General features: G+C 52.3%; 3 protein-coding genes across 6 annotated transcripts in view; 2 read left to right on the top strand and 1 right to left on the bottom strand.

Annotated features, from left to right (window-relative positions):
- Positions 1–39,563, top strand: part of Svop (SV2 related protein) — a 69,684-nt gene extending 30,121 nt beyond the window's left edge. The window contains exons 4-16 of the mRNA XM_006993956.4: positions 1,011–1,109; positions 3,933–4,004; positions 11,175–11,299; positions 21,350–21,413; positions 24,121–24,246; positions 25,974–26,102; positions 26,682–26,755; positions 29,525–29,601; positions 33,259–33,366; positions 34,115–34,226; positions 35,573–35,654; positions 37,133–37,222; positions 37,754–39,563. Of these exons, the coding sequence (XP_006994018.1) occupies positions 1,011–1,109; positions 3,933–4,004; positions 11,175–11,299; positions 21,350–21,413; positions 24,121–24,246; positions 25,974–26,102; positions 26,682–26,755; positions 29,525–29,601; positions 33,259–33,366; positions 34,115–34,226; positions 35,573–35,654; positions 37,133–37,222; positions 37,754–37,960 (1,365 nt within the window). The 3' untranslated portion in view covers positions 37,961–39,563. The remainder of the gene's footprint in view (positions 1–1,010; positions 1,110–3,932; positions 4,005–11,174; positions 11,300–21,349; positions 21,414–24,120; positions 24,247–25,973; positions 26,103–26,681; positions 26,756–29,524; positions 29,602–33,258; positions 33,367–34,114; positions 34,227–35,572; positions 35,655–37,132; positions 37,223–37,753) is intronic.
- A 1,828-nt stretch (positions 39,564–41,391) lies between these two features.
- On the bottom strand, positions 41,392–59,109 carry Dao (D-amino acid oxidase). Its single transcript, XM_006993957.4, has 11 exons — positions 58,880–59,109; positions 55,003–55,202; positions 51,872–51,986; positions 50,818–50,894; positions 49,771–49,836; positions 47,750–47,804; positions 46,344–46,448; positions 45,483–45,565; positions 44,149–44,266; positions 42,923–43,021; positions 41,392–41,989 (listed from the first exon to the last, which is right to left on the bottom strand). Exons 2-11 carry the CDS (start codon positions 55,191–55,193, stop codon positions 41,858–41,860), a joined length of 1,041 nt encoding a protein of 346 aa, XP_006994019.1. The 5' UTR covers positions 55,194–55,202; positions 58,880–59,109; the 3' UTR covers positions 41,392–41,857.
- Positions 59,110–70,475: 11,366 nt separating this feature from the next.
- Positions 70,476–131,063, top strand: Ssh1 (slingshot protein phosphatase 1). Of its 4 annotated transcripts, none has more exons than XM_076559938.1 (15): positions 70,476–70,607; positions 75,198–75,238; positions 95,331–95,434; positions 99,238–99,302; positions 99,685–99,806; positions 105,319–105,387; positions 106,733–106,798; positions 108,778–108,972; positions 110,498–110,591; positions 112,482–112,610; positions 114,792–114,838; positions 115,925–116,071; positions 117,486–117,686; positions 120,938–121,490; positions 124,249–131,063. In XM_076559938.1, the coding sequence occupies exons 1-15, from the start codon at positions 70,539–70,541 to the stop codon at positions 125,473–125,475; spliced, it is 3,129 nt and encodes a 1,042-aa protein (XP_076416053.1). In that variant the 5' UTR covers positions 70,476–70,538; the 3' UTR covers positions 125,476–131,063. The 4 variants fall into 4 exon arrangements, with proteins under 4 accessions (XP_076416053.1, XP_076416052.1, XP_042123613.1 ...); XM_076559937.1 differs by having other exon boundaries at positions 70,524–70,634; XM_042267679.2 differs by lacking the exons at positions 70,476–70,607; positions 75,198–75,238 and adding an exon at positions 78,762–79,415.
- Positions 131,064–140,244: the final 9,181 nt, after the last annotated feature.

The raw sequence follows: 140,244 nt of genomic DNA, 5'->3' as shown, positions 1-140,244 counted from the left end.
ATTTCTTATCACATTTTTTTTTCAGAGCTGAGGACCGAACCCAGGGCCTTGTGCTTGCTAGGCAAGCGCTCTACCACTAAGCTAAATCCCCAACCCTCTTATCACATTTTTATAGTGTGTGTGTGTGTGTGTGTGTGTTTGTGTATACCATGGTGAACATGTATGTAGTGGCCAGAGGACAGCTGGCAGGGACTTGGCTCTTTTCTTCTACCATGTGGCTCCTGGGGATCAAATTCATGGCCTCGGGCTTGGCAGCGGCTCCTTTACCCACTGAGCCATCTCATTGAGCTCAAGAACCTGTGTTTTTAAAAACATGAGGAAATGATGCTGTACATGGGGGTACATTACACTGGTGTAATCCCAGTGCTTGGGAGGTGGAGGCAGGAAGATGGCTGGTTTGGGCCAGTCTGGGCTACATAATGAGACCCTGTCTCGAACACAAGCAAATAACACATAAAGGGGCCGGTGAGATGGCAGGCACACACACACACACACACATACACACACACACACACACACACACACACACACACACACACAAATGTAATTTTAAAAACCGACTGGAGAGATGGCTCAGTGGTTAAGAGTGCTGGTTGCTCATCTGCAGGACCCAGGCTCAATTTCCACAATTCCCAGCACCCACACAGCAGCTCACAACTGCCTGTAACTCCAGTTCCAGGGGCATCTAACGCCCTCTTCTGGTCTCCAAGGGCACTGCACGCACATGGTTCAGAGACACACATGCAGGCAATACACCGGCCCGTATAAAAGAAATCAATACAACATTTAAAAATAAAATTCGAAAGCAAGCAGACAGACACAGTGTGGGGAAACACACCAAGCATGCCAGCTGTCACCTGGGTCCCTGTGTTGCCGCTCACCGGTTCAATCCCAGACGCCTTCCCATGGGACATCTGGCCGGGTGCCAGCAGGAAGCAGAGGGGTCGGCCTCACTCTCTGAGGCCAGGGCAGGACGCACTTGATCCTCACAGTGTCCCTTCCTCCCACAGATGGCCGATGCCATGGAGATGATGATTCTGAGCATCCTGGCTCCTCAGCTGCATTGTGAGTGGCGACTCCCTAGCTGGCAGGTGGCGCTGCTGACTTCGGTAGGCAGCCCCCCCCCCCCCCGCTGCCCCCTCCGTCCCCCCCACCCCCACCCCCACCCCCCGTGCGCGCGCGCGCGCGCTCACAAATTCCCCTGGTGACTGTGGGATGATGTCCATCTCCTGCTGCCAGGGCTGTGCAGAAAAGAGCCTGGCTGCCTTCCCATGCTTTCCATCGCTGGGATGGGCACTGTGACCTAAAGCCTTGTGGGGAGGAAGGCGCTTGTTCCAGCTCACAGCCCCACATCACAGTGCACCCCTGAGGGAGTCAGGGCAGGGACTCAAGGAGGGAACCTGGAGGCAGGAGCCTACTGTCTTTCTCTTCGTGGCTTGCCCGGTTTACCTCTCCATGGTACCCAGGATCACCTGGTAGTGATCATCCACAGTGAGCCAGGGCCTCCCCCATGAATCATCATCCATAAAGAAAATATACCACAGGCTAGCCCACAGGCCAGTCTGGTGTGGGAATTTTCTCAGCTGAGGGTCCCTCTTCTGAAATGACTGTAGCTCGTGTCAAGCTGACCCGAAATTAGGCAGCCCACCAGCCCTTTATGGAAACGCTGACGTCAGCTCTCCTAGTCAACCCACCCCATGCCCTCCTCCTCTGTGACCTGTCCCAGCCAGCACGTTAGCAGCCAACTCTACCCATCCAGGGCTTTAGCTCCTTGGGGACCTCAGAACATCTGGAACCCACCAGCATGTGACATGTACACTCCAGGAGCCTCCCCTCTCCTCGCTGCAGATAGGAAGTGCCATCCTTCCTGCCAGGAGGGCGATGTGAGGGCCAGAAACATGGCCCCCGATGGGTAGCAGTATGTGGTGTGCTCTCTGGAGAGAAGCTCTGAAGATGGGTGAGGTAGACCCCTCCCCTTTTGCTCTGGGAATTCTGAGGAGGGGATAAGGGCCAGGAGAGAGGGCAGCAACAACAGCTAATGCTCCCTGAGAGCCTAACGTCCAAGGGGCGGGAGCCATGTTGGATACAGTGTACGCCTGTCTTCCTTCCTAGTCTCATTGCTATGACTGTAGCCCCAACAAGAAGCGACTTAAGGGAGCCAGGGATGACTTGACAGGTGGTCTGAAGAGATACAGTCCGTCTTGGTGGGCAAGGCATGAAGGAGGAGTGTGGGGCAGCCGGTCACATGACATTCCAGGTCAGGAAACAGAGATGATTGCTGGTACCCATGTCTCTCTCCCTCTGACTCAGTCTGGCTCAGGGATGGTGCCATCTGCATTTAGGAAGGGTCTTCCCACCTCAATCAGCCCGGTCTGGAACCCCCTTCACAGTCACGTCCACAGGCTCACCTCCTCGGTGACTCTAGACCCTGGTAGGTTGGCAGTCAATGCCAATGACCACAGCACGGTTCCCATCACGCCTCTTAACCCTCCTGACTCTTCCCGCTGGAATGGTTGCTCCTGGTGGGAGACAAGGCACAGACAGATTCAGCTGCTCACTCCAGGTCACGCTGTGGCCCAGCTGTGGCCCAGTGTGGTGGCTCATTAGTGACGGATCCCAGGACACTGAGTTTGATCATGACTGCGGGTTTTATCTGATTGTTTGGGGGGGTGCTATCCCAGGCAAAACACGGCTGATTTGAGCATGGAGGTCACAGCGGCAGTCAGGTACAACACACACGCCTATATTTTTGTGGTTGAGGCGCAGCCTTGAGTGAAAAATGGTGTGGGGGGGTGCTGACTAAATGAGAGCGGTTCCTCCCCCCCCCTCCACCCCAGCACTCTCTCTGGAGAGTAACAGGCCTGTTTTCTTGCTAGTCTCTTTCATGAGGTTTGGGCTCATAACTGAGACTCAGAAGACCCTGACAGACCCTGACGGGCCAGGCCCGGGGCAGAGGGTTTGGCATACGATGTTTCTTTAACCTTCTCTGGCCCGTAGAAATGGTTCTAAGGCTCTGAGATTCCCTAGAGATTCATTTTTGTGGAGAAGGAAACCAGGGATGAGAGAAGTCAGTAAGAAGCCTTGTATAGAAAAAAGGAGGAAGAGAAGGGGGCGGGGGAAGGAGAAGAAGAGGATGAGGGAGAGGGAGGGAGGGAGGGAAAGAAGAGAAGGGGAGGGAGAGGAGGAGGAAGAGGAGGAGGGGAGGAGGGAGAAGAAGGAAGAGGAAGGGGAGGAGGAAGAGGGGGAGGGAAAGGAGGAGGAGGAACGGGAGGAGGGGGAGGAGGGGGGAGAAGAGGAGGAAGAGGGGGAGAGAGAGGAGGAGGAATGGGGAGGAGGGGGAGGAGGACTATGACAGAGAAGCCATGCACACACATGCTGCACACCTGAAAACTGTGACCAGAGGATTGCAAGTTCAAGACCAGCCAGGGCTGTATAGGCAGAACCTGTAACAACAACAAAAATCCAGACATTTTGGCACACTTTATTCCCAGCCCTCGGGAGGCAGAGGCAGCAGGATCTCTGGGAGTTCAGGGCCAGCCTGGGCTACAGAGTGAGACATGTACTCACATAATACTTAACAGCTGTGGCTTTCGTTACTCAGCGTCCTCATCTAAGAAATGGGGGTAACAATGGCACTCCCCTCCCCCAAGGTGATTGTTGGGGAACCTGCCTAAAGGTAGGTGCGGTGATACCCACCTGTGACCCAGACTCTCAGGAGGCTGAGGCAGAAGGATTGAGAATTTGAAGCCAGCCTGAACTACACAGACAGACCCTTGTCTCAAAAGGAAAAAAGAACCATGTCTCCATGTCTCAGTGACAGGTTTACCCACTGTGTGTGTGTGTGTGTGTGTGTGTGGTGTGTGTGTGCGCGTGTGTCTGGTTGCTGTTCCCTGTCACTCCTGCTGCTAACAGAAGCCGTCGTCTGCCCACAGGTGGTGTTCATCGGCATGATGTCCAGTTCCACGCTCTGGGGAAACATCTCGGATCAGTACGGCAGGAAAACAGTTAAGTCTCCTCTTCTAAAAGCTCGCGCTCCGAGGTCCAGACAGCGTGGGGTGGCACAGCACAGGCTGATGCTTTCACAGGGGCAGGATGTGTTTATGCTCTCTCCTGAGCTGAAGAAGGAGCATCTGAGAGGCCAGGGGATGTTCTTAATGCCAACCTGTGTCCCTTACGTGAGGCCAGGGCAGACGGCGGATGGCAGATGACATCAGCTTTATTGTCCTAGAGGAACAGGCCCCGTCTCAGTCCGCCAAGGCAGGAGCCTTCCCTGGCCTGCCTTCCATATCCACTGCCCTGATGGGATCACTGCCTGGTTTAAATGTTTGTGGTGGGCATGGTGGTGAACATCTGTAATCCCAGCATTCCAAAGGCCCCAGCAAGAGGATTTCGATGACTCTGAGGTCAGTCTGGGCTACATAGAGAGACCCTGTCTCGAGTGAAACAAAACACCATTTGTGCTGGACGTAGGTCAGGGTCTGCGTTAATGATGTGAAAGGGCTTTATAAACAGGAGGGAGGGGACAGGCGGCTGGAGTCCCACTGGGTACCTCCAAGGCTTTGATGAGCGCTTCCCTCTAATTATTTATTTGTTTGTTTGTTTATTTGTTTATTTATTTGTTATGTATACAGTGTTCTGCCTGCATGTGTCCCTGCACGCCAGAAGAGGGCACCAGATCCCATTATGGATGGTTGTGAGCCACCATGTGGTTGCTGGAAATTGAACTCAGGGCCTCTGAAAAAGCAGCCAGTGCCCTGAACCGCTGGACCACCTCTCCAGCCCCTGAGCACTTCCCTGTTTATTTGATATTACTCTCACGTTACTAGACTGCACTTGGGGCACTGATGTTCTCTGTGGGTGAAATTGGTCTTCTTCCGTCTGTCCACTTGGGCCCAAAGGTCTCTACCCAGTTGGCCTGGGGTACACTCCTCCATCACTTTCTCTCTGTATTTTCAACCCTCCCTGGACTCTTCCCACCAGCCCACAATCTCTCTAGAGGCAGGCAGGGTGGCATGGTGAAGGTGTGAGTCAGGCGATCTCAGGGTCATTCCTGACGGTGTGACCTCATTTGTGTAAGTGAACTGGAGTCTCTCATCCATGACCATCATGGCAGGGAGCATGGCAGCAGACAGGCAGGCCTGGTGCTGGAGCAGTCACTGAGAGTCTACATCTGCTTCACAAGCACGAGGCAGAGAGCGCTCACTGGAAATGGCATGGGAGTCTGAAATCTCAACGCCCACACCCAGGACACACCCCCTCCAACAAGGCCACACCTCCTAATCCTTCCCAAACAGTTCCACCTACTGGGGACCAAACATTGAAATCTATGAGCCTTTGGGGGCCATTCTCATTCAGACCACCCACAAGGCAAGCACTGAACCTGCTGAGGCATCTCACTGGCCCATGGCTGCTTTTCACTTACCTAAAAGTTCACAGCAGTCTCCAGTTGGGGTTCTCTTGGAAAAGTGTGCATATTCTGCCCCTGAGACCAGTAATCCATACCCGTGTGCCACGAGGCAGCCCTGTAGAACAGAGAGAAGAAAGTTATGAGTTTGGATCTCAATTTTTTACATTTATCTGTGTGTGTGTGTGTGTGTGTGTGTGTGTGTGTGTGTGTGTGTGTGTCCTCCTGTGCCACAGGGCAATTGTAGAAGTCAGAAGATAACTTTGGGAAGTATGTTCTCTCCTTCCACCATGTGAACGGCAAGGATGGAATCCTTGTAGTAAAGATTGGTGGAGTGTGGTATTGTTTTCCCCCAAATATTGTGCATGCTAATAAACTTATCTGGGGTCAGAGACAGAACAGCCACAATATTAAACATAGAGGATAGGCAGTGGTAGCACACGCCTTTAATCCTAGCATTCCAGAGGAAGAAATCCATCTGGGATCTCTGTGAGTTCAAGGCCACATTGGAAAGAGCCAGGCATTTAACGCCTTTAATCCCAGGGAGTGGTGGTAGAAAGCAGAAAGGTATATAAGGAGTGAGGACCAGGAACTAGAAGCATTTGGCTGGTTAAGCTTTTAGCTGGTTAAGCATCAGGCTTTTGAGCAGCAATTCAGCTGAGACCCATTCTGGATGAGGACTCAGAAGCCTCCAGTCTGAGGAAACAGGATCAGCTGAGGATCCGACGAGGTGAGCTAGCTGTGGCTTGTTCTGGCTCTCTGATTTTCCAGTGTTCACCCCAATACCTGGCATCAGGTTTGATCTTATTAATAAGAACTCTTAAGATTCATGCTACAGTGGAGGGAACTTTTTACACCCTGAGCTATCACACTGAGCCAAGAGTTTGGATTTTAAAAATTTATAAATGAGTTTTCTTTTCTTTCACCCTTTTTTCTTTTTTAAGATTTATTCATTATGTATACAGTGCTCTGCCTGCATGTACACCTGCAGGCCAGAAGAGAGCACCAGATCTTATTACAGATGGTTGTGAGCCACCATGTGGTCACTGGGAATTGAACTCAGGACCTCTGGAAGAACAGTCAGTGCCCTTAACCTCTGAGCCATCTCTCCAGCCCCATGAATGGGTTTTCAATAATGATGTTTACTAAATCTTGTAAATTATAACCCCATTTTTGCACATGTTACAATACTGCTTCTCAATACGGGAGAGGGGAACATTTGACGATGTGTGGGACAGACTGGGTTGTCACAACAATGGGAAGAAGTGATAATGACATCTCATAGGTAAAAGCCGGGAATCCCATCCAGTCCCCCACAGTGCCCAGGGCACCCTGTACTACAACATGTGATTGGCATTGAGGGAGCCGATCCGGAGAGAGAGTGCCAGGCTTCCCAATGTTGCTGTCACCTACAGAGTTAATTCCATGCCCTCCTTTCCCATCACCTGAGATCACCAAGGCTTTATCCAAGACCCCACGCGGTGGGTTCATTTTGGCAAACCAAGAGGGAACATCTCTCTGCGCAAAGCATGGGCCGGAACCAGGCTGCTTGGGGTCAGGTCCCAGCTGCTCCCCATACAGAGTCCTTGAGCCTCGTGTTCTCACGCAGATGTAGGGTGGCTCAGACACGCCATGGAGGGATTTCAAAGAGTGAAGGACCTTGCACGTGAGGTCTTGGCACAGATAAATCATCTCATAAATGTCCACTACTATTCTTGCGGCATGCCAACCTTGTCCCCATTCATTGCAGCCACGGTTCACACACTGGTGTCTGCCCCCAGAATCCACGTCCTTCACCCTGACCTTGGCTGCTGGCAGACCTGAGTTCTCCCCAAAGAGATCAGTCCCAAATAAATGAGGCTGCGTGGAGGGCCGCCCATTACGTCCTCTGCTGGCTCTGCTCCCAGGAGAGCTAAGTTTCACACCCAACAGGCAGCTGGCTTGGCCAGAGAGAAAGGAGACATGTCTCCCAGTGGCTTTTCCTCCCACGATGGAGTTTCTGTGCGAACTCAGGAAGCAAGGAGCAGGCTGTAATTAGGAAGCCTCCCCCGGGCTCCTCCAGGGGCCCCAGGCACACCAGGCAACCTACCAGCAGCATCAAAGAGGGGCTGTGTCTTAGTCTTGGTACAGGAAGCAGGTTTCCATGTCCACGTGGGTGTCTGCTGTTAACGCTCAGATTGCGGGGACCCCCAAAAGGCCACCAAAGAGACCAAATCTCACATGTAAAAGCAAAGAGCCTTTATTTCAAGCTCAGAGCTTGGGCTCTGTCCGATGCAGCGGTGAGAGCAGAGAACCCCAAGCCCCAGGCGGGGTAGGGTTTTTATCATAGCAGAGGTTGGGGTGAGGGGATTTCCAGGGTTCAGGCCCTGATGGGCTGACATTTGTCTAGGGGTGTAGGGAATGTTTGGATGTCAGGTATTTCCCCTTAGATGCAGGCCCTCCCTGGGTGGGGTCAGCTCACGGCTTCTCCTGGATCCGGGTGTTGCCTGCCAGTAAGCCTGCCACAGAAGCTGTGTCTAAGCCTGTCACGGCAGTTGTGTGGTCAAACTGTTTGGGGCTACCTTCCCCACATCTGCATTAGGGTTCAGTGAGACACTCGGGTTCCTATGGAAGTTCCTAATGCCTGGGAGCTTACGTCAGCCATGGAAAGGTGAGGGCAAGGGATGCTTATGACCCCATCCTATCCCCCCACCCCATCCCCCGTCCCAGCACACATCCCAATCCCCCACCCCCATGGAGCAAGGCAAAGTGCATCACCTCTCTGGGCCTTAGTTTCCCGGCATGCAAAAGAAACACGAAGCGGGTGGAGGTGTCCAGAAAATGTAATACAGGGCTGGGGTGCAGCTCAGTGGATCGGGTGCTTGCCCAATACACACAAGGCCATGTTCCAGGTCAGCACCGAATGAAACTGGGTCTGGGTGGCACGGGCCTGTAACCCCAGCCCTTGGGAGGGAAGCAGGAGACTCACCAAGCAGTTCAAGGTCACCCCTGCTATACAGTGAGTCCAAGGCTAGCTTGGGCTCTATCAGACTATCTCAAAATAAAAAATGAAGTATGTGGAGTATGCATGGGTGTTTGGCAAGGCGTGTTGGACCATTCCAGTTGTAATTACCACAGTTCAGAGTGTGGGTGGTGTAATCAGGTCACCCAGTCAGAGCGATCCAAGAATGCATCCCAGGCTTTCTGGGCTATAGGTTGCAAACTGGTAACCCGGAGAAGGTCACGTGCTCGTGCAGTCCAGGTTTTAGTGCTGGGGGTTGATCCCAGGGCCTGCAGCATGCTAATTGTGCATGCTAACCCTGAGCTAAACCCTACCCTATATTTTATTTATCCTCACAGGGTTCTATGGGGTTTTCAATTAGTTGCCTCCATTTTAAAAAAGATACATTTTGCATTAAAAAATGTGACTTATGGCTTCTTCGGAAACCTGGGTTACCTAGTGACTGGGACCCATGATTTGTCATGGTGACTTTTGGGCAAAGCTGAGTAGGAACCCATGAAGTGAGGCGGGTCCTCTCACTGACACAGTCCTCACCTGTCCCTCCTGTATCTCACCTACCTGAGGAGTTAAAGAGAGCTACCAAAGCGCCCCCCCCCCCCCCCGGAGGAAGGGAGTGGCTCCTTCACAGCTCAAGTCTCAGGTGTTAGAAGCTCTGGCTGAGGGTTTGGCCCCGCCAAGTGCTGATTCTGGGCAAATCACTCTTCCATGCTGCCGAGATCATTCATAAAACAGAGACGAGAAAACCTTCTTTCCGCAGGTGTGCTATAGTGAACCCACATAATAGGACAAGAGCAGGTTTTCAAATGCAGGCAGACAAGAGTCCTGTGACGCCAGAGACTCCTCAGCTGTCAGGTCCCTTCCTGCAATTCAGGGCAGCAGAAAACTCAGTACATTCATGCCATGTGATAGGTGGATGGGTGGGTGGGAGGTATATTCCAGTAGTCCTGTGGCTAAGTACACAGTGGGTGCTCAATATGTGCATATTGAAGAAAAAGATGCATAATATGCATACGTATACATTAAATAATTAGCCAATGAATGATATCTGTCAGTATCCAGCATCCCTTAAATAACATTTATCCTGAATTTGTTTCTCCATCTCTAAGAGTAATTAAAATGAACACTTTTGCCGGGCGGTGGTGGCGCACGCCTTTAATCCCAGCACTCGGGAGGCAGAGGCAGGCGGATCTCTGTGAGTTCGAGGCCAGCCTGGGCTACCAAGTGAGTTCCAGGAAAGGCGCAAAGCTACACAAGAGAAACCCTGTCTCGAAAAACCAAAAAAAAAAAAAAAAATGAACACTTTTTGCCAGGCGGTGGTGGCGCACGCCTTTAATCCCAGCACTCAGGAGGCAGAGGCAGGCGAATCTCTGTGAGTTCGAGGCCAGCCTGGGCTACCAAGTGAGCTCCAGGAAAGGCACAAAGCTATGCCAAGAAACCCTGTCTCGAAAAACCAAAAAAAAAAAAAAAAAAAAAAACACTTTCTAAACTTGGTACCATGTCTGTCCTGATGTCTCTGTCTGATTCTCAACCCCAATGAATAACATGTCCCCTTTACTCAAAGCTCATAAACAATATGAGTTACACTGTTAGTCGGCTATCCTCTGCTATTAACAAGTACCTGAGACATATCAGTTTATAAAGATAAAAGGTTTGTTTGGCTCACAGTCTGTGGAAGATCTGTTTCCAGTTTGTGGAAGGTTCACGATTAGCTTTGGTCCAAGTACATTTGGTCTATGTCCCCTTATTCTGTGAGGTAAAGAAGATGAACAAGCTGGGCCGCGGCGGCGGCGCACGCCTTTAATCCCAGCACTCGGGAGGCAGAGGCAGGCAGATCTCAGTGAGTTTGAGGCCAGCCTGGTCTACAGAGCGAGATCCAGGACAGGCACCAAAACTACACAAAGAAACCTTGTCTGTAAAAACCATAAAAAAAAAAAAAAAAAAAAAAAAGAGCCAACGTCTCGGGAAAATCATAAGCATTGTTCTGCTGTGGGATGATCAGGATATTGGGGATGGTGTAAGACACAGAGCCATCTGTGCGCCTCACACCTGACCCTCTGGACCCTGACTGGCACTAAATGGTGATCAGTGGACAACCAGCATGGTACGGTCTGCTTGACAGCACACAGAGCACACCCAGTATCCCCCTGCCTCTGCCAGTCGCTTGTAAAGTGAGACCATTGATAACTTAAAATCCTTTGAGATTTTATTGATTTTTATTTTATATGCATGGGTGTTTTACCTTTGTGTGTGGCTGTGTGCCACGTGCCTGCCGTGTGCCCAGGGAGGCCAGAAGAGGGTATCGGATCACCTGGAACTGTAGTTACAGACAGTTAAGCCACCCTGTGGGGGCTGAGAATCGAACTCAGGTCTCCCGGAAGAGCAGCCAGCACTCTTAACTGTGAAGCCATCCCAGCCCCCCATTGGTAACTTTTTAATTAAAAAAAAAAAAAGTAATACCAGGGATGAAGCCCAGAGCAGGTGCTGTAGCCAGGCCACATCCATCCTTGATTGGCAGCTTTTTGTTCTGTTTTGCTTATTTTTTTTTCCAGACAGGGTTTCTCTGTATTGTTTTAGTGCCTGTCCTGGATCTCACTCTGTAGCCCAGGCTGGCCTCGAACTCACTGAGATCTCCCTGCCTCTGCCTCCCGAGTGCTGGGATTAAAGGCGTGCCAAACCAGCGCCTGGCCGATTGGTAGCTTTATATGTTCGTAGGCACGTGCCACCCGGATGCGCCCAAGGCTCTTGTGACTCCTGTCTCCTCCTCCACAGGGGCTGAAGATCAGCGTGCTCTGGACCCTGTACTACGGCGTCCTCAGTGCTTTTGCGCCTGTGTATAGTTGGATCCTGGTGCTCCGAGGCCTGGTGGGCTTCGGGATCGGAGGGGTGCCCCAGTCGTAAGTAAATACCCAGCTCTGCCCTACCAACCACCTTCTGTACGCACAGGTTCAGCCACCTGGGATTTAAAAATGCTCAGGGAAGGAGCGAACAGGTCGATCCTCCTCCCTTGTTACTAGTCACTGAAGAATGTACAACGGATGGCCGTTGGGTAGCATTTGTACCATGGTCTATGCTGGCAGCAGCCACAGCTTACAAGGGTGTGAGTGTGTCTATCGAATACCACGTCACTTCATAGGAGGGAGTTGAGCAGCCCCAGGTTTAGGTTCCAGTACCCTGGAGATGAGGGGGATGGCTGGGCTGTGTGCCTTCATTGCCTTGGACTGTATGGGGATGGCTGTGCAGGGCTTCTAGAACCCCGGAGTCACCGTAGGACAGGTGGCATTAACATCAGTATCCTCCAGCTAAGAACAGTGTCTGCACAGCATCCAAAGGCCCTACAAGCAAAGTCCTAACAAAACAGACCCAACTTTGATGGTACGGTCAACATCCATGCGTCATGGCTGCCAGCAGGGGTGTGTGTGCTGACGGGTCACATAAGCTCCATTTTTCAGTGGAGGATCACTGAGACTCAGAACAACCCACTACGTCCTTTGGGTCAAGGCAAGGTCTGTACGGGGGTCCAGCTGTGAACTCTTGCAGGCAATGGTCCTGGCTGGTGCCGGGGGAGCGAGCCCCTGGTTCAGCCGGCGGGCCTGAACCAATCTAGTGGCCCAGTGCACCACCCACTGCGGTCTGCCCTATGCACTTCTCTGAGGGCCCTGCATCCTGGTGTGACTGTGCCCATCGGAGAAGGAGTCCCTCTAGGGCTTGGCCAGCCTCTCCCTGCAGACTTTCCCAAGGACAGCTGGAGGGATGGACCACAGGCCCTGCTATTTATTGCTGCCGGTCTCACGACTGCCTCGCGTGCCGATCCCCTGCCTCTCTGCCGCCCAGTCTAAAATCCCCTCTCCTGCAGCATGAGCGATCACTGATGTAGCTGCTCCATGGGGGTAGGGGGGTGACCAGACCTCACAGCAGAGGGGTTCCATCCCTGGCCACCCTCCCCTTTACAGCCCAACACTAGCGTGTGTGGCAGACCAGACCCCACTTTTACGACCCAGGGTACTCTTAAGTAGGGAGAAGTGAGAAATATTAGTTAGAAAAGGATACCTAGAGGACGAGAGGAAAGACAGAAACACAGGATACCCTGGGAAGAGCCTGGATCCTTATCCACCGGCCCAGAACTTTAGTCAAAAGGGCCAAGGGGCGAGGCCAAAGACCTCCCCCTTGCTCAATACGACCAAGTGCAGACCCTTCCAAACACCTGGTACCCAGGCCCGTGGTCCAATCATCCTCTTATGCAGCCCTGCTGGGTAAAGCAAGCTTGGGTTTCACTAGGAAACCTCCGTGGACCCCAACAATAGTGCTAGTGCATATGCTTCACCGGGGAACACGGAGAGACATCCATGGCACCGCCTGGGTGACCTAGTCACATTATGATGTCCCCACAGGCTCCCGACTGTTGGGGTCAGTTTCTCTCTTAAAATGTGGAGCCCAACGTTACCAGGCGGCAGCTGTTGCTTACGGTCCTGTGGGACTTCAGATGTGGTGACACACGCCTTGATGCCAGCACTTAGGAGGCAGAGGCAGACAGATCTCTATGAGTTTGAGCCCAGCCTGGTTTGTATACTAAGTTCTAGGCTTGCCAGGGCTCAAGAATGAGATCTTGTCTCAAAAAACAAACAATAAGAACAACAAAACCTGTCTTATGGGCTTCTTGAACTGTATTGGTATGAAAGCTTTCTCTCTGTAAGAGCCAAGACTCTGGAAGATGCTGAGGTCAAGGCCACACAAATCCACCCCATAGACTCTATGACAGCAACAAAGACCACTCCTACATTAACCCTTTGACTTCTAGAACCAACTGTTCTTTCTAATGGGAACACAGCCATCTAATGGCTGCTGATTTTAAAAGCAGCTGCATGCTTCATTTTTGTGTGTTGTTTTCCAAGACAGGGTTTCTCTGTGTAGCCCTGGCTGTCCTGGATCTCACTCTGTAGACCAGGCTGGCCTTGAGCTTACAGAAATCCACCTGCTTCGCCTCCTGAGTGCTGGGATTAAAGGTGTGTGCCACTACCACCTGGTGCATGTTTCATTCTTAAAAAGTGCCATGCCCAAGCTCGTGCCTAGCCATCGCTCAGGCCACCAGTGCCAGGGTGGCACAGCATGGGATACATACATATGGCCCAAGGACTCTACAGTCATAAACCACCTGCTAGGCCACCTTTGGGACAATCTGAAGACATGATTTCTAGAAAGGGCAGGTTCATCCTGAATCAGTGTGGTTGGATCATGGGCTCTGCAACCCAGAAGACCTGTCAGGCCACTGATGTTTTTCTATATGTCAGTTTTATCAGCACCCACCCACTTGATGGGTCCCTGAGAGCATTATAATACCACATATGAAGTGCCCAGGATGATGCCTCAGGGAGTTCTCCCTTCCTACCAAATATTCTCCTGGGCTACCACATAGACTCTTTCAAATGCTGGGTCACTTCATATGAGGAACTCGATCACCCTGAGGTTTGCCTGCCTGGTATGCCCTTGGTTTGATCCCTAGCACCATAAACAGAGTGTGGCCCCTCATTCCTGTGATTGGAGAACTGAGGAGTTGGAGGCAGGAGGATGGTAAGCTCAAAGTCATCCTCGGTTAAGTAAATCATTCCAAGGCCAGCTTGGGAGACTTACACCATACTTCAGAACAAAGCAACACTTTCCTAAGAAGTTGGAGCCTGGCAAGCACCCAGCTTCCCAAGGCATGGATAAGAAAGTCACAGGGGGTGGGGGTGGATCACAGACGAAGTGTAGTGTGAAGGGCAGACTGACCACGTGGCTCTAACACCCGTGTTTAGCCTCCTGCCTTGTGGCATGTCAATGCTGTCTGTCCACTCCTTCCCCGGGTCTGCCATATGGCTTCATCCAGGGCTCTGTAGAGCTGGCATCCGGCATGCTTTCCTGGAGTGGAAAAGCCTGATTTCACACTATTTAGGAATTAAAAACGACTGGAGCTCTAAGCAGAGGTCATTAACAGAGACACAGCCATAAATCTGGGCTGGCCGCAGCTAGTAACCAGATTGTGGCCCAGTTCCAGAGATGAGCCACTGGCCGCACAGCAACGCCCCCTGGTGGCTGGAGGAACTGTCCTGCCTCAGGTCAAATGCCTTCCCAGGGATGCTGGGGAGGCTAGAGCAGGGTTCCAGATGTGGGGAAGAGATGTGCCGCACCCTGAACTTCTTTCTGCTCACAGATCCCCTGGAAATGACATAAAGTGACAGGAATCTCTAGTGGAGCTCATAAGCAAGGAAAGGATGCTGTCCAACAACCAGAAATTTTGAGAAACTTCTGGAAGCCTGTGAATAAATGGAATTACAAGGCAGGGTAATTAGAACAAAGAGAGATCACACCCCAAACCAGCCACAGAGGATCACACGATGAAAAGGATTTCCAGACTCTGGGAGAAGTGGCATTCCCAGGGTCCCCAGTACAGGGAAGGATGAGAGGACACCAGGTGCTGGGAGACAAAACTTTTCCTGGGGACACAACACACATGTTGACACACCCCACATAGGAATCCCACTATGGACCAAAATACAGACGCCACCCAAGTCCTACTTGGTGAACCAGTGAGTTTTATTGGGGTTACTTACAGGAGCAGAAATGACTCAAAGTCAGCTGTATCACCAAGGCCCACCCCAGCATGGGTGAGAGCTCACAAAATTTAGGACCGTGGACCATACTGCACAGCTTGCAGGCAGCTCAGCAAGTTGGAGCATGTCCCTTCCTGGTGCCTCAATTGGTCTAAACCTCTTCCAAGCAGCTTGTTTCCTCTCAAGAGTCTTTTTTGCAGCTCAGCTTGGCTCTACTTCTCTGGGAGGGACTCTGACCTTTGATTGCTTACTGTGTCAGGGAGGGCCTTAGTGAGTCTGGTCAGTTTCAGGGACTTCCTGAAGCTACTTTGTTTACTTTCCTGCTTAAGGAGCTTCCCTGAAGGATGGAATGTTTCAATCGCTGAGGAATTGGTTACACAACACTCCGCCCCTTCTTCCAGCTCTTAGATTTTTTCTGCCCCCTCTTCCTAAATCCCTGAGCCTTGGAGGGGGTGAGTACAGATGTCCATCTATGGCTAAGACATAGGCCACCCTGCCACAGTAACAGTCACTTGTTCTCAGGAGCTTCACCGGTGGTTATGAGGTGAGGCCGATAGCAACTGTGATCTATGGATGTCCACACACACGTTTAGAAGGCAGTTTGGCAGGGACATCCCATCCATCTAGAAAAATCATAGAAGTTGCTTCCCCATTGGGTCCTATGACCTCCCCTCCCCAGGCCATGGGTTTTTGTCCTGGATGACAGCACCAGATGTGAGCTCTCTCTCGTGGAGCGGGCCTTACATGCAGTTGGAAGGCTGTTGGTTTCCCCCACCATAGTTGAGCCGCCATTGCACAGGCAGGCACATCCTGCCTGGAATGGTGGTGTTTTAGCACGCAGGATCCACAGCCAAGCGGGAATGTTGGTGGCAGTTCTCCACCAGCAGCCTGCATGGCCCTTTCTGTCACTTTTGAAAGCCAGCCGACGGTGGGGAGTTTCCAGTCCAGTCCCAGCTTAATTTCTCCATGTCCTACAGTCAAAGCAATAGGGTCTCACTGTCTGGTTCTGGGATACAACCACCAGCAGCAGCAGCAGTGGCCTTCATGGCTAGCGGCTCACAGGGAGGTAGCACACCCCAGCCATTGAGGCTGTCAGTCAATAACCTTATGGCATTTTGGAGTGTCCTTTTCCATCCAGGTAGGGTACCTTTTGGACTTAAACTTGGTAGTTATTGTTTTAACAACCTATATTTTCTCTCAATTAACCCAGCCCCGGTAGGGCTGTAAGGGGGGTAGAAGTACCCGTTTGTCTCTCCAATGGCTTCCCAAATCTGCAAAAACACTCAGAAGTCAGCATTCTGTCACCTCTATAACAATCTTTTCCAGAGGGCAGGCAGGGTAAGGCGGCATCCCAAACCGCCATCCCATAGCAAAGATAACCCTGGTGGGGCACCCTGAAAGTCTGTGGTCGGTCATCCGTTCTCAGGAAGAGTCAGGCGATCCCAGAAGTTCACAGCTAAGAAGATAGCAAGGTCAAACATCAGCGAGGTCTAGGAGAGCGTGGGAAGGGTCCATCCATTTGTATCAGGTGCCTCTTCCACAGAGGGAGGCTGGGAACACAGAGGTGCGAAGTCCATTAGCTCACCGTAACCCTCAGTCATTCGCTCTGAACCGTTTTATTTCCACATCCTGGAGTTCTTCCACGGAGCCTCCCTGCCCGTCTCTATGCCCGACGAACTCAGTGGGCCTGACTCAATTTGCTCAGACCTACCCAGGACCAAGAGGGAGCGAGGCCGTGCTTTCCCGGGGGCACCTGCTGGCTCCCTAGGGCGGAGCTGCCCTGGAGTGGAACTGTGGATGTGGCATTAGCTGTTGTCTCTCTGGTCACCATACCCGGCTGTTAGGGGAGTTCCTGGCTGGGTAGGCCATCTCCACCCCTGTGTAAACTTTCTCTCAAGGGAAATGGACCCTCCTTAGTCTCGGGGGATAATCACCCACCCTGGGTCAGGCCTGGTGGGCTTCACCTGGACTGTTCTGTCTCGAATGTCTCCCGAGAACTGCTCCGCGGGCCTCAACGCCCTCCCGTGACTCTTTAGCACACGGTTTGACTTTCTATCGATTTTCTCCTTAGAAACTCCAGCTCAACACCAACCTTGCCACATTTGTCTTCGAGTAACCCAGACAGACCCCCTTCTCTGTGTTACCGTTTTTTAAAGAAAATCCCTCTTAGGTTATTTTCTCACTTATGGGCACTCTTTACATGACGGTCTAAGTCACTGATTTCTGCCAAAGCCTTTCCTACTTTATAAAGATCTTGTCCCACCAAAGGGCTCAGCAAAGCCTCCAAAGCTCCATACACATATGCCAAAAAAGGGGGGGTCGGGGGGATTTATGTGCCCCAAGTCCCACAGCTAGTTAATGGCTGACCTGAGACTTACTACAACTTACTTACTCATTTATACAACTAAAGAGCTGTTTTGTCTGTGAAGAATACAGGTAAAACCCCAAGCAAAATTACAGAAGAATTATGAAGCCACCTGAGAGGACTTGGGCTCCTTAGCACTTCAGATGGAGTCATTTACATAAACCTAATTATGTCTTAATTAGACAGAACTCTTATCTAGTTATAAAGATAGCTCCCTTAAGTGCTTTGTTGGGAAACATTTAGGTGACAATATTTTCAGGTAGTTAGGTAATATTAAAAGTTTCCATTCATGCTAGGTGGTGGTGGTGCGCGCCTTTAGTCCCAGCACTCAGGAGGCAGAGCCAGGTGGATCTCTGTGAGTTCAAGGCCAGCCTGGTCTACAGAGCAAGTTCTAGGACAGGCTCCCAAAACTGCACAGAGAAACCCTGTCTCAAAAAAAAAAAAAGTTTCCATTCGTTTACAGTAACTTTGCCCAGCCAGAGCTCCTCAGAAAATCAGAAGAACGACATCTTGGGATATAGTTTTAAAATCAGTCAACAGCCAGAATGTAATGGTAACAGCTGGTTTGCTGTTGCCAGACCACAATGCCTCAGGTGGCGTAGGTTATAAAGAAAGGAGGTTTATCTCAGGTCATAGGTTTATCCAGGCTCAAGGCTAGGGGCTGCATCTGGTGGGGGCTGGCCACCTTGCTGGCAGCCACTGAGCTGACTCAGACATAATCTGTCAAGAGACAGGAGGCACACACATGTCCTCAGATCCCCTAACCAAACCTCCAAGATTCAAGGTGAACATGGTAACCTCTCTCCTGTAATCTCACAGTTCGGGGGAGGGAGAGCCAAGGAGGATCACCATGGTTCTGAGGCCGGTCTGGGCTACATAGTGAGTTCCAGGTTAGCAAGAACTAACATAACCCGAATAAAAGTCCGGGATTCAATTTTGGGACTGGCCCTAACAATGTTGTCTAACCCTGATCACCTCCCCTAGCCCCAAGTCCCCACCCCCAGACACCACAACTGGATCAGGTTGAGCAGGATGAGGATGAGGTGTCAACACATGAAACCCCAGGCGTGTGCGCCAGACACCCAAGCCACAACAATGTGAAGACGAATTACCTGTAAGGAGTCCTCTTCTCTGCCCCGCCCCCTTCGTTCCTCCCCTTCCCCAGACACACATTGACTTTGGTGACGAGAGCCACCGTACAGAGCAGTCATTGCCGACACTGATGACACCTGAGAACCACAGGACAGCTGTGCGATGTGTCGTCACACAGAGTTTAGCTCAACCCCAACTAATTAGAAAACCCAGCTCAGGGAGGCTTGATCAAAGTCGGGTGCTCAGAAGGCGAGAATGAGCTGCCGCTGGGCACGGGCCGCCCAGCAGTCAGGGTTTACGACCAGGATTTAGTTAACTAGGTTCTGAGGTCGGGTGGTTCAGCTGTATCGGTGTATCGGTGGCACTTGCTTACGTTTTCAATCAGCGGGTGGATTAGATGACCTGATGATTATATGACCTGATGAACCTAGGAGGCTCCATCTGGCTCCACCCAGGCACAGCCACCTGGGATCCAAGACGGGAAACCAAAGCCACGGAGTCTCCTGTAGCCTAAGTTCGCAGCCAGCAGTGATGGGAATCAAACCCAGGGTGCTGGGAATCAAACCCAGGGCTTACAGCTGCTGGCTGAGCCATGCAGCCCTGAAATCAACTCGTGATGGGAAGGGCAGCAGAGCCAGGCTCCAGAGTAGCAGGGACGGCAGAGGGACTCCAGGGGGGCTGCTCTCCCAGGCCAGTTGCAACTGAGTTCAAATCCAGACCCGGCTTATGCCGGATAGTGTCTGTATAGGATAGATACTGCACGGAGCTGTGCACTTACAGAGTGAGATGAGCATCGCTCACGGAGCCTGCCCTACTCGGAGGACGATGCCAGAGGTGTGGAGCTTTTCCCCGTGGAAGGTTTCTGTCCTTTTTAAGGCAGGATAGAGAAGTCATAGTGAGATGCTGAGTAATCTCCCTTTATGTCCATGGAGAGCTTAAAAGAGTTTGGTTGGGTGCGGAGAGATGGCTCTGTGGTTAAGAGCGCTCACTGCTCTTGGAGGGGAGTCAAGTCTAATTCTCAGCACCCATGTTAGATAGCTCATAATGACTGTAACTCTAGATCCAGAGGATCCAGTGCCCTCTTCTGGCCTGTGAGGGCACTGCACATGTGCAAGACACACACACACACACACACACACACACACACGCATGCACACAATAAAAGTAATTCTTTTTTTAAAAAAAATTGTAAAAATGTTAGATTTGGTGGCTTAGGATCTAGCTTAGTGGTAGAACATTTGCCCAGCTTGCAAATGGCCCTGAGTGCAATCTCCAGCATCAAAGGGAAAAACTGGATTCAAATATGATTTATTTTATGTGTATAACATTTTACCTGCATGTGTGTATTGCACCATGTGCATGCAATGCCTGCAGAGGTCAGAAGAGGGCGTCTGATCCCTCCAGAACTGGAGTTGCGGGTGGTTGTGAACCACCGTGTGGGTGCTGGGAATCAAACTCCGGTCCTCTGAGCTCTTAACCACTAAGCAATCTCCAGCCCCAAGATTTGCATTCTAATTTTTAAAGTGGAGTTAAACAGTGCTCTGTATCTATTATTACAAGTGACATTTTGGGTTATAAAGTGCAAAAAAATGGACAAAAATCTCACTAAAGCTGCAAGTGTCCTTTCATGAGAATAAGCAAAATCCAGAGGGTGACCGTGAAACTGTAGCTTTTTATGTCCAGTAGGGGGAGCTGTGAGCATCCACAGAGCATCATTCAGGTCAAGTGACAACTGGGGAGATATGCAGGTCCAGGGCACCTTCCAGGTGATTTAGTACACAGTGGAGGTCAGAGGACCCCTTGTAGGATTCAGCTCTCTCTCTTTTTTTTTTTTTTTTTTTTGGTTTTTTGAGACAGGGTTTCTCTGTATAGCTTTGCGCCTTTCCTGGAACTCACTTGGTAGCCCAGGCTGGCCTCGAACTCACAGAGATCCACCTGGCTCTGCCTCCCGAGTGCTGGGATTAAAGGCGTGCGCCACCACCGCCCGGCTCAGCTCTCTCTTTCTACCATGTGGAGTTATAGAGATCAAACTCAGGTCACCGGAATTGGCAGCAGATACTTTTATCTGCTGATCCATCTCGCCCATCCCAAAAGTGCTCTTTCTTATATTAGGAAGTGATTAATAAATGCAAAAAGAAAGACAAATTAAAACCACAGTTTATCACCAATGCAGTCATGGTCAGTTCAAGTAGAAAGAGCCAGTGGCTACAGCTGGTGAGTTGAGATTTTGTGGAGAATAAGATACTGGGAAATCTGAATATGTCCTGAATAGTCATCAGTGTCAAAAGGATGCCTTAGGGTGGAGACATCTGTCCCACACCAACTTCACCCATCTATGGAGACTGACATACCAGTGAGGGAGCAGGCTGGCATTGGACACCATGGATGCAACTCCTGGGAGCAACTCGGCCTCACCTCTGGGGTTGTCCTCAGGGATGCACAGACAGACATCAGGGACCCAGGATGAGGGTGTCCCCCAGGACAAGAGGCCATATATGACACAGGGATAGCAACAGCTAACACAGCTGCCCTTAAACCCATGACCAGACCTTCCCCAGATGCTGCGGCTACCATCGACCTCCATGGAAGCATGATGGAATCTGAGGATCGTTTGGGGGAATTGCAGGAGCCTGGGACCCTGTGTTCGAGAATCTGCTTCCAAAGGTCAAGAGATTCACACACTCCTAGAAATGCAATGATGCACGCAGGCAACCCAGTGCTCAGGAGGTGGAGGCAAGCGGATAGAGAGTTTGAAGGTAGCCGTGAGCCACCGTAAGAACCTGTCGGTTTTCTGACCTTAGCCATGATCCCAGGAAATTCTGACTTAGGATCATTATTGGAGGATGTGATTCAGAATCGGCCATCTTCCCGCCCTCTCAGGCCCTGTCTTTTTGCTTGCCTAGGGTGACGCTGTACGCTGAGTTCCTTCCCAAGAAAGCCAGAGCCAAGTGTATTTTGCTGATCGAGGTAAGGAGAGGGTGCCGGTCTCTGGGGAATGCTAACTGACTGGCAATCGGTTCTCGGATGTATGGAGCCACAGGACTGCAAAGGGGAGTTTCAGAAAACCGTGACAGACTCAATTGGCAAACATGTACATGGATATACAGTATATTCCCCCCCTCTTTCCCTCCCCCTTCTCCCCGTCTTTCTTTCTTTAATTGGATCAGCACTTCTCAGCCTTCCTAAGGCTGCAACCCTTTAATACAGCTCCTCACATTGCGGTGACCCCCAACCATGAAATTATTTTTATGGCTACTTCATAACCATAATTTTGCTGCTGTTATGATCGTAATGTAAATATCTGATAGGTAACCCCGTGAAAGGGTCACACGGCCCCCAGAGGGGTCGCGACCCACAAGTTGAGAACCGCTGATCTAGAACCTCACAAACATTGGGCAAGGGCTCCACCTCTGAGCCACACCCCGCACTCCCCACACCCACCTCCATACCCAGCCCTCTTTGGCCTTTTTATTTTGAGACGGAGTCTTGCTAAATTGCTCAGGCTGGCCGTGTACTCCCTGCCTTTCAGTGGAAGCTGACAGGTGGAAGCTGACAGGTGTTCTCAGGGCCGGCCCCTCGGTCACGTGATCACACAGAGCATAGCTGTTTCTGTGCCCACTGACTCGGACCTCCTAACAGCTGCCTCTGATCCATCCGAGTGGCCGACTCCCAGCTGCCTGACACAGCCGTGGACAGTCAGTTGTGTGAATCCTGCATCTATGTGCTTGTTTGTTTTCAGACAGGCTTTCCCTAGGTAGCCCTGGGTGGCCTAGAGCCCGATCTGTGACTCAGACTGGCCTTGGACTGGCGGCAATCCTCCTGCCTCTGCCTCCTTAATGTTAAGATGCCAGGCATTGACGGCCATCCCAGCTGGTTGTTTCAATGACAGAATGTGCCCGGGCCGGCTGCTCTTGAAATCAGGCTAACCCTGGTCACACTCGGTTCTCTCTGAGGCTTCCCAGGATCCAGCAACTAAAAAGCTGAGAGGGGTGGTGGCGCAGACCTGCAACCTCCAAACTCAGTGGGCGGAGGCAGGAGGATGGCTGCTAGTTCCAGGCCAGTCAGGACCACAAAGCAAGACCCTGTCTCAAAAAAAAAAAATGTCTTAAGCTCATACCTGGTTGAGTGGCATGACTAGTATCCATCCTAACCGGCCAGCATCCTTAACATGCCTGTCATTAGACATTTTAATGGTCACCCGTGACCAGAAATGGATTGTGGCTCCTTTAAGTGAAGCAGGGGTGGGGGGATGGGAGGATGGGGGTGGGAGGGGGTGGGTGCTAGGAAGGCTCTGGGCCCTTAGTGGGGCAGGCTTTAGCATGGGCAGTGCTTAGTGGGGCCCTTAGAGGGGAGGCCTCAGTGGGGTGGGCTTTAGCGTGGGCGGTGCTGGCAGATAGAGAGTCCTGCCTGATACAACAGAGCAGTCTGAGGAGGACTTAGAAAGTCACCATAAAGTCCCCGATGAGCCTGGTGGACCAAGCTTGTCATCCCAGCTACCGGGGAGGCTGAGGCGAGCGTCATCACCTCATAGTCTGCCTAGGCAACTTAGTGAGACCCTGCCTGCAGATGAAACCTAAGAAGGGGGCTCAGTTGGTAGAGTGCTCGCCTCACAAGGCCCTGGCTCCGATACCCGGTACTTCAGATAATAACCATAATAACAGGGCCAGTGAGGTGGCTCGTAAAGCGCCTGCAACCAAGCTCCAAACCCAGGACCCGAGTTACGTAAGGAGAGAACGGACTCCCGAAAGCCATTCATCACTCCCGCAACAAACAAGCAGACAGACAACTGTAACTGAAAAATAATACCAGCAGTAAAGTCTCCCCATGAGTGTGTTACCGAGCCCAGTCCTGGAGGACCAGGAGGCAGCGATGCGCTGCTGCCCTTCAGCTGGGCCAGCCTGTGACCACCCTGCAGGGGAGGGGCCGGGACAGCACATCAACCTTGGTCTCTCGTCCACCCTGCCCTCCCTCTCATCCCCTGGGCTTCCCTATTAGCAGCACACAGTGGGAAGCCGCAGGCAGAGAGCCTGGTGGGGGGATCCTTTCAAAAGTAGGAAAAGATGGAGGGTGACTTGGGGAGGTAAGGGAGAGATGATTCCAAAGGAGGATGCTGGAGCCCGTGGGGCAAGGGAAGGAGATGTCAATAGACAAAAGCCAGAGTGTCGACGAGTGTAACCACATGCAGAGCAGATGGAAGCCGTCCCGTGCCCACCAGTGGAGACATACGTAAGGAAGATGCGGTAGATCCGTATACGATGGAATAGTATCAGGCCCCGAAAAGGGAGAAATTGTGGCTTCTGCTACAACATTGGGGAGCCATCGGGACATTATGCTTGGTGAAGTAATCCAGACCTGGCTAGGAAAAATTGGAAATAAGCCGAAACCAAAGTCCCTTGAAATGCCCACTGTCATACCTGTATCACAGAATACTGGTCCTTTCCACCTCCTTCGCTGTGGTGACCTATTGCACGGTCCAGCCAGAGGGTTATGCAGTGTGGGATGGACCGCAGCAGGATGTGCCACGTTGAAAGGAGAGGGACGTGTGTGTGTGTGTGTGTGTGTGTGTGTGTGTGTGTGTGTGTGCTCCGATCTTCTGCTCTCGTCCACAGTACCCCACAGTCGACGCTGTGGGGGCCACACTCCCGCACCACTGACTCTCACTCTCCTGGGCCAGGTCTTCTGGGCCATCGGGACAGTGTTCGAAGTCCTCCTGGCTGTGTTCGTGATGCCCAGCCTGGGCTGGCGCTGGCTGCTCCTGCTCTCGGCTGCCCCGCTGCTTCTCTTCGCGGTTCTGTGTTTCGTACGTATGTTTAAAGACGTCATCCCCTTGCCGGTCTGGGGGACATTGTGTTTTAGTGGGAAGCGAGTGGAGGACAACACCAGAGCTCTATCTCTTCAGACTATTGATTATTAGCTGGGCGTGGTGGCGCGTGACTTTACCCCCGGGAAGGAGAGGTGGGCCCATCTTTGTCAGTATGTGAGGCCAGCCTGGTCTACAGAGCAAGTTCCAGGCTTGGCCAGGGCTTTTACACAGAGAAACCCTGTCTCAAAAATGAGTATATGCATATATATATATTTTTTTAAATTGTGAAATGAGGCCTGGAGTGGCCACAGAACTGGGTGTTGGAGTGCTTGCACACAATCTCTTTTGAGATGTTCTCTGTAAGACTCCACTAGACCTGCTGGAACTCTTAACGTCACGTGACAGACACAGAATTCAAAGTGACTTGAGCAAAACACAGGAACAGACACGTGATAGAGGAGTCTGTGTCTGGCTTTCGGGCATGGCTGGATTCAGGAGCTCAGTCTCTTCAGCCCATCCTGAAATGAGAACACGCCTCACATCTTGTGTATCGGTGCAGAGCGTGTACATGCACTCTTTCGTGTACACACACACACACACACACACACACACACACACACACACACACACGTCCTTCTTTCTCTCCATAACTATGTGGGGAAGGGCTGTGATGAAGCCCATGTTAGGTAGGGTGACATCTGTTCTTGTGCCTAAGCCACCACCTCAGCAGCTCCATCAGAAGGAGGGTGCTGCTTTGCAGCAGAACAGTCTGGAAAGAGCATTCTGGTTCCCATGGGGTATCTTGGCTCAAGTTTTGTTATTTTTTTTTTGTTGTTGTTGTTGTTTAATCTTGTTTTTGCAGCCTCTGGCTCAGCCATCCCCCAGGACACTGGAGTCTGGGGTGGGGGTGCGGGCAGTGGGCGTGGGGAGCAAAGCAGAGGCTCACACCCTTGCTTGTTTAACACCTGCTTACATTGGTGATCCCTAGTTATATGGGCTCGCCTAGTTGCAAGGGAGGCTGGGAAATGTAGTCCATGGCAAGGCAGCCATGTCCATGGAGAATTCCACACAATGGAGTGAATTTTGGTGGGCATTGGCAAACTCTGCTACGTCCTCATTTGACTAATGAGGAAACTGAATTCCAGAGGCCAGCTGATTTTCCAAACATCAGGCCGTATTTGAACTGGCCGAGTCCCAGTCCCACGGTTTCTCTGCTAAGTCAGTGGTTGTACAAACCACTATTTCCCTTCACAGGAATGCACCTGGAGCTGGGACTTAGGCTTAAAACGTTCTGATTTCTCTCTCTCAGACTTAGTTTAGATGACGCTAAGCCCAAGAAGGCAGATTTTCTCAAGAGTTGAGGGGGAGACTTTTTTGATGGTGGTCATTATTTACTCTATCTCTCCCCCAAACTCTAAAAGCAACCACGACAGTGATGAGTTGCATGAACCCACGGTAGCTCTTCACCAGGCTCTCTGCTTCTAGGATCCCATCTAATCCTCTAAACACCTGAAGGTATGAAGGGAGAAACAGGCACAGGGAAGTGACGTCACCGTACAGGCTCCTGTGGCCATGTAACATACAGAGGAGTCAGCATTTGAAGCCAGGTCTCTGTCTCCAGACACCTAACGCTCAGAGAGTCCCACACAGATGAGAGAGGGCGGCCTGGAGAGCGTGCTCTGATCTACACTAACCAGCCACGCTTGGGTCTCCCGTTCCCTCAGTGGCTGCCAGAGAGTGCGAGGTATGATGTGCTGTCCGGGAACCAGGAAAAGGCCATTGCCACCTTGAAGCGGATAGCAACCGAAAACGGAGCCCCCATGCCTCTGGGAAAGCTCATCATCTCCAGACAGGTCAGTGTGTGGAAACTGTGTGTGTGTGTGTGTGTGTGTGTGTGTGTGTGTGTGTGTGTGTGGTCTTTGAGCACACTGGCCTATCCTCTCAGCACATGTGCTGGGGTGGCCCCTGACCAGGAGCAGGCTGTATGTGTGTGGAACGATTTCATTTCCCTTGCGCTGAAACAGACCCGGGGGCCCATAGCGCCCACCTCAGGGGTCTGCCTCCTGCTCCGTGTTGTAAGCACAGGATGGTGCTGGTCTGTGATCATCAAGGTCTCAGCAGGAAGGAATAAGATGAGGCTTGGCTTCCCAAACTTGTGTCCTCTTCCCCTGGCTATGCCACTAGCAGTGTGTGTGTGTGTGTGTGTGTGTGTGTGTGTCTGTGTGTATATATCTGTGTGTATGTCAGTATGTCTGTCTGGGTATGTCTGTGTGTGTGTCTGTGTATCAGTGTGTCCCTGTGTGTGTCTTTGTCTGTGTTTGTGTGTGTGTGTGTGTGTGTGTGTGTGTGTGTGTGTATCTATCAGGCCCCCAGTCAAGGCCCCTATGCACTGGGAGCTAGCCAAAAACCCACATGTCCTTGTCTTGAAACAGGAAGATCGAGGCAAAATGAGGGACCTTTTCACACCCCACTTTCGCTGGACAACTCTGCTGCTGTGGTTTATATGGTAAGAGCTGCTGGTCGCCCACTGTGAGCCCCGCCCACCATGAGCCCTGCCCACCATGAGCTCCGCCCACTGCACACAATTGTGACTTGAGATTTATTTTGTGCGTGTGTGGATGTTTGCACATATGTATATGTATATGTATACATAGGTCACCCAAAGATGACATCAGGCATCTGCCACAGTCTCAACTTTGTAAATCAAGGCAGGGTCTCTCTCACTTGGAGCTAGCCAGCTTGCTATAGAGACCTGGTCTTTGCCTCCGGAATGCTGGGATGACAGGCTGGCCACCACGTGTGCTGTCAGTATCACGCTCCTGACCCCATCTGCGTGGATGACCACGTGGGCTGTTCACTTCTTCATGCTCTGAGCTTGATGTGGAGTTACTCAGATACGTAGCTTTTAAAGGAGATGATTCTATTTCTGCTCTTCAAGAAAATGCTTCAACTGCAAGCCATCCTTAATGATGCCCTCGAAGGTAGATACGGCAAAGGGACAGAAAGAACACTTCTAAGGGACCTTTCTCCAGAAGGCCACTGTTTACACCGGCCAGGGCCTTCCTCTCTGCCCGCGTTGTCTTGGCTACCGTCGGTTGTCCACAGCCCATCCTTTAAAAACCAAGACGTGGTCCACACAGCCATTCATGAGATTCTCCCAGCTCCTGCCCGGTTTAATTTTTCTTAAGTGACAGGCGTGGGAGGAGACTGGAAGGGAGGCAAATGCAGAGCATCATTGCCTCCCTCTTTGCAGCAAGTCCAAGCACGGCCATTCTTCTCTCTTTTCCAGATCTCGACCACAGCAGCGCCCGTGCAGGGCACTGTGCGGCTGGAGGACTTGTGTTCTATTTTTAACCTGGTTCCCAGCTTCCTTTTCACTTTTTTTTTTTGTTTGTTTGTTTGTTTGTTTGTTTGTTTTTGATTTTTCGAGACAGGGTTTCTCTGTGTAGCTTTGCGCCTTTCCTGGAACTCACTTGGTAGCCCAGGCTGGCCTCGAACTCACCCTTTTCACTTTTGAACAGAGGCATCGGTTATGAGAGAGGTGTTCCCAGCACGGTCAATTACAGGGGAGAGGGAAGAAAGGCTTGATAGCATGGAGCCAGGCTTGAGTTCCGCCTCCGCGTTCCTAAGAGCTGAATCGATCCACCAAGCACTTATTAAACACCTGCTGTGTGCCCGGTACAAAGTGGTGCCCGCAGGGATTTTAGTTAGGCAGAACTGAAACACCTGCCTTTGAGAATCCATAATTCCAAAGAAAAAAATTAAATAATTTTATTAAAGAATCTGTAATTCACTTGAATTGATTTTGAATCCCAAGGGCAATTTGTGAGAGGCTGATTTTAACCCTGTCAATGTCAAACCCAGTTCCTACCTCAAAGAGAACAGAGTTTATTCGGAAGCAATACGATGTGTCCCCATGTGGCAGTGGTTAAATAAAGAGCTGTAGTCAAAGAAACAGGAAAGCCATAAAGCAGGGCGTTTTCCTAAAGACTCCTCTGGCCGGCCTCAGTTACTGCAACCTGATGACATTCTTAGCTCTGTTCTTTTTCTTAAATATTTATTTATGTATTTGGCGGAAGCGAGTGGCCTGCCAAGTTAATCCGTTCCAACGGTTTTACCTGATAGGTGAATGGACGTTGGGTCAAATACAGATGGTGGGTGAACACGTGGCTATTAAGGTAGCCCCAGAGGGTTTTGGCTCTGAGTCTGCAATGTTCCAACTCTCCACAGCCATTCTCTCAGGCCTTTAGGACCTCCAGCGTGGCATTTTGTTTGTTTTGGGCAACTTTAGTTTATATTTCTCCGTGTTGACCCAGGGTCATGTTTTGTGTAAGCGGAGACCAAGTGTTGATTTACATCCTGTGGCACCAGGGGCCTCATCCCTAAGATTTGACGGACTGAGACCGGGCTGACAAGAGGGCCGTTGTCAGGTGACAGGGTAGCCTCTCGTAGAGCCATGTTGGACGAAGCCTTCTGACATCACTAGCCATGAACCGTGTGAGAATTCCCCCCCCCCACACCTTCTGCAATGGACACTTAACACGTAACATATTACAGGAATGTTATGCTTGAGGTTATAATGGTCAAGAACACAGGATAGACTAAAGAAATAGATATAGGCCAGGCGGTGGTGGTGTACGCCTTTAATCCCAGCACTCGGGAGGCAGAGGCAGGTGGATCTCCGTGAGTTCGAGGCCAGCCTGGGCTACCAAATGAGTTTCAGGAAAGGCGCAAAGCTACACAGAGAAACCCTGTCTCGAAAAACCAAAAAAAAAAAAAAAAAACCAGCTCCACTTTAGTCAGGCTGACTGAACCATAGCAGCCGCGGCTTGCAAACATCGTTATAACCTGGGAGGCTCCCCTTCAGCCTCTGGTTGTGTCTGAGTCCCCGTGTGGCTCTTTTACCAATATTCTAGTTCTGCATGCTCCGAATGCAAATTCCACGCAGGAGTAAAGAAGTGTCATTGCACTCTGAAATTCTAAAAATCATGTTCAGTGCCCCCAGTGTTAGCCCAGGAGCCCCTGTAGATGCCAGTGGGAATGCCATGCTGTTCATCTTGGGATGTCACACAGTCCACCTTGGTCCTTCCAAGAACACAGGATCATGTCCCTCTATCCCATCATGATGCTTCATGCCAGCCATCTTCCTGCTCAGGGTCCCCAGAAGGCTCCAAGACCCCACCAAGACTAGGGAGGGGGTAGACCCCCACCCCCCATGGCTGGAAGGGGCCTTGCACCCGTTTGATGATGTCTCCATCCTGACTTCCCCCCACAGGTTTTCCAATGCCTTTTCTTACTACGGCTTGGTTCTGCTCACCACGGAACTCTTCCAGGCAGGAGACGTCTGCAGCAGTGAGTATCACTTCCCTCCGTCTTCACCCTTCACCTTCACACCACCCCCTACCTCCCCCCCCACCCCACCCTCACCCCCAACCCTGTGAACACAGTCACACTCTCACAGTGCTGCCATGATTGCTGTAGGGTAAATTCCAAGTTCCCAAGACTCTGGGCAACTTTGCGGTGATGGAGATGACACATGCCCAGTCCCACCCTAAGTCAGGACTCAGACTCTAAAGTTAGCAGCACTGACTGCTCAATCTCACTTGAGGAAGGAGCAATCTGTGTGCACCCCGCTGAAAGGATGTGAGGGACGTGTCCATCTCTGCCAAAAGACCCAAGGAGAACACATTCTAAGAGCTAAGGGGACACTGCCACTTAGCATGTGCGACAGCCTGGGTTCATTCCCCACCACCAAAATAACTAACTAAATGAAATAAAGATCCATTTTTGGTTTGGTTTGTTTAAGGCAGAGGTTGGCCTCAAACTCATGAGGCTCTTGCCTCAGCCTCCTATGTGCTGGGATTACAGGCATGCACCACCACACTTAGATAAATGCTGGATCACAAGAATGCACCACCATGCCTAGTTCCCTAGTTGGCTTTTATGTTTTTAGATAAAGCCTCACTATATACCCCTGGCTAGCCTGGAACTCTTTACGTAGACCAGGCTGACCTCAAACTCACAGAGAACCACCTGTCTCTGCCTCCCAATGCTGGGCTCAAAGGCGTGCGCCACCACGCCCAGCCTTCTCCTGGACTCTAAAGAGCAGTTGTAGAGCTGGGCGGTGGTGGCTCACTTCGTTAATCCCAGCACTCAGGAGGCAGAGGCAGGTGGATCTCTGTGAGTTCAAGGCCAGCCTGTCTACAAAGTGAGTACCAGGACAGCCAGGGCTACATAGAGAAAGCCTATTTAAAACAAACAAACCAGTTGTAGAATTGGAGAAAACCTCATTCTACAAAACCATGCATTATGTTTCCATGAATCTCCCGGGGTAAATTCTGTCCCTTAGCCTGGGGGCTCCATTTGGTACAGGAAGGCTGGAGCTCACAGAGGAGCATCAGCTGCCTCACCAGTCAAGGAAAGGACTGAAAAGCTCAACAACAGGTTGGAGTGTCCTGGAACCCTTCCAGACCTGCAGTTTCTGGTTGGTTCAGAAACTCAGCCATTTGGAGCTTGTCTACAGAGGATCCCCAAACACTGGGCTGCCTCAGCCCTGGGGCCTCCTGATCCGTTTTTCACTAATAATGACCGTTAGGTTGAGGATTGGCACAGAGCTGGAACAGTCTCTCCAAATCCCCGCAAAGGGCCCAAAACACAGTTCCTGGTTTTATGCATGTGATCCTGGGCATCGGCTAATGTGCCCTTCTCCTGTGAGGACAAGTCAGCAGGGGCGGAGCTCCACCCCTGCCCTGCTAGGGGATTTCCCACTGGGGATGGAACCCAGGACTTCCAGCAAGCTAGGCAAGCAGGAACTTTGACACAATGCCAGCGCCATTTAAACCCTCTCCAGACAAATTTAATCAGCATGGGTGAGGTTCATGCATTAGTCAGGTTTAAAAGCTCCCCAGGGGATTGTATTGTGAAGCAGGAATCACCAGACAAATTAAAGAAATAAAGAGAAATGTGTGCGTGCAGATGTGCAGCCTTCCAGTCGGTTCTATTTGAAGGCAGCGCTGGGATTCTGACATTGAATTCAGGGCAGAGGGTAAAAGAACCAAGTTTCTCCAGGCTTTGCATGTAAAGTCTAAGGGATCGTGGGTGTCAAGTTTCATACATGCGGGGTGCTGGGAAGGACCCCAGTGGTAAAGTACGCACTTAGCAAGCCCTGAGGCCCTGGGTTCAATCTGTCCAGCACAATTCATTACATAATTCATTCATTACAGGTCTTAGATGATACAGCCCCGTGGTGACAGGGTGTTAATGAGAAGCTACGTTATGCTGATTGTGGAGGGTTGGTACTGACTGAGCAGAGGGGATGACCCTCAGCCAGTGGACATTTGAGCTAAGCCGAGGGTCCATTGCACTGTCAGAAGACAGAGGTTGGCTGCCTTTTTCTGTCAAGAGCCACATGGTGAATGATTCAGGCTTCCAGAGCTATACGACTCCGATAAGCCTAGCAGGGAAGCAGCCCTGTACAAGAGATGTGTGTGTGCATGTGTGCATGCGTGCATGTAAATACTTTTATTTGCTGGGGTAAACCAGCAAAGGTCCAGTTGTCACTGACAGTAGGAGACACAGCAGCCGGGTGCTTTGGGGAGTAGCACCCTAGGAGTCCTTTTCAGAGGCCTGGTGAAGCCTGGATCTTGTCCTGGCTGTACAGTCCTTCAGAATGATTCGGTGTGATCTGAGAGCTGGGATGTGTTAAAGACACTGGTACGTACCCCAAGGTGGTGTGGGATTCTCAAGAGAGAGAGTGCTGCAGCCACACAGGTGGACTTTTAGACAGCTTGTTTTATGGGTCAACTTTGGGGTGGGGGATGTTATTCAGCAGTTAAGGTGGGTGAAGGGAAAAGATGAGAATTCTTGGACCCGGTCAGGATTTCCCCAAAGAGGCTTTAATCTTGTGGGTTTTCCCCAACACATCATGCTGTGTTGGGAGTAGGCAATTTGGGGAGGCTAATTTCATGGAGGGGGTCATTATCCCATGGCAGAAAGCAGCAATCACCTTAGTGGGTCCTTGACTGTTGTAGCAGGGACTGATGTCACACAGCTCTGGGATTGCATTAGCGGCTAAGCAGTCTACCTCTTCCCTCTATGCTTACACAGCCTACTCCAAAATAGGAGAAAATGCATAAAAATTCACCAGGGTGCAGAGGGGTTCACACCTGAGCCTGTTTGTCTCCCCGGTTCTTTCTGTGGTGTCTCAGATCCAAAATGCAAACTCTGGAATTTTTTTTGTTGTTGTTATTGTTTTGTTGAGACAGAGTTTCTCTGTGTAGCTCTGGCTGTCTCAGAACTCACTCTGTAGCCCAGGCTGGCCTCAAACTCAGAGATCCACCTAGCTCTGCTTCCCAAATGCTGGGATTAAAGGCGTGCACCTCCACTGCCTGGCCAGATTGTCATCTTTTACAGTTACCCAGCCGACTGTTCACAGGCAAGAAGGGATGTACCAGGATTTTTCTTTTGGGCCACCAACCAGCTCTCAAATCATGGCACAGAGACTTATTAGTTATGAATGCTCGCCCTTAGCTTAGGCTTGTTTCTGGCTAGCTATTTTTTTCTTTAACTTAAATTAACCTGTTTCTCTTCATCTTCATTTTGCCCCAGGGCTTTTTACCTTTCTTTCTGTATGTCCTACTCCATGTCTGTCTGGCCCTGGGTTCTTTCCTCTCTTCTTCCTCTTGTTCTTTTCCTCTTGCCTTAGATTTCTCTTCCTACTTATTCTCTCTGCCCACCAGCCCCACCTATCCCTCTCCTGCCTAGCTATGGCCAGTTCGGCTCTTTATTAGACCAATCTGGTGCCTTAGACAGGCAAAGTGAAACAAATGCACCACAGCTTTACATCCTTAAACAAATGCAGCCTAATCAAATGTAACACATCTTTACATAGTTAAACAAATGTAGCACATCTTTACACTGTACAAGTCATTTCCACAACAAAGGGCTGGGGTGCAGGAAGCTGTGGTGCAACATTGCGAGACCATCTCTGCTCTTCTCTCCTCACCCTAGTCTCCAGCCGGAAAAAGGCGGTGGAAGCCAAATGCAGCTTGGCCTGTGAGTACCTGAGCAAGGAGGATTACATGGACCTACTGTGGACCACCCTGTCTGAGTTCCCAGGTGAGGCTGGGGCAGGAAAGCCTATCATCTGTTTAGGATTAAAAAAGAAAAAGGAAAAAAAAGCAGGACCTGAGATATTTTTCCCGCTCTTTGATACACATTACAAATTATGGTGAGAGGCCTGGGAGTCAGGCCCTGCTTGAAGGCTAACAAGTCAGGATTTCTAATTTCAAGCATTCTGTTCAAAGAGGCAGACTCCTGGGTTATTGCAGCAAGCAGCCACACACTGTCACAAGAACCCTACTGCAATTCTGGCCCATAGCAAGGGTCACATACTGGATGTCAGGGCCCATTGCCTTCATCTGCACCCATAATAAGGAAGGGCCAGGCAGAAAATTTGCAGCTCAGGTGTGTGGGAATCTCTTCCCCATTATGATAATGGAATACCTGAGGTCATGTACTTTAGAGAGAAGAGTATTTAGTGCACAGTTCTGAAGTCTCAGGCTCCCGTGATGCCTGTATCAGTTGCCTCTTTCCTTTTAACAACATATCGCCCTTCCACTGAGAGACGTGAAACAGTACCCACTCGTCTCCTGGTTGCTCTGAATAGATCAGGGACCTGGAAGTGGCTTCCCAGGTCTCCAGCTTCACTGAATCTCACAGAGATGCAGCAGGCCTTGGCTGGACCAGAACCTGGAGCTCATGGATTTGGCTCAGCTGGTCCAATATCAGGAGTGGAAGACGACACAGGGTGGGTCATTAGGGACCAGCTGAGGAGCTGCCTACCATGTCCCTGCTCTCCTGGCAGGTGTCCTTGTGACTCTGTGGGTCATCGACCGCCTGGGCCGCAAGAAGACCATGGCCTTGTGTTTCATCATCTTCTCCCTCTGCAGCCTCCTACTGTTCATCTGCATTGGAAGGTGGGTATCAGGAGGAACCCCAGCCCCTCACCAGGATAAGGCTCGTGGCACTTCATGACGAACAGATGGTCAGGTTCAAGGTCAAAGCCTCTGCCGGGGGAGCAAGGGACCATACGTCTCCGTTTCATTTCTAAGAACTTCAAGTTTAGAGTTCCCATGTGTCTTCGTCACTGTTCTATTGCCGTGAAAAGACATCATGACCACAGCAGCTCTTATAAAGGAAAACATTTAACTGGGACTGGCTTATAGTTCAGAGGTAGTTCATGGCAGTCAGCACAGTGACATGCAGGCAGACAGGATACTGGAGAAGTAGTTGAGAGTTTTACATTGGATCTGCAGGCAGCAGGAAGAGAAAGAGATGCTGGGCCTGGCTTGGGCTTTTTTTTTTTTTTTTTTGGTTTTTCGAGACAGGGTTTCTCTGTGTAGCTTTGCGCCTTTCCTGAAGCTCACTTGGTAGCCCAGGCTGGCCTCGAACTCACAGCGATCCGCCTGGCTCTGCCTCCTGAGTGCTGGGATTAAAGGCGTGCGCCACCATCGCCCGGCTCTGGCTTGGGCTTTGAAACCTCAAAGTCCACCCCTAGTGGCACACTTCCTCCAACAAGTCCACACCTCCTAATCCTTCTCAAGTAGTGCCACTCCCTGATGACTAAGCATCCAAATCTATGAGGCTATGAGGGCCATTCTTATTCAAACCACCACACCGTGACTCACCCAAATAAGAGTTCAACGTGGCCACAGACGTTGTGCATGTGTCAAAGTGATTTGTCTGATGAAAATAGACCTTTTTTTCAAACAGACCCTACTGAAGATCCATTTCTCTAGTTTCCCAACTTCTAAGAGCCCCTGAATATAGATGTGACCCCGGAGGGGCCCCCAGACCAATCTCAGTGAGGAATCAGTGGGCCACAGGAGGAGGAAGAGGTGGGGCTTAGACCGGGAAGGGTTGGTCGTCTGGGTCATCAAGGGGAACAACAGAGCCCAGAGTTAGGGATCTGGAATGCCTTAAGACAGCCAGCTGCGGTCCTGCTGGAACCCCAGGCCTCACACAGGCTAAGCCAGTGCGCTGTCACTGAGCCTCAGCCTGAATTTCAACCATTCAGACCATCATCGTCCCCTTTGTCATCCTCAGCTGTGTACCACAGGTGTTCCCCTCCGTCAGCTGGGTGTGCGGGATGGAGAGCAGGCTACTGTAAAGGAGAGCTTCAGTCACAGCCCTTAGAGCTGTGCAGATGTGCTGGGTGGGGGGACCTTTGCCAATTCAGCTGTGAATTCTTCCTGAGAAGGTGAGATTGTGTGGAGAGAATGAGACAGAAAACAACCCTCACCTGCTGTTTTCTCCTCCCCAGAAACGTGCTCACCCTCTTACTCTTCATTGCAAGAGCATTTATTTCGGGAGGCTTCCAAGCGGCCTATGTTTACACACCTGAGGTAGGAGAGGCGCCCGAGAGTGGGATGGGGGGGTAAGGGGACGGTCAGACCAGAACATCAATCCTTCTTGGCTCTGGGTGGCCCCTGTGGCCCCCTCATTGCTTCCACTTATCTTGAAATCATTTTTTTTCTGCTCATACAAGCTTTAAGCACAGTGTAAGAGTTCCAGAGGTTGCCTAGGTGTGTATCACCAAAGCGAATGGGGTGGGGCCCACATCCTCCCTTCCTGGAGACAACCTTCTGCAATGTTTATGAGCTGGACATGCAGCTCGATGTTAAAGTGATGGAGGTCCTGGATTTGACCCCAGTACTGGAAGAAGAAGAAGAAGAAGAAGAAGAAGAAGAAGAAGAAGAAGAAGAAGAAGAAGAAGAAGAAGAAGAAAAATAAAACAAAAACATTTTTAAAAACTTTTACATTCTCTAAGCCTGGCTAAACCTCAGCCAGCTGGCCATTGGTGACCCTGAAGAACTAATTGAATAGGTGACAATCCACCCAAGTGGTAGGTGTCTGTGTAGCCTGTGAAACCCCAGACTAGGAGCTGGAGAGACGCCTCAGTGATTAAGAGCACACACTGGTCTTCCAGAGGACCTAAGCTTGGTTCCCAGCCCCTACATTGGACAGCTCACAACTGCCTATAATTCCAGCTCCAGGGCCTCCGACGCCCTCTTCTGGCCTCTAAGGGCACGCGCGCGCGCACGCACACACACACAGCAGTCATCCATCCAAACACACTCTCAGACAACAAAATAAGAAACAAACAAAACGAGTATAGAAAGCCAGACACGGGTATGGGGGCAGGCCAATGGCTTTTCCAACAGAATGAAGAAGTGCCACTCAAAACGGCACATGCAGAAGCGTCTTGGGGGTGCAGTGCACCCCATCTGTGTCCTGCTTCCATTAGCTTGGGAGGAGCAGAAGGTTCATGCAGTGTGGCTGAAATAAGTACAGGTCACAGTGCCTGCAGGAGAGCGGTCATTGCCGAGTTCAGCTTGGAACTCTTGAAGCTCTCCAGCAGAGAAAAACAGAACTGTAGTATTAATTTAATCCCTTTCTTCTTTCTATATGGAGTTCCAGCCATGTGTTAGACACCTATGTATAATCAGTAATTATGCGTGTGTATTGTGTATTATACATGGTGTCCGCGCTCCCTACTGAACTGTATGCATAGCTTTTTCCACTATACTGGGATGGAACCCAGGGTCTCACCATACCCCACGCAAACACTCTTGTTGCAAACTAGAAACACTGTTGTTAACTAGAAAATCCAATTGTGGAGTACCTCCCCACAGTGGAACACAAAGAGGTAAATGGGCTCCTGCTCACGGCCAACCTTGTGCTCGCTGCCTTGGGGGAACCTCCGACCTCCTTTGCCCTTTTCCCATCCTGCCCAAGGGAGTTCGTCCTGTCTGTCTAACTGGGAAGGGGTGAAGGATTTCTGCATTCCCCATGACATCTGGCTGACACACTGACATTCCAGGTGTACCCCACGGCGACGAGGGCACTGGGCCTGGGTACCTGCAGCGGCATGGCGAGAGTGGGCGCCCTCATAACTCCGTTCATCGCTCAGGCAAGTGTTGCCCCAGTACAGACCCAGGAGGCAGCCAGCAGTGAATATAGTCTTGTTTGGTTGGTTTGGGTTTTTTGACCCAGGGTCTTACTGTATATCTGGGACTCTCTTGGACTCAGGATCCTCTTGCCCCTACCCTCCTGAGTGCTGGGATTAAAGGCGTGCGCCACCACTGCCCGGCCGGTGTACAGAATCTTAAGACCAATGGGACCTGAGTTCAAATCTCAGCCTATCCTCATTATATAAGCTTGAATATGCTCCTTAGGCTATCTGTTGAGATATGTCTTATTCTGTAGCCCAGGCTGGCCTTGAACTCACGCAGTCTTCCTGCTTCAGCCTCTTGGTGCTAGGATTAGAAATGTGCATCACACACCTGGTGACTTATCTACCCTCTTGAGCCTCAGTCTCCTGTGTGTGAAAGGGCGGCGGGGGGGGGGGGGGGGGGGGGGGACACGAGGTGCTCAGCTTGCTGTCCGTCATACAGCCCGCCTGTGGCTCTGAGATGTTCTCCACCTCCCTCTCCCTCCCCAGGTGATGCTGGAATCTTCTGTGTACCTGACCTTGGCCGTCTACAGCGGCTGCTGCCTCCTGGCTGCCGTGGCCTCCTGCTTTCTGCCCATCGAGACCAAAGGCCGAGGACTGCAGGAGTCCAGCCACCGGGAGTGGGGCCAGGAGATGGTTGGTCGGGGGACCAGCAGTGCGGCGGTCCCCAGGTCGAACTCTGGCTCTCAGGAGTGATGACCGACCCCTGGGGGTTGAGCTGGTCTTTGAGGTTAGGGAGCTGGCAGAGCCCAGCCGGGCCACTTACGGTCACTGCCGACATCGAGAACTTACCCAAGAGGGTGATGTGGACCAACAGGGTTTTGTGTCGTAGCTGTGTTTGGCCATGTTCATCGAGGGTCACCCACCCCGGGAAGACGGGGTGGCATTCACTCCGGGGGGTTCTCTCTGGTTGGGGGAAGGTTTGTACATCACTGTGCATCTGCATGGGGAAACTGCTACTGTAGGAGGGTCCCAGGATGCTCAGGGCCAGCTGAGCAGATGTCATATAGTTACCCAGTCATACCCTCGGGGAGCCACCACCCACAGAGCTCCGTAGATACAGTCCGGGCCCAGACGACTCCCGTGACACCTGCCATTTCGTCCAGTAGGTTTCTTCTGCTCCCTGGCCCCAGGCTTTCCTTGGAATTAAGGTGAGCTAGTGTCTGGCCCAAGCAGCTTTGATGGAGCCAGAGACGCCCACTGCTTCCTTGGCTGGGCCCTTCTAGATGTCTCTCTGGGGCCTGCCGGGTGGAAACTGGCAGATAAATGTGCATCTGGTTTGAGCCAAGCAGACCCCGCCTGGCCCCCCTCCCTCTGGAGTTGCTATCTCTGGCTGCAGAGGGTCCTATTATGTCTCTGGGGAGAGCTAGGTGCCCACCAGGGGATCGCCTCAGAAAGCTGTTACCTCGGTCCCCAACCTGGAAATTGGAGACTGAGGCCGAGGGGAGGTTCAAGGCCAAAGCCGGTCTCGGCTGAAGCAGCAAAAGGATTTCTGGGCCCTCTGTTTAGGCTCCCTCTTCAGCCCTACTGAATGGCGAGTCCCACTTTACTCAGGCTTCGGGACCGTGCCGTGTGAGGACAGCTGCACGGGCTGAGGGGTCTCCGGGTGAAGCCCCTGCTGCAGGCCACTCAGTCTTGGGGCCCGAAGCTCACTGCTCCTCCCGGGTCTGCTTTCTCTCTTGCCCAGTCTGTCGAGGGCAGCGCTGGCCCTGCAGAGGCGGGTCCCGGGAGGATGCCCTGGCACAAGGATCAGAGAAGTCCATGTTGGCGGGGAGGGGAAAAGCCATTGTCTGGGCCTCGGGAGGAAGGGCTGGAGGGAGGTCTCGGCAGTCACGTGTACTCCCAGATTCCAAAACACACGAGCCTTCTCCCGAGGTGCAGGGAGGAAACGCTCTGGGGGAGGAAGGAAGGAAGGAAACCGCCAGGCCCCATCCAAGGCCAGAGGAAACCGACCCACGGCTCAATGCGCACGCTGCAAGGAAGCTGGGTGTGCGTTGTGCATTCATCTCTTATTAAAACGTTGGTGACGGACACGACAGGGCCTACGTCTGGTCATTGGTGACAGCGTCTAGTGACAGTCCGCCCCAACGTCGGCTAACTCGGTCCATCCAAGGAAGTGGCGCTTTGACACAATCTCCTCTCCTGGGAGGTGCAGCCACCCGGCTGCGGGCAGCATCGGGACCTCGAGTTTGATGGAGACGACACTGTCAAAGGGAGGAGGACATGGTGGCTTCCTCATGGAGACAGTTTGGCGTCCAGCCCTTTAACCGTGTCCTTACAGTCACGGTTTCATTTGCTGTGGTGGTTATTATTATTATTATTATTATTATTATTATTATTATTGATAATTGAGACAGACTTTCGCAGTGTAGCCCAGGCTAGCCCCATTCCCTTGACCTTCCTGTCTCGGGCTCCCTAGTGTACCACCACTGCCCAGCTCGGCCACATTTCCTTGAATCTGGAATTTCTTGAAGTTTTTCTGGGCAGCTCAGCTCTCCTGAGTAACAACTGGCAGCCTGCACTTTGCCTCCTCTCCTCTTCCCTCCCCTCCCCTTTCTCCCCTCCCCTCTCCCCCCCTTTCTCCCCTCCCCTCCCCTCCCCTCTTCCCTCTCCTCTCTCCTCTCCTCCCCTTTCTCCCCTCCCCTCTCCCCTCTCCTCCCCTTTCTCCCCTCCCCTCCCCTCCCCTCTTCCCTCTCCTCTCTCCTACTTTCCTCTCCTCTCCCATCCTTTCCCCCTCCCCTTCCCTTCCTCTTCCTTTCTCTCTCTCTCTCCCTGCCCCCAACGGGTCATTTTCACTTCTTCATCCTGAGAAACCCAGCTCCAGTGAGGAAGAAACTCGCAGTCAGGGCAGGAGTGTTCTCTGGGGGCCTGCAATGAAGAGAGTTGTAGTTTCTACCCAAGTGGTTTTTCATTTTGTTTTGTTTTTGAGACAGGGATTCTCTCTGCAGCCCTGGCTGTCCTGGAATTAGATCTGTAGACCAGGCTGGCCTCGAATTCACAGAGGCCTACCTCTGCCTCCTGAGTGCTGGGGTTAAAGGCCTGCACCATCACTGCCTGGCCTCTTGAAGTGTTTTTGAGTTTGAAGTTAAGTACACGCCTGTAATCGCAGCACTTGGGAGGGGGAAGCAGGAGGGTCAGAAGCTCAAGGTTATCCTCGGTTACATAGTGAGTTTGAGGCCAGCCTGGGCTTCATGAGACCCCCTCAATAGTAAAACACTCACACATGCACTCTCTCTTTCTATCTCTTGCACACACATGTGCGCACACGCGTGCAAACACAGCAGAGCAACAAAGAGAGAGAAACAGAGACACAGAAGGAGGGAGGGAGGAAGAGAGAGAGGGACAGATTCTGCTTTACCTGGGCATGACTCCATGCACTAATACCTGGGAAGCAGAAGCAGGAAGATCGTGAGTTCAAGTCCAACCCCTGGCTACATAGAAACCCCGACATATATACACCAAAAAAAGGAATAAACTTTTTTTTAAAGATCAGTGTTTTTGAGCAGTGCAAGGACTGCCCCAGAGCCTCCATGCCTCAGAAACGCTCCCGGAGCAGAAATGGACGCGGAGCAGTAGGGCTGGGGTCTGATTTGAAGCCACCCTGTTCCAGACGCCCTGTGTATTAGTGGGGATGTCATCCGTTTCTCTCCACATGAGAAAGTATTTCAGAAAATGTCGACAGATGTTCAGTAGGCTGGTGAGGTGACGCGGTGGGTGGGGGTGCTTGCTGCCAAGCCTGACGCCCTGAATTCGATCTCTGGAACCCACAGGGTAGAAGGAGAGAACTGACTGCTACAGGTTGTCCTCTGACCCCAAGATATCACGACCATGGATGCTCACGCCCACACACATGGACACGACAGATTAACAAATGTAAAAATAGTCATTCAATGTACCAAGGTTGCACACTCCTCTCTCTGATTTCAGGTCTCAAGACGGTGGGGTTCGGTCAGTGGTGGAGCACTTACCTTGCATGCTCAAGGTCCTGAGCTATGATCTCCCCCTCTTTCCCTGACCCTCACACATACACGTACAACCTAGATCAAGTCTCCTCAAGACCACCGAGACGCCCCTCGTGGTGGTGGGAAAGAGAGGAAAGCATGTCTTAGGACCAACCCTGAAGAGAGTTTGGATATCCAAAGAGTGTTTTAATAATGTTGACCAGCAGAGTGCCGAGGGCGGGAGCCTCCCTTCCGCCGGTGACATCAAATGTGCGGCGAACCACTCATCAGAGTTCTAAGCAAAGGTTTCCAGACCACTCCTAACGGACTGAGCGCAGACCCTGCCGCCCAGTACAACCAGCCACAGTACCATCGTTCTGTTGGGAGAACGGGATTGCTACATGATCTTAGATCTTGCCTGTCTCGTGTAGACTAGTTTAGGACCAGCCAGGATCCCTGCAGATGCTTTACCAGATGGGATGCATGGGAAGGACCAGGCCGTGATGGATGAGTGGAGCATCAGGGTTTCCTCACACCTTTGCCTAAGAAAGCCGGGGAGGTGAGAGGTTTGCAAAATCATCAAGGAGAGGGTGTCAGTTAATTGTATAGCACTGGGGTGTTCTCGTGGGGCAAATGATGGTCACTAGCATCCTCAGAGGTGGGATGGCGGCATCCTGGACAACTTCTTTTCTTCTAGAATTTCTCCAAAGAGGTTGGCTGCCTCCATGGCGCAACCCCAGTGAATCGTGAGTCCGTAGCCTCCGTGACCATAGTTGTGGATGACCTGGAGAAGCAAGAAAGATGACGGTCAGGGACAGAAAGGAATATCAAGGAGTGCTCAGGAAGCCTGGCTACGCTGGAAGACCGGGAACTTTCTAAAGAGCCTTGGTGAAACCCGATGCCACGAGCTCCATCAAGTGTGTTAGCGGGATGTTGGGCAGGGCCTGGGACTAGCTTAAGGGAAAGTATTTGAGGAGGGGTAGGATGGTACCCTAGACTCTTGCTTCATCCCCTAGCACAGGAGATGCGGAACCGTGAAACCCTGAAGTCAGGGACATCTGCTACATCGTTCCCTTCATCATCGTGACCCACACACTCACACAGCTCTGTAGAGACATACACGGCCCTCTATACACTCACCTACACTTGTGCCCCTCTGTCTACATGCACTCAATGTTCACACACATACCCTCCACACACCCCTATCTAAGAGGAGAAGAGTAACCTTGGTCCAGGGGTCGCTTCCAGCCCACACTTGCTCAGCTCAGTGTCTTTGGCACAGAATAACCAATGGAGTCAATGCTCTCAGCTCCCACCCCACCCCACCCCCCACCCACCCCCCGGGAAAGATAATAAATAGCACAGCTACAAAGTCAAGTCGGGTTCAAGTTATACACAGCCCTGCCTGTCACCAGTGGTCTGACTTAAGCAAGGTGACATCACCAACGGAAGTCCTGTTTTTTTCTCAGGGGGGCGGAGAAAGCTGTTCCTATCCAAAGAGCTTCAGGGTAGACAAGGGACGGTCACGAGTCTGTCTTGCCACTTGGCATAAAATACCATTTCTCTCTACTCAGTCCTTCCCCACCTCATCCCGGTGTCCCCATTTATGAGAGGGGGTGGCCACCACCTGATCTCCATCAGTCAGTGGCTTTTCCTGGGAAATGGTGGGGTTGTTGTTGGGGATGGGGCGGGCGTCACTTCCCTCGACTCAACACACCTCCGCCCTTGAAGATCCGAAATGAAGCTGTTCTCTTTCTAGCCGAACCCGAGGCCGGACTGGCCGGAAGCCAGTGAGTTCCCCAACGATTCTTGCATTCTGGGGAGACAAAAAATGCTGGCAACTTACCTCGATGGTTTTCTCTGTTGACACTCTAGGAAGCTGTGAGTTAGCTTTTAGAATCTTAGCACCACCCCTTCATCAGTCACCACCACACTGTTTGGTCACACGCTATCAGTTGCCACCCCCCTCTTCCTCTGTGTGTGTGTGTGTGTGTGTGTGTGTGTGTGTGTGTGTGTGTGTGTGTGCCTGTGTGTGTGCATATGCATGTGTGTGTGCATATGCATGTGTGTGCCTGTGTGTGTGTACCTGTGCATGTGCCTGTATGTGTGTGGGGGCCTGTGTGTGTGTGTGTGTGTGTGTGTGTGTGATGTGCAGGTGCATGCATGTGCGTGTGTGTGCCTGTGTGTGTGCATATGCATGTGTGTGCCTGTGTGTGTGTACCTGTGTGTGTGTGTGATGTGCAGGTGCATGCATGTGTGTGTGTGTGATGTGCATATGTGTGTATGTGTGTGTGTATATGTGTATGTGTTTGTGTGTGATGTGCATGCATGCCACAGTGATACCTTAGGTATCAGTCCTCACCTTCCACCTTGTTTGAAACAAGGTCTATTCACTGCTACATGTGCGAGGCTAGCTGGCTCACAACCCTGAGGAATCCTGGTCTCCACCTTCTGAGTCACCATAGGAGCGCTGGGATTATAGATGTGTGCTGCTACATCTATCTTTTCAGGAGTTCTGGGGACCTGGACTCCGCTAATGCCACAAGTCCTTTGCCCCCGAGCCATCTGTCACCTCATACTAGTTTATATATATCAATAAGCACCCACCACTGTTCTGGTATAACCCACGGTTCCCATCATGTCACCACCATTGAAGCTCTGTCACCGCCCACCCCAACAACTGTCTCCCACCCATCTCGTCAGCATCACCATGATCAGGCAAACATGAAAACGGAAGCATCAAGGACACCCGCTCTCTGTGAAAACACTAAGATGCCACCCTATGAAGGACATTCTCAGAATAGGTATCATTAGTGCATAGCGAGGACTTCTCTGAACACTGTCAAATGCTGCTGTAGACTTGGGTCTCTCTCTGGGGCTAACTTGCACATTTCCCCCCATCAGGACCAAGCTGCCCCGGTCTAGGGCACTGACACCTCTCACCTTCAGGCTGGGCTCCAGGTTGCAGCAGCTCTTCCAAATGGTGTTGTGGTCATGGATGCTGTTTAATTCATTCCAGTTCCCCAGCTGGAAGACACCCCCGAGAGTAACTGTCTTGAACCTAGATCAAAACAAAGAGTTCGAAGGAAAATGAAGCCTGGCCGAGGGAGGCATCTCTCTCCTCTCCTCCCTCACGATCGTCTCCACTGAGTCGTCCACTCCTGTCAACATCGCCACCCCCGCTAAACACATCCCACTGCCCCTGTGATCTCCGTCAACCCACTGTGCTACCCATCCCTGGCACCATCATCGCCAGCAGTACCATCCTCTCCATCAGCGACGGAGATGCTCAGGGGGCAAAGGACTTGCAGCACAGCAGTGGGAACCTGAGTTCAGACCCCGCAGAACTCATGGAAAGACAGATACAGCAGCACACGACGAGCATCATCATCAACACCAACCTAGTCACCCTGTATCCCACGAAAGCAACATCACCATGACATTGCCATCCCCCGCCACGCCAATAAAATCACCTCCCCTCCCAAGGCATCCAGCACCACCACAGCACTCACTGCCTTGGAAATCATCATCTCCAACATGCTAGCAACATGGTTCGTCTTCATCAACACCAAATGTCATTCCCCTCCAGCACATCACCACCATCAACGATGCTGATCTCCTTAACATCGCCACGTTGACACCCTACGCCTGTCAACGTCCCCATCAGCACCATCTTTCCCCATCAATAACCATGCCACTGTCATTGAACACCAACAGCCCTGCCAACCTCTCAACACTGCCCCGTAGATGCCATCACCTCCGAGGTCAACATTACAGCACCGTCAACACCATTGCTCTCCCGGCTCCCTCTGGGGCCATCCCCACCACCTTCGGTGTCACGGCCTGTGTATCCAGGGTCTTTGTCCTGGCTCTACACCACCGCCACTAAGAGGGATGCTCAAGGTAAGGTCCAGTCAAGGCTAAATCCCACCATCCTGGGGATTTCATTGCCCAAGCCCATGTATAAAACCTGGAGGAGAAGCCGGGCGGTGGTGGCACACGCCTTTAATCCCAGCACTCGGGAGGCAGAGCCAGGCGGATCTCTGTGAGTTCAAGGCCAGCCTGGTCTACAGAGGAAGATCCAGGACGGGCACCAAAACAACACAGAGAAACCCTGTCTCAAAAATAAAAAACTGAAAGGAAGGAAGGAAGGAAGGAAGGAAGGAAGGAAGGAAAGAAGGAAGAAAACCTGGAGGAGAAACACTGGGCAGGTGGATGGAGTGTTAAGAGGCCATGAAAGTGTCCCCTCTAAGACCTTAGATCAGTCAGAGATTTACCCTGGGATGATGTACGGGGAGTTGTAGATGCCGAGGGCTGGGTCATGGGTGAGGATGTAATGCTTCATCCAAGGGGCCTCCACCTGTTGATTCAAGGCAGACACACCTCCTCAGGGAGCGAGGCTGATGGTCCCCCTTTTCGTTTGCTCCCCTCATTCCCCTGACCCAGAACTGCATGAGGATCACCTGACAGACAGCTCCCCTTGTTCCCTGGAGCATTCCATGTCCTCACCACATGTCTATAGAAAAACCTTAACTCACAGGAGCAAACACACACACACACACACACACACACACACACACAAGTGCACATGTGCATGTGGCCACATACCATCGGTGTGCCCACAAATAGGCAATCACGTACATATATGTCCCAGGCATCGTGAGAAGTCTGGGACAGTGGTGACACCCGCACACCAGTGAACCCGGGTTCTAACCCCAGTCCTACTCTTTTTTGCTGTGCATTCTTGCATGTGTTACTTGACATCTCTGTGCTCCAGATAAGTGGCGGTGTGACATGATAGGACCGTCTCAGAGGGCTGTGGTAAGGACTAAACGATCAACTCGGTCAAGTGCTTAGGTACGTATCTGGCCCTTGATAAGCACTTCATAAAGGTTCGCTGTTTTCTTAATAACTCAGGCCTGTGCTACGGCTTTCACATTGGGAAAACATTTCCACACCCACTTTGCTTTGGGTAAGAAATTCCAAAACGGAACATTTGGGGTACAGGGGGTAGGTTGGTCCCTACTTCTTCAATAGGTCACCACCTCAAAGGTTGGAGTCACCCGACACCGCCGTCCACCAGCTTTGGAGTGGCGGCAGCAGGCAGGGCCAGCTCTCAGCTGACCGCAGCATCTCACCTGAATGATCTGGCCCCGGCCTGGCTGCAGCGAGGCGTCTGCCTGCAGCGCCCCAGCCCACACCCCGGTGCAGTTGATGATCACGTCCGCGCCTCCTCTTGCCACCTGGCAGCAAGGACAAGGGACAGGGAGGAGTGAGGACTGTGCCGTGCCCTGGCCCCTTCAGACTCTCACACCACAGCTGTCTGCTGCCTGGGGCGCTGGGCGAGGTGTGCTGGTGATCCAGGGACCTTGGCTAGGAATGTCCTTAGCTCCTTGAGGCTCAGCTGCTCTCTCTCTCTCTCTCTCTCTCTCTCTCTCTCTCTCTCTCTCTCTCTCTCTCTCTCTCTCTGTGTGTCTGTCTGTCTGTCTGTCTGTCTCTCTCTTTTTTTTTTTTTCCAAGACAAGGTTAATCTATATAACCCTGTCTGTCCTGGAATTCACTCTGTAGACCAGGCTGGCCTCGAACTCACAGAGATCCACCCCCCTCTGCCTCCCGAGTGCTGGGATTAAAAGTGTGCACCACCACCACTCAGCTGACAATAATGTTTACAGGCTACTGTGAGGATGCCATGTGACCCTGAGGAGAGACTGCTGGACAGAGAGTGTTGTAGACGGAGAACTTCCCTGAAATCTTAAAAAAAAAAAAAAAACTTTCTATTAAGCCAAGATGGCTCCAGTCTTCATCAGACCCCTTTTAAGATCCTCTTACCTTCTCTCTGCCAGGACACTGGCTTCGGCTCTGCCTATGCCCCAAACGCTTGCCAAGTCAGACACAGTAAGCACCCCCATGCTTCCAGCCCATCCCTGGTGACTCCCCTCAAGGCCATCATGGACACATAAACTGCTCATTGTGTTCTGTCTTAGAGCCACCAGGAAGGGGAGCTGTGTCAGAGTCAGCCCAAGTGTCCATCTGGGCCAGCCCTGACCCCCAGGAGCTCAACACCCGCAGTTGGAGGTGCCGGCCTTCGCCTGTGCCAAGCATTACTCTGCATTCTGGGACTACATGAAGCCGAGTAGCTGACCTGATAGGACATGCTGGCCCTGATCTCCTCACTGCTCATGCTGATGGTGTGCCTGTGGTCCCAGCTGAGTGCCATGTCACCCCAGATGTCAGTGGGAAGCAGGGAAGGGTCTGAACCGGGGAGTGAAGCAGAGCTGACTCTGCCTCTAAAACCCACCTGGGGTCAGACAAAACCAGTCCCGTCTGGCCGCTGTGATTTCACTGCTCCCCCCCACACACACACATCACACTGACACCTCCTCCCTCAGAACGCCCAAGGCCTCCTGGGATTGAGACAAGGCTTAGAGCCTGGGGCAGGCCTGCAGGGACCCCGAAAGTCTAAGAAGGGGTCTCCCACACAGCAGCAGGAAATACCTTCCCTCCCTCCCTCCCACACCCATCCCCTCCCACCCCTGCCACTCACCTCTTCGAAAGACTCCACCTTCCGATGGACGAACTCCACTCCCCTCTCCTTTAACCTGGGATGAGGGGAGAAATCAAAACAGCCCCTTCTCCGCCACATCCCTCCTGGAGGGCAGCACAGGGGGCATTGCTGTGGACAGAGCCCCACGAGATGCCCCTATGTGGCCATTTAGTTCATGGGCACCTGACTGGACCAGCGGCCTGAAAGTCATCCTTTTGAAAACAAGGCCCTCTTGGGTGGTCCCAGCCGCTCACTGAGAGGTGGAGATTGGTCTGATTGGTCTTCCTAAAAGTCACGGAGCGAGCAGCGCACTGAGAGACTGGGACACAAGCCCAGGCCTCTTTCATTGTATTCTGCTGCCATCATAGTGCTTTATATCAAAAGGGACAGACTTCAGGGGTGTGGGGAGAAGAGGCAGAGTTGGACCAGGGGCCAATGCACCTTTGCAGAGCATGACGCCAGAGACAGTGGGCCCGGGGACACCCATCCCCCGCTTTGAATGTCCCAGAGAAGGGCTCAGTGGTGCCGTGTCTGCGAGGCCCTGGGTTTGATTCCCGCACTGAAAACTCCATCAAAAGAGCTAGAAACCATAGCTATCCAGAGGGTTCCCTCAGAAGAAGTTCTAACTACATACTTTCTTCACCATGGGATACCTGAGAAGAGGCGGGTCAGGGGTCACAATGTCCCAAGGACAAGAGTAGCCGCGTCAGCACAATGCTGTGGTGCAGTTCCCTTAGATTTGTTAACGTCTGGAAGGAGCAGGAAGGCTCCCGAGACTCGAAGTTAATGAACATCACGTGACTCGGGAAGATGAAACACAAGATCCACGAGGTCCCTCCCCCAGGTTACACAATCAGTGCCTGGCTAAGGGAGGAGGAGACTCGGGCCAGCTGAGCAGCCCAGGGGAGATCCTCCCAGGCAGGCAGCTGCCTCTGAGATGAGCTGAGAGCCCCAGGGAGGCAGATTTTACCTGTGCTGGGCTGTGCTGTGTCTTGGGGTCATTCTTACTCCTGTAAATGACCCCTCACCCAAACTCGTGTTACCAACGCAAGGCATTCATTGGTTTTCACCAAACTGGACTTTGAGCCTGTTGTGGGTTCCCCATCTGGGGTGAGTAGTTGTGTGTGTGTGTGTGTGTGTGTGTGTGTGTGTGTGTGTGTGTGTGTGTGTTGTGTCTCTTCAGGAAAACTCACATGTGACACGGTTCCCAAGTTTGGCTGATAGCTACACTCACCCAGGCAACTTATACAAAATTCTGGACCTACTAGACATGAGACTCTCCATTAATCCCAGCGCTTGGGAAGCAGTGATAGGTGGGTCTCTGTGAGTTCCAGGTCAGCCCTGGTCTACATAGAGAATTCCAGGCCAGCCAGGGCTACACAGTGAGTCCCTGTCTCAAAAAGACAAAGAAGAAAACCAAATTCTGGACCGGTGCCCCAGGGGTTTGGACTCAGCAGGTGTGGAGTAGGATCCTGAAAGCTGTATTTTAAAAGGTCTTCTCAGATCACAAAGTCTCCATTCATTTCGGAGTTCTTCAAAATCTTAATAAAATATAGGAACTATATAGTCTCCTTTAATAGGAATGTACACGATCCCGCCAGCTAATGTTTGCTAACGAGGAACATGACTGATCCATATTAAAACATCAGTGACAAGACGGGGGCATCTGTTCTTGGCTCCATCACTTTGCATTGTTCTAGGGATACTCGCAGGAGCAGTTAGAGAAGAAAAATGAAAGGGAGAGAAAATTTTTTTAAAAAAGATAATTCATGCACACTATGTAAATCTATCTAGAAAAACATTTCGATCCTTTTTATGAGCATGAAGGCTTTCGTGATGTTGCTAAGAAGTACAGCAAATGAAAATCTGCCCAGATGCTTTGATGCCCTGCGGGGTGCAGAACCATTGCCTCAGCCCACAGCGGTGATCAGGACCGGGGACAGCTCCCACACAGCACCCCGGGATTTTCCTCAGCTTGGTCCCTGGGACCTGTCCTTCTCAAAGGGAGCTTTCGGTCTTACCTCTCAGTCAGCCACGGTAGGTAGCTCTTCCCCTCCAAAATCAGGCTTGTGTTGAACCAGCCATAGCTAGAGTCAGAGTGGGGGAAAGAGGTCAGAATCTGCAGTTTGAGGGTTGGCTTGGTGTTATTCTCTGAGAACCCAGTGGCTAGAGCTGAGCTACCAGGTGGCATTTGTGGGGTGGTGGTGGGAATTCAGCTCAGTGCAAGGAGGAATTTCCCATCAAAGCATGCCATCCTGGGATATGCAAATAGAAGTTGGATGTTTTGGGGAATGGGGTCAGGTGAGGAGAGGACCGGAGGGCAGGGTCATGGAAGCACACAGGCTGAGCTGGAATCCGAGTGTGGTCACATGGCTCTGTGGCCCTGGGGAATCATTTAGCTTCTCTGAAGTTCTGTTTCCTCACCCAGTGTGACAGTCAGTCGACTTCCTGCTGCCTTCTGGTCAAGATGTAACCAGCACCACACACCTGCCTGTGTGCCACCATGCTCCCCATAATCAACCTCTGAAACTGTAAGCCATCACCTCAATTAAATGTTTTCTTTGTAAGAGTTGCCATGGTCATGGTGTCTCTTCACAGCAATAAAAAACCCTAACTAAGACAAGTTTAAATGTTGAACATCCCTCAAAGGCCATAGGCACAGGCTTGGTCTCTGTGGTGGTAGCCCTTGAGAGGTGGTGGGATTAGAAGGTTAGGGTTAGAAAAAGATCCTTAAGCCATCAGTGGCCTTTATGTGGGACCTCATCGTCCCCTCTCTTTGCTTCCTGGATTGTGACAAGCACTCTCAAGAGCTAAAAACAAGCCTTTTTTCACAGGTAGATTTGTGTCTAGTATTCCATCATATGGATACAGAGTTGATTGACATTTCAGTCCAAAGGCCAGTGCACCAGGAACCCCAGGATAGGGCTGGACATCGGAAGGACAGGGTATCAGGGGCTCTGAGACTGAGATGGGATAGCAAATCGGTGCTTCTGTTCTTGGCTGCCTTCTGGATAGTTCTGTTTGAACTGTCATGCCCCAGTGTCCTTTGCCCACGACAGGAATCTTACCTGTAGTCAGGGAATATGTCCATCTCTCTGGGGGTCAGCTTCCGAAATCCCAGAACTGTGTTTCTCCAGAAGGGATCCTGTGGAAGCAGAGACAGGCTCACAGGGATAGGTGGACTTGACCATTAGGATAACAGACACTCACAGACTGCTCGCTGGGTGACAGTTGGCAGCATTTACTTATCTGGCTCTGTTGTTTGATCCTCACAACCAGCCATTGAGGTGGATGCTGTGCGCATCCTTACAGACAGGCCACATGACCTTGGAGAGGTCGTAACTTGTCTAAAGCCACAGGGCTAAGAGGTAGAGCTCAGATCAATTTGGCTCAAGTCTAGCATCGGAGTGGGGGGGGGGTAAAGTCTGGGTGTAGGGGAGAGACAGAGGGTCTCAGTGGACCTGAGGCTGGGGTGTAGCTCAGTGACAAGATACTTGCCTAGCACTTACAAAGCCCCGACCCTCAACTCCACCAAAATAGACAGATAGACAGATAGACAGACAGACAGACAGACAGACAGACAGACAGACAGATAGATAGATAGATAGACAGATCTGATTTGGACCCGTGTCTGTGACCTCTGAGTGCTCCCTCGGCTCAGGGGCCCAGCCCCATCTGTGCCCTGTTAGGTCCAAATCACCCACCCACAATTAGTGACATTGTCCTAAACAGAGGACTTTGGCAGGGTAAGCGGATAGATTGTTATTGGCTAAACAAGCCTAAAGGTGGGTTTCTGTTCACCAGAAAAGCAGAACAGGGAACACCCCTATTCTGCCAGGAAACTCCCTTAACCTCCCCTCAAAGGTCAGCTACCTCAGGCAAGGACAGGTAGTTCCTGCTCAATCCTGGAACCTATATCAGCTGCTTCTCCACCCTGCTGACATAAAATCTACTTGCTTTCCTCCCATCTTGCTCTTCTCTCTGTCTCCCCGTACACCCCGAGAGATAGCCTTGGCAATTTGGTCCCCAATCAACCTTTCTTTCTACCCACAGAGTGGTCTAGCTCTGTAGTGTCTCTGCACCATGGCTTATTGCCCTCGCGGTCAAGGACTCTCCGCTCACCGGAACTTCATCCCGGAAGAGATTGTAGCCTGAGATTAGGGTCAAGCCCATCTTTTCGGCGTTTGGAGAGTGGATGTGGTTCAGCAGGTAGTCGAAGGTTTGCTGATTCCACTCCCTGGAAGGGTAAGAAATAGCACGTTGAGTCTCTTCTACCGATTCCTGTAAAACCTGAGTTTAGGTCAAGGAATTAAAATCTTGTTTGCTCCCCACCCTGTAAGACCTTGAAGGAATCTGATGATGACCTGGAGCTGAGACCCCTCCCCCTTTGTTTCCTGTGCACCAATTCTTTTTAGACTACCTAACGAATACCAGCACTCTGGATGCAGAGGCAGGTGGATCTCTGTGAGTTCGAGGCCAGCCTGGTCTACAGAGAGAGTTCCAGGACAGCCAGGGCTACACAGAGAAACTGTGTCTCAAAAATCAAAATAAAAAACAAACCAGACAGAGACAGAGAGACAGAGAGACAGAGAGAGGTTGGACCCAGCCAATGGGGAAAAGACATAGTCACCACCTGAGTTAGAATAAAAATCGAATGCACTTCCTGTCTGTGTATGTTTGGTCTTCTGAGCACACCCTCTAGTTCAAGATAAGCGTTGCTTTGTCCAGACACTTCACGTGGAATATTGGTCTCTTTCTTTGTGACCCCAAACTTATTCCTAATCAAAATGGCACCAGAGTCTTGGTCACTCAGTGGCACCCTGGGCAGGACTGTTGAGAAGGTCAGCTTGTGTCGCACTGTGGTGAGGCTGTGTGCAAAACCCACACATCCGTGGGGCTCACTCCTCCAGTGCTCCGAACAGCCCAGATGGAAACCCGGGAAGAAAAGCGTCCCCATTGCACACCCTGAGGAGCATGCCTGGGGGACCACACAGTGCAGCCTGGAACTGAGCACCCCCGCTGTGAGCACAGGGTCGGGGTGTGGGGAGGGGGGGACAGACACTGGCTGGCTGGCTGTCTTCTCAGGCACACAGCTGGCTCCAATCCAGTCAGGCTGTCCCGTGTGTGCTGGCCGAAGCCTCTGTGACTGATCGGTCCCTTGTTCTCTCTGCAGTTTACAGGTCCTCAAGAAGCCAACATCAAGGCTCTCTGTAGGAGCACACACTTTTAAAATCCTAGAAGGAGGCAGAGGCAGGCAGATCTCTGAGTTCGAGGCCAGCCTGATCTACATAGGAGGTACCAGAGCTACATGGTGAGACCCTGGCCAAAAAAAATTAAAAAATAAAAAAAATATAAGTGACCTTGAGAGCTGTGTTTGAGGTTAAAAGACCCGAGATGGAGGGAGGCAACACCATTGACGGAAACATGGCTTCAGACTTTCTTGACAGGAGAGAGCATTACGGTCTGCGTGATGCCATTCACTGTGGGGTTGTCGTTGACATCTGTCAGCTGCTAAACACACATCATGGCCTTCTGTACCTTGTTCAGTCAACATCCACAATGCTCTGGCTCTGGATTCATCGGTGCTGTGGCATTGCAAGCCACTCAGCTCAAGGAAGAACAGCAAAGGTCCCAGTGCACAGAACTCATCGCAGAATGGGCCATCCACAGTCACTAGCACTATTCATCTATTTCCTGTGTGTGCGCGGGCGCGCGCGCGCGCACGCACACACACACACACACAGGCACGCACGCACGCACGCACGCACGCACGCACACACACACCTGCTGTGGTCCTCATGGGAGGTCTGACAACAGCTTTGGGTGCTGCCCTGGTCTTCCACCTTGTTTACCGTTTGCTGCTGTGTGCTCCAGGCTAGCTGGGCTGGGAGTTTTGGGTGATTCTCTAGCATCCTCCTGGAGTCTCCCCAGCAAGGACAGCCTGAGGTTACTGATGTGAGGGACTACATCCAGCTCTGAAGTGGGCTCTGGGGATCTGGCCCCGGGTGGTCAGACTTGATCGGGCTAGATCTTGAGCCACTCTTTGCTCCAGTTTCAGGGATGAGCCCTGCGGTGATGCCTTAGAGGGCTGAAGTTTAAATCACTGTGCTTAAGAGATCCATAAAACGGAAACGCCTCTAACCTGTGGACCCAATTGCCCAAGGACAGAGAACTTTTGCTGCTCTTCATGTAAGAGGAATAGCCATGTGTTTTCACTTCTGTAACAAGGTTGGCTGCCCCAGCTGCACAGGACATGCTTGATCACACATAGGCAGGAAGTACGTCAGGGTGTATGCAGCCATTCTCTGGGAATCCTGGGTATGGACCTGGCCAGTGTCCATCATCTTAGCCAGTATTTTAATAATACTTGGCTCAAACACTGTGGTAGTGCCAGGCGGTGGTGGCGCATGCCTTTAATCCCAGCACTCGGGAGGCAGAGCCAGGCAGATTGCTGTGAGTTTGAGGCCAGCCTGGGCTACAGAGTGAGATCCAGGACAGGCTCCAAAACTACACAGAGAAACCCTGTCTCGGAAAAAACAAACAAACAAAAAAAAACAAAACAAAACAACAACAACAACAAAAACAAAAACAAGCAAACAAAGCTATGGTAGTGGTCTTACTCTTGCAGGATGGAATCAACAGTGCCCAAGATGGCTATCGTAGGATCCAGGACCACAGCTGTGTCTGCTGCCCAGCTCATTATTTCTTATTATTTTATTCTTTCTGTATTTATTTATTTTAGAATAAAGAGTCTCAAAGCCTGGTGGTGGTGGTGAACGCCTTTAATCCCAGCACTTGGGAGGCAGAAGCAGGTGGATCTCAGTGAGTTTGAGGCCAGCCTGGTCTACAAACTGAGTTCTAGGACAGTGAGAACTGTTATGCAGAGAAACCCTGTCTCAAAAAACAAAGCAAAACAAACAAACAAACAAAAATATAGAGTCTCCCTATGTACTCTTGGCTAGCCCAGAACTTTAGACCAGGCTAGTCTCCAGATTGCAGTGACTTCCCCTTCCTCTGCTTCCTGAGTTACGGGATGGGTAGGTGCACTCACCTGGTTGTTTATGTTTTAATCTGAGTCTCTTGTCACCCTCAATGACCTCAAACTTATAACCCCCTCCCCTCTCCCCCCAAATGCTGGAACACATGTCGTCAGGTCAAAGCTTCTGCAGAGGACTTTGTCCATGGTGATGAGGGCTCCCTCTGTGGACTCAGCTTCATGGGCCCCCAGACTACCACATGGGACCCGTACTCACACTTCCTGTGGGTTGCTGGGGTCTGAGAGATAGGGCTGCCAGAAGCCCGCAGCCACATCACTGGTGGTGAACGGGGTGAAGCGGTCCGCGTAGATCTTCATCTGCAGTGGCTGCCTTGGGTGGTAGCGCTCATGAATGCAGAGGGCCGTGGACAGTCCAATGACTCCCGCTCCAATCACCACCACACGCATCACACCAGCCTGCCAGAGGAGAGAGTGGACTGAGGGTTACTGTCGTCACTGCCACCATGGTGGGCTCCTGATGGCTCAGAAAGCACCAGACACGCTGCTGCCGAGTCGCTTCCAAGGGTGATGACTGAGAGTCCAAGATTCTAGAACGTAAGAGGTAGTCTCCCAATTTTTAAAATGTGTTATTTTCTTTTCTTTTCTTTTAGGTGTGTGTGTGTGTGTGTGTGTGTGTGTGTGTGTGTGTGTGCGCACCTGAGTGCAAGGTGTCAGTGGAGGCCAGAAGAGGGCATCAGATCCCCTGGAGCTGGAGTTACAGGTGATTGTGAGCCCCGAGACCTGGACTTGGGTCCTCTGGAAGAGCAGCACACGCTCTTTACTGTTGACCATCTTTCTATCCTCCACGTCCCTGTTTTGCAAGTAGAAGAAGCGTGGAGGCGTGCAGAGGGAAATCACGTGCCGAAAGTCGCTCGGCGGCGGATAACCACAGTAGCTCCCTGGGTGCTCAGCCACCGTTACACAGGGTAGTCCAGTGGTCAGGGGTACCGGCTCAGCCCTGCTAGCTGTCAACCCTGGGCAAGCTACTAAGTTGCAGCCTGGTGAGACACACCTCAGGGGTGGACGGGGGCGACAGGTCGGTGCAGAGGAGAGGCTGCCATGCTGAGGGAGCACCTCCTGTGCTCCGGCCTCATAACTACAGCTCCACACATCCTCATTCCTGAGCCTCCTGTGTCCTTCCGAGGCCAGGGCTGCTGTTTTCAGACCCACGCTACAGGTAAGGCAGCTGAAGTGCCTCACACACAGCGCCACCAAGTGGTGGTGCTGGAATTTAACTCAGTAAACGCAGCACACCTTGGCTGCACCCCTGCTGGGTGCCAGGCCGCCCCCGCTAGCCCATGCGGCTCTGAGCATGCCAGACGCAGGGTGTGCCCTCAGAACTCGCTCTTCCGACAGAGGAATGGGACTGTCTTGGAGGACTGAGCTGGCTGCACCTTCAGATGTTTTAGGCCTAGCAGCTTTTGACCTCGCGCCATTCAGCCAGCTCCCGCGAGGCAGAACAAGGGGGTTGTGTGTGTCCGGAAGGGCCAAGCTCGCCTCCCCTGCACTCAGCTGGCCTCCCACAGACCCCAGCTCTTGGCAACACGGGCCCCGGGCCCTGGACAGCGGAACATTCTCAATACGGCCTAGTTTTGCTAAGGGGGATGGCTGCAGGCCACAAGGGCTGGACTCGGCCGGGGTTTCTGACGCCAAATTGGGGACTGAGTCCACACACGGAGGGTGGCAGCTTGAAGTCCGCCCCTGGGTGCTGGGGGTTTAGGGAGCAGAACTTCCTATCCCCCTTCGGCACCCCCACCCCCGAGACAAGACCACTTCATTAGTAAAACAGGAGTCACTCCAACCTCATCAGCTGCCTTGAGGATTCAACTCCAGGCTCTGCGGTGGTTCCTGTTACGGCGCCTGGTGGGCTTTCAGTACACAGCACACAGCACTCAGTACTTGGTACACAGTAGTTAGTATATAACACTCAGTACTCAGTACTTAGTATAGAGCACAGTACTCAGTGCACAGTACTCAGCACATAGTACACAGTACTCAGTGCACAGTACTCAGCACATAGTACACAGTACTTAGTGCACAGTACACAGTTCATAGTACACAGCACACACTACACAGTATTCAGCACATGCTAGAGAGTACTCACCACACAGCACATGGTACTCAGTGCACAGTTCACAGTGCACAGTACACAACACACAGCACTCAGTACTCAGTACATAGTATACAACACTCAGTACTCAGTACTTAGTATACAGCACAGTACTCAGTGCATAGTACTCAGCACACACTACAAAGCACACAGTACATAGAAGCCCATAGTGTGCTGGATTAGCAGGGCGGACATGCTCAGCTTGGCCTAGCTCTGACACACACTGATTGTGTGAGCCTAGCTGGGTCACCAGACCTGACTGGACAAGGGGGCGTAGCTCCCAGCCTGCCCAGAAGAGAGAAGGTTCTGAGTCCCACGCAGTTGTTTTAGAAGCACGTGCTAGAAATGAATCACATTTGACGCCGACATGGGTAGCTGTTATTGGAGTGCGGTATTAAGGCGTGCGTCCTCATTAGGAGCAGGAGCTGGACTATAGAAGCCGTGGACCCAGCTTAGGTAAGTTCATCTATGCCTGCAGTAATGAACTTCTGGGCCTGCAAGGGCACAGTTCTGTTATTAAGTCAACCGTTTCCTTACGGTTGCTGACATTTTTATGTTGGAGATGCAATGCTCCTGTTTTGGCCAGTTACTATAGTCGAGAGTGCTTGGAGTGTGTGTCCTCGAAGGTGAACCAGCGGGGCTATTGCCTTTATCAGAGAGAGACAGAGACAGAGAGAGATGATGAAGTCAGGATAAGCATGGCCCAGGAGAGCCTCTTTGGACCCCACCATCAGGAAGACACAGCCCTTCATCCTTACAGCTGGCTGCTCTAGGAGATGTCCTTTATTGCCACCCTAAGCCAGGGACAGAAGCTGAAGGAGAGGAGGTACAACTCACAGCCACACCCACCGCCCGTGGGGGACAGGCTCAGATCTCATCCAGTCCCGCCTGCGTGTGTCCCACTGCACTCTGTGAATCTTTAAGCAGACAGCAATCAGCTGGCCCTGACTTTTCCTTTTTGTGTCTCTGCGTATAACCTTTGTCCCCGACAAAGCAACCGGAGAAGGCAGCTTGTGCCTTTGACTGTCACGTGCTCTCGGCAGAAGGTGAAGGACTTGTAGAACCAAGAAGCCAGCTCTGCCTGGCCACACCATATGGCTTGTGCCGTGGCTATTTCCAGTTCGTCTTTGGATTGAAAATCAAGCCCCCTCCCCAGCATGATGACAAAGACCCTTTAGGGTGTGTTTATTAGGCTCAGCTCAGCACCAGGCATTTTATCCAACCGCCTTCTAATTCTCAAATTCACCCTGTAAAATGAGTCAAAGTCCCATATCCCAGAGCCTTCAAGATGGCTCCGCTGGTGAAGGCGCCTACCACTGAGCCTGACAGCCTGTGTGTCACTCCTGAGACCCCCATGGTGGAAGAAGAGAAATGAGTCCCAGAGTTTTCCTTTGGCTTCCCCATGCAGAGTGCGGCATGTGCAAGTCCCCCATACCAAATCAATTAATCAATACTATAATGAAGAACTTTGTTCAAAGATTCTGAGTCCCGAGCCAGGCAGTGGTGGCACCCGCCTTTAATCCCAGCACTCGGGAGGCAGAGGCAGGAGGATCTCTGTGAGTTCGAGGCCAGCCTGGTCTACAAAGAGAGTTTCAGTTCTATAAAGCAGAGAGAGAGAGAGAGTGAGAGAGAGAGAGAGAGAGAGAGAGAGAGAGAGAGAGAGAGAGAGAGAGATTCAGGACAGCCAGAGATACACAGAGAGACCCTGTCTTGAAAAACAAACAAACAAAAAACAAACAAACAAACAAACAAAAGATTCCATGTTTCAGATCAGGGGAAACTGAGGCTTGGAGAGATGGTATTCTTAACCTGCTGTTCCCATCTGACTCCAGGGGTACAGTGCCATCTCTCTGAAGGATGTTTTCTTGCCTGTCCCCCCCCCCCTTTTTTTTTGGTCACCAATTTCAAACACAGTTGTTGACCTGGAGAAGACACCATGTTGCTCTGTCCCCTGCCCCGGCTCAAGCATACATCTGCCACTTACCTCTCGTGCCGGGTGTCTGGAGAAGAAAGATGTGGGGTTGCAGGTTCTCGGCTCCCGCAGGAATGCTCCCGATTCCGGGGTGTGTTGACTTCAGCCCTCTGCCCACCAGCAAGGACTGGAACACAAGGTCAAAGTCTTCGGCAGTGGAGGGGGCACAGAGCAAGGGGTGGGGCTGGGCACTGTGCTGCTCCCAGGGACAGAACTCAGCCTGGCAAAGGGACCTCATGTCTCCTGGCTCTAGTGAGCGGCCTGACTTTTCTGGCTGATCCCAAGCCCCTGTGGACAGGCCTGTGGGGAGGGAGGGGCTCATGGGCACAAGAAGACCTATCTCCCTGGCCAGCTGGAGATGAGCCTTCCCCCCCCCCCCCACTTCTTGCTGCCACTCAGCAGAGGGGAGGATCGTTCCCTGGGCCCACTGTGGGCCAAAGACAGAGGACAGGGACTTCCAGGCCAGCCAGCCAGCTCACCGAGGAGGGACGCCTGTCTGGGCAGTGAGGATGTGTGCCTCTCTGTTTCAGTATCCCAGAGACGAAAGCCCTAGGACTCCAGGCTGCCTTCTGCCAAGGCTAGACCTCCAGCCTGGCTATAGGAGAACAAAACTCGTCTGGATAAACAGATAAGGATCCTGAGGCCCAGAGACGGGAGGGGAACTGTGATGGTCCAGCCTCGACCACCAGCCTCGACTTCAGCGACACTCACCACAAAGGAAGATGATGCAGGAAGCATGCATGACACGGGAGAGCCCAGGGCAGCATGCATGCTGGGCAGGTACCCTGCCTCCAAGGTACAGCCTCAGCCTGCTCTTAGAAAACTACAAGTGCAAGCGGGGCGGTGGTGGCGCATGCCTTTAATCCCAGCACTCGGGAGGCAGAGGCAGGCGGAACTCTGTGAGTTCGAGGCCAGCCTGGGCTACAGAGTGAGCTCCAGGAAAGGCGCAAAGCTACGCAGAGAAACCCTGTCTCGAAAAACCAAAAAAAAAAAAAAAAAAGAAACAGAAAAATTAGACAAATTACAGATCACCCTCTTCCTCTCTTCCTCTCTGTCTCTCTCTATCTCTCTCTCTCTGTCTCTCTGTCTCTGTCTCTCTTTCTCTGTTTCTCTATCTCTCTGTCCCACCCCCATTCATTTGGTGAGAAATTATCTCCCCAGGTATCCCAGAAGAGGCTTAAACTGATATAATCATTGGAATCAGAGGCCCCAAAGCTATGAAAGCAATTTTTATTTGGCCAGAGTTACGGAGTTACTACCTGATTGATAAACAGCACAATTACCTTGTTAGTTATCCTCTAACACACTTTACCTTGTTATCCTCTAACACACTTGACCTTGTTATCCTCTAACACACTTGACCTTGTTATCCTCTAACACACTTGACCTTGTTATCCTCTAACACACTTTACCTTGTTATCCTCTAACACACTTTACCTTGTTATCCTCTATCACACTTTACCTTGTTATCCTCTAACACACTGAGGCCAGGGCAGAACCGGAGAGAATTCTCAAGTCAGAAGCCGGGGTAGGAAGGAGGAGATGGGCGGTGGTGGCGCACACCTGTAATCCCAGCACTCAGGAGACAGAGCCAAGCAGATCTCCATGAGTTCGAGGCCAGCCTGGTCTACAGAGCAAAATTCAGGATGGGCACTAAAACTACAGAGAGAAACCCTGTCTAGAAAAAACAAAACAAAAAACAAAGAACAACAACAAAACAGAAAGAAAAAAAAAGAAAAGGAAAAAGAAAGGAAAAAAGCCGTCTGGTGGAGTCTGGTCAGTCTCATGTTAGCTGGTCCTCCTGCCTCAGCCTCCCAAGTGCCAGCAAGTGCCAGCGTTAAAGATGTGCTGGTTTGTGCAGGTTGATAGCACTGAGGATCAAACCCTGGGCATCCTGGTCAAGCATGCCACCACATGGCCATCTCTGTCTCGTTTGTTTTGACTTTTGTTTGTTGCTTTTGAGACAAGTTCTCACTCATTAGTCCAGACAGGCTTGGCACCCTCCATCCTCCTGCCTCAGCCTCCCGAGGGCTGGAACTGCAGGTGTGAACTGCCGTGCCTGGCTTCCTTTCTTACTTCCTGATTCTGCAAAGCTGTCCTGGATGTCTTTCTCTGGCACCTTTGTTTAATTGCTGCTGCTTTAGGATTAACTCCTAAAAATGCAGCCACTGGGCCCAGGAGTTTGTCCATGTGAAATCTGACCCACTGTGCCCTCCAGGGGGGCTTTGTCTCTTTACCAATGCAGAAGAGTATTCACCTCAGAAGCCAGCTCTACTTGTCCCACCTGGACAGCAAGAGCTTCCTTAGAGTGTACACTGCCTTCATTGGCCCAGCCCTGACATAGTTTCATATCCTGGTTGACCTTTGTGGCTACTTCCTCCTTTTACACTGAGGCACGTCAAGTATTTTTCTTGTTGACTTGAGGGCACTCTTTCTGTGTGTATAGATGTTATCCCTCCCTCGGTTGGAAATGTTACTTATCTAGCAGAGACTTAAAGTCTATTTGCTTCAGTTTTGAGACAAAGTATCTTTATGCAACCCAGGCTGGTCTTGAACTCGCTACATAGCTGAGGCTAGCTTTGCACTCCTGACCCTCCTACCTCAGCCTTCAAGCGCTAGGATTACAGGCATGTGCCACCCCCGCCCCCACAGCTGTATCTATATCTCTATATTTTTACTTAAGTCTATTTTTAGGCAGCATAGTGGCTTATATCTATAATATAGCACTTGGAAGGCTAAGGCAGGAAGATTGTGCATTTGAGGCTATCCTGGTCTCCGTAGCTAGATCCACTCTCAAAATAATTTTGTTTAATCTGCTCTGTTTTTTTTCCTTTATAATTTCTACCGTTAATTTCATATGTAGAAACTCTCCCTGCAATGTCCTCCTACGTGTGATATCAGAAATTATATAGATTTTCTTAAAACGTATTATTATTGCTTTCTTAATAAGACAGGCTTTGAACACAGGGGCTTTGAATGGATGGGCAGTGCTTCCCTCAGAAAACATGGGTGCAAGATGCGGGATACCTCCTTTGGAGTTATTGGTCAAGGAGGTGACAGAGGCTTCCAAAAAAACGACACAGGGCACCATTGTCCTTGGCTGCCCACCAGAACTCGATGGTAAAAACCAGTTCCAAAGACACAACACACTTTGGTTGCAGGACACAGAACGATCAGGTTGAAATTTACCTGAAAATCCCCTCCCTTGTGGGTACGTCTCACAGTACTGGAAGGCGCTGTGCAGGTCAGGGGGCCAGGAAAAGACAGCTGTGGTCCTGGCATCCTACAGTATGGATCTGCCCGGTGAGACGTGTTCACGGGCGCAATAATGGTACAAGGGTTATGGAGGTCACCAACGGCTTTTGCATTGGATCTGAGCCTGCCGCAGGAAAGATTTCAGGCTTTGTGCTGTAAACCTGCTCAAAAGCCCAGGAGGTCAGGGGTCACAGGGAGGAGCCTACTATTGGCAAACTACCTTCCAAAAATCTACGCTTATATCCACAGATTAGTGCTTTCTTCAACCTTGGCTGGAGACCCTTCTTCATGTGATGGCCAACATTTAGTGCAGGGACTCCTAACTGGTCAAAGTGCTGGGAATAAGATTATTAATAGACACTATTCAGCCCCAAAGGGGACTTCTCTATAAACCTCCCTCCCCACCCTCACCCTCAAAGGCCTAGGGAACATTCTACTTAAACCCCAAGCGAACATCCTAACATCATCGCCTCGGCAGCATCCCCTTTTTTTATGACATAGCATCCTATACTCATTCGACACTGAACACATTGTGTGTGCTGAATCCAAAAGGTGATATGTTCTGGGGAATGGGATATGGATCTTTTTTTTTTTTTTGTGATATATATTTTTTATTTTACAATACCATTCAGTTCTACATATCAGCCATGGGTTCCCCTATTCTCCCCCCTCCCACACCCTCCCCTTACCCCCAGCCCACCCTCCATTCCCACCTCCTCCAGGACAAGTCCTCCCCCGAGGACTGTGATCGACTTGGTAGAATCAGTCCAGGGAGGTCCAGTCCCTTCCTCCCAGACTGAGCCAAGTGTCCCTGCATAAGTTCCTGGTTTCAAACAGCCAACTCATGGAATGAGCACAGGACTTGGTCCCACTGCCTAGATGCCTCCCAAACTGATCAAGCCGATCAACTGTCTCACCTATTCAGAGGGCCTGATCCAGCTGGGAGCCCCTCAGTCTTTGGTTCATAGTTCATGTGTTTCCATTCATTGGGCTATTTTTTTTTTCAATAATTGAGTAAAACTGAAATTTATTATATGCCACAGTCGTCCTAGGGACCTCCATGCTATATATATAGCCTCTATGGTTCTATGGGTTGTGGTCTGATTGTTCATTTTATATCTAGAATCCACCAATGAGTGAGTACATACCATAACTGTCTTTCTGGGTTTGGGTTACCTCACTCAGGATGATTTTTTCTAGTTCCATCCATTTGCCTGCAAATTTCATGCTTTCATTGTTTTTCTCTGCTGAGTAGTACTCCATTGTGTATATGTACCACATTTTTTTCATCCATTCTTCCGTTGATGGGCATCTAGGTTGTTTCCAGGTTCTGGCTATTACAAATAGTGCTGCTATGAACATAGCTGAGCATGTATCTTTATGGTATGTATCAGCATTCTTTGGGTATATGCCCAAGAGTGGGATGGCTGGGTCTTGAGGTAGTTCGATTCCTAATTTTCTGAGAAACCGCCATACTGATTTCCATAGTGGTTGTACAAGTTTACATTCCCACCAACAGTGGAGGAGTGTTCCCTTTGCTCCACATCCTCTCCAACATTGGTTGTCATTGGTGTTTTTGATCTTAGCCATTCTAACAGGTTTAAGGTGGTATCTCAGAGTCGTTTTGATTTGCATTTCTCTGATGATTAAGGATGTTGAGCATTTCTTTAAATGTCTTTCAGCCATTTGTAGTTCTTGTTTTGTGAATTCTCTGTTTAGCTCTTTAGCCCATTTTTTAATTGGACTGTTCAGTGCTTTGATGTCTAGTTTCTTGAGTTCTTTTTTTTTTTTTTTTTTTAAACTGTAGTTCCATTTGTACAGTGCTTGTCTAGTGTGTTGGCTAGTTTTTTTTTTTTTTTTTTAAAGATTTATTTATTATGTATACATTGTTCTGTCTGTACATATCCCCACAGGCCAGAAGAGGGCACCAGATCTCATTATAGATGGTTGTGAGCCACCATGTGGTTGCTGGGAATTGAACTCAGGACCTCTGGAAGAGGAGCCAGTGCTCTTAACCTCTGAGCCATCTCTCCAGCCCTTGAGTTCTTTATATATTGTGGAGATCAATCCTCTGTCAGATGTGGGGTTGGTGAAGATCTTTTCCCAATCTGTTGGCTGTCTTTTTGTCTTATTGACTGTGTCTTTTGCCCTGCAAAAGCTTCTCAGTTTTGAGAGGTCCCATTTATTAATGGTTGTGCTCAGGGTCTGTGCTGTCGGTGTTTTATTTAGGAAATGGTCTCCAGTGCCAATGCGTTCAAGAGTGCTTCCTATCTTCTTTTCTATTAAGTTTAGTGTAACTGGATTTATGCTTAGGTCTTTGATCCACTTGGACTTGAGTTTTGTGCATGGTGACAGATATGGATCTATTTGTAATCTTTTACATATTGATATCCAGTTATGCCAGCACCATTTGTTGAAGATACTTTCTTTGTTCCATTGTATAGTTTTGGCTGATATGGATCTTTTTTTTTTCTCTGAGACAGGGTCTCTCTGTGTAGCTTTGGAGCCTGTCCTGGAACTGGCTACGTAAACCAGTTGACATTGCACTCACAGAGATCCACCTCCCGTTGTCTCCCGAGTGCTGGGATTGAAGGCATGCGCCACCACTGCCTGGCCTGGGATATGGACATTTTTATGGGCTGTGATTCAGCCTTCTAGGGCTGTATTAACTTGGAATTTCATTTCTGAGCAAGTAGGTAAAGGAGGAATTGCAAACCATTTGCTCCTAAAATGTAAAACTCTCAGTAGAGTTTTCCTGCCTTCCCCTTCCTAAGCTGTCCTGAGGGAATGGCTATTGTTTGAATTCTGAAGCAGAGCCGCAGGGCTTCACCCTTTTCTGGTACTGTGACCTTTAGTGAGCAGCTTAACCGCTCTACTTCCTCATTCGTGAAGTGAGATTCACAACAGCGTGACAAGAACCAATATGTCCTGCCAGACCTGATGGTGTTAGGACTTTAGTCCCAGCACTCGGGAGGCAGAGTCAGGCAGAGATATCTGTGAGGTTGAGGCCAGACTGGTCTACAGAATGAGTTCCAGGACAGCCAGGGCTGTTAACACAGTGAGACCCTGTCTTGAAAAACAAAACAAAGAACCAGAAGACACACTGGGCAGGCCCCGAACATTGTTGCTATCAGACCCAGCCAGAGGCCAGGAAAGGCTTCCTGGAGGAAGTGATGGGGTGGGGGAGTTGGGTTTTGTGGCGATGGTGCAATTACCTGTTGCCAAACTGCATCGCTAACATACGTGCTAGCTAAGCAATGTCTTAGATAATGCCTGGGTGAGAGCTGACAGCTCAGTAACATTGTGTGGGGATGTGCACACGTGCAGGTATGCTCGCATGTATGTGGAGACCAGAGGTCGTAAGGTCTTCCTCAATCGCTTGTGACCTTGCTTTCTGAGAAAGTGTCTCTCACAGAATTCCACTGGGCTAACGAACTCCATGGATTCTCTTGTTTACTTCCTCAACCCTGAGTCTGGGGTTACAGACGCCTGTTCCTGCACTCAGTTTTTCTGTGGGTGCTGGGATCCAGACCCAGGTCCTCGAGCTTGCATGGTAGACAGACTGAGCTATCTCCCTGGGTCCCCAGCATGGATTTTAGTAGCTATGAAACTTGCTAGGCATGGTGGCTCATGCCTGCAATCCCAGCACTTTGCCAGAAGAGGCAGGAAGGTCATGAGTTCAAGGCTAGGCTGGGTCATTCAGTGAAGCCTCGCTGAGATCAAACATGATTAAACAAGTTCTAATTTAGAAATAATAATACAGAAAGAAAATCTGCAGGATGCAAGGAGCCTCTGGAGTTCCTCCTGCCGACTGGTGCCCTCCTAGGAAGTTGCTTGGACAGAGTTGTGGAGAGTGTTGGCCGAAAGCTGTCCTTTATCTCCTCCCTATTGTCCTACAGGACTCAAGAGCCAAGCCATATGCTGTGCCCATGTGGGTTAGAAGAATCAAACTTTTCGAGTATTTATCCCTGAAGCCTCTCCCATCCCTGGGTGTTCTTTCTCACTTTTCCTTAATAAATCTATGTTCATTCTTTAAAAAAAATCAATCTTTAAAAAAATTTTAATTCTTTTTATTTTATGTGCATAGGTGTTTTGCTTGCTTGCATGTCTGGGTACCACATGAATACCTGGTGCCCAAGGAGGCCAACAAAAGGGCATCAGATCCCTGGAACTGGAGTTACAGATGGTTATGAGCTGTCATGTGAGTGCTGGGAATTGAACCCAGGTCTTCTGCCAGAGTAGTTAGTGTTCTTGACCACTGAGTCATTTCTTCAGCCCCAAGACTAAAATGTTCAACTCAAGACAGAATTAAATCAATAAAGTGCTGAGCATACAGGAGCCTGGGGTGAAAGAAAAAAAAATTCTAAACTTGGTGTTGGTATTGTATTTTTAAGTTTTGATGTTTTGTTCCTTGCAGATTTATACATTAATGTTGCTATCCTAAAATTCGATCTCAGGGCTAGAGAGATGGATCAGCCATTAAGAGTGCTGGCTGTTCTTGCAAAGGACCAGAGCTGGGCAGCTGGCATCGGCCTGTAACTCTAACTCCAGAGGATGTGGTGCCCTCTTCTGGGCACCTACGTGCATATGCATATACCCTCACACAGACACATATATATGCAAATAAAAATAATAACAAATCATCATAGCGTCTGTCACTGAATTTGTGAGGGTCTGTTCTTAAGTATTTGGCAGCTCCTCCCTGCACCCACACACTCACACACCCGCTCCCAGCCTCCTCTCTGAGACCTTTCTTTGGGATGCTCCTGGCTAAATGCCTGAGGTACAGAGGGATCGATACAGATGTAACGGCAAGGCAGGTTAGTGCTGTCAGGGGTGGAGGTGGGGCAGGGCTGTTCAGTCCTGGCAAGGACACCGTCTTGGGGCAGGGAGGTGATGTCTAAGTGTGGGACAGGAACCTTTTAGCTGAAGGAGGAAGTGAGAAGGGGTGGGGCCGGCCTTGAGAGGGGTTCTGTGGCAGGCTGACGTAGTAAGACCAGGGCAATGGTATAGGCAGGAATGGTCCCTACCTTCGTAGACAGGAATTGGTGTAGGGACCAGCGGCCGTGGTATAGGCAGAGGTTAAATCAAGAGCATGAGAACTAGTCCTGGTCAGAGACTGGGGAGACAGAGTCACCTTTTTGTTAGGGTTTCTGTTGCTGTGGTGAAACACCATGACCATGAGCAACTCAAGAGGAAGGGGTTTATTTGGCTTACACTTCCATATCACTGTTCATCATTGAGGAAGTCAGGACAGGAACTCAAGCAGGGCAGGGTCCTGGAGGCAGGAGCTGATGCAGAGGCCATGAAGGGAGCTGCTTACTGGCTTGCTCCCCATGGCTTGCTCAGCCTGCTTTCTTATAGAACCCAGGACCACCAGCCCAGAGGTGGCCCCACCCACCATGGGCTAATTAAGAAAATGCCCTACAAGCTTTTGTACAGCCAAATCTTTTGGAGGCACATTTTTCTCAATTGAGGTTCCCTCCTCTCAGATGACTTTAGTTCTGTCAAGTTGGTATATAACCAGCTAATACACCACCTCTAAGCAAGCCTGGGGACTATCTTCTCTAGGGACCCCCAAATATGAGGGCATCAAATAATCATAAGGAAACCATACTCGGTGCTGACACACAGGAAAGACGTCTCAGAAGACTGTGCCTGACAAATGGATGGAACTAGAAAAAATCATCCTGAGTGAGGTAACCCAAACCCAGAAAGACAGTCATGGTATGTACTCACTCATAAGTGGATTCTAGATATAAAATAAAGAACAATCAGACCACAACCCATAGAAACATAGAGGATATATATATATATATATATATATATATATATATATAGAGAGAGAGAGAGAGAGAGAGAGAGAGAGAGAGTATGGAGGTCCCCTAGGACGACTGTGGCTTGTAATAAATTTCGGTTTTACTCAATTATTGAAAAAAAAATAGCCAAATGAATGGAAACACATGAACTATGAACCAAAGGCTGAGGGCCCCCCAGCTGGATCAGGCCCTTTGAATAGGTGAGACAGTTGATTGGCTTGATCAGTTTGGGAGGCAACTAGGCAGTGGGACCAAGTCCTGTGCTCATTGCATGAGTTGGCTGTTTGAAACCTGGAGCTTATGTAGGGACACTTGGCTCAGTCTGGGAGGAAGGGATTGGACCTGCCTGGACTGAGTCTACCAGGTTGATCGCAGTCCTCGGGGGAGGATTTGCCCTGGAGGAGGTGGGAATGGGGGGTAGGGTGGGGGTTAGGGGAGGGGGTGGGAGGGGGGAGAATAGTGGAATCCGTGGCTGATATGTAGAACTGAATGGTATTGTAAGATAAAATAAAATTAATACAAAAAAAAAGACTGTGCCTGATGCTGGCCAATGGCTGAGAAGATACTCCCTGTTCTCTTGGATCACATCCTGGACCACTCATGGTCATCTGTCAGTCAAAGCGCAGCTCCAAACTGAGGCGAGCCCTGCTGAGAGGTGTTGCCATCCAAAACCTGTTTACTTAATGCTGAAAAAACTGTGGACCACGTTCACAGACAAAAAGGTATCGCGCACGCCTTTAATCCCAGCACTCTGGAGGCAGAGGCATGCAGATCTCTGCGAGTTGGAGGCCAGCCTGGTCTACAAAGCGAGTTCCAGGAAAGGCGCAAAGCTACACAGAGAAACCCTGTCTCGAGAAAAAAAAAAAAAAAAGTATCCCCTACCTGCTGTTTTGGCATAGCTGCTTTCTGAAACCGCGGAGGATACTTTGTGTCCACACTGGGGCCACCCTGGGATCTTTATAAACCTGACTGTTTGCACCTAACAGGTGGCTTTTAGAAGTGAGCGACTGGAAACTTCCTTACATTGCAGTGGAACCACAATTTTAGCCCAGTGAGAGCTGGCTAGACAGTTCAGGGGGTAAAGGAGCCTGTTCACCAAGGCTGACTCCCTGAATTTGATTCCTGGAGCCCAAAGAAAGGTGATTGACTCCACAGAGCTGTCCTCTGACCTTGAATGCCGTGTTCACATGCATAGCGCGCACACACAATGGTGATTTATATATATATGTATATATATATTTACACACACACACACACACACACATGTTTGTTTGAGACAGAGTTTCTCTGTGTAACAGCCATAGCTGTCCTGGAACTCGCTTTGTAGACCAGGCTGGCCTCAAACTCACGGAGATCCACCTGCCTCTGCCTCCCGAAGGCTGGGATTAAAGGTATGCGCCACCATGCCCAGCAATAAATAAAAATTTAGGAAGAAAGACAATCCTTTTTAAGGTCCAGGACTGTTAATACTCCCAGGACCTGGAAGAGGCAGAGAGGCGCCAGACGGTTTTCTGGGTTTCCGCTTGGGCATTGAGGAGAAGGTGCAGCCGTCTATTAAACACCAGGTGGAGGAGAGGAATTGGAGACCCATGATCAGCAAGGCCTGGGCACCACAGGAGGTCCAGGGTAGGGGTGGGGGCTGTATGAAAGAGAAGTTGGTATGAAGTCGCCCAGGACCATCTTGCTGGGGTCCCTCCACCCCTTACAGGCGCTGGGCACCTCATCCTGCACTCCCTCCACCTCGGGGCTCCGCAGTTCCACTGGCGACCTCTCCAGAGCCAACTCAACGTGCCCGCTCCTCCTTCCTGTCGCCCTCCCTGGGCGGGCAGGCCTCTGGTCGGCCCTCGGTTCCCTGGCCGATGGCTTCTCTCTCCCTTCGTCGGTTAATCCCGCTCACAGATCCTGCACGACTCCATGGAGAAGCCTTCCTCCCTCCCACCGGGCTCCCTAGGTTTCTAGACACCAGAAGGAATTCTTAGATTAGATCGGCTCCTGGTGGTGCCGGGGCTGGAATCCAGGACCTGGAGCGAGCTGGGGCACCCTGCTCCGGGACTACACCCGAACCCCATGCAAAGCAGCTCTGCAAGCGGATTTAACAGTCCCGGAGGGCACGCCTAATTGGCTTCTGGATACTCAGTAGGAGCGGAGTAACTTTCCTGAAAGAATCAGCGGGTGCGTTTGTTTTTTTTTTTACAAAGCCTTGGTTCGGCCAGCCTCTGGGGCCTCAGTTTCCCCTACGCGGCGGGCGAGCCGGGCCTCGGACGCGAGGCCCACGCGGGGTGGACTGCAGCAAGCCGTCCACGGGGGCGCGCGCGCGGGTGGATGGACGTGACCGCGCGGCGGGGCCCGCCCCGGGCCGGCCACCGGCGCATGCGCGTCACCGCCTGCGCGCTGCGGGCCCGGCGGACGCGGGGGCGGGGGCGGGCGCGGGAGGAAGGGAGGAGGGAAGAGGGAGGGAAGAGGGAGGGAAGAGGGAGGGAAGAGGGAGGGAAGAGGGAGGGAAGAGGGAGGAGGGAGGGAGGAGGGAGGGAGGAGGGGCGGGCCCGGCGCGGCTGCCCGGCCGGCTGCTGGAGGCCCCGGGCCGGGCCCGCGCCGCGATGGCCCTGGTGACCCTGCAGCGCTCTCCCACGCCCAGCGCCGCGTCGTCCTCCGCCAGCAACAGCGAGGTGAGCCGGGCCGCGCCCTCCCGCAAGGTGCGAAGCGGAGGCGCGTCCGCCCTTGGGGTGCGGGCGTCCCCGCGTCCCGGGGACTGAGCATGCGCGGGGTCGGGGTCGCGGGGAGATGCTGCTGCCAGCGCGCCGGGCACCGGGAACGGCTCTGGGTTCGCGCTCCCGGGGTGCGCTGGGGGCCTGGGCTCGTGCTGCTGAGAGTCGGGGTAGATGGGCACCGGCGCGCCCCCGGGTCCCCAGGGCGGCCTGCCTTGGGCTGCGCTGCCCCGGCCCGTCTCAACCCCCACCCCCCTCCCCTGATGAGCCGAAGGCCTGCGGGTAAATCCCTGAGGACCCAGCCTGCTGCAGGGGACGCCTCGCTGTGCCCGCCCGGACCAGCCCTGCAGGCCCAGGAAGTTGCCAGCTGGGATCTGGGCCCTGTCCCCCCGGGTTGTGTGTGTGCCTGCCTGAGACTCGGGCTCAACACCCCCTGTATCCCCGTGTGGTTGGCGTTTGTGTCTCAGTCTAGCCGGGGCTGGCAGGCACGTTTGCTGGGTGGCTGTGAGTTTAAGCCTCCAGGGTCCCCTCTGTCTGAGGCTCTTTCATGAGTTTTATCTCCAGGCAGAAGGTTCTGGTTGCCTCTTCTTTTTTTTTTTCTTCTTCTCTTCTTTGCACACAATCAGGCAGGGCAACTGAGAAGTTTAGATTGTAGTAGAGACTCTCTTCCCACACAGCTCGGTTCTCCCACATCAGTTTACAAAGTACTTTTTATCCTCTTTATCTCATGTTCTTCCTACAAAAAAACTACAGCGGCTTAGGGAAGAGTGTGGCTTCAGGGGAGGGACTGTACCGGCCTTTGCAGCCCCGATTTCTCTGCCTCCCTCCCTCCCTCCCTCCTTCTGCCCCACCGTGTAGCTCTGGTTGGCCTGGCACTGTGTAGACAAAGCTGGACTCCAGCGTGGGATTGGCCGCCTGCCGCCGCCGCCCAGGTGCGGTATTTTAGAAGGGCCCTCCGCACCTGGCTTTCAGCCTGGATTTCTGACCAACTTCCATATTGTTTTTGGTGATTTAACACCTGATCACTTCCTGTTCCTGCCTTAGACACAGTTTTAGGTTTTCAATCTTTTTTTTTTTTTTAGTTGAGATGTAACTCACAGCCTGTGACTTTACCTTTGCGAAGTATGTAATTCAGTTTTAGTAGGTCACCCCGAAGTCCAGAAGCTTTTCAGCACCCCACCCTCCCGAGTCCCCACCCCCACTCCAGGGGGCCCTTCACCTCCATTCTCTACATTTGCCCATTCTGTGCATTTCATATAACCAGAAACATACAGTATTGCCTCTGCCTGGCTTCTCTCTCTTAGCACAATGGTTTCAGGGTTTATCAGGTTGTGTCACGAGTCAGTGTATCATTTTATGAATGAAAGATCCATTACATGAAGGTAAAAGTTTTTTCAGGACATTCATTAGGATACTTTTATCATTTTATTATTTTTTAGTGCTAAGTTTTGAAGCAGGGCTGTGTGTGTGTGTGTGTGTGTTCCAGCTCCTGTATATTTTTTTCCAAAAAAATTATTTCAAAGCCAGGTGGTGGTGGCGCATGCCTTTAATCCCAGCACTCCAGCCAGGTGGATCTCTGTGAGTTCGAGGCCAGCCTGGTCTATAGAGCGAGTTCCAGGATAGGCACCAAAACTACATGAAGAAACCCTGTCTCGAAAAACACACAAAAAAATTAAATTGTGTGTGTGTGTCTGTGTCTGTGTCTGTGTGTCTGTCTGTCTCTGGATGGATGGATGGATGGATAGATATGTGCATGTGAGTGCAGGTTCCCACAGAGATCTGAAGAGGACCTTGGGTCCTGCGGAGCTGGGGCGCCCTGTTTGTGAGCATCAGGATGAGGGTGCTGGCATCTGATTTTAGGTCCCCTCTGGAAGAGCAGCAAGTGCTTTTGACTGCTCAGCTGCCCGCAGCCCTGTCCCAGCTTACATATTAAATTATTACATAAGAATTTTGTTTTGTTTTGTTTTATTTTCAAGACAGGGTTCCTCTGTGTATCCCCGGCTGTCCTGGAACTCACTCTGTAGATCAGGCTGGCCTAGAACTCACAGAGATCCTCCCTGCCTCTGCCTCCTGAGTGGTGCTGGGATTAAAGGTGGGTGCCACCGCCGCCTGGCTGTATAAGACAACTTTTTAAAACCAAGTTTCAATGACCAGTTAACAGAGTATAAAACTCAGCCAAAGGGCTGGGAAATGGCGAATCCTGAAAGTGGGAGGGAGGGGCCAGGTGCCCAGAGCCCACATATCCCAGGGATGTGAGAGGTGGAGATAGGAAGTCCTCAGAACAAGCTACTCGGCCAGAGTGGTGGAATTAAGATTGGGTTCGGCGAGGAGACCCTGACTCAACCTGGAAGACAACATCATAGTCTCCAGCATCCACACACATACATGTACACACACACACACACACACACACACACACGAACACACACCTCTCACACAAGTACACAAAAAGCACAAACGGAAACCCTAAAATCCCAGACAGCTTTTCTCTAACTTTAGTACGTCAGCGGCATTTGTCTGCAGTGGTAGAACAGACCTGGATGCTCCTGGGATGGCGAGGCTGCCTCCCAGATGTGCTGAGGCCGGGAGCAAGGCCAAGAGGAGCTAGCAGGTGCCACCGCCTTGAGTTGGGAGACCCGGGTCCAGATTGGCTGTGCCTCTGGCCCGCCCTTCCTCCACTTGGCTTCCTGTCTCGAGTCAGCTCATCTTGAGAGGCCTGGATTACTTCTTAAGGAGGATGGTCTCTGCCATCTCTTCTCCTCCGGCATTCCTGGCCTTACATCACCTTTCGATGGAAAAACCTCAGAGGGTGACTGAGAAAGAAATGGCTGTGGTGCCTGTTACACGCCCCCCCCCCCCCCATCACCACCACCACTTTATCAAAACGCCACTTCTCTTATGAGTCAGGGACACAGTCGTTTCCTGACACAGCAAGGCTACCCGCGAAGCCTGGGAAACCAAGCGAAATCACAGCCCTTGGCCCTACAGCAATCCTGCCCTGCCCCGTTTGCACCCTCACCCCCCCACCCCCCCTGCACCCCCCCAACCCCACCCCTGCCCCCTCCCTCCGCCTTTCTTTCCTTCTGGATCTTTAATCATCTCATGCTTCTTGTTTCTCCGTTCACCTTATCTGAACTTCCCTGTGAGAACGAGGGGAGCCCAGAAGAAGATACAGCAGCTCCCCCCCTCCCCCAGTGCATAGTAACATTGTTTTTGACAAATGTACATAGTCCCTCTTTTTTTTTTTTTTTTTTTTTTTTTTTTTCTAGGCACAGGCAGGTCTCCAGACACTTTGGGCTGGGCCGGGGCTTTCTCAGCCTCGATGCTGACACCGACACTCGTGGCCAGAGCCTTCTTGTGTAGCAGCATCCCATGTTCCACCCACTAGATGCCAGCAGCACCCTCCAGAAATGCCCCAGTGGCCCTTGGTTGAACAAATGCTGACGTGTTGGTCGCGGCTAGCTAGCTTGCTTCCCTCTGGTCCTGTGGTGTGTGGAGCCTGCCCGGTTCCTTCTCCCTTACAGCCCCGGAGCAAATGTGGTCCATTCTCAGTGTGTGTATCTGTGAAGTTGTACACGGAATCTTCATGCAGGGAGGATGCCGGGGCCTTAGGGCGTGCTCATTCTTGGTCGAAGGTGCCCCCTCTTGCTGTATGGCCCTTGCTGCCTGTTACCCTTCCTACCTTAACTCGACACCCGTTCCCTATTGTCCTTGACCGCTGGCTGGATTGACTCCAGTCCGGTGTCAGTCTTGGCCATCACACAGGTCCCCATTCTCTTCCATTCACAGGGTACTTAAAAAACACACCAAGTCCCCCTGGGGCAGCCTTGTGTTTTCTTCTCATTTTATGTTTCCTCCCAAAAAGAAAAGAAAAAAAAATAGTGATGGGGTTAACATGTATACATTTAGAGTTCAGTGCCTGGCTACCTTCTATGGGATGTTTTTTTTTTTTTTTTGGACGGGCCTGCTTGCTAGGTTGTCTGAGCTGCTCTCTTAAATTCCCAGCTCCAGCAGTCCCCTGCCGCAGCCTGTTTCATAGCTGGGATGACAGGTGTGTGCCCCACCCCTTGGAATGGACTTTTTTACGATGGACTGACTAGTGACAGAGAAATAGATTTCCTTACAACATCGCCCCGCGCCCCCCCCCCCTGTCTCCCTTAAAAACAAAACCAACATAAGGCTCAGAGCCAGCAAGGCCAGAGCAGAGGGCTGAAGGAATGTGTTGGGGAACTCTGCCTCCTAGGGGCTCGGCTCCCAGGCAGCTCTTGATAGACTGTGCCGGGAATGGGGGGTAAACATTTGGGAACCTGAAAACATGTGGCGGGAATGACTCAGAGGAACAGCGCATCAGGTTGGCAAGCAGAGGACGGGGGTGTGTCTGTCGCACACGCCAGCCTTCTTCCTGGATGCCTTTATCTTTTCCCGGCACCCGGGGGAGCCCGCTGTCAGGGCCGATGATAGCAGGGACGTCGGCTTTGATAGCAGCGACGTCGGCGTTGATAGCAGCGGCGTCGGCGTCAGCGGGGTTACATTCTCTTTCTCTCTCTGCAGTTGGAGGCTGGCAGCGATGAAGAGCGGAAGTTGAACCTCAGGTGAGTCTACTTGTGTGTGTTCTTAGGGCTCACAAGCAGGTAAGGAGCGGTGTGGCTGGGCTTGGAAAGTCTGGTCTTGACCTGTGGGAAAGCGCCTTTGTGGAAGCTGGGAATGGGGCTGCGTGTTTGGTATCTCACCCCTTGGGCGGGGACGTGGATCGCTTGAGTTCGAGGCCAGCCAAGGCTACCTGGTGAGGTACTGCTGTATAGGTGCCTGGTTGTAGTGCACACCTGTAATTCCAGCAGTTGATGAGGGGTTTATAGGCCAGCTTGGGCTGCATAGTGAGAACTTGCCTAAAAAAAAAAGAAGAAATACTATATACATATGTTGAGTTGGATGTGGTGGAATCCACCTGTATCGCACCGAGTCAGGACTGGGAGTTGGAAACGAGCCTGGACCACAGAGTAAGACCCCAGCCCTGTGACTGCCTTGATACAGCAGTTGGGAAAGGAGGCAAGAAACTCCTTTTCTGTGCTTGACTCCATTTTTGCTGTTACATTTGTGTGTGTGTGTGTGTGTGTGTGTGTGTGTGTGACAGAGATGGGGGGAGAGAAAGAGAGAGGAGAGAGAGAGAGAGAGAGAGAGAGAGAGAGAGAGAGAGAGAGAGAGAGAGAGAGAGAGCGAGCTTGGAGCAATCAGTTTCTCCTCCCGTGTGGGTCCCGTGGAGAGAATTCAGGTCCTCAGGCCTGGCAGCAGGCACACCTTGGCCGCTCAACCCTCTCTTCGGCCCCTGATACATCTTCTTGCAGAAATTCCTGTTTGTGTCTAATAACCGTTACACGATGCCCTGTTTTTCATCCTGCTTTCGACAAGCTGCTGCTGCTAGTTTTGAAGTCAGAGCATCGCTTCTGGGACATGGATCCCCGGCTTGCTCTGCCAGTCGGTTCCTGTGAGGTGGGCTTGTGGTGTGAGATTGGGACCGACCTGTGGCTGTGCTCTCTTGAAAATGTTCTTCGGGGCTGGAGACGGCTCGGTTAAGAGCGCTGGCTGCTCTTGCAGAGGGCCTGAGTTCGGTTCCCAGGACCAACGTGGAGACTCAGCCACCTGTAATAGGGATACATGCAAGCCAAATTCTCAGATAATATGTTTTAAAAAATTCCCTTAAGATGTAGTCATCATTTACTGTATTCACTCAGGGACACCCAAGTCAAAGTCATCTTGGCTCTTCTTTGCCAAAAATGCAAACTGTCTTCTCTTTGCCCATCTGAAGTCTGAACCAATCATTGAATGTATATATGTAAATGCAGCAGACAAACGTTCAGGTATTTTTTTTTTTTACAAACTTGTATTAATTTAAAGATTTCTTTTTATGTGTATGAGTGTTTTGTCTGCATGTATACACACTGCATTCATGCCTCTGGATGGTTGGGAGCCACCCTGTGGGTGCTGAGAACTGAACCCAGGGTCATCTGCAGGGGTAACAAATGCTTTTAATTACTGAGCCAGTCCCCCCGGGAATTCTTACAAAGAGAAGTCTGTTTTACTGTGGGAGGATCAAGACCAGTAACTGTAAAAAAAAGTAAGGGTCTGAAGGGTCAGCCTTTCAGTGCTGTGCTGGGTTCTGTTCAGTGCTGTGCTGGGTTCTGTTCAGTGCTGTGCTCTGGTGGTCTGCTTAAACTCTGGCAGAACAGACATATGTCTAGTCTGCCTCTGGACTCCATGCGTTTGAGTGAAGGGAAGGAAGTCTTCTGCTTTGGTCGGGGCCATATTGTTTGTGAGGATGACGTGTGGGGACACCTGTCCCGCAGAAAACAAAGTGGTCGCTGTAGCAGGTGCCAGATCCTCGTCGCTCAGGTTAGGCTGGGAGAAGGACAAACTGCCTCTCCCGGCCTTGGTGTCGAGCAGCTTGTGGCCCAGAGTAAGGTTCCAGGGCTGGAGATGCTGATTCCCGGGGCCAGTAATGGGCTGCCTGTTGTCCATGGCGCCCGTGTGTAGGAGGAGGGCCTGTGGAATCTGGATGTTGGGTGCAGGCCCGGAACTGGGAGGAGAACTTGATGAGGGGAGTGGGGCCCCCAAAGCCTCTGCAGCTTCCTGCTCCTTCCTTCTGCAACCCTTCCCTTGGGTCAGAATTCCTTCCACCCTCCACCCATCCCTTCCTCTCTGGGCATCGGGCCAGAGAGAGCCTTGAGCTTCTTTTGTCTTTAATTGCCCTTAATTAGCAGAATGCACCCTGCTTGAGGATGTTGGTAGCGTAGAGAACTCAGAGCCGAGATAAGAAACTGTGTCCGTGGTCCTTGTGTCTTACTAGTGAAAGGGAAAGCTGCCTGGTTTGGAGCTCTGGGGGGCCTGACACAGGATGAGGGGTGGTGTCCTAGGACACTGACACCTCTATATTCCAGGTGATGAATCCGAAGCTTATGTCTTGATACTCTGCAAAGTGAACTGTCTGTGGCATGGCGGGGCAAGCCTGTCCCCCTCCCCCCCCCCAGCTCTCTAGAGAGGCTGAGGCGAGAGGATCTCTGGGGCCTGCAGAGTTCAAGGGCAGCCAGGGTTACATCACAAGACCCTGCTGAAAAACCAGGTCACACACGCATGCATTCATGCACGCACGCGCACACATGCATGCACTCCACACTCAGGCACTGGAGGCCAGTACCTCCAGGCTGATGGCCCAGGGGCCCACTGGCTGTCCAGAGGAGTCAGTTCCTTTGGACCCACAGATGAGGGAGTTGTCTGAAGGACTGAAGGCAGTTCCAGAACCAGAACCCAGAACTCCGCTCGACTTCAGGGCCGGTAGCTCCTGGGATGTCAGATCCAACCAGGCGGAGCTGGACCCTTCTTCCAACACAGGATCCCAAAGCCATCGAGGCCACAGGGAGAGAGAGCCCCAACTGGAGTGGGATGCAGGGTTCCCGTGTGGGGGAGGGGTGGCTGGCTGGCTTCTGTTTGTGCTACCAGCCTTCCTCTTAGTCTTCTTGACTCACCTTGATGTTTACGCCCCTTTTCAGACAGAGGCCGGCCGCCTGCTTTCTAACAAGGAAGTTCTGTGTCTCGGTCTGACCTTTGACACTGCTCATTTGCATGTCCACTCTCCTCTCTCTCTCTAGTCTCCTAGAAAAACAAAACAAATGTGGACTGGTGGACCCGCCCCCGCCAGGTGCTTTTGTTTGAGGCGGAAGAGTGAGGGAGAGATTTTGCTTTGGATTGGTCCAGAATGGTAAACAGCGGTTATTCAGTTTCTGAGATAGAAGGGAAGCCTGGGAAGCCTGCGGGGGTGGGGTGGGAATGCTCCCATCATCCTCTGCTCTCTGCGATGACAGTTGGACCTCTGTTGCCCAGGGTTCTGCATACTGGTGTCAGCAGCTGTGGCTGGAAGGTTTCAGGGTTACATTGTTGCTGGCATGTGCTTAGGCCTGAGGTTTAGCCAGCGGCGCACAGAATTTTTTCTTAACTGTCATTGATTTACTAGGAGATATAGTATTGTGACGGTTTACCCCATTTCCATTTTACTACAGATCGCCACAAAGTGTGCACACATTTGTTTCTGTGGGAGTGACAACCTCCCCCTATCCCTATAGATACCAGGGACAGCTGTGATGGCGTGCTCTTCAGGGTCACGGAAGAGATTAGATTGACTCATCTCTTTGCAGCACGTTGGCGAATCCCATTCAGTCTTCTGGGTCCCCCTGCCTCCTCCTTCCTATGTCTCTTGAGTAGTGCCATCGACTAGACCTGCTGTTGGACCACCTGTCAGTGCACCCCAGTGAATCCTCCCATGGTCCTTCACGCTTCTCTCTCCCAGTCCCCCACATCACTGTGTTCTGCCTTTCCTTCCCTCGTCCTGCCCACATACCGTTTCTTTTTGGGGATCCGACGGGACAGCTCCTGCTCCCTGACCCGGTCCCCTAAGCCATGTCCTTTTCAGTAGGCTTCGTTCCTCACTGCCTGCTGAAACATGTTCTCGTCTCACGTGGGACTGTTGAGTACCAGAGAGAGCAGGTGGCCCTCCTCTTGTCTGTCTGTGATGGAGGCTGGTCTCCGCCCCTTGTGATGCAAACTCTGTGTGGTTTTTATCACATCTCTCGATATCAGGGCACTTATTACTGATATGACCGAGTTCTCTTCCCACACATGGCGTTGACACAGTTGAAGGGGATGAAGATCGGACTCTGCAGTTAATTATAGACAAGAGAGGTCGTGGGCTGTGGCTGATGAGCATATGAAGCCCTGAGTCGGGTAAGTCTGTGTGTGGATCCCGGCCCCGCCACCATACCAAGCTCTTTACCCTGAGGGGCCCTGGCCTCTGTCTCTGTGGGGCTTACCTGTGGACTGGAAAAGAGCCTTCTGGCTAGTGGCCTGTGGAAAGTTCCTCGTGTGGGACCAGATGAGTGTTGGTTGGTTATGTGTGACCTTAATGTCTTTCTCGGGTGTGGCTGCCATGAAGGGCTGCTGGCACAGGAGAATGCGTGGGCCTGTATGTATGTGTCCCAGCCTCAGAAGGTCACCAAGGGTGCCCTGGCTAGGAGCAGCCAGAAGCCCACACCTGGCTACATTCCTGTGAGATGCTGGGGCACTAGGGGTCTAACTCTGAAGACATTTGGAAAGTGACCAGGCATCGAGATGAAGGAGATGCTAAATAGTGCCTCCCACCCCCAGCCCCATAGTGACCCCCTGGCCTTCTGTGTATGTACCTGGCTGCTGGCCTCTTCTGGAAGCAGTGTGATGAAGACCATGGGTGTTGCCGGGTGGTGGTGGTGCACACTCCTTTAATCCCAGCACTCGGGAGGCAGAGCCAGGCGGATCTCTGTGAGTTTGAGGCCAGCCTGGCCTACAGAGTGAAATCCAGGACAGGCACCAAAATGACACAGAGAAACCCTGTCTTGAAAAACCAAAACAAAAGACCATGGGTGTCAGCGAGCGTGTGGTCCTCCCAGCTGTGTCTCCTGGTTCCCTCGCCATCCTGGGAGCCCCTCAGGCTGGCGTGGGGCCCAGTAGTTGTGTGCCAAGTGGGGCACTGGGGAGAAGACACGGCTGTGTCACACGGCTGAGTGTGGATCAGAAGTGGGGGGCTCGTCTTTGTTTGAGTGTGTCTGAGTCAGGGCCATAAACACGATCGTTTTCTTTTGTTTGAGCACCTGCCCCCTGGATGTCTGGGTCAAGGCAGCAAGCTTGGCCTTCTGGGTTCTTTTTGGTTTTGGAGGTAAGCCATGAACTCTCTTACCCCTCTCTCTGCCCTTCATCTTGTGGTCTTGGCTTGGGGTTCCCCAGGGGATTCCACTCTTTAGAGCCGCTGGGAGTGTGGCTGCCCTCTGTCCCTGCCCTACAGCGTTCAGCTGGGCTAGCCTGGTCTGCTCTGCAGACCATTTTGCCACTTGCCCTTTGGAAATGCTGCTCTTGGCCTGCCCACTCTTGGGTGTCCCCCTGCTTTACTCGAGGGTTTATTTCAGAGGGTTTTCAAGCCTCTGTTGACACTCGGCCAGGAAAGCCCTCTGAGGTGTGGACTACCCACTTTGTGCTTCCTGAGGGAAATGATGTGGGCAGGAGTATAGGTCAGGGTTATCAGTCACCTGCAGCTGAGTAACAGGTGGCTAGAAACTTAACGGCTGAAGTCATCCATCTGCCTTGGTTGCTCGGAGGTTTATGGCTGTCTGAGAAATCAGCCCTGCCCAGCAGGGTTGGAGATACTTGAAGAACTCTTCTGACAGGCTCTAGCCTTGTGGCCTTGTGTGCCCTGGGTGGCCTGTGGAGTCCTACAGGTCAGACTTGCTGTCTTATGGACTGTGATCTTGAACTACCCAGGGGACAACAGAGTCTTTTGACATTTCCCTCTGCACTTTGGTGGCAGATACCTGGTGGTCAATCTCTGTACACCTGTGCCCCAGTCTCTGCACACCTGTGTCCCAGTCTGCACACCTGTGTCCAAGTCTCTGTACACCTGTGTCCCAGTCTCTGCACACCTGTGTCCCAGTCTCTGTACACCTGTGTCCCAGTCTCTGCACACCTGTGTCCCAGTCTCTGCACACCTGTGTCCCAGTCTCTGCACACCTGTGTCCCAGTCTGTACACCTGTGTCCCAGTCTCTGTACACCTGTGTCCCAGTCTCTGCACACCTGTGTCCCAGTCTGCACACCTGTGTCCCAGTCTCTGTACACCTGTGTCCCAGTCTCTGCACACCTGTGTCCCAGTCTGTACACCTGTGTCCCAGTCTCTGTACACCTGTGTCCCAGTCTCTGCACACCTGTGTCCCAGTCTCTGCACACCTGTGTCCCAGTCTCTGTACACCTGCGTCCCAGTCTCTGCACACCTGTGTCCCAGTCTGTGCACCTGTGCCCCAGTCGACTTAGGATCCTCTTGTTAACAAACACCTCCTGAGCCTACTTTGTGCCAGACTCTGTTCTGGCAGCTGGGGTTATAGACATGGACAGCATGGATCTGCCTTGTGAAGTACTGGGAGACAAGACGAGGAGGAAGATAACAGGTCTGGGAATGGTGTGTCACACTCACGAAGGAGAACGGTGCAGCGGATGGGAGGCTTAGGCCACACTCCATCCTGCTGTTGGCTTTGCGTCCAGTAGCTCATCCCATTTACACACAAGTCTTGTAAGGAGAGCACCGTTCTGAGTTCTGCCTAAAGCAAGCATTTGCTCGTGGGGTAGCCAGGGCAAACCATGCAGAAATACCAGCCCTGTGTTTCCTGGGAGCCTGTGTGTGGGCCGCGGGCTTGAAGTGGCATCTGTACCTCAGTCTGGAGGCGTACAGTCCCGCCATAGTGGAGAAGGCACAGCTGTGGCCAGCTGTGTGGCGGTAGGAGCGCGGACCCGCCTGCTCACATACAGATGAGGAGCACTGAACCAGAATTGCCGCCTGTCTGTAACCCTGAAGCCCCGCCTCTGGGCCCAAGGGCCTCTTGTCCCAGTGCCTTCCATTCCAGGACAGTGCTCCTGAGGCCGAGGGGTCAAACTCGTGAGCCCCTGAGGCATTTCACATTCAAACCTCAGCAGCCCACAGACCGCTCTAGGGAAGCTGTGCACACGAGGTCGAGCCAGGTTCTGGAGGTGACGCCACACCCGGAGGCCTGCGTGTGCCCTCACTGCAGACACGCCGGTTTGTGTTCGGTCTGCGTCTTCTGCACCCCGACACAGTGTACATGGGGAGGTCAGAGGGAAACTTTTGGGCATCTTCTCTGATCTCCGGGGATCTGACTTGGGTCATCATGCTTGACAGCAAACGCCTTTACCCTTGAGCTCTCTTGACAGCCCAGAAGATTTTATTTTAAACTCAGAATTTATATATGAAACATTTAAATTTAGAGCGCCATCCTACAGTGGGGACACAGGAGGACAGAGGTGAAGAGTTAAATTGATTCTGCCAGAGCTTTAATTAAATCCATTGTTGCAGTTAAAGTGAATTACACTTCAGTGGGTTTCATTAAACTTGTGGAACGCCAACCCTTGGACTTTAAGAGAACGCCAGGGGGCCGTGCTTATCCCGTCCACGCCACTCTGTGGTACCTGCGTTCACGTGTGACCATCGCGGTTTTCGTCCTCCAGTGAGGCGGTGAAGCCAGACACGGCGGCACATCGCCTGTGGTCCCGGGGCTTGGATTGTGGGGGCAGGAAGATCCAAAGTTCCGGGTCAGTTTGGGTTGCTTAGACGTGGTCTCACAAACTAGAGAAATGGGGGAAAGACCCTGGGAATTTCAGCCCAGGAGCCCACGTGGTGGACGGAGAGAACCAACTGCCCAGCTCGTCACAGGCTGTCCTCTGAGCTCTGCACGTGTGCCTTGACAGTCTCCTCTCTCTCTCTCTCTCTCTCTCTCTCTCTCTCTCTCTCTCTCTCTCTCTCTCTCTCACACACACACACACACACACACACATACACACACACATACACACACACACATAATGAATAGAATTAAATACTCAAAAAGAGAGAGAGTCGTGAGAAAGTACCAGAAGGCCGAGGATCTTGTGAAGCAGATGTCTGCCATGCCACCTCAGGCCGGTCACTTCACCTCAAGGACAAGATTAGGCTCTAGGTCCTAAAGTCTCCAGTCACTGGTCTCATTCTGTGAGGTGACCACCGTAACTGCTCCGTGAGGGAGCTTCGTGCCAGCCTCTTGTGTGTCTGTGTTGAGCTTCTAATCATCCTCTAGACTTGTAACACGTTCGGGAGTTCGAGTCCCACCGTGAACGAGGTCAGACATTTTCGGTGTGTAGCTGGGTCAGGGTCCTGGTCCAGTTCAGAAGGACCTGGTTTGACCACTGAGCATTTGGACTGTGTGTTCCCACCAGGAGCCCTTGGCTGCCCCTCAGCTGGGCACAGAGCCACCAGCTGTTAGGAAGGACTCGGATCTTCGGGCTCATCTGTGGTGTTTGTGGTCCTGTGGGCAGCCCTGGGTACTGGCAGCTCTGTGATGATGATGGGGTGGACCGGTCAGCACCCCAAGTTTGAGGAAGGGAGCAGCCAGGAGTAATGAAGGAGCCATTCTGCAGGCGGGGGTGGGGGGTAGGGGGGACGCCAGTGCCAGCCACAGGCTCCCATTCCCGGAGTGCTCAGTGTGAGATGCTTCCCACGGGGGCGGATGCGGGGACCGCTCTGGCTGTCCTGGTTCAGTGTGTAAATGGACGGCGGTAGACGCACGGTTGGCCGCAGATAGACCAACTCTGTGTGGGCCCAGCAGGGTCTCATCGTTGGGGTGTGCCACATTCCTTTAACCTAACCTGTGCGGCTGTGACCTGGGTCAGCCACCTGCTAGCACCTCACCGAGAAAAAGCCCACATCCCCAACCCTTAGAGAGGGTCCTGTCCTGGTGTGGTGTTGCCCTGCCTTGGTGCAAAAGAGCGATTATTGTTGTCATCCTCGGTGTCGCCAAGAACCACTCACTCCTGCTCCGCTGCAGCTGAAGTCCAGGTGATTTCCCCCGGGAAGAACCCGGACAACCAGGTGGGGCCTGTGCGGGGAACCCCAGTGCTTGGACGCTTCCTCCCAGGTTCTGCCGACTCATGACCATTCCTCCCAGTTTCTGCTGACTCACGCACGGTTCCTCCCAGGTTCTGCTGACTCACACTCTTATCTTTCTGAGCTTGGAAACGGCATTCTCATGCACCTTTGTTTTCACAGATTTACTTCCCTTTCTTTTCTGGATTAGCTATTTAAATTTCTTTTTTCTTTTTTTTAACTATTGTTACAATATTTATTTATTTGTTGCCTGTATGTGTGTGTGAGCCGTTGTGAGCCCGTGGCACAACTTACAGGAAGCAGTCAGAGGACAGTTTGAAGGAGTGAGTTCTTGTCGTCTACCATGTGGGTCCCAGGGATTGAACTCGGGTCGTTGGGCTTGGCAGTGGGCACCTTTACCCTTTAAACCATCCTTCTGGCCCTCAAATGGCTACTTTTGGAGGTGTTTTTTAAAAGACTTAAGAGGTCCATTAGATGTGAATTGACTCTGGCTGTCTCTGCTGAGTGAACCACAGAGTTCACTCCCAGCCATGGGCTGACCATGAGCTCCCTGGGCAGGTTTCCCAAAACCTGGACCTGATACGAATGTCTGCAGAGCTCCCATGGGCATGGGCTGTGGTGAGCAGAGCTGGTAGCCACCTTGTGTTGGTCTGCTGCAGGTACATGCCTGGAGTGGAGGCCACTGACTGTGTAGCAGCGCCGTGTAGCTCAGTGGTGGAGCGCTTGTCTGACATACACAAGGCCTGGGGTTCGGTTCTCAGTACTTCCCCAAGGAGCCCACTTCCAGGAATGCCTGATCAGCCGTCCTGTGTGTATGGGACAGCGTCCCATGCAGAATAGCAACGAGTGAAGCTACCTGGCGATGGGGTGTGTTTTGTTGGGTATCTGTTTGGTTATCAGTGAGTGTGTGTTCAGTATTTGTGGGTTCTGCATTGAGTGCTGGGGATACTGTGTTGAGTAAAAATGGTCTCATCCCCCGCCCCCAGGGATAACTGAGGCCATGTCAACCACAACTCCTTCCAAAAGAGTTTTGAAACATCTTACCAATCGGTCCATAGAGCACAACAGAGCTTAACATTAGTGAGGGGCCAGCGAGATGTCTTGCTGTCAAATCTGATATCTAGAGTATGTGTGCACTCACGTGTGTGTGTGCTCATGTGTGCGTGTGTTGTTGGTTATTTTTTCTACTCTTTTGCTGTTTGGTCTTTGGTTTTTTGGGGGACCTGCCACCCAGCTCCCAAATAAATCACAGAGGCTTATTCTTACTTATAAATGCCCGGCCTTAGCTTGGCTTGTTTCTAACCAGCTTTCCTTAACTTTAAATTATCCCATCTACCTTTTGCCTCTGGGCTTTTTCTTTTTTTTCTTTCTTTCTTTCTTTCTTTCTTTCTTTTTTTTTTTTTTTTTTTACTTCTGTAAGTCTTACTCTTACTCCATGGCTGGCTGGGTGGCTGGGTGGCTGGGTGGCTGCGTGGCTGGGTGGCTGGGTGGCTGGCCCCTAGCGTCCTCCTCTCATTATTCTCTTGCTCCTTCTCTTTCTTCCTCTCCTCCCACATTTCTCCCTCTATATATCCTCTCTGCCTGCCCGCCCCACCTGTCCTTTCTCCTGCCTTGCTATTGTCTGTTTGGCTCTTTATTAGACCATCAGGTGTTTTAGACAGGCACAGTATCACAGCTTCACAGCTAGACAAATGCAGCAAAAGAAGGTAGCACATCTTTGCATCATTAAATGTTCCACAGCCTAAACAAACAAACACATCTTAAAATAATATTCTACAACGTGTGTGTGTGTGTGTGTGTGTGTGTGTGTGTGAGCGAGCCTGCATGTGTGCCTGCGTGTGCACCTGCACGTGTGTAAGGAGGAGGAAATAAAGTGGGGAACCTTGCGGGAGGAACTTGGGACACACTGGTAGTTCCCAGAGGAGTTTGGCTGCATGTCTGACTTCAAGTTTTCTGGTCATCAGAGCCGAAGGAAAACATTGGTAGCCTGACTAGTGGTACCCTTAGACACCAGCAAGTCAGACCACCAGGTGGATGATGTATAGCTGTCACCCTAGCTACCTAGGAGGCTAGAACAGGAGCATCCCTTGAGCTCACTGGTTCGAGACCACCCTGTGTGAAAACCAAAGCTCAAGCCTGTCAGCTCCTGGGAAGGATGCTTCCTATCATCCCATATCATCACACCTGGAGATACCCAGAGGGAGACCCAGGAGGATGGCTGTGCAGCAGGTTGCCGTAGGTGTGGCTCTGAGCACTGATCTTGCCCATCCTGCCAATTAACCAGGGCAACTTTGGTCCTGAGAGGTGAGGACAGCAGCCAAAGCTGCAGCTGCCCCAGACATCTCGAGCGGGGTGCTGAGACGCTTCCTGACAGGTTCCAGCACTCTGCTCCTCATAATGGGAGGTTGTGAAGTTCAGATCCCCCCACTGGTCCAAACCTGTGGTCTCAGAGCAGGAAAGTGGTGAAATCAGTTCTTACATAGACCAGGAAGAAGCTCTCGAAGTCTGAACTGTTAGATCAAGCAGAGAACTCCAGCTTGTGTGCCAGGAAACATCAAGTGGAAAAAGAGGGCCCAGGCTGGAGGCCACTAAGCCTGAAGGTAAATGACCTGAGTGGTGGAAAGGGAAGCTGTGATATATGCCAGTTAAAAAAAATGACGATCTGCCAGGTGGTGACGGTGCATAGCTTTAATCCCAGCACTCGAGAGGCAGAGGCAGGCGGATCTCTGAGGTTGAGGCCAGCCTGGTCTACAGAGTGAGTTCCAGGACAGCCAGGGCCACACAGAGAAACCCTGTCCCGAAAAACAAAAAGGACAATATGGTGGTGCACACCTCTCATCCCATCCCTTAGGAGGTAGAGGCAAGAGAATCAGGAGTTCAAGGCCAGCCTGTGCAGCACAGCGAGATGGTATTTCAGAAAACAAAATGAAACAACCAAGAGATGATCTGGTAGTTGGACCCGAGTGTGGCTCAGCTGTAGAACTATCTTGCTTCCAACCTAGGGTTCAGTAACCATGGGTGGGACGTGGGGTATAAAGTTGTTTGTTTTTTTAATTTTGAAATCATTTCACACTTAGAGAAACATTATTTCAGTGACTCCCTTTGTAGAAAAGAGTCCAGGTCAGGGTTTCTCACTGCACTTGTCCTTTCCATCTGGAACATTCCATGGTCTTTGACTTTCATGACCTGGACACTTCGTATCCAAGACCATCATTTTTTTTACTGTTGTTATTGTTACTTTATTTTGTTTATTTGAGACAGGGTCTCACTATGTAACCCTGCCTAGCCTGGGACTTCATATGTAAACCAGGCTGGCCTGGAACTTACAGACATCCTCCTGCCTCTGCATCCTGTATGTTGGGATTAATGGTGTTCCTTGATGAGAGCATAATATAGTAATAATGCCCTTTAAGTGACTGTGTTAGTAGTTCTTTGTGATTAAGTTTGTGTTTCAGTGTGTGAAGGAGACCGAGACCAAACCCTTGACCTGTGGGTTGCTGGACCATGAATCCTCACCCCCGTGGTATGAAGTCTTGGTGGCGGTATCCTTGGGAGGATACTTCCCAACTATGTTAACATCCTGTCCTCTGGAGGTACTTTCCAATTTAGTGAATTAGTTTGTTTGGTTTGTTAATGATGATAGATGTTTTTCTTGAGACAGGGTCTCATGTAGCCCAGGCTGGCTCAGACTTGCTGTGTAGCAGAGGGTGACCTTGAACTCTGATCATCTTGCTTCCCTCACCCAAGTGCTGTGGTTCCGGGTGGGGTGTGCAGCCCGACACCTGGCTTGTGCAGTGCAGGGCTTTGTACTAACTGAGCTACATCCCCAGCCCTCTGGTGTATTTGTTCAGTACAGTCTGTGCTTGCGTTTTTCTAGTTCATTCAGTGTTTTCAGATCTGTTACTTATGTTAGTGCCTGGGATAAGTGGGTGTGTCTTGGCCCCTGCATCCAATTATCAAGTTAAAAATTACTGGCAAGGCAGCAGTTTACAACCAGTGGGTCAGGGAACAGGATGTGGAAAACAGGGCTCGGACTTTGACCTCGCACAAAGGACTGGTCCAGAAAAGAGCCGTGATTTTCTCTGTCAAGCACCATGTGGGGAGGTGGGTGAGGAGTCTGTGCTCAGAGCCCTGGAATAGACAGGTTTCTGGGGACCACAGGAGAGGAACGGCAGAGGATGCGCCGAGGGGTGTGGGAGATCCTAAGTCAGAGCCCGACTCCAAAGTCAGATGCGTGGATGGTACGCTACATGGAAGGCTGATTGTGGCTGCTGTAGGTAGGTAGGTAGCTCAAGTTTAGTTCTAGATGGCTGCACATGGTAGAAAGCTCTGGGGCTGAGGAAGAGTGTGGACAGCCATGATTAGGAGCCGTGAAGCCCTGGCTTGTGGCCAGAGACAGGCAGAATGCTCCCATTCCTTGTTGTAGCAGCTAGCCTCCGGTGGAGGCTGGGTGCTGAGGGCTGACCTCGGGGCCCACGAGTACACAACAGACATCCTGCCGTTATCTCCTTTTCTTTCTTCTTTCTTTTTCTTTTTTTCTTTTGGAGACATTGTAGCCCTTGATGGCCTGGAATGTGTGTAGATCAGGCTGGCCTCAAACTCAAGAGACCCACCTGCCTCCGCCTCCCAAGTGCTGGGACTAAAGGTGTGACTACATACCATCTATTAATGAAACACCCATTCAGTTCTTTGGGCACGCTGACCGGATCTGAGTTGTGTGGTAGGTTCCTATGCTAGCATGCTGTACTCATAGAAGTGAAGCAGGCCAGCGCCAGGTGGTCCTGCAGCCTGAGGAAGGAAGGATTCTTGGAAAGCTCGTGCCTCGCCGACTAACGAATGCCCTGTGGGGCCTCACACCACAGAAAGCCACGAGTACCTGCGGCAGCTGAGATCATCCATTTTTGGAATTTTTGAGTTGTTTAAAAACTCCTGCCTTCACGTTCCTGCTGATTCTGGCTGGCCGGGTTGCTTCTGCTGCTGTAGAGAGAGCCCCCAGACAATGCAGCCTTTATACCTCAGCCCTCGGTAGAAGACTTAGGGCCCGGCCTGCCCGGCGAGGGGAGAGGTCCAGTGGCAGGCTGTCCGCAGGCCTGAGGGCTCTTGAGGGCCACGGGGAGACGACCTTAAGCTTTGCAGAGCTGTGTCCGGACTCACTGGCCGTCTCACCTGAGCAGAGACCAAAGTCTTGCTCCTGTGGCCTCGCTGGTAGTCCTAGCTGCCTGCTCCTGCCAGCTGGGGATGAAGGAGGGCTATGTGGCTGGCCCGGAGAATGTCTCCAACTGTCTGCAATGCCTCTGGACATTCCTTCTCTCTGAGGGAAGCCTACGCCTCCAGCCAAACAATACACGGCTCAGCACCAAAGGCATTAGCAACGGCCCTGCCAGCATTTTTTCCGCCATAACCCCTTTCCAAAACACCGTGCCCTACAGAGAACCCCAGTGTCCTCCCTCTCAGGGACCCATTTGGGGCCTGGGTTGGAGATGTGTCCCCGGAGCTTGTTTTCTTACACTCTGAAGAAGGTATTTGGAACCAGACCCTGCCATGGGCGCTTGAAGGCAGAAAATAAAGATGTCTAGGGCAGCCGGGGTTCTCTGTGACATTGGACATCAGGAGGATGCCATGGAGAAACTGGAGAGAACTTTCCATCCCATTCGCAGCCTTTCCCTGATCCATCTCCAAATAGTCTCCATCCTTCTTTACATCCTGAACTTCACGTTGCCAGGACCGGGGGCTGTGAATCCATCGAAATGCCCCAGGGTCCCTCAGCTGCGGGGACAGAGAGCCCTGTCGTCCTGGGGATGGGGCAGGTGGGGCATTGAGCTGCGAGCATTTCCAGCCCCTCCTGCTCCTGTTTCCTGTACAGTTCCAGCAGTTGGTTCTTCTCCCATCGTGGATCTATTGTCAGAAGAATGGCATTGTAAGAATTAGGTGTAGCGGTGGAGGGTGAGCTCTCTAGACTGCAAAGCACCCTTCACGGTCACTCCCAGTGCCTGTAGGGACCGTGCACGCCGGTGCTGAGAACTTCTTGGGGCTGCACCACCAGCCAAGGGTTTGGTTCACAGCTTTTCACATGCCACAGCTTGAGTTTACGCGTTTACTCCGTGATCAGGGTCTGAGTAGCGTGAGAAGCCAGCCTTGAACACTCGATCAGCATATCTCCGCTGCTCCCAGGGTGTCTCCCCATCCCCTGCTCAGCGAAGAAGGCCTGAATGATGTATCCTATTCCACAGCCGTGGTGGAGGTGGTGGTGGCGGCAGTGGGCAGATGATGTGACCGGTCCTCTGCCTTTTGGATTATCCCCTGGGCACACAGATAGTCCTTGGCGTTCTGTAGCCAAGTCTTCCTAGCCTGGAGTTGTTTCTCTGGGCCGTTCCTCGGCCCTTGCTCTGTGTTCTGCATCTGGATGTTTGGAAGGTGACTGGGGACACAGTCTCTGCCGCCTGTTCTTGCTGACGCTGTGGTGGGCCACCCGGGCAGGTGTGGGCAGAGGCTGCAGCTGTGCCGTGGTGCAGGTTCTTATCTGGGGGAGCAGGAAAGCCACCACCTCGTGGTTGAGACGGTGGGTGCGGGGCACGTGGATGGGAAGTCAGTCCCAGCGGTGAAGATGTGTGTGTGTGTTCCTGGATGAGCAATGGTTTACACATCAGCTGAGTCAGGAGTGTGTGATTCACTTATTCCTCCAGTGAGGGCTAAATGATCGTTTGGAGCTGGGAGAGGCTTCCGGACAAGACCTTCCAGGGGCTCCTGCTCAGTGCTCCTTCCCTCAGGGACTGGTCCAGGTCCCCAGCTCTTCCTGTTTCACACCCTGCCAGGATCCTGTGCTTTAACTATAAATTAAGGCTCTCGGCGGCTGCGGCGGCATCTCCAGCCCTTGGGGTCAGAGACTTGCTTTAGCTTTGGAGCGTGGCCTGCTGGGACACCTCACACCTCTTGAAGATCCTCACAGAAGCACATGGGATTCCCTCCTCCATCTGCAGTGTCCTAAGCTGAGGGCCACCAGGAACGTTAAGTAGCTACAAATGTAGAAATGGGACTGAAGCTTTTTTTTTTTAGGATGTAGAGCTGCTTTTGAAAATGCCTTGTTCACTGCCCGTGGCAGCCGCCCACGACCCTGCCTGGAGGGATGGGTGGGTGGGGATTTGAAAGAAAGCGATGCCCTGCCACCTCCTCCTGTATGTGGTTTTGACCCAGGATGGGGTCCTCTCGCTGGGGGTTGGTCCTCGGTGGCCAGCTGTTTTCCCTCCTGGTTCCTAATGCACACCCATTGCTTGTTCCAACGCCCGCGGTAAAGCCCGTGGGAGCGCCCTGACTGGAGAGCCTTCAGCGGCTCTGTTTCCTCTGAATGGACCCTTTCATCAGGAAATGCTGGGACAAGGGCCTTTTTAAGCCAAAACATCAGAAAACGACGAGGGCCACAAGAGCCTCTTGCTCTTTGGGTAGGGCCATCCTCTGAGGAGGGACTCCGCTGTTGCTCTGGAAAGCCCCTCTGCCTATCGCCGGGCTGGCCGTGCCTTGTGGACCGACGGCAGGCACCGTCTTGTTTCAGCGGGATTACTACGGATGTGAACGCCGGCCATGGAACTCTTTTATCTCTCTGACTTTTGTGTCTTCCTTCGGCCAACCCAGTACCTCTGCCGTCCAGAGGTTTCCAGCCCACATTAGTACGTAAGCCGCCGCCGCCGCCGCCGCCGCCGCCGCCGCGGCTGACTCTGTTCTCCCTGGGAGCTGGTTCGGATGGCACTCTCTGTCTGTGTGAGAGCCGGGGCTTGGGGACCGAGGATCGTGTTTGTCTTCCCTACCCGGTCTTCCCGAGGGTAGCTGGCGGTGTCTGAGAACGGACTTGTGCTGTGGAGATGAAAGCCTTGAACAGGGCTGTGGGAGGGGTTGAGACTTCCTCGGGTAGTGGAAGAGGATGCTGCCCCTGTCTGGGTCAGACTTTCTGTAACTCTTAGGACTCTAACATCTCCTGTAAGAAGGAGGATTTTTTTTCCTTCTTCTCACTTTCTGGGATGGATGGTTGGTAGATTGGCATGCGTCCTTGCCCTGGGTACCCAGAGAAAGGCGTGCGCCGTGACTGACATGGATGTCCGAGAGGGTTCCCTGGGGGCCGCAGGTCACAGGGTCTTGAGCTTCTTGGGCATCAGGAGCTCAGCATAGAAAACCGGGTGCCGACTTCGGCCACCTGTGGACACCAGAGGCCACGTACCAGCCGTGGCCGGGACACGTCCTGGGATCCAGGCCATGAAGTAGCTTCATCTTGTCTGCTGTCTCCCACCCTCCCCACAGCATCGTCTCAGGTCTCAGCCTGAGGGTCATCTTGGCCTCTGGGTTCCGCTGTTTCCTGTGTATTTCCAGGACACAGGGGACCTTGCAGCCCTCAGAGCAGTGGGGCTCCCTGCAGCATTCCGGCTGGCTGTGGACAGTAACGGAGGCGGCTGCAGGGCCCTGATGAACCCCATGAGTGGAGGGGGAGGCCCCTTCTTATCAGCCAGAGGAACAGCTGACTTCAGAGCAGGTCACAGGGTGAGCGCAGCCTGCTCTTTATCATTGTTTCTTTTTTTTTCCAAAGGAAATACGAGGGAAACCAAGGGGAATTTTTGCTCTTGGTTTCCAAGGCAAAGGTCACTGTTAATGGCTGGCTGTTGTTTCCAGCATGCTCTGGTTTCTGGTCAATCTGAGTTGGGTTTTTTCCCCCCTGTTTTTGTTTTTCAAATTAGTGAACAAAAGGAGTTGATGTTGCCTTGAAAATTAACCCGGCAGCTGCTTTGATCAAATGTTGGCTGTTTTAAGTTTCCTGGGCTCGGTGGCTCTTGGAGATTCGGATGGGTGTAGTGGAGATCAGAATAGTTCTGAAAGTTCAGTTGTAGAAATGAGCAGGAAAGGGTTGGGGAGGGGATTCTGCAGCCAGACAGAGGAGACAGCGCGGCTCTTGCATGCAGGGTGTTGACTATGAGCACCGCTTTGCCTGGGAGTGAGCCTGCAGAGACTCCTGACTGCTTATAACCCTGGCTTGCTGGGTGCAGGTGTGTGACAGACAGCGTGGGTGGGAAGGTGCAGCATGTGTGCATATATCCTGAGGATGATCCTCCTGTGTGTGTCTGTGACGACACTGGGTGTCCCCCAGTGTCCCGGGGCTTGTGAACAGGTTGTCAGTGTTCACAGTGCTTGAGAGGGCTGAGCTGAGCATTGTTTTTCAGAGTTGAACAGTCTCTTTTTACCATGAGGGGTTTTTTTGTTTGTTTTTTTTTTTCCCTTTCAACTTTTTTTAGTGACTTCTTTTTATTTTATGTGCATTGGTGTTTTGCCTGTATGTATGTCTGTGTGAGGGTGTCGGGTCCCCTAGAACTGGAGTTAGAGGAAATTGTGGGTGCTGAGAATTGAACCCGGGTCCTCTGGAAGCACAGCCAGGGCTCTTAACCGAAGAGTCATCTCTCCAGCCCCTTACCATGAGAACTTAATGAGGAAAAGTTCAGGTTTTAATGAATCCACTGTCATGGAAGCCAGGTTATCTCAGAAGCCGGTGGCCTGTGTGCAAGCCCAGCTGGTGTTTTCTTAGCACTCAGAACGACATGCTAGATTTAGCTTGCTTCGAGGTAGGCTCTTGATAGCCAGACTGGCTTGAATTCACAGTCCCACCTTTTCTTAAAAAAATAATTTATTTAACTTTTTTTTTTATGTGCATTGGTATAATGATGTCAGATTCTCTGGAACTGGATTTACAGGCAGTTGTGAGCGGCCAGGTGGGTGCTGGGAATTGAACCGGGTCCTGGAAGAGCAGCCAGTGCTCTAACCACTGAGCCGTCTCTCCAGTCTTGCCTTTCAAGTGTTGAGTTGTGGGCATGTGTAGCCTCTCCCAGCTTCCTTCGAAGGGGCCTTAACTGTAGATCATAATGTTTAGCCACTAACATTGGGTGTCAAAGATGGGCTTGTCTTTTCGTATTGTAGATAATATCTTCCATTTCCCCAGGAATTCTTAAACTTAAGGTTCTTTTGTTTGTGTTTTGTTTTCCAAGACAGGCTCTCTCTGTGTAGCCTTGGCTGTCCTGGAGCTCATTTTGTAGATTCACAGAGATCCGCCTGCCTCTCTGCCTCGGCTGGGATTAAAAGTATGCACCACCACCCACCTGAAGACTTTTTTTTTTTAAGATTTTTTTAAAATTTTATTTTATCTGTGTGGTCTTTTGTCTGCATTAATGATTGCATACCACATATATACGGTGTCCTCAGAGGCCAAAAAAGGGTGTGGGATCCTCTAGAACTGGAGTTACACATGGTTGATAACCTCCATGTGGGTGCTGGAAACTGATCCTGAGTCCTCTGGAAGAGCAGCCAGGGCTCTTAACCACTGAGCCATCTCTCCAGCTCCTGAAAGCAGAAAATCATTAACCAAATTATAAGTGGAAAATTGCAAAAATGTGTTTTGTTGTTGTTTGGTTTTTGTGGTTTGTTGTTATTTTGTTCCTTCTCTGCCCTTTTGTGCATCCTAGCCTTATTACAGGGGGCGTATGTGTGTGTGTGTGTGTGTGTGTGTATGTGTGTGTGTATGACAGAGACAGAAAGAGACAGAGAGACAAAAAGTTGTGTTGTGAGACAGAGACAGAGACAGGTGTGTGTGTATGAGAGACAGAGAGGTGTGTGTGTGTGTGTGTGTATGAGAGACAGAGGTGTGTGTGTATGTGAGAGAGACAGAGACAGAGACAGAGGTGTGTGCGTGTGTGTGTCACTAGGGATTAATCGTAGGGTCTTTTGCATGTTAGACAAATGCTCTACCACTGAGCTCTCTGTCCCCAGCTCTGTCTTTTTTTTTTTACTTTCTATTTGCCCAGGCTGGTCTTGTAAGCAACAGGAATCATAGGCCTGCCCCTCATTCTCACTTCTTTTGTTGTTGGTTGGTTTGTTTGTTTTTGAGACAGGGTTTCTCTGTGTAGCCCTGGCTGGCCTGGAACTCACTCTGTAGACCAGGCTGGCCTGGAACTCAGAGAGATCTGCCTGCCTCTGCCTCCCGAGTGCTGGGATTAAAGGCGTGCACCACGAAAGCCTCACTTGCCCCTGAGAACTGCGGCAGCGGCCATTGCGTTTCATCCCACTGAGTGTCAGGCGCCATTTGTCTGTCCAGTGTTCTGTCTGCAGCATGTCTTGCCTGTATTTCTCGAAAAATCTGCTAACCAGGCTCTAATTTTGTTCTCCCCAGCTTGAGCGAGAGCTTTTTCATGGTGAAAGGAGCGGCCCTCTTCCTCCAGCAGGGAAATAGTCCTCAGGGCCAGCGGAGTCTTCAGCACCCTCACAAGCATGCAGGTGACGGAAACTCTTCAAGTTGGGACCCTCTCTGTGCCACAGGAGAACCTTCCACAGCTGGAGGGAAGTCATTTGCTGGGTCTCATGGCCAGGGAAGCAGTGCATCATGGGTTTGAAATGGCCAGCACCGTTGTGGGCATGAAAAGATTCCCTGTGTGTTCTCTGTCTGTTAACCGAACATCTCAGCTTATACAGGGGGACTTGAACAAATGGGCCAGCATGTATCACAGCTGTAAATGGTCCCTTTGAAAACAGCCTCCGAGGCTCTTTGAATCTCACCTGAACATCTGAAAACCTCGATGGGGCGATGTAAGAGCCTTTGGTGCACTCTTGAGCAGTCATATGACAGGATGTCTTTATCCTATAATGGCTATCTTTTGGAGAGGACAGAAGTGATAAGAGCTGGTCAAATGGAATAATGATGTAGGTCCAAAAACAGACTGGTGAGCATGTCTGTCGAGTACCGAGCCTGGATTTCTTAGGCTGCTTGACTCTAGAAATGAAGCCAGATTGAAGGTGAAACTCAAGAGGCACCTGTACACAAGGGGGCCTTTGTCCCAGGCCATGGCCCCGGGGTCCTTCCGAGGGAGGCTGCTGGGGTCTGAATGTCCACACGGTAGGGAGGCCCCTGGTCAGAAGAGCCGGGATGAGACCGAGGGAGCCCCTGCACATTTCCTAACCCCTGTGATCACTTGGTGAGGCTGGCCTCTCCTCACCCAGCTCCATCTCAGGTCTAAGTGCCGAGGTAGAATTTTCCAGCCTGGAGTTCATGTCAGATGCCGGAGCTCAGCCTGTGTTTTCACATCCTGATCCTGTCAACCGAGAGTTAGGTCTGTTGTCGTCTGAGAAAATCATTGCCCCGTACAAGGAGGCAGTGTGGTGTGTGGAAAAGACATGAGTCCAACACTCACAGGAGGATCAGGTGTTCGAGGCCAGCCTACGCTACATAGTGTAGTCAGGACACCTCAGTCACGTAGTGAAACCATTCTGTTAAACACAGACAGACAGGGGCAGGAGAGGTGGTTTATCTGTTAAGAGCACTGACCTGTTAAGACTGTCAGAGGACCCAGGTTCAACTCCCAGCACCCACATGGCAGCTCACAGCTGTCTGTAACTCCAGTTCCAGGGGATCTGATACCTTCATGCACATAAGATAAAGTTAAATAAATTAAAAACAAAAAACCAAAACCAGACAAGCAGGCCTTTAGTCCCCGCACTCGGGAGGCAGAACACAGATGGTGTGCACAACCATGCACCCACTTTTCCAGTGGGTGGCATTGTGAAGCTGCTGTGACCATCGCCACAGTGACTTACAGTGTGATTAAACCGGCTGTCACTTCCGAGTCTGCTGCTGTCTGTATCATAGATGGCGACTCGAAGCTGAGGCTTTGTTTCAAGTGTGAAATGTGTCCCTACCTTGAGTGGGCTTGGGCAACACGTACGAAGCCGCTTTGTGTCAGACCCTGGGAAAGCTCACCTGTGTGTCCCTTGAATGCACGCAGGCAGGAAGACGGTCGCTGGCAGATCGGGTCTTCTGTCCTTGAAGCCCAGGGCCAGTGGTGAGCTTAGGAAGGCAGAGAACCACTGGCTGGCCTGGGATGGCCAGCAAACAGCCTTGGCTGTTCCTTTTCTCTGTTGCCTCCCTCACCACCGTGGAGAGTCATCAGAGGGTTCATCTGTGGGCTTGGGTCGCTTCAGCCCGCCCGTCAATGGGGAGGGTCTTGCACTCCAGGCTTCTGCCCTCTGATCTGTCTGTGGATGTCGGGCTGGGATGTCAGCAGTTTATTTATGTGCGAAATGCCTCTCTCACTTGGACATGTATCAGACGTGGGGGTGGGATTACTCTCATCTCTGTGGCTTGGGGTGAATGGTGGGAGGACCCAGACAAACAAAAGATCCAGCCCTTGGTGGCTGTGTAGCCCTGTGGCATTGGAAACCCTGTAGGCTCTTAAGAGAAAGCAGGGCAGTGGGGAACTCCCGATGTGAACTAGGATCTTGAGAGCAGTCCTGGCAGGAGGGAGGCTGTGTCCATCCTTGCTGAGTCCTTGAGTCCCGTTCCTGGAAGGATCAGATAGGAGGCACTGTGGCTTTTTTTTTTTTTTTTTTTTTTGTCTGTGTTTTGCCGATCTTATTTATCGTGGGGAGAACACTTAGCATGAGCTGTGCCCTCCCGACTACAGACAGGGGCAGGTTCTAAAAACCTGGTTTTCTCTGCAAGAGAGGAAGTGCCATTTGGACGTCACGCGTCCGTGCCTTGAGAGGACAGTGTGCTTTAGCAGCAGGCGTGGTAGCTGTGGTTTTCCAGGGCGTTTGCTTGCGTAAGCAGCTTTGTCCTTCCGGGGTTCCCTCGTGGAGAGAATGCTTCACTTTGTCCCCTGTGTTTGCAGCGCTGGGCCTCGAACCCAGGGCTGTGCATGTAACTGGACAAGTGTTGTGTACCATGGAGCCGTCCATACCCTCGGCTCCCTACCAAACAAAAGGGATAATGGGGTTTCTTTGGAGCTCTGCACGCCATTGGAAAGGGTGGCTTTGCTGAGTTACTTCCTGTACCTTCATCCAGGGGAACATCTTCACCAGTGAGCCTTCCCTCAGAGGGCACGCAGGCCTCAGGGCATGGAAAGGCAGGACCTGGCATCCCGACATCTACTTTAGCAACACTGCACCCCATCCCGGCTCCCACACCCCTCCAACGCCCCCCCCCCCCCATCCTCCAGTAGCTTGCTGCCTGGCCCTGCACACTCTCCAGACCTTGGGTACTTCCCAGAGACGTTCGCATCCCACCCTAAGAGGGTTGTGAGTTTGAATCCAGACTGGGCTGTGTGGACTCTGTATCTAAGAAGGGGATGGAGTGGGTCTGCAGAGAGAGAGCCCAGTGGGGAAGAGCGGGTGTTGCTTTTGTAGAGGGCCCGAGTTCAGTTTTCAGCGTCCTTGCTGGGCAGCCCGCAACCGCCTGTAACTCTAGTTCCAGAGGATCCAGCGTCCTCTTCTGGACTCTGCAGGCAACTACATGTAGACGTACACATAACCCCACCACACAAACGTTCAGTGCATTTTTAAAGTCTTTAAAAAATAAAAACTACTTTCTTTGGCTGGAAGTGGTAGTATATACCCACAGTCCCAGATCCCAGGAGGCTGAGGCAGGAGAATTGCTGCTTTAGATGACTATATTTTTACTTCTCTTAGCAATGAAAAAAGAACATATTAATAATTTTTTTAAAGATTTATTTATTTATTATGTATACACTGTTGTGCCTGCATGTTTGCCTACACACCAGAAGAGGGCACCAGATATCATTGCAGATGGTTGTGAGCCACCATGTGGTTGCTGGGAATTGAACTCAGGGCCTCTGGAAGAGCAGCCAGTGCTCTTAACCTCTGAGCCATCTCTCCAACCCTAATAATTTTTTTTTTTATGATAAGAGAATGATAGATTGTTTTTCCTGGACACCCAGCATGTGGCTGTTGTCTGTGGTCAGATAGGCTCCCCCCGCCCGGCTCCCATCCGCCAGGTCCGGAAGTAACATCTGTCTTGTGTGAAAAATGCCCAGGAGTTTGAAGAGGGCAGGTGACACTCAGTCCTTTTCCTCACAGTTCAGCCCTTGGCAGGCACCTCTACATCCACAACCATGACCGTAGTTTCTGCCTCCCCGCCTTGCCAGGGAATGTTTGCTTGGCTACGAAGACATTCTCCTGTGGGCCCACGTGTGTCTTCCAGAGTCTTTGTTGCAAATACCACTGACCACCGCGTCGCCCCAGCCTTGGAACTGGCCTTCCATTTAAATCTCTCCTTGTTGGCCCCCCAGGTGACCTGCCTCAGCACCTTCAAGTGATGATCAACCTCCTACGCTGTGAAGACAGAATTAAGCTGGTGAGAGCTGAGGGTGATCTCCAGATGCAGTGAGAGTCCTTCTCTAGCTTGACACCTCTTCTCTCAGTGGTAGAGGGATCGCTGGGATGTAGGATGCCCTGGGCTCCTTGCCTAGCACCCCAAAGGGGCCAGCAGAGACTTCACGTCTCCACGGCGTCTTATGCATCCGCGCTAAACGTGAACGTAACTTGCACATTTCCCTCACATCCCCACTGCATGCCGTTGGCCGTCCCCTGGGCCAGGCGCACGTTCCCTCTGGTCCTCCTCACAAGCACTTGGCCTTCATGTGGGCGGGGGTCAAGAACCGAAGCCCTTGCTCTTAGTTTGGCGGACAGAGGAAGGGAGCAAACCATTGAGGTGACCCCCCCCCCCTTGTCCACAGGCTGTGCGCCTGGAGAGCGTCTGGACCGACCGTGTCCGCTACATGGTGGTAGTGTACACCAGCGGGCGCCAGGACACCGAGGAGAACATTCTTCTGGGAGTTGACTTTTCCAGTAAGGAGAGGTGAGTCTCGAGGATGGCAGTTCCCGTCAGAACAGGAGAGGAGTCGCTGCTGGCAAAAGGCCTTCCTGGTGTCCTGGGGTGAGTCCCTCCAGAAGATGGCGGGCCACCCAGGCTCTGGGAACAGGGGCATGCTTTTCTAACTCTCGCTTCCCTGCTGCTGTGAGCCTGCTGGAGGATGCACACTGCTCAGAGCCAGCGGCCGGAGAGGAGACGTGTGCCTGCTCTTGTCCCTGCTGCTCTCCCGAAATCCCCGGGGAGTTCACAGAGCAAAGGGGTTTATTTGGCCTGCTCTTTCAGAGGCCGCAGGTCTTAATGGGAGGCCTCTCTTTGGCCGTGGGGATGACATCACAGTAGTGGGAACACTGTAGAAGAGATCACACGGTGAGATAGGAAGCCAGCTGTGGTGGGAGCTAGGCTAGGCCAGCATGAATTCGCTCTGAGGGTGGAACCGGGTGCCGTCTTCACCGGGTCTCAGCTCATAAATGTACCACCTCCTCGATGCTGCCGATGTAGGGACCCAGTTTCTACAGATAGAGAGATTTGGGGGAGCCCTCCAACTTGTAAAGGAATCCTGCACAGGGAGGCCTCCTGAGTGTGTGACAGCGACCGTGAGCGTCAAAGGACAAGCTGGAGTCAGCCGGGAGGATGCCTCCCAGACAGGCAGCCTGCAGAAGGGGATGTGCCTCGTAGGCCTTGTGTGAAGTGCCGGGTCCAGTGGTGGTCTCCCGTAGATTGGTGTTTGTTTTTGACGCGTCCTTATGTGGAAGCTTCAAGGTTTGCGGTTCCCCAGGACTGGAGGCGAAGTAAATTTCAGCGTGGCATGAAATGACCCATGGGTGGGAGGTCATTGCAAACCCCGGGAAGGCGAGAGGCCAGGCTTCTGTGAGAGCACAGGCAGGTAGCTGGTGCCAGGGGGTTTAAGGTCCAATAGGAAGCGAGGTGAGATCGGGTGTGTGGGGCGGCTGCTGGACCCAAATTGTGGTTCAGGCGGAGGCGGTAGCAAGAGGAAAGTCTCAGAGGTCACAAGACCGCAGTTGGGTCTTCTTGTGGCCAAGCAGCCATGTCATAAGCCGGTGACCAAGACTGTACTTACTGCATGCCAACAGAAGGGGGATAAATCACTCCGTGACTCCTCTTCCCGTGGCATCGGGGGAAAGTCCGCTGTGCCACAAGGAATGGGGAGGAGCTGCGTCTGCGACTCTGTGTGCCCAGGAAGGATCTGGAAGAACAGCCAATGTGCTGTCTGTTGGTAGAGCAACTCGAAGAGCCGCTGCGGCGTGGGAGCTGTGGGGTGGAGGTGCCAGCCAGGAGGTGCTCATAGAAGTGGGCGGGGCCGTCCTTTTGAGTGTGTGTGTGTGTGTGTGTGTGTGTGTGTGTGTGTGTGTGTGTGACTCCTGATCCTCCTGCTTCGGCTTTTCAGGCTAGGGCATTCGTGGTTGGCCATGTCGAAGTTAACGGTTTTTCAGATGATGGCCCAGCCCTGTAGGAATCTTCTGGGGCAGGAATTTTTCTCACTCCATGGGGACCATTCTGGTAGCCTATTCCGGTCCTGAGCAGGGGCCTGTCTCCTGTAGCCTGTGCCCCCCTGTGTTAGTAGTTTCTCATTGGACCACCGGCCCACTGATAATGACGTGCAGACTTATTATTCATTAGCTTAGGCTTGTCTCGTTAGCCCTTATAACTTAAATTAACCTGTTTTGATGAATCTGTGTTCTGTCGCGTGCCGCTCATCCTCCCATCTCTGATGTACCTAGATTCCCCCCCCCTCTCTCTACTCAGAAGTCCCGCCTCTACCTCCTGCCTAGCTGTTGGCCATCCAGCTTTTTATTGTATCAGTCACAGCAAGACGCCTTCACCTAGTGTGCAACTAGCCCACAACCCCCCCCACACACACACTCCCCCCCCACCCCCCCCCCCACCCCCCCCCCCCGCTCTGGTCCTCGCTGCAGAAGCCTCACAGGAGTCCAGTTTGTGCAGCAGAGCAGAGCACAGTGCTGTCCCCCAGCTCATCCCTCGCACCCCATAATCCTCGTTGTACTTCAGGGGCTCAGAAAAGCTGAGTGGATGCACCAGGGTCGCTCAGGATGTATGGGGCAGGACTCAGGCTCAGTAGGCCCCATTTGCATTAACTTTTCCTCAGGGGATGCAAATGAATGTCCAGTCATCCCAGGTGGGCACCAGTGACAGACCTAAGTATGACTTCACCAAAATCCAATTTGCTGAGTCCAGTGAGTTTACTGGACTTTCTTACAGAGCACCAGTGAGGGGGTGCAACCAACCCCTGAACAGTTCCATTACCACAAAGTCCCACCTCATGATGGATGGTGACCTCATGGAAACTGTGTCCTGGAGGCCGCTTTCAGTCAGCCACTGGCTTCTGTGTAGACTCAGGCATCTCCCAAGGTCATGTTGGGCGGGGCAGCTAGGATCCCCAGTGCCAGTCTCCTGGCCCTCCCTGGCAGTTCTCGTTACTGAAGATCTGGCTACCACCACACCGTTCTGTTCCAGTTGCTGTGGCACAGGGGCAGAATCTAAGAATGGCACCTTGTGACCATAGAAAACAGTGCCGTACGACACCCTGTGTCTCTGCTGACGTTCACGGTTCTGTGCATCTCTTGCCCGTTCACTCATTCGAGGACGTGTGTGTGTGTGTGTGTGTGTGTGTGTGTGTGTGTGTGTGTGTGTGTGTGCGTGTGCGCGCACTTGCTAGCTCTCCTCACGAGCTGGGAGTGCAGCCGTGTCCCGAGAGGCGTGCGTGGCCTGTGCCGTTGCAGTCCAAGGTCACGGAAGTTTGTTAAACACGCTCCTATGCACGCAGCTTCATGCCTCCAGCTGCGGTCTGTGGGCTCTCACCCTCATCCCCACCCATTCTGAGGCGTCCTGCCCGTCCTCGCCACCTCTCGGCATTCTGGCTTTGGTTCTTGTGGGTCCCGCTCTCCCTGTGGTCATCTTGCCTCTGCTGTGTGTCCAGTGTCTCCCTCTCTAGGCCCCGAGCTAGAGCTGCAGCCTGGCTGCAGGATCAACCCCAGCACGGTAATAGACCTCTACGGGTCAGGAGAGATGGCTCAGTGGTTAAGAGTGATGGTTGCTCTTCCAGAGGTCCTGGGTTCGATTCCCAGCACCCACATGGCTGCTCACAAATATAAACTGTAGTCCCTTGAGATCTGATGCCCTCTGCTGGTGTGCAGACAAAACACCCATACATAAAAGATAAGTAAATAATTAAAGTAAATTTTAAGAAAAATAGAAAGGGGTCAAAAGAAACTAAAGCCTTTTCTACAATGGGGACAGAGGCAACCAGGATACACGTTCCCTATGCCTGGGCATGTCGTCAGGGAGGGGTGAGTCAGGGCAGGACCCGCCTTCTCAGCTGCTTCTGTAGCGCTGAGTATCAGACTCCTCTTCTCCCTGGGCCTCCCCAGAAGCCACTGCCCCACGAACGTGATGATTCTCTTCTCTTCCTGAATTCTTACCATGAGATTTGTTTCCTTGGGGTGCCGTAAGTGTTAACCCCCGAGAGCATTCTCATGAGTTCCCAGGGAGAGAACCCACAAGGACCGTGTTTAAAAGGCTGTGTTAAAGCTGTGGTGGCTGCAGTCTCCTCCTTAGGCCTTCTCGGGGCTGACCTGGGCTTAACTTCTGCTTCCGGTTCAGGGGCAGGTTGAGTGCCGTGAGCTGGTGTGCCGCCCCTGCCCGTCATTTCTTCCGGCTTTTGTAAAGATCATCCACAGCGGGCTCTCTTCCCAAGCCTGTGTCTCCTGCCTGCACCTCTGGGCTGGCCCCGGTTCAGCCAGCTTCTTTGTTCTGGACCCACGGGGACCTGTGACCTGCTCCCCTCTCCCACGGCGGCTCCTACCTGCTTCCTCCTTTGGGGCCGTTTGTCACTTGTGAGGATGCAGTTTCCCTAACCCAGCCCCTGCCCCACTTCCTGTGTGTCACCCCAGAGCTGCCTTCACTGTCCAACTTCATTGTGAGTCCCATGGGAATGCCCGAGAGTCACGGTAATGACAACCGTGGCGATGTTCACGGATTCATGAGATGGTTGTCATTACTGGTCAGAGTCACATAGTACACTGAGCCCTAGTCCTCCAGGGACCTCTGTCCACTGGTGTGCCAGTCACCTGCTTCTTCCACGAGGCTGGGTCTGAAGGAGGCCAGTTGATAGATAAAACTGTCTCATATTTACAGATTCAGCCTCTGCTTTCCCTGGAATGTTCCAGACCTGCCAACACATCCCAGGGTGCATACCCAAGCAATCTCTGTCATTCTGGGGCATCCGAAGGATGCCTTCTTGGCCTTGACATGGCCCAGTCATCTTCTAAGCCCTGTGGGGCTCAACAGGCATCTCCTTTTGCAGCCCCCCAAAGGAGATAGAAGGAGCCCTTTGCAGATGGGTAGGATTGTAAGGGGGGAAACAGGAATTCACCAAGCCAGATGTTTAGTCCAGTTTAACCTGGAGAACTTAACACTTCTTTCCCCGTGGACACTGAAAGGCAGGATGGCGAGAGGTAGGCTGTATCTCGAGAGGGAGTTCTCTTCCTGAGCCCCAGAGCTCTGGTCACCCAGGCACAGGAAGAAGTAACATTCCACCCCCACATGCCACCCCCCGTCCCCACCCCACCCCCGCCCCCGCCCTCCCTCACCACTACCCCTGCGCCCAGAGCTGTAAGCCATGCAGAGATAGACGCTTGGAATTTCTGAGAGCCGCGGGGCTGCCCTGGCACAATTGCAGCAGGTTTCTCAAAGCCAGCTCTTCAAATGCCTGGAGAGTTTTTCATCCCAATCTGAGGAGCCCCTCTGATAAACCTTCCCCTCTGTTTATCAGTGGCGCCAGTCTCTGCCGTCGTCGGTGAGTATCATTTCACCGCTAGGATGGGCAAAACAGAACCGGATTGAACTGGCTTGTGGAGTGACAGCAACATAAAAGGCAGAGAGAGAGAGAGAGAGAGAGAGAGAGAGAGAGAGAGAGAGAGAGAGAGAGAGAGGTATGAGCAGTGGAGGTGTGGGGACCCTCCCATCTCCTGTCACCCAGGACAGAGATCTGGGCGGGGCTGGCACTACCTGACTGTGCGCCGCTGCCGTTGGGTGTGACACTCTACGCAGTGTGCATGCGTGTATGAATGTATGTGTGTGTGCACGGTGTGATCAGATACTGTTTGTGTGTGTATGTGTGAGTGTGTGTGTGTGTGTGTGTGTGTGTGTGTGTGTGTGTGTGATCAGAGGCTTGCCCCAGGACCCCAAGAGCCCCCATCGTTGTGGAGTTAAAGCCACACCAAAAACGGTTGAGATACTTTGTCACGCCCACTAGCAGGGATGCTCTAGGCCTGCGTCTTCTGGAATCCAGCCGTGAGTGGACACTGCACAGACAGCCTGGGAGCCCCTCCGCCCTACAGACCCCGCAGTTGGTGCCGGGCCCGGTGCCTGCAGCCTGAGCTGCTGGGCAGAGACACCGCGGGAAGACCGCGTGTACACAGGCAGATACTGACTCCAGTGTCTTCTCTTCCCCATGTAGCAAAAGCTGCACCATCGGAATGGTCCTTCGCCTGTGGAGCGACACCAAGATCCACCTCGATGGGGATGGGTACGGAAACGCCTTTGAAAGATTCTTTCCCGGGGGCTGGAGAGGTGGCTGGGGTTCAGAGCCCTGGCTGGTCTTGCAGGAGACCTGGGTTTGGGTCCCAGCACCCATGTGGCAGCTCACAGCCACCTGTAACTTAAGTTCCAGGGGATCCTGCACCCCCTTTTGACTTCCATGTGCAACAGACATGCACTTGATACACAGACCTACATGTATGCAATCACACACATAAACATTGTATACTTTGTTTACAATGACATAAACATGTTGTATACTTCATTATTTCCCTCTACACCAAAGCACCAACAGAGCGTGCCTCTCTCTCCGGATAGCCTGGTGTGTGAGGTTGTTACAGGCTAGCCAGGCCCAAGGGAAGGCCGCTCTGGCTGTTCTTTAGGGATTTGCTCAGGAAATAGCACTGCGTGGGTGTCTGCCCACCATGTCTCTTGCCGGGGAGCATACTTGCAGTGTTGGGTAAATCCTTCTGGGCCCTCCCGGGGCTGTGCCCTGGGAGTGCGCAGGTGAGTGAGACACCCCAGGGTAACTCACATTTGGGACGCCAAGGATGTAGCTGGCAGACACAGTGGAGTTCCGGGTGCCGCTGTGGGGGCTGCAGAGGAAGCATTTATGCCTCGGCCTGGGCAGGTTGGGGGCTGCAGGGCTGTCCGTGCCACCTGCACTTGCTCCCGGGGAAGTGCAGTGCCCGTGTAGAAAAGAGAGAAGGGAGCTGCCCTTGCCGTGGGGTTCCGGGACGGGCTCACAGTGAGAGCAGAGGGAAACAGAAAGATCTGCTCAGGGCAAGTGCTGGGATCACGGGGTGTTTTTTTTTTTAAGGTGGGGGTGTGGCATGGTGGCGGGATACTTTAGATCTCGGCACCACCAAAAAAAAAAAAAAAAAAAGAAAGATACTTTTTTTCCATTAACTTTTTTTTTTTTTGAGCTGAGGATCGAACCCAGGGCCTTGCACTTGCTAGGCAAGCACTCTACCACTGAGCTAAATCCCCCAACCCATTAACTTATTTTTATGTAAAGAAAAAGAGGTGAGTGTATGGTGCTAGAGGCAGGTGACAGGACACTGGAGGCCACCCTGCTCACACTCAGCTTGGAAACAAGTCCTGATCCACAGGAGTCTCCTCTGCTTTTGTCCCTGTCTGATGTGGCTTCTCTGCCGTCCCTTGTCAGACAGCAGGTGGCATGCTGGTCCCAAGCCCGCTCGGGGTGGGGTGGGGTCCAGAAGTGACTAGGCATGCTGGTGCCCAATCTGGGGGGTGGAAGCTGTACCCAGATCCCGGGAGTGACGTGACTGAAAGCCTGACTCCTCAGTGTCTTTCCTGTTTTCCATTCTCAGCGGCTTCAGCGTGAGCACGGCAGGCAGGATGCACATCTTCAAGCCCGTGTCTGTCCAGGCCATGTGGTAAGTGTGCTTCGGGGGACTTTGAGCTCCTTGGAAAAATGTTTCCTACCTGACAGCGTGATTAGAAAAATCACTTCTGTTTGGAAGTGTGTGTGTGTGTGTGTGTGTGTGTGTGTGTGTGTGTGTCTCTGTGTGTGTGTGTGTGTGTGTCTGTGTGTGTGTCTGTGTGTGTGTGTGTGTCTGATTGTGTGTGTCTGTCTGTGTGTGTGTGACTGTGTGTGTGTGTTCGCGAGCGCACTTGCGCGAGGGACTGCAGGAGTGCACCGAGGCCAGAAGAGGGTGTGGGGTGCCCTGGAGTTGTGAGCTGAAGACCTGGGTGCGGGAGACTCAGGTTTTTTGCATGAGTAGCACATGAGTTACGTTTTCCTAACGGCTGTTGGCACTGATCATTTCCTCATAGGCATTTTATATTTGTGTGTCCTTGATGGGAAGTGATCTGTTTAAGTTCCTTACCCATTTTAAAAAATGTGTTGGTGCTGAAGAGGCAGCTTGACCTGTGGACCTGCTGAGTGCCATCCTGGCACACACTCTCTGGCTCCGTCCACGTGGCACCCAGTAGGTGCTTTGCCTGTGCAGTGAGGGGACCAGCACTCTCCTCCGCGGGAGCCGCCAGTGGCGAGGGGGTCATAAGAGAAACGTGAGACTCCTCTTGGAGTTTCAAGCATCTCGGAGGGAGGTGCTCCGCACACGTGAACGAACTTGTATGTCATGCCAGGACAGCTGGGCGGGTGTCCTCGTGGTGGTCAGGCCTGAGAATACCAGCTGTAAGGCCTGGATCCCGGCCGGGGAAGGGGAAGGCTGCCCCGACCCTCTGCGGTGGCTGTTGGTGAACATGGCAGTGTCCACAGTTTCCTGAGCCAGCCTCCTCTTACAGCTCTGTCTTAGGCGTGTCCAGCCTGGGGTCCTGGGGCCACACATACTCACAATGTGTCACATTGCAGCATCTAAAAGTTGGACACGCCTGTGAGCTAAACTGTTCTTGTAAAAGGGCAGCAGATCAGTTGGAATAAACGAGGAAAGACTTGGAGCTTGAGAAGCATCAGATACGCGTTTCTAAACGATTCTTGTCCGGGGCAGGGAGAGTCAGTCCCGACAGAGTTCTCTCATGGGCCATCTCAGTGCCATTCCTCTCCTCCTCTGTTACCCTAGGCTAACTCCGCTCACATCACTTGAGGTGGGTGGGGGGTAACGAAGTCAGTGTCCTGAGGATGATCAAACCAGTGAGTGCCCCCAAATGTTTCTGTGGGTCGCTGCTGCCCCTTTTCTCTCCAGCCAAGTTGTTATTGTTGTTATTATTACCATTATCATTGCCATTATTTTGGTTTGTTTGGGTTTTGCCCACATTTTTTTAATTCTTAGGAACCAGAACTGAGTGTAATAAACACTGGCTCAAGTTTCATTCCCCCAGCCAGCCTAGACGGTAGGACAGGTAGAATTATGGAAAACGAGGCTGCTTGGGGAGTCTGTGCCCTGTCATGCAGACCCCCCTCTGGTGACGCCCTCCCCTCAAGGGCCGCTTCTGCCTTGGCCGACACCTCCCTCCCTTGGCAGCCTACTCACTGAGGGATTTTCAGCCTGAATTTTAAAGACCTTTCTCCCCCATCAGCAGGTGCCTGGAATACAGCCCTGCCCATACTCCGGGCTGCTGTGCCCTCCGAAACAGATCTCTAGAGTTGGTTGCTGGAATGTGACCCAGCCAGCTTGGGAGAGTTAGGGGCCAGGGGGTGGGGCCTGCTGCCGCCGGTGTTTATTTATTCCTTTGGAAATGATGAGGGCTATCCGGTCCACTTGTGAGCCTAGCTGACGCGGCCTCTGGGAACTGAGAGTTGTCCCTGGCTGCCGTGGGTCCCTCACACACCTCACGGGCAGAAGGAGTCCTTTCTGCGTGGCCCGTCCCACTGCCGAGGGCTGGGTGTCCTTCGTGAGCTGCAGAGCCCACGCCCATGCCCCCACTCCTGAGCGCCCCTCTCCTCCCCCAGGTCCGCCCTGCAGGTGCTTCACAAGGCCTGCGAAGTGGCTCGAAGGCACAACTACTTCCCTGGGGGCGTGGCGCTCATCTGGGCCACCTACTATGAGAGCTGCATCGGCTCCGAGCAGAGCTGCATTAATGAGTGGAACGCCATGCAGGACCTGGAATCCACGAGGCCGGACTCCCCAGCGCTGTTTGTGGACAAGTATGTGCACGGGCTGCCTCCCCACGCTGCTCAATACGGGGTCCTCTCAAGGTCACACTGCCCAGCACTGGGTCCTCTCAAGGTCACGCTGCCCAGCACTGGGTCATCTCAAGGTCGCGCTGCCCAGCACTGGGTCCTCTCAAGGTCACACTGCCCAACACTGGGTCCTCTCAAGGTCACACTGCCCAACATGGTCCTCAAGGTCACACTGCTCAATATGGGGTTCTTTCAAGGTCACACTGCCCAACACTGGGTCCTCTCAAGGTCACACTGCCCAACACTAGGTCCTCTCAAGGTCACACTGATCATCACTGGGTCCTCTCAAGGTCACACTTATTATCACTGGGTCCTCTCAAGGTCACACTGCCCAACACTGGGCCCTTTCAAGGTCATTCTTCCCTGCAGCCCCTTGACTGAGAGCTCCTTCCTGGAGCAGGTAGAACTTTTAACCTGAGTCTGGCTCTGAAGCAGCGGTCCCCAACCTTTAATACAGTTCCTCATGGTGTGGTGACCCCCAACCATAAAATTGGTTTCATTGCTACTTCATGACTGTAATTTTGCTGCTGTTATGAATCACGATGTAAATATCTGTGTCTTAGGTGACCCCTGTAAAAGGGTCATTGACCTTCTAAAATGTCAACCCACAGGTTGAGAAACTCTGCTCCAAAAGAAGGGATTGTGTCTCTCTCTCTCTCTCTCTCTCTCTCTCTCTCTCTCTCTCTCTCTCTCTCTCTCTCTCTCTCTCTCATACACTCACACTTGCACTTTAAAAACAGTTGTGGGGGGCACTCCTGGGCTTCAGTCAGGTTGCCACAGGAATATACCGCTCTGTATACCCCCTGCTGCATCTGTTGGTGCTCTGGGCCCAGACCTTGTCCCCACAGGTGGGTAGTAACATTCATTCCAATGTGTTGGTGTCTTGGTCCAGAGGGCTGTCAGCCTTCACAACTTCCTCAATGGAGAGAGTGACCTGAGGCCATGCTCTCTGGCTTTTCAGTGATCACAGTCCCCCAGAGGGAGGTGTCGGCTGGGAGACTGGTTTTAAGACAAGAGTTGCTCAGATGACCAGACACCACCAAGAATTTATGAGAGGAGACGCAATGATGATGGCCCCTTGAGCCCTTGGAAGTCACTGGGGAAAGGATTGTCCCAGTCTCCATGGCCCTGGGAGTTAATTAGCGGGGCTGGCGTGTAGACTTCACAGGGGTGTCACAGACTTGGGTTCTGTGTGAGGATTCTTGCAGTGGTGGCCCAGGGAGCAGTGTTGGGTGCAGACTGATGGCCCAGGGCTGCGGGACGTTGGCAGTTACAGTGTGTGGCCTGTGAGGATCCCGTCCCCTCCATGTCCACTGACCTGCTTTCTCTCCCACCGGACTCCTCCTGTGGGGACTGGAGATGGAGCTTCTCCACACACACCCAGCGTAGCCTGTGCCTACACAAGCCGAGGTCAGACCCGTGAGGGTCCGATGTCCCTCTGAGGCTTCCGTCTCTCAGTTCTACACCTCCCTGTACATTTTCTTCCTAGGCCGACGGAGGGGGAGCGGACTGAGCGTCTCATTAAAGCCAAGCTCAGGAGCATCATGATGAGCCAGGACCTTGAAAATGTGACGTCTAAGGAAGTAAGAGTCCCCCTCCCCTCCCCCAGCCCATCGCAGGCCCAAGCCCAGGACCTTTTGGTTTTCTCATGCGTCCGTTTGTCCGCCCTGGAGGCTCCCCTGCACTTTGCTCTGTGGTGGTACTAAGATGTGGAAAGCCCAGGCTTAGAGTTGGGCTTTAGTCTGATTCCGGAGACCACGAACGGATTGTCGGCCCTCTCTGAGCCCTGGGGACAGGTGTAGAAGGTCCTAGGTTCCTCCAAGGAGCCTCAGCCTTCCATAACCTTTCCTGCTTTTGTGTGTCCCCTCGGCCTCCTGCCGTACAGGAGATTCGAATCTCAGGCCGCTCCCTCTGCCTTATAAGCCCTCCCTGATCAGTTTTTCTGTTGTCCATTGCTTTGGGGGTACGGGGGGGGGGGGGGATGCTGTGGGAATTAGAGAGATGGCTTCTTGGTTAAGAAGAGCATTAGCTGCTGTTGCAGATCATTCCCACGAGATAGCTCACAACCCCACCTGTAACCCCATCTCCAGGAGATCGGACGCCCTCTGCTGGTCTCCATAGACACTGCATGCACGTGGTGCACAGACATTACCTACAGCCTGAACACCTACAGCCTGACCGCTCTAGAGGCTGTGCGTGGGGGCACACACACTGGAGGCTGTGCACGGGGGGGGGGGGGGGGGGGGGGGGGGCGCACACACTGGAGGCCGTGCGCAGAGGGGGGGGGCACACACACTGGAGCCTGTGCGCGGGGGGGGGGGGGGCGCACACACTGGAGGCCGTGCGCGGAGGGGGGGGGGGGCACACACACTGGAGCCTGTGCGCGGGGGGGCGCACACACTGGAGCCTGTGCGCGGGGGGGGGCACACACACGTGAATCCCAGCACAAAGACAGAAGTTCTCTGTGACTTCAGGACCAGCCTGGTCTACATAGTGAGACTCGGTCTCATAAAATAAAAATCTTAAATTAGCCGGGCGTTGGTGGCGCACGTCTTTAATCCCAGCACTCGGGAGGCAGAGCCAGGCGGATCTCTGTGAGTTCGAGGCCAGCCTGGGCTACCAAGTGAGTTCCAGGAAAGGCACAAAGCTACACAGAGAAACCCTGTCTCGAAAAACCAAAAAAAAAAAAAATAAAAATCTTAAATTTTTTAGAAAATCACTGTACTTATTTATATATTTAACTGGGGCCGGGGTGGGGTGGACAGCGCATGTGAGGGAGAGAAAACAGCCTGCAGGAGTCGATTTTCTTCTTCCACTGTGTAGATTCTGGGGCTCGAACTCAGGTAGTTGGGTCTTTTTACCTGCTAAGCTGTCTTGACGTTCCTATCTGTTGTTTATTTGAAGGATACAGTGAATTATAGGAGGTTTAAAGGGCCCATTTATTTATTTATTATTTTGATATTTTTTGAGTCAGGATCTCCCTCTGTAGCTCAGGCTGGCTGGAACTCACTGTGCGCACCCCCCACCCCCCAGGCTTGCCTCAACCTCGTTCTTCCCACCTCAGCCATGAATCCTCATGTTTAACTGATAGTTACTTTAAAAAATCATAATGTGACACCTTCTCCAGCAGGAAAGTGACATTACCTTCTCACTGCAGTATTTTTGGTACTTAATAGTGAAAAGGAAACTTTTAAACTCAGTAGGAAAGATCTTAGGAAGAAAAAAAAAATCCGACTTCCTTGTTGAACACAGTGGGCCTCCCCCCGTTGGGCTCATTTGGAGGTGGAGGGGGGCAGTGCCCGCAGCCCACACAGATGTGCTGCCTGTGTCCAGACGCATTGTCCTGGGCAGGAGAAAGGACAGACCCACCCTCTCTGTGAACAGCACTGTGCAGAGGTGGGCGGCTCTCCGGGCAGATCACCCCTCCTGGGTTCCGCCCAGCATCACCTCTGCTCTCTCTGTCCCGCCCGCAGATCCGCAATGAGCTGGAGAAACAAATGAACTGTAACCTGAAGGAGTTCAAGGAGTTCATCGATAACGAGATGTTGCTCATCTTGGGCCAGATGGACAAGCCTTCCCTTATCTTCGATCATCTTTATCTTGTAAGAGGCGCAGCCCCTGGTGGATGCTGGTTTGGGAACCCTGCTCACAGACACATGCTGACAGAGCCCCAGAGTTGTGCCTTGGCATCTACCTGAAACACAGATAGCCGAGCTGTTCCCCTCTGAGCCCTGCTCCCAGAGCCCACCGAAGGGTCCACCCCCGCCATGTCGCCCGTGATGACCTGGGCACCTCCGGCTCAGTGTCTTCATGCCGTAAATCTCCATAGAAGGCAGCTGGCCGGTTTTCAAAGGCAAGCAGGTTGTTAAAGTTAGTCCAACTGAAGGTCAGACCTAGCAAGGTCCCCCTCCACCACCTCACCTGCCTTGTGGCCCGTGGGGAGTCCTCTTGCCTCTGCACTTCATGGGGTGATAGTGATGGTTAAATAAGATACATTCTGGGGGTGACAAGTGCAGTTTCTGTAGGCCTGGTTTTGAATATGAATGGTAACTATGGTTAGAAGAATAAATGTCTCTTACAGGAACGGCTGGCCGCTTAAGGGAACAACCTCTTCATAAGTACATAAACACACACACATGTGTATGTGTGGGCTTGTAGTGGGAACAGAGGGTTTTTGAGACAGGAGCTCACTCCGTAGCTCAGGCTCATCCAGAATTTGTGATCCTCTGCCTCAGCCTCCTGAGTGTTGAATGTGTGTACTTTTATGTTCGTGTTTATATGTGAATCTCCCTGCATGTACAGATTGTATGCTTTATCCACTGAGATGTGAATGGGTGGGTTTGAATCACTTGGAAAGACAGGCAGGGTGTGCTGGCAGGCCTACCTGAGGGCACGGGAAGGCCTCTCCCTCCACTCTCTCCACTAGGTGGTGATCATGGCCAGGGGACTCCCAGCTCCCCTGGAGCTGCTGGAGTTTGGGGAGGCTTGGTGCCTTGTGTCATTCTTTCCATGAGAGATAGTAAAGGAATTTTGGTGAGTGACGCTGTCCCTCAGATACGGAAATCCAGCTCACACTGCAGGAGGCCAGCATGGTCAGAGCCCGGGCCGCAGTGGACCTGGGAAGCTCAGGAGATGAAGTCAGGAGGAGGCTGAGATACCGGGGCGTGCTTGCCAGGACCGCAGGCCTCCGCATTCTCCAGAGTGGCGATGGCTTCCGTGTGTTTCTCGTCTGTGTTCTTTGAATGATCAGGAAGAGAGGAGTTTTTAATGGTACAGTTTGTATAAGTATTCAGGTGTCCAGTCCTGCATTCTGCAGACAGTTGGGAATAGAAAGCATGTTAAGGATGTGAAGGGTTGTCCCAATCTCCCGTGTTGAGGTTGTCAACCATAGCATTTTAATGTGTTCATTTTTCCGGTTTTCAGTTTCTTGTAGTGTTAGGATTGGAACTCAGGCCCTGAGCGCTGGGTTCCTCTGATGCCTGTATAGAGAAACTGTGCTCACTGTTCTTCTTTGTCTATTCCATTTTTTCCTTACCAACATAATGATTTATTTGTTTTATTTCTGGGTGGTTTCTTTTGGTTTTTCAAAACAGGGTTTCTCTGTGTAGGTAGCTCCAGCTATCCTGGAACTCACTCTGTAGCCCAGGCTGGCCTTGAACCCAGGGAACCATCTGCCTCTGCCTCCCAAGTGCTGGGATTAAAGGTGTGTGCCACCACCACCTGGCTTGTTTTGTTTTGAGACCAGGTCTTACTGTATACCCCTGGCTGGCCTTCAGTTTCAAATTCATGGCAATCCTCCTGCCTCTGCCTTTTGGAAGTGGGATGGTTTCTTTGGAAGAGCCCATCCTAAGGATCTCTTGTCATTTGTCTTATGGTTTCATCCTGGTAGACCTTTGGGTCCCCGTTATTTCCCTGTGAATAACCGTAAATGCCGGTGTTCCTAAGTCTCTGTGGGAGCTCCAGTCATCCCTCAGAATCAGAGGGTGAGGACTTTAAAATTAATACCAAAATACCTGCCAGGAGAGGAGCAGGGTCCCCTCTGTAGCTGATGAGGTCGTAGGTCACTGCCCGTGCTGGCTAAGAAGACTGGGGGACGTGAAGCAAGCTTCCATGAAGTGGGGGGTTGACAGGGTCTGCTTCCTCTGAGACTCTTGCCTCTCCCTCTCCCGGGCCTTTCTGGGCCTTCTTTCTGCTCTGAGGTTGAGGCCTCACTCTCAGGGGCCCTGTGCATCCCACAAGCAGCTCTGTGACACTCACAGGGGTTTGTGTGATCTGTCCCCCAGGGCTCCGAGTGGAATGCATCCAATCTGGAGGAACTGCAGGGCTCAGGGTGAGTCTGCTCCCCACGTCCCCCATCGCTCCAGGCAGCTTAGGCGGTCGCTGCTCTGTTGGGGAGGTTATGGACCTTGGCCCGCCTGCCCTAATTGCCTCAGCCTGGTCTCTGCACTGGCTGGAGGGTCTCATGTGCTTCAGAATGCTGCCCGGAGTAATCCATGGGTTCTAGATTTTTCCTGGAGTCTTAGGTGACTTGGGGGAGGTGGGGATCTGGGAACAGCTTAACCACCCTGGGAATGGAGGACGGCCCGGCCCTGGGCAGGCTCTGAGCTCCCACCCACAGCTTTACTCCCCAGCAGAACTGCCGAGAACCCTAGTGCGGATCACATCTCTGTTGGCCTTTTGGCCATCAGCAACCGTGAACACTGGACCACTCCTGGCAATACTTGGTGCCTAGTGGGACTCTTGTGACCATACACTTCCTGCTGGGCAGAAACTTGCCTGTCCCTGAGAAATGCTCAGCAGCCAGAGTGAACCTTTAAACCGAACCCTTCAAGAAAACAGTCACAGAATCACCGTTCTGTGGTCTGATGTGCCTGCCAGCCTTCTGGAACTGACTGCAGTTGAAAACCGAGACTAAACAGAGCTTAAAATACATCCTTAGAACCTCTGGTCACGATGTGTCCCCCCCAGCAGAGTCATTGTCCAGTGAGAGGCTAGGCGTCATGCTTCCGTCTTCCTGGAAATAAATACGTGATTCGTTGTCATTTACGGCAAAACCTATTTGAGACATTTTCCAATGACCAAGATTGTTTTGGTTTTCTGGAAATGAATGTACTGGTTAAGGGTGAGGGGCCGTGGCATTTGGGCTAGCAGATGTTCTCAAATAGAACCTGAGTGGTAGAGGACACACTCTGCTCCTTAACGAAATTAGAGTGGGGGCTTCTTGTTTTTAAGACATTCTTGTCATGTGGAGGAAACACACGAAAATGACTATTAAGCAAAAAAAAAAAAATCTCACCAGGAACATACGCTCTTTAGTGTGTATATAAATTAATTTTTCTCTGCCAGTATTTTGTTACTTTGTTTTTTTCCTTCCTCATTTCTGATTCTCTAGGCTATTTGCTTCTTTCCTCTGCAGGGTTGACTACATTCTAAATGTCACTAGAGAAATAGACAATTTTTTCCCTGGCTTGTTTGCATATCATAACATCCGAGTCTACGATGAGGAGACCACAGACCTTCTTGCCCACTGGAACGAAGCGTATCATTTTATAAACAAAGCGAAGTAAGTGTGTGGGGAGCTGGCCTTAGGAGGAACAGGTGGGCAGAAATGAGTGGCAGGCTAGGTATGGGAGCTAGCCCCGATGTGGAAGTAAGCAGCCTTGCTCCCGGGGTAGGTGGTCGGGATTCACAAGTCCAGTGCCGGGAGAGGCTCTGCTGTCTGATGGATCTTTGGTTTTAGCTTCAGGACACCAGGCACAAAGCAGGGAAATACTGGCCTCCACAAGATGCCCTCATGTTCTCTCCTACCTGCCCATGATTGTGACATTGAGTCCAGTTTTCATCACTAACACTGATGCCAGGCCAGTGTCCAATACCAAGTGCCACTGGCGAGCTCTCTGGGGCATCCCGGAAAGGTCCAGCACGTTCTGGGCCTTGAGTTCTTGGATAGTTCCCCCAGAGAATACAGGCTGTAGTTCCATGTTCCTGTGTGCCTAGAACAGGGCAGTCCCAAGATGGGGCCATCTCCACTGTCCCTGAGCCCAGGCCCCTCCTTATTCTCCTTTGGAGTAATTGTGTTGAAATCCAATGCATAGGCACCCCATCCCCTACCCCCGTGCTATGGAGAAAAACCCTCTTCCGCTGGAGTCTCCCAGTCAAAGCTCCAAGGTGTGTCCTTACCAAACGCCTCTTCTCTTGCTTTCCCAGGGCACAGACTCCAGGCTCCTTGCTTATGAATGTAGGACTCGGGAAAGAAGGGTGCTGTGGGGATGGGGTTGAACACCTAGTGTAGGAAGCTGGAGCCCGCTCGCCCCCACCCCAGCTTCCCAGACGCAGCCTCTGCCAGCCTGGCATGCCTTCACCCTCTCCACCAAGGAGAGGGTCATTGTCCCCCGTGTATCTCGTAGATCAGCTGCGCCCGGGCCAGCACCACCTCCTTACAAGTACCCGGATCGATTGGCCCCGTCTTCCCCCTGGCTCGGTTCTCTCTTGGCCAGATTGCTGACAGCCTCTCACTCCCTCCGGGCGCTCACTCTCTCCCCAGGGTGTAGCGTGTTCGTTCGCCTTGCTGACCCCATTTTCTAGAGCCGCTCACTCAGGGCCTCTGTGGCAGCTGAGTGGCTTTTGCAGAAATCCCTTCAGCTGTCCAGGTGCTGCCCAGGAAGCGGCTGTAGGTGGCCGCACAGATTCCCAGCAGCGAGGGAGACTGTTTTGAAGCAGGCCCTGCGAAGTTGGGACAGGCCGCACGGGTTCATCTGTTCTCCCATTGTGTGCTAATTGATTTCACAGTGGAGTTATTTCCTTTAGAGGGTGTGTGAGATCTGTTCCATAAACATTAGGACAGAGGAGGGTTGGAGCTATGTGATAACTTTAGGGCTTAAAAAAAAAAAAAATCAGGTTAGTAAAACCCAAGTGGTAAGTCAGGGGAGGCTCTAAATCCTTGCTCTTAACACTGCCCCCCCCCCCCATCCCTGCAGAAGGAATCATTCCAAGTGCCTGGTCCATTGCAAAATGGGCGTCAGCCGATCCGCATCCACGGTCATAGCCTATGCGATGAAGGAATTTGGCTGGCCCCTGGAGAAAGCGTATAACTATGTCAAGCAGAAGCGGAGCATCACCCGGCCCAATGCAGGATTTATGAGGCAGCTGTCTGAGTATGAAGGCATCCTGGATGCAAGGTGAGTGAATACCTAGAGACAGGCTGGCAGACCCAGCTGGCCTCGCCAGCCCGGGCATCCCACTGTTCTCCTGTCGGCCTGGCAGGAGCCTCCACAACTGGAAGCCAGCCTCTCAGGGGAGCCGGCTTGTAAAAAAGCAAGCATTGTTCAGGCCGTGATTAGTGGTTTCCAGGAGGGATCCGTTTTGATTTTGTTGGCACTCATAGAAAACCTGTCTTGCCGGGCGAGGGAAGGTGCCTAACTGCTCATCCAGGGCATGTCCTGGTATGTGGTGTGGGCCTGAGCATATCCATTTCCTAACTTAAGTACCTGCTTTGTGCCAGACTCAGGGGCTGAAGAGGCCCATGGGTCTGGTTCACCGCAGATGAGCCTGGCAGCCTTCTCCAAGCCCAATCCCCTGTTCTGCGTCAAGGATTTGACACCCAGGCTATCTATCAGATGCTCGTGGCCCCTCAAAGACCTAAAAGTAGAACCATTGCATGATCCAAAAATCCCACTTTACCGTGTACACCCAGAAGGCTGGAAATCCGGAGACTATAATGGGGTTGTTTGTATTGATGATAGTGTTATTCACAGTAGGCCAAGGGTGAAGGCTGCCCACGAGTCCATTGGCGGATGGGTGGGTAAGCAAACGGAGTGCGTATAGGAATCTTCCTCTGCCTGCTGAAGGAGCTCCTGGTGGGAGGCGAGGCTGCTTGGGGAACTAAAGCCAGAAGATTGCCTGCCCCAGAAGTTCAAAGCTAATCTCTGCCACATATCAAGATCCCATCTCCTTCCCGCCCCATAAAGAGGAAGGAAAGGGAAATTCTGGCATGTGTGGTACACCCTGAACAAACGTCGGAGCCATCGGGAAAAGCTGTGTGGCCCCATTGCCTGTATGAGGTCCCCAGAGGTGGAGAATGTGGTGTTGGTGGCCAAAGGCCGGAGAGGGGACGGTTCAGGTCCGATGGCTGGTAACATGTGTCGTGTACCGTGAACGGTTGCGGAGACGGATCCCGGTGCGGTGTTGTGAATGTGTCCCGCGAGGGAGGCTGTGTACGTAAACACGGTCAGGATGGCGCACGGCTTACTGCCGTCTTAAAATTGACGGGGCTCTGTGAGGTGGCACCAGCAATCACGACAGGTCCTTGGCAAGCTAACCGCTCCTAAGTTAATCCACGTGGCCGCTAAATCCGTCTCCCACCTCAAAGTTCGGCTCCTCGTTTTACAAGCGAGGAGAAGAGGCCAACGCTGAGAGGTTGACCTGTCTCGTGTCACAGCGTCAGCGTCTGGGTGCCAAGAGAGAGATTCACACCCACATGTGTTGACTACTGTAGGGAGGCAGCACTTGTTGCAGGTGGAAGGGGGGGGCCCTGTCAGGGTGGTGAGGGTTCCCCAGCAGGTCCCAGGCTGCTGGGACGGACGCCAGTATGGGAGGACTCGCTTTCTCTCTGCTCGATGTCCAGTCTGTGCAGAAGTAGCTGCCTGATCGTTTCTGACTGGGCTTGGAAGGAATCCAGAAGCGAGGTCCTTCAGCTCCTCAGGCAGGTCTAGGGAGGCGGGACTGCTCCCGCGGGGACGAACAGGCACGGAGATCCACCGCCGCCGCAGCCATCTCTGGACCGTGACATTCAGTGTCATGTCATTCGGAGCGTGTCCGTCAGGTCCCTAGGCAGCGGCAGGGGGAGGAGGGCTGGCTCCCTGCTCTCCCTTAGCCTCTCCAGTCCCCGGACGCCTTCCCACGCCGCCGTAGCCCAGCTGAGGGTCTCCCATGGGCCCACAGCAGTACAGCGTGGAGCCTGGATTGCGGCCGGGGGCTGGTCTGTCGAGGGGGCCCACGGGGCAAGGGGCAGTGACCGTGGTGAGCCCCTGCACTGCAGGACAGCGGCGCTCCTCCGTGGGTGCCGATGCTGTTAACTTCTCCATCGCACCCCCACAGTGTGGGTCTTACCCCGAAGTCCTGGGGAGGTGGAGGTGACCTCAGCAGTGGCCTCTGTCACTCGGAAGTTTTTTTCTCTCTCTCATTCTTGGCTTATACCTTCAAACGTGCTATAAAGACAGTGCCAGTCCCCTGTCCCTAACGTAGCAGCTGTTGACCGTTAATGGCTTCCGGGGCAGAGCCCTGGGCCGCCCTACACCTGGGAGTAAAATGGCAGCACATACTGGGCTTAGGAGCCTGCTTTAGAAAAAGGACACAGACTGGGGGCAGTGGAAGCGGGGGTGAACGTGATAAAATATACGGTATGAAATCCTCAATAATTTGTTTTAAAAAAATATATACTGTCTTTTTTTTTTAATGCCATAAGAATGATTATGTAGCCCAATGATAGAACGCTTGCCTGTCAGGCACTCGGCCTTGGATTCTACCTCCATATAAAAAAAATAATAAAAATTTCAGAATTCATTCAAGCCAGGCATGTAATCCCAGCAATTGGAAGGAAGAGGTAGAAGAACCAGGAACTCAAGGTAGCCTTGGCTACTTAAGTTTGGGACCAGCCTGAGCTACATAGACCTTGATTCTAAAAAAAAAAAAAGAAAGAAAGAAAGAAAGAAAGAAAGAAAGAAAGAAAGAAAGAAAGAAAGAAAGAAAGAAAGAAAGAAAGAAAGAAAGAAAAAAGAAAAAGAGGAAATCATGGAAAATGGACCCGTGGTTTCTGCCTGAAACAAATACTTAGGGGTTTTCTGGGATCTTCCCCAGTAAGGTCATGTTCACCTCAATACCCTAGTGTGCAGAGAACTTGACACCCGCTCGGCTTTGACCCCTGAGTTTTCTCACACTGTTACTCTCATGGGTCATAAAGCCTGAATGAGAGCCAGGTGGCCACGGCGGCAATGCCTTTAATCCCAGCACTCAGGAGGCAGAGGCAGAGGGATCTCTGTGAGTTCGAGGCCAGCCTGCTCTACAGAGCGAGATCCAGGACAGGCACCAAAACTACACAGAGAAACCCTGTCTTGAAAAACCAAAAAACAAACAAACAAAACAGAGTGAGAGCCGTCAGCGACGGGATAAGATGAACACAAGCACGAAGACACCGGCCTCCCGTCAGAACTCCTCTGCCTCTGCCACGTTGTCACCACGTGGCAGACATTGTCACCACGTAGCTAAGGGCCCCGAAAGGCTCCTCATGTGGGCCGTGGTCACAGAGGGGGCTCTGCCCGCTGATCCCGTCCCCTGCCTGTCCTGCTTGGACCTGCTGCTGCCTCCCTCTCGGCTCTCACCTCCTGCTGCTGCCTCCCTCCCGGCTCTCACCTCCTGTCCTCTCTTCCCGCAGTAAGCAGCGTCACAACAAGCTGTGGCGCCAGCAGCCTGCCGAGGACCCTGCGGCCGAGCCCAGCGTGTTCTTGCCAGAGACCCTGGACGACGCCCTGGACACCCGGCTGCCGGGCTTGGAGGATGCCACCCAGCCGGGGCTCCCGGGAAGCCAGGCCCCAGGAGGACCCTCTCTCCCCTGTTGTTTCCGGAGACTCTCGGACCCCCCGCTCCTCCTCCCCCACCACGATGAGGCAGGCGGCCTGGTCCACTTGGAGGATCTTGAGAGGGATGCCCTGTTGGAGGATCCAGCTCCGCCCGCCGAGCCGCACAAGCTGGTCCAGCATCCCCAGGAAGCTGCCAGGCTCTGTGAAAAGGACGTAAAGAGGAAACTGGAGTTCGGGAGCCCCAAAGCCCGAGGTGGCTCCCTGCCACACGTGGAGGAGATGGAGAAGGGGGCTGGCCAGAGGGCAGGGAGGTGGAGGCGGGCCTCCACCCAGCTAGATAGAAGTTGGCTGGACCAGGAAAACCTAAACAACAACAACAGCAAGAGAAGCTGCCCCGAGGACTTTGAGGTAGGTGGTGGAGGAGGGGACCATTGTTGTAGGGAACAGCATGCCACATCCTTCTACCCCACCCCACAGAGCACCTTCCTGGCCTGCCCTGCGGGGCTACTGTTCTCCCTCCAGCCCACAGGGGTTTATTTCAGGGGGGGACTGCTGCTACCTGACTCTGTAGCATGTGCCTAGCTAGTGGGTATGCCGTGCATGAGGGATATCTGAGCCTTGTGATTTCCCCCCCATCCAAGGTGGGGGTTCCAACTCCGTTTCTTCACCCCAGCTCACCCCTGCATCGATAGGTGGTGCTCCTGATTCACCTCACTGCCCCTGCCACAGCCCCCCAGCTCTCTCACCTTGGATGGCTCTGGAACAAATCCCAGAGGTGGTGTTTCCTCCCTGAATGCTCCGTTATGACAGTTGCTGCCCCACCTTCCAGCCCACATTGGCCCTCCGCTCCTTGCGTCCCTTGTAGCTGCCGTCTTTGGGGGATGATGTCCAGGGAGCCTTTGCTCCGACTTCAGGCTGCTCAGAAAGTGCCTGGTCCCACACCCCGTCTTTCTTGTCCACGCACGCACGCACGCACGCACGCACGCAGCAGGGACCTAGAGGCAGGGCTGTCCTTGTGGAGGCTGAGGAGGCTGCCTGTTCTTGCGCTCAGTACTCACCGAAGGCCTGGGGCCAGGAGCTTCCTGTCCCTTCGCCGTCCCTGCAGTGAAAACTCTCGGGGGCGTGCGACACTGAAGTCGAAGTTGGTTTGTAATTAACGTTCTGCTCCAATGCTAAGCAAAAAACCAAACAAGCCACCTAACCACCCCAGGAGGTTTATCTGCTTGCTGGCCTCTTAAGTAATGAAAGACGTTCCAGACCAGAAAGGAACTACATGCCTCCCCCACTGCCCGCCACTTCCCTCAGAGAGGACAGATGACATAAAATGCCTTTGTCTGGGACAGTGGTGCTGTGGTTCCGTCCAGTGGCCTGACTGTGAGTCACTGGATGGTGACCAGGAAAGCAGCTTGGTGGGGGCCTCCGTGGACTCAGCACCAGGACCCACCAGGACTGGACCTGGAGACAGGCAGCCGTTTGTATGGCCGACTCCTCGTACGAACTGGGGTGTGCTGGGCTGCCCTGTTCTGTGCCTCTTAGCGCCCCGTGTATGGGGGGAGGGGAAGGCAGGCTTGCGAGGGAGGGCAGAGCTTGACCCGAGGGGGCGGTAGGTCCGTCATGGCCTGGTGGAGGGCAGCTGGCTAGGGACAGGCTGAGAAGCGTGCTGTACTGAGGGTCAGGATCTGGGCAGAGGACCCGGTGCGAGGGACAGGAGCTGCATGTCCATGTCCTGGTGGGCAGCAGAGAAAGATGCAGGTGGGGAGTGGCTGGGGCCTCCCTGGCATGTTGGTGAGCCTCTGTGTGGTGTCCTGGGGACACCGACAGGCCAGGCTGGTGGACGACAACAGAGCCTGTGAGCCCGAGACTGGAGTTGGCCTCACAGAATGGTATTAGCCTCTTGGAGTCATAGGAAGAGCGTTCACCCAGGCTCAACCTGCAGCGGAGTTCTAAGACCCCCTCCACAACCGTCATCTGGAAGGCTCCTTTTCCCGCCAGCTCTGGGCTCTCACCACCAGGCAGCTGGGAACGCGCCGGCTCCCTCAGCCACCCTTCTCCCCCTCACCTCCCAATCACCTCGCTGATTGGCCTTTGAGCTGGTGCAGGGTGGTCCTGCCGGGGAGGGCAAAGAGAGAGACGTCCTTGTCCCATTCACTGAGGCCCCAGTGACCCAAAGGCAGGTGATGTCCTTGGGAGACCGTGTAACGTGTAGTTCATGTGTTTGAGTTTGTGTTGGAGACAGTCCAAGAGCCATTTCTGCCGGGCCACACATCCTGGTGACACCATGGCAGGCTGATGGTTCCCAAGTTAGGCTTTAGGCTGTCCAGGAAGGGCTCTGTCTTCAACCCGCAGTTACCCCGGTTCAGATCCCCCCTCAGCCAGGGGGAGCCCCCCTTCTGTGCTGCTTTGGATTTGTTTGCTCTTTAAGTTCTCGTCGCTTTTGTTTTTAAATGTTATTCTGAATTGCGCGTCGGCATGCGGGTTTATACACACAAGTGCCAGTGCTCGTGGAAGCCAGAGGCGTTGGCTGCCCTGCAGCTGGAGGTAGAGCACGAGCTGTCTGACGTGGGTGCTGGGGACCGACCTCAGATCCTCTGGAGGAGCACCAGCCGGCTCTCCAACCCTGTCACTCTGTCCTCCAGAACAGATGATGGCCAGGGAAGGGTCAGCTTGGCGGATGGTATAGACAGATTGAGGAGGGAGGTGCTAGGAGACTCTATCCCGGCCCTGGGGCTTAAGGTTTGCCCAGGACATCGACTTGACTTGTGGAAAGTCAAGGAAGATTGACATCCCTTAGGCCGCTCTGACCTCTGTTCTTCGTGATCCAGTGTGTTCCCAACGGTCTCTAATCCTGAGCAAGTGAAATGAAAGCCGCTGCCGCCTGCCCCCCTACACACACACACACACACACACACACACACACACACACACACACACACACTCACACACACACATACACACACACTCACACACACACATACACATACACACACACACTCACACACACATACACACACACTCACACACTCACACACACACACACACACACACACTCACACACTCACACACACACTGCTGGCCAGCCCTACCCACCCCCGCCACCCCCGCGGACCTCTTTGTGCTCTTCTTTGGCTCGGGATCGCATTTGCTCATGGTACTCTGTCTCTTGCAGCGCGATGCTGTGTTCGGGATCCTTAGTAAAGTGAAGCCTTCCTACACGTCCTGTGCTGACTGCATGTACCCCGCGGCTGGTGGGGCTCCCGAGGCCTTTGCGGAACGGCATGAAGACCCCGGTGCACCTGCCATCTGCACCCAGCCAGCCTTCCTGCCCCACGTCGCCTCCTCCCCGGTGGCCCACGCGAGCAGCAGGTCCCAAGCTTCAGAGAGGCCGGCCTCTGGTCCGACCACCAACCCCCCATTCCTACAACCAGCAGGCTCGAGGAAGCCAGACATGGTCGCCGTCGGTGGATCTGCGGCTGGGGCTTCCCCAGAACCACCACCGGCAAGCCTTCTAGAGCCTTCCAGAGAAAGCTCCAAAGCCCTCCCAAAGTCCCTCCTATTGAAGAACTCTTACTGTGATAAGCACGCCGCTGCCGCTGCCGCTGGCGGCGTGGAAATGGTGAAGGAAGAATCGCCAGCTAAGAAAGACCCGAAGCCCGCGAAGGACCTGAGACTTCTGTTCAGTAACGAGGCGGAGAAGCCGACCACCAATAGCTACCTAATGCAGCATCAGGAGTCCATCATCCAGCTGCAGAGGGCGGGCCTGGTCCGCAAGCACACCAAAGAACTGGAGAGGCTGAAGAGCGTGCCTTCAGACCCGCCATCCACCAGCAGGCTGGAGGCTAGCATCCCCGAGGAGGGCCAGGAGCCTGGACACCCAGGCCTGTGCAGCCAAGCAGGGACCCAAGAGAAGCCTCCAGAAGGAACCTTGGTGAAGAGCCCTACGCCCACCCTCCTCCGCCTAGATCACACCAGTAACTTCTCGAAAGACTTCCTGAAGACTGTGTGCTACACCCCCACCTCCTCCTCCATGAGTTCCAACCTGACCCGGAGCTCCAGCAGCGACAGCATCCACAGCATCCGAGGGAAGCCCGGGCTGGTGAAGCAGCGGGCGCAGGAGATCGAGACGCGACTCCGGCTGGCGGGTCTCACGGTGTCGTCCCCGCTGAAACGTTCCCACTCCCTGGCCAAGCTGGGAAGTCTCAACTTCTCCACGGAGGACCTGTCCAGCGAGGCGGACGCCTCCACCATCGCCGACTCGCAGGACGCCAAGTGTGCACACTCTTCCTTCTCGCAGGAAGCCCAGGCTGCCCCGAAGGACCCCACTGCAGCCTGTAAACCATCAGGGAAATCTGTCCCAGAACACTTGAAAAGCCTGACGAGGATGAGTAAAAGCTGACCCGGCAAGCATCCTGCCGTGTGGGTTGAGGTTTCCCGTGGTGTCCTGATCCACCGCCACGCGCCGCTCACGTCTTGATTTGTGTTAACTTCAGTCATCCAGGCTTTCCTCACTCTTGCCAAAGAGAAGTGGGAGAAGCAGAAGTACCGTAGCACACATGAAGGAGACCCCGTGTGGGGCCTGGGCGACCTGGAATCTCAGGAGCCGGACAGATCCAGTCCCAAAGCCCTGTCTTTGGGAAGAGAATGGACCCACAGGCTGCGGCTGGGACTGTGTTGTTCGAGTCTTGCCCACCACACGCCACGCCCTGGGTTTGATTCCCCAGCACCCCATAAAACCAGGCATGGTAGTGCACCCCTGTCATCCCGGCACTGGAGGTGGAGGCAGAAGGATTAGAAATTTAAAGTCGTTCTCAGCCATAAGAGTGAGTTTTCAGCCAGCCTGGTGGAGAGAGGAGAATGAGTCTGTACATCCAAAATGTTTAATTTGCAACCTGTGAGAGAAGAACCGTGGTGATGTCGACACTGTAGCCCACGTTCCCAGCTCGTTCCTGTCCTCGAGGAAGAATTCTCGATGACGACGACACAAGTTCTACCTCTCTTCTCACTGTGCATTTTGTTTTTAAAATAGTAACGACCAAGGCTCGCCCTGAGGAACCATGCTGTGTCTGAAAGGGGTTTTTCCAAGAGAATCTTGGGGGGGGGGCTGGGGGGGTTTGTTTTTGATGTTTTGGGGGAGGGTGGGGACCCCCAGAAGTTTCAAGGCTTTGAACCCTGACCATCCCAAGTACAACCAGGCGAAATCAACAGAGGAAGGCGTGGCGGTCGTCTGTGTCGCCCTCCTTCCTGGCACCTGCCGTGGGGTACGTGGGGTCCTCAGCTGCTAGCATATCAAGCCTACGTCACCCAGTCACGGGGAAGGACTCTGGGCATCGCTGAACCACACATCTGCTGCTAATAGGCATCCTTATGTTTGGGAATGGGACGAGCTGGTGTCCGTGAGGTTGCGGGGCTGGGATGTGGATTTCTCCTATTGAGACACTGTGATCCCCCCCTCCCCACCCCAACCCCCCGGCTCATTAGGTGCCACCCCCATATTTGGTGAGAGGAAGGACGTGTCAGCAGAGGGATGCTTTCTCGTGGGCCCCTCTCCAGGAGCCACTGTTCGAGGAGCGAGTCTGTTGAAAAGGCCTCACAGGTGTTGACAAGATTCTCCTCCCACGGGGAGAACACTCCTTCCTGTCGGCAGAATACTGCTTCCTTTTCTCCAGCTCTCCCATGCAGTAGTGAGGAGGCCAAAGAGGTGGGCCACAACACAGGTGTTAGCGCAGGTTAGCCCAATGCATCAGGAGGCCTGGGCCCGCTGGGTTCAGATTGGAGACCTTGTCTGGTGTTTACCAAGATGACAGTGCTTAAGTATTTTGAAGGGAGAGCAGAATGACCAGAGGAAGGGCCCGGTTTGGCGTTTGCCAGACTGTGACGAGACACCCTGTGAGATGAGCATGGGCGCCACTCTGATTGATTTCCTGGGGGTTTGTTTTGGTTTTTCTCCTTTTTTTTTTTGTCTTTCGAGACAGGGTTTCTCTGTGTAGCCCTGGCTGTCCTGGATCTCACTCTGTAGACCAGGCTGGCCTCAAACTTATAGAGATCCGCCTGCCTCTGCCTCCCAGAGTAAATGCGTGCACCACCACCGCCTGGCGTGTGCGCTCTCGCTCGCGCTCTCTCTCTCTCTCTCTCTCTCTCTCTCCCTCTCCCTCTCTCCTCTCCTCTCCTCCTCCTCCTCCTCTTCCTCCTCCTTCTTCTCTCTCTCTCTCTCTCTCTCTCTCTCTCTCGCTCTCTCTCTCTCTCTCTCTCTCGCTCTCTCGCTCTCTCGCTCTCTCGCTCTCTCGCCCTCATTTGAGATAAGGTCTTACTATGTAGCTTCGGCTGTCCTGGAACTTGCTGTGTAGACCAAGTAAGCCTCAAACTCAGCCAGGCCCCCTGCCTATTGAGTTTTGTTTTACGTTTTTTGTTTGTTTGTTTGTTTGTTTTAGAATCTCCTTGCGTAGCCCAAGCTGGCCCCCGACTCAACAACAGCAATCCTGCCTCAGCCTCCCAAATGCTGAGATTACAGGTATAATGCCATCATGCCCCAGGCTAGGAGGCTGCATTTTTAAGGGTTTGTCGAGAGATAGATGCACTCGGTGTCAGTGGTACAGCTTTGTGATCCTACATCAGGAAGCTGAGGCAGATCCAACAGGTCCATCATGAGTTAAAAGCCCAACCTAGGCCCCAAAGTGAGACTCTACCTCAACAGAGTAACCCTGGGATGGTGTTACCTGCCTCCGGCATCTGCTGTCAGGCTCTCCATAGAAAGCTTGCTGACTGATGTATGTGATGCCTCGGGGCTGAGTGTGGTACCACGGGAAGACCTGGGACATTTTAGAAGGCCTTCTGTGCTTCTTGGATGTCACAGACCAAATGCTTCCTCCTCGTGCCCCAAACCGCGCCAGCCTTTCCCTTTCCCTCTTGTGCAGAAGGAGCCCTTGTGGAGGCGACCACAGCTCCGTCCTGCAGTTGGCTGGTTCAGCCAGACAGCTGAGCGAGACCCCAAAGCCTTCCAGGGCTGGCTGTGTTCCGGAAGTGCATGGTTTGGAGTTACCCAGCACTGGTTAGAAGGGAGTCCCCAAAATGGCCATCCTGGAGAATACCCAAAACGTTTCCAGGAACAAGGCTCGTCCTCATCATTAGTGCAGGGTCTTCGTGAACCTCTGTCTCGGAGCTTTTCTCCCTGGCATGATTTAAAAAAACAAAACACATGTATGTTATTTTACAGGGATTTGTTTTCCCACCAATGTCAACAGTAATCACCTTAAAAAGTGATTATCCACTACTTATTCCTGAGACCCTATGGGCTTCCTCCCATCTCCCTCAGCCAACAAAAGCAAACTTAAAAAAAAAAAAAAAGCCAACTTTAACGGATGTCGCCAAGTTCAATTTCACATGGTAGATCAATTTTTCTGTCAAAATAATCCCTTAGATTAGGTAATGATAGGCTTCCGCCAGATCTTGAAGCCCGGCTGGAAGGGTGATAGGAGCTTGAAAACCACAGTTTGTCCTGTTCTGTCCAAAGGATAAGGACAGGAGGATGGCAGGCTTAAGTGGGTCTTTGGCTCCTGGCAAACTGAGGCCTCTTTTAGAAGCACTGGCCTGGCAGCCAACAGGGTGCGAACAGCAGGGCGCTGCCCCCCTCCCCGCCTCCTCCCAAGTCACTAGAAGAGTCCCCTGGCTTGATGGTTTTCGTTCTGGCCTGGAGAGTGGGATCTATCTGTTAACACTGTGGACCGGTGTTTAATTTAAAGGGTTCTGTGACATTATCCTGCCTGGCCACCAGGCTCACCTCAGCAGTGACAACTCCTCCTTGTCTCATGAAAAGCCTGTTCCAGCTGGGATCGGTGGCACACACCTTTAATCCCAGCAGAGACAGGAAGATCACTGAGTCCAGGGCTACATAGATCCTGACCACCACCACTACCACCACCAACCCAAAAAAGTTTGCCTGGCTAATGCTTTGTGTGTAATCTTAGTAAATGAGGTCCTCACAGAAGAGGCACCCAGGGCAAGCAGAGGGATGTATGCAGCGTGACTGCTGTCTTCACTGAGTGAAGAGCTTTCTCCGTAGCTTGATGCCCTGGGTTCTCAGCTGCCCCCCCCATCCCCCGTTTCCACTCACCTGCATTTACATAGCCTCCCAGAAACCTAAACCTTGTGGTGGCCTCGCCCTACCTCAATGCAGAAGGCTTCCTGGAGTGTGAGGGGGATGGATACTGGACAGAGAGGGATGCCTGATGATGTGAACGAAGAGCAGGGTGCATCCCCAAGCCCCTCGTTCTCAGTGTGAAGACCCCTGCCAACCCCACATGGCTCAGTCATGCAGATGACTCACAGGTACCCAGATAGCTGCGCTGTTCTGCCCATTCTAGTCCTGCTCCACAGCTTGCTCTAGCAGAAGATCCAGCCCTCCTAGTCGAGAGCCCTTCCCTCTGCCCCAGAGAAGCCCAGAGGGTGCTGCAGGATGGAGAGAGCAGACCTTGACGGCCAGCCTGTGCTTTTGTGCGCCTGTCTCAGGGCCCATCCTGGAAGGCTTATGAGTCTCCTGCTCTTCAGGAACCATATCTCCTCCGCAAGAACAAGACCACGTTAAGAAACATTGCCCAGGACACCCTAAGGAAAGGGAGTTACTTCCGAGTGGATGGCAGTTATTGGTGCCAGAATTCATTTCCCCAGGGGTTGACTGGTCACTTAGCAGAGCTCTCCAGAAGCACATACAACCCCATGGGGTAAATACATTACCTGTGGCAAAAAAGCCGGGTAGGTAGACGCTTGGTATCATCTGGCCAGCATGGAGCAGAAGCATCTGACCTGGTCCCCATTCCCGAGTTCCTGCTGACGAGAAAGAGCAGATGAAGGTCATTGATGGTCCCCTATCCAAAGTCCTTTGTTTTGTTACCGTTGGAGTGTGTGAGTCCACTCTGCATGCATATATGTATGTGAATCTATGTGCATATAACTTGTGTATGCATTTGTGTGTGTGTGTGTCTGTGTCTGTGTATGTGTGTACCCGATCAAACCTGGTGTATGCCACATCACACACTGTGTCCTCCAACTATGCAGTAAATCACCCTAGACTCATCTGCAGTGAATCCACTGGGGCCGTCTGGAGAAGGGCGACCACCTCATCCTTCCTTTTTGCAGTAGACACCGCGGCCCCTCTCAGTCCCTGCCTTGAACAGGAGTCCTAACCGCGCAGCCTGGTCGTCGGCCTTGCCACCTGAGAAGATGGCTGCTTCCTCCTCTACACTGTAATTATTGTTTTACAATCGAGTGCCTTAAAGATCGTTTACAAATACTGTGTATTTATGCGCCACTGTTCAGCTCCCATCTTCCGCGGCTGGGTACTCTGTCTCATCCTGGTGGTTGAGATCAGGAACCGGGCTCCTCCTCACCCCGCTCCACTTAGGTTTGTTCTGCTGTGCAGTTGACTCTGGTTCAAGACCACTCCACAGAGCCTTCGAGAAGTGGCGCCGTTGAGTTCCCGCGGGCCAGGCTGACGTCGGCCAACACCCTGGTAGCCGATGGAGGGTGTGATTTGGTTTGCCAGGCAGCTGGGAGGTGGTGCAGGCCCCGCCGCTCGCTGACCCACAGCCCAGTACCTCCCCCAAAGCCCTCACAGTGGTCCTCTGGTCTATAGAGGTTTGTCACCACCTAGTCCCCCTTCACACTCCCTGTTCTCCTGTCCATACCCGGAGCTCCTGGCAGCAGATTGTGGGTACGGCTCACCCCAGAGGAGCCACACCAGACCGTGCGTTCTTCACCTTTCAAAGGCCGCCGCCGCCGCCGCCACCGCTGGTTCCCTGCATCACATTACAACTTTGATTTTTTTTTTTTATTTTTTTATATGATATATTTAAAAGGCAGTATCTTTTGTACTGTGAATTTGCAGTAGGGGCATAGTGCACTTTTTTTTTTTTTTTTACTTCTGTTGGTGTGTACTGTATATAGTCTGTGTGCTTCTTGTGATGAAAATAAACATTTCCTTTATAAATGTCACGAGAGTGTCCGTGTGTATGGAGGGCTGTGCCGCGGGCCCTTGCCGAGGCATCCATCATGCTCTTCCCCGTCACTGTCGTGGGCGTTCATTTTTTTTAGGTTTATTGTACCTGCCGGGTCTGAGCCCCTTCTCTGAGGTTGGAGGGCGGCAGGAGCAGTCCCGGGACCACCCCAGGGCTGTTCTCCTTCCCAGACCTGTCGCCGGTGCCTGTGATTGGACAAGTGGAATACAAGCCAGGCGGTGGTGGCACATGCCTGTAATCCCAGCACTCGGGAGGCTGAGGCAGGGGGATTGTTCTGAGATTCAGGCCAGCCTGAGCTACAGCAACGTGAAACTCATCTCCAAAAGATATAAAAGTATGGTGGGCATAGGACTCAGTCAGTGGTGGAACACTGGCTTCCAGGGTACAAGGCCCTTAATTCCACCTTCTGACTGAAAAGGCGGGTGGCGAGGAAGAGGAGGGAGGGGCCGTGGCACAGATCTAGAAGTAGAATCCGGTTCTGGCAATTCCCACTGTGAAATGTGGGGTGTTTTTTTTGTTTTGTTTTTTAAGATTTTTACATTTCATGTGTGTGGGATGTGTTTTCCACATGCACGCTTGTGTGTACTGCATGCATGTCTGGTGTCCAAGGAGATCAAAAGAGGCCACTGTATCTCCTGGAACTGAAATTAATGAGCCGCCACGTAGGTGCCGGAGTTAACCGCAGCCCTCGGCAGGAATAGCAAGCGTTGGCTCTCTCTTCACCTCCAAGCTCTTCACCTCCAAGCCGTCCCCAGCTTCCTCTCAGACATGTTTTAAACAGATAGATCTCTGGTCCGAGCACTTCCCTGGAAGCCGAGAGATTCCCACCTGGAGCCCACACCTCTCTGGGCTCCACCCACAAATCAGTCTAGGGCAATGGTTCTCAACCTGTGGGTTGAGACCCATTTGGTGGCGGTGGGCGGTGGCAGCGGCTGGGGGGGTGTTTGAACGACCCTTTCACAGGGGTCACGTCAGATACCCTGCATATCAGATATTTACATTAAAATTCATAACTAGCAAAATTACAGCTATGAAGTAGCAACGAAAATAACTTTATGGTTACTTGGGAGGTGGGGGGGGGGTCACCACAACACAAGGAACTGTATCAAAGGGTCGCAGCCTTAGGAAGGTTGAGAACCACTGGTCTCGGGGCAGGGCCCAGCAATGTGTACGTTTCCCATACTACTCTGGGAATTCTGATAGCCTTATTTAGAAACCACTGAAATAAGAATGTGATGTAGGCTTACACTTTGCTAGTTACAACCACATTCTATACATACTTTGAGACAACACCCACACACACACACATACACACACACACCCAACAGCATGTGGGTGTTCTTCAGACTTACCAGATACCTGTGAGCTCCAGGCCCTGGGAGAATGTCCCTCAACTGGCTAGCTGCCTTTACCTTGATTTTATCTTCAGAGTAACCATCCCAGGGTTGGGTACAATCCAGATCACACCTGCCGTGTGAGTGGTTTTGCTAGGGAGGAACCTAATGTTTACTTGAGCTGAGGATGCCCTTTCATGGCAAAAGCTTGGAAGACGCTCCAGAAGGCTTGGGGTTTCAGAAAGCCTCACAACAGTATAAGGATGCTGCTTTTTTTCTGTGTGGTTGTTTTGCCCAAATGTGTGTGTGTGTGTGTGTGTGTGTGTGTGTGTGTGTGTGTGTGTTTGGCCAAGGAGGCCAGAAGGGGGCGGCAGATCTCCTGGAACTGGAGTTACAGGTGGTTGTGAGCAGTCGTGTGCATGCTGGGACTAGATAAGACTCAGGTCCCCTGGAAAAGCAGCCAGTGCTCTCAGCCAGTGAGCCACCTCTGAAGCCCTTGATGTCTCTTTAGGTGTAGCAGGAAGATGGACCTTCAGCCCTGCAGAAATCGGTCCCATTTCACGTCCCATACTGCTGGGCCACCCAAGGTGGCTCCCAATAGTATTCATGTATACTATTCATGTATATTCAAGTAAAGTAGACATGGAAAGAGCCCATCTTTGGCCCAAAACTCCTTTTTTGGTAAACTGTTCCAGCAAATAAAATGTCTTCTTTATTAGCGCCCAAGCCAAAGAAGGACGTACCCACACCTAACACTGAAAGACTGATTCTCAGGGCTGGGATGTGGCTCCGGGGTAGAGTACTTTCCTAGCATGTGCGAGGCTGAATTTCAAGCCTTAACACCAGAAAAAAGAAAAGGAAGAAAAAAAAAAAAAAAAGACAGTAATGTGTGTGTGGTGTTCCATACCTGTAATCCTAGCACCGAGGGGTTGGAGGCAGAAGGATTAGAAATTCAAAGTCACCCTTGGCTACAAAGTGAGTTCAAGGCTACAAGAAGTCATGTTTCTAAAACAGAACTTTGTCTTACCTTGTCCTGGAGGCCAAGAAGCCCCTCGCTCCACTGTCCACCTTCTTGAAAGATGTAAGGAAGGCAGTGGGCACAGTTCAAAAGTCCTGAGAGCTGAGCTGATGAGGAGATTCATGGTCCAGGGGCCGAGCCTGACAGCGAGGAGCGAGGGACTTGAGGGCAGGAGAGACCTGATGGCCCAGAAGTGGTGGTGCACACCTGCACTCCAGCACTTGGGAGCGGGGAGACAGGAAGACCAGGAACCTTCACTTCAGGCCAGCCTGGGTTACACGAAACTCTATTGTCAGAATTTTTAAAAAGGCATGTTCTGACAGGACATGGTGGTGGATGCCTTTAATCCCAGTACTCGGGAAGCAGAAGCAGGTGGATGTCTATGAGTTTGAGGCCAGCCAGGGCTATACAGTGAGCTCTAGGCCAGCTAAGGCTACCTAGTTAGACTCTGTTTCAAAAATAGAAAAGAGAAGAAGAAAGTGGGGGGATGTCTCCCTAAAGTGTTATATCAGCCAGTCTTCCTAGGCTGCTTGTGACTGGATAGCAAAGTAGGGCCAGAGGTGGGCATAGGCGCACACACATGCCACCTGGCACTGGGGAGACTGAGGCAGGAAGATCCCAAATGCAAAGCTAGCCTGGTCTACATACTAAGGCCCTGTCTCCAGAACAGAACAGCAGGGCTCACAGAGCAGCGAAGACATGCTAGCGACGCGGTCTGCCGATGTGACAACTGTTACTAATGTGTGTGAAACTTCTGTCCACAGCACACACTCCACGCCGGATGGCTGCTGTCAAAGGCACTAACAGGACAGGGAGTGGGGGAGGGCACACAGTCGTCCCACAGATACTCAGGTCTGCAAAAGTTCAAGGTCAGCCTGAGCTGCTCGAGACCCTGTCTCAAAAAACAAACAACAATAAAAAAAGAGAAAACAGAAATTACCTCATCATGGAGTTAGAAAAAAATTACCAAGTAGCCGGGTGGTGGTAGCACACACCTTTAATCCCAGCACTCGGGAGGCAGAGGCAGGCGGATCTCTGTGAGTTTGAGGCCAGCCTGGTCTACAGAGAGAGTTCCAGGAAAGGCGCAAAGCTACACAAAGAAACCCTGTCTCAAAAAACAAAAAACAAACAAACAAAAATTACCAAGAAAATCAATTACAGTGTGACATAGCTGTAATCCAGCGACTAGGAGGGCTGAGGCAGGAGGATTATGAGTTTGAAACCAACCTGGGCCACATATTTTAAAAATCCTATTTTAAAAAATATATCACTAGCCTTGTGTGGTGGTGCATGCCTTTAATCCTAGCAATAGGAAGGCAGGAAGATCTCTGAGTTCGAGGCCAGCCTGGTCTACATAGTGAGTTCTAGGACAGCCAGGGATACACAGAGAAACTCTGTCTCAAAAAATAAAATGTGTGTGTGTGTGTGTGTGTGTGTGTGTGCGCGCGCGCGCGCGTGATGAGCACACAGTAAACCCCCTGAACTATGATCTTGTGTATTGTGTGACATTGGTCCAGGTTGTGACATGTCATCCTTCAAGGACAGTAATGTCCAGGAAGACAACGTGTGGCCCATTCACTGACCAGATCCTCTGCTTCCTGCCTCCTTGGTACCTCTTTAAGGGGGAAGAGACACAAACACAGGGTCACTGAAGAAGCAACCTTTAGCAGGAAAGTGCACACATCTTCCCCCACAGGCCCCATCCAAAGTACAGGATCTCTAGAATCAACGCCAGGTCCTGGGCAGTTCTTCCCTTGGGGAGGGGAGCAGGGCAGCCTGAGAGCGTGGGCTTGTCCCTGCTGCAATCCAGAGGCAGAGGCACATCCTGTTCTGCGGTTGCCATGGTATCTCCGAAAACATCTGCCACAACACAAGGCTGGGGTGGCGCCTGGCAGTGAGCTCTGGCCCAAGTAGGGCTTGGGTGGGCTGGGCACCAGACTGAGCAAGGCCTGCATCTGGGCAAGGATTAGGGAAACTTCCCCGATCTCCCACACACATGTGCGAAGTTTAACACACACACATACGCATATACACACACTCTTATCTGGGAGGCAAGGCTAGCTGGATATCTAGCCCATGCAGATTTCCTAAGGAATTCTCAATTCTCTATTTTTGGCTTTGCTTTGGGATTTTTCTGTTTGCTTGCTTTTTTTTTTTTTTTTTTTTTTTTTTCTTTAATGCTTCCTCTGGGTTTGGTTTGGTTTTATGTTTTGAGAGGTCTCCTGTAGCTAGGCTGGCCTAGAATTGCTCTGTAGCTGAGGTGACCTTGAACTTCTCATCCTCCTGCCTCTTCCTCCCCAGGGCTGGAATTGCTGGCCTGTGCCACCATGCCTGGCCACCTTTCTTTTTGTTTGTTACTATTATTAATTATTATTTTATGTGTGTGGATGTTTTGCCTGTGCGTATGTCTGTGTGTACCTAGATCCCTTAGGGGCTGGAAGCCAGCCTCAGATCCCCTGGAACTGGACTTACAGACAGTCATGAGCCTCCATGTGGATGCTGAGAATTCAACTCAGGGCCTCTGGAAGAGCAGCTTTTATCTTAACAGCTGAGCCATCTCTCCGGCCCCCTGGCTACCTTTTTTGATTATTTTGTTTTTGTTATTGTTTGGGACACAGTCTCACCCCGTTAAAATCCAGGCCGGCTTTAAGCCTGTAGTAATTATCCTGCCTCAGCCTTCCTCCTGTTGGCATTACAGATGCCACCACACCCAGTCCTGATTCTCTGTTTTCTTCTTGGAAACCCTGAGAGGAGATCCTGAGTACCCAGCCTGCCCGATGATGACTTCCTGCCTGGTCCAGCTCCCAGCCAGGCTCACAGAATTTCCCTAGCCCCATCCTTCTCCCCAGATGGAACTCACTGCCCTTGTTGTCATAGTAGCTGCTGGTGTTTTTTCCTGAATAGCCTTTAAAATACAGGCTTGGTGACAGGCAATCACAGGGTGTAGAGGAGGCATGAGCCTGAGCCGGGAGGACCACAGGTCTCCGATGAGCTTTACGCACCTGCAAAGTAAACGGGACGTCCCCCGAGGGAAGGGGCTCTGTGCAACCCTGTCAGTCTAGGTGGTGGGCTAAGTGACTTGATCCCTTGTGATGAGCTGGGGTCACAAGTATTAGTGACACACTTTCGAAGAGAGAAACTGAGGGTCAGGGTAACTGGCCATGGTTATATGGACTCTGCCAAATGGATTTTATTTGGAGGCGGGGAGGAGGCAGTTTTGTGCATTGAACACCTCAGGCTAGGTGACCTCTCACTTTTTCTAAGACCTGGTCTTACTGGATTTTTACAGCTAGCCTTGAAACTGCAACCACCCAGCCTTAGCTTCCCATTAGGATGGGATACAGGCCTCTGCCACTGAGCTGTGGTCCAGAATGCCCCTGCCCCATCCTTTTGTGGTTTTCCTAGGTGCCAGAAGGCCTCCATGGCTCCCTCAAGCCACACACCATCCTGGACCTCACCCGAGAAGCCATAGGTGACCCGGGGTGGTGGCTACCCTCTGCTCATGGGGTCCACACGCTGTCTGCTGGGCTCTGAGGATCTCATGCCCCATCTACTTCTCCTCTTGATAAGCCTGTGAAGTGTGTGCTGGTTGGTTTTAGGTCAACTTGACACAAGCTAGAGTCATCTGAAAGGAGGGAACCTCCATTGAGAAAATGCCTCCATCAGATCCAGCTGCAGGGCATTTTCTTAATCAGTGATGGATGGGGGAGGGCCCAGCCCACGGTGGGTGGTGCCATCCCTGGGCTGGAGGTCCTGGGTCCAATAAGGAAGCAGGCTGAGGTTGGGCCGGAGTGGTGCGTGCCTTTAATCCCAGCGGAGTTCTCCAGCAGCAGTCCTTTGGTTGGAGGGTGGCAAAGATGTGGGGAGGACCTGAGGGAGAGTAGAGACCCTCCAAGGTTGGCTCAAGGGGTCTTAGGAGAGTGGGAATTGGGCCTCTCAGCATGAGCCCAGTCATGTGACTGTGGCCAAGTCTCTCTACCATTCCGAGCACGCTGTTTCCTGTGCAGTCGGGGATGTTGGAGAGTGCGTGACATGTAAAGCATACAGTGGGTGCTCCATAAGTGCACCGGTCCCTGCTGCACCTCCTATCGTTATAGTAATAGCATCTCTCCTGCACTGATGGGAGACAGAGAACCAGAGAGAACCTGTCTCTCTGTGCGTCCAGCCGGACCTTAACCTTTCTTCCAGCCCAACTGTAGCCTGACTAAGCTTAGGGCGGGCCGACCAGCGGTCTCCCTGGGCTGAGGGTGGGCTGCACACAGGCAGGGGAGTGCTTCCCCCGGTGGTTACAAGTGCTTTGCTGGTTCGCACCACCCATCCGGAAATCAAATCCAAAGCAGTCAGCCCTGTCGTCCCCCTCCACAGTACACCTCAGGAAACTGAGCCCCCACACCCACCCCCGCCCCCAGGGGTGAAGTCAGTCACCCAAGTGCAAGGGGCCAGCTCTGCCCCAAGCCAGGATCTGTGTCCAGAAAGGGATACACAGTGCGCCCTGGGGTCGGAAAGACCAGTTGTCCTCTGGGACCCCCAAACGGAAGGGAAGAGGGGAGACAGTGTCAGCAGCATAGGGGCTTGTGATGCCATAGGACAGGATGGAGAGAGTCCTGGTACCCTCAAACCCACTGCGCACCCTTCTGGGCCACGCCTACTGACCCCCTGGCCTTGTCCGTGGGATTCCAAGTCAACCTCCCTGTCCCACCCATGGAGCTCAGCTCAGCACCCCGCAGACCCCACCTTACTTTGATCCACAGAGGATTCGGGCACTGAGGTCCTCGGGAACATCTCTAGTGTCCCACTTCCCCCAGCTCAGCTTCCTCCCCTCCTAGGAGGACCCCTAACACTGGAATCACAGGAGGGTTCCACCTGCAGGGCTGGGGTGACTGTGTCAGATCCACACAGACACACACACACACACACACAGACACACACACAGACACACACACACAGACACACACACACAGACAGACACACAGACACAGACACACACACAGACACATAGACACAGACACAGACACAGACACACACACAGACACACACACACAGACACACACACAGACACACAGACACACACACACAGACACACACACACACACACACAGACACACACACACACACACACACACACACACACACACACACACACACACACACACCGTGACAGCCACAGCTCCTTCTGCCGCCACAGTGTCTCATTCTCTTTGGGTTTGTGTTTTGAGACGGGGTCCCACTCTCCAGCCCACCCTGACATGAAACTCGAAGAGAGTCTCCCGCCTCTGCCTCCCCAGTGCTGGGATTAACGTTCGGGCCCAATGCCCAGTTCTTCTTCCAAGAGCCCTCCTGCAGGGTGCTGGTGCCACGCTGTATTAGCAGATCTGAGTGGATGAGAGCTGGGGATGTGCTGCCACGCCCCCGACCAGCTGCTCTATGTCCCTGCCAGGCCTGTGGGACTTCCAAGCCCCACGCCATCTCCTCAAAGGCTAGTCACCATTTCCCTAGCCTTCCTTGCAATGGCTGAGTCTTAAAGGAAATGGGCACATGCCCCGCCCTTCCTGCTGGCCACCTTCCCTCTTCCCTGTAAGTCCCTTCCTGTATTACCGTGGGGGGAATCCCTGGGGAACATCTCTGGAGGCCTGGCAGCCAGGAAGGGCAGCCTGGCACTGGTGCAGCGCCCTAACAATGACACGGAGTTTCCACACCATGACGTGTTGGTTCCACTCACAGAAGCCAGAAGGGAACCCGGATTGGGGAATCAAAGAGTGAGATATAAAAGTGGGGGTTGCGTGGGGAAGAATGTTCTAGGAGGAGGGGGAAGCTAGTGTCCTGGTTTCCAGAGATGCTAAGCAGACCGGTGTGACAGGCAGAGGCCGGGGCAGGTGATGGGAGGGAGGGGCCCCGGCCCTGCTGAGTGCTGGAGGTCGTCATCAGGAAACACCTGGGGCGCTGGAGTGTGGAGGGGCTGGAAACTGTACGGGGTGGGGTCAGCAGGTTCCCCCAGACCCGAGACATCACAACATTGTATGTAAGCTACATAGTTTAGTTCCTCGGTCACCCGAGCCTCGTTTCAAACGTTCATTAGCTACACGTGCGTCTGCTGTAGAGGACAGCCCACGTGGGGGACACCAGGCCATGCAGGACACCGGCCCACGCGGGAAACCGGTCCAAGCGGGACACTGGCACCAACACAGAATGTGTTGCAGCCACACTGTGCTGCAGACCACACTCGAGGTTTGAGCGGAAAGCGTCCTGGAGAGAGAGGAGGAAGCCGGTGGTGACGGGCTCCAGTGACTCGGTGAGCTTGCCGGTGGCCAGTGCCAGCATGGGCACCTGGTACTCAGCCAGTGCCCAGTGAAAGACCACTGAGTGGATACCTGACCACCTGTGAGTGAGGGAGATGGGGACAAGAGGTGGTTGTGAGCTCACTTGAGGCACACTGGAGAGGCCACGAGGGCCCGTAGAGGAAGCAGAAGTGTGTCATAGTTTGGGCCTAGGCACTTGGGTGGGAGGCTTGGTCCCTGAGGTGACTTGGTCTGCCTGTTTTCTGTCGCTGTCTTAGAACACCCGAGACTAGGTCGTTTATGAAGCCAAGTTCATTTACTCACGGATGGGAGTCTAAGATGTCTGGCAACCACCTCACGTTGTATCGGAAAGGGGAACAGCAGGCAAGCATGTGTGGACGGGAGAGTCCATGCAGGGGACCGCGGTGGTTTGAAAGGAAATGGCCCCCGAAGGGAGTGGCACTATTAGGAGGTGTGGCCTTGTTGGAGTGGGTGTGGCCTTGTTGGAGTGGGTGTGGCCTTGTCGGAGGA

The sequence above is a fragment of the Peromyscus maniculatus genome, chromosome 23 (genome assembly GCF_049852395.1).
Source record: "Peromyscus maniculatus bairdii isolate BWxNUB_F1_BW_parent chromosome 23, HU_Pman_BW_mat_3.1, whole genome shotgun sequence".
NCBI lineage: Eukaryota > Metazoa > Chordata > Mammalia > Rodentia > Cricetidae > Peromyscus > Peromyscus maniculatus.
The sequence above is the reverse complement of the archived record's forward strand: the minus strand, read 5'-3'. Positions and strand labels throughout refer to the sequence as shown.

Excerpts from the sequence above, each read along its gene's own strand:
- Dao (XM_006993957.4), bottom strand. The coding sequence starts at position 55,193 with ATGCGTGTGGTGGTGATTGGAGCGGGAGTCATTGGACTGTCCACGGCC. Across the intron at positions 50,895-51,871 it reads TCTTCCGGGATGAAGTTCCG|GATCCCTTCTGGAGAAACAC; the intron begins GTGAGCGGAGAG and ends CTGCTTCCACAG. Across the intron at positions 47,805-49,770 it reads CTACCGTGGCTGACTGAGAG|GTTAAAGGAGAGGGGAGTGG; the intron begins GTAAGACCGAAA and ends CCCTCATCCCAG.
- Ssh1 (XM_076559937.1), top strand. The coding sequence starts at position 70,539 with ATGGCCCTGGTGACCCTGCAGCGCTCTCCCACGCCCAGCGCCGCGTCG. Across the intron at positions 108,973-110,497 it reads CCAGCGCTGTTTGTGGACAA|GCCGACGGAGGGGGAGCGGA; the intron begins GTATGTGCACGG and ends TTTTCTTCCTAG. Across the intron at positions 117,687-120,937 it reads GAAGGCATCCTGGATGCAAG|TAAGCAGCGTCACAACAAGC; the intron begins GTGAGTGAATAC and ends CTCTTCCCGCAG.